This window comes from Chaetodon auriga, chromosome 7 (genome assembly GCF_051107435.1).
Source record: "Chaetodon auriga isolate fChaAug3 chromosome 7, fChaAug3.hap1, whole genome shotgun sequence".
Lineage (NCBI taxonomy): Eukaryota > Metazoa > Chordata > Actinopteri > Chaetodontiformes > Chaetodontidae > Chaetodon > Chaetodon auriga.
The window spans coordinates 17,264,147-17,408,325 of NC_135080.1; the positions used below are offsets into that span (position 1 = coordinate 17,264,147).

Consider the following 144,179-nt stretch of genomic DNA (forward strand, 5'->3'; position numbering starts at 1 on the left):
AGATACCCTCAAAATACTGGATTTTACTGTTGCCTTAAGCCTGCTTTTCGATTTCAGTGAAAGCTAACAGTTTCCAGTGTTTGTGCTACATAACTACATGATAAACATGTCAGCTATATCTGTATTGAACAGGAAGATTAAACTGATCTTGAATAACTTTATTAAACTCAGTTGGAAAAACCGAATTTCTCAAAAGTTGCAGTATCCTTTAAAAGAAAATGTCTAATGTTTGCTGCTAGTCTGTTCCTTCATCGCTCCTATAAACATCTTCAAAGCAAGAATGTGCGTGTATGAATGTGTGTCTGTGTGTGTGTTTGTGTGCGAATGTGTGTATATGTGTGAGAGAGAGAGAGAGAAAGAGAGAGAGAAAGAGAGGTAGGGGGTGGGTTCCTACTATTCTGTTTGTGCTATGCCCAACACTTCGAGCATCTTTGTTTATGGCTCTCCTCTGCTCTTTTCACACAGAATGGATGAGAAAGACACACACATTAAACACATTGCTTTTGGCAGGCACTGGGAGACACACACACGCACACACACACACACACAAGCATATCACACACACACTGTGCTCCAAAACCCACCGCAGTGACCTTTCAGATGCAGCTTCCCTCCACTGCCAAAATGTCAACATCTTCTGCTCTCTCTCTGCTTCCAAGACAAGCCAAGTTGGCAGCAGGTTAGCCCTAATGTCTATGCTCATTGGCTAAACACTCACACGCACACACACACACTCTCTCACACTCACACACACACACACACAATGCCCAGTGTATGGTGCTCTCATTATAAGATTATTTATTTGGTATAAATTGCCACAGACTTAATTCAAAAAGCCTTGCAAATAGACAACTGTGCCACGCTGCACTCTGTCTGCGTCTACGCATTAAACGAGAGCAGCACAGTCTTATCTGCGTGTTTGTCTGTGAGCACACTGTGAAATCTGGGGTTTGCTGGAGTGAAGGAATGAACCATGTGAGCGTTTGTTTTGGGACCGAGCTCTGCCTGGAGGGTCACCATAACTCTGCCAGGGAGAAGCTGAGCCTGTGTCATCACAGTCCGGATAGTTACAAATCTCAAAACCTGGGTCTAGCTGACCTGATAAGTACCTACAGTATGACTCACACACCGATCGTCATCATCAGCTGGGAGGCACATACTGCAAAAGAAAAAAAAAGCAAAAACAAGATACAGGATAGATAAGTTTTTTTCCTCCTTAAATATGAAAACGAATCTAACTGTAGTTTCCTGTGAAGCTTCACTTTCTAGGAATTTTCCAGAAATAGACTTTAATATTATGAAGACTTCCAAAGAAATGTATCTCAACCTTAAAAAGTTATTTTGATGATTATGGATTCATAAATAGGCATAAAAAATGAGCAAATAGCAAGCTTTTGTGTGTGTGTGTGTGTGTGTGTGTGTGTGTGTGTGTGTGTGTGTGTGTGTGTGTACTGGCATGCACACATGTTATTGCCTTAACTCCAACACATTTTCCTACCAATTATGAGGAAAGAGAATGAAGAAAATAGATCAAAGTTTAGGTTTGGTCTCTGGGGTCTCTCTATCTAGCTCCCTCTCTCACATGCGTGCGTGCACACACACACACACACACACACACACACACACACACACACACACACACACACACACGCTGTCATATGCTTGCAAGCAGGTTCACATGCAAGCGCGGAACTCAGAGGGTGAGGAAACTATTTATGGTGAAAGTGGGCACAAAGTGTAAACACATGTCTGGCATCCTTTGAAAAGACAAATATTTCACCCCCTTTCCTCCCTTCATCTCTCTGAGGGATCCCCACCCCTCACTTCCACCCCTCACCTCCTTCTCCACCATATCACATTCTGCTCCATTCCTTTGAGCAGAGGGGGAACATAAATCACGGGACACAAAGGAGATAGGAGTGCAGAAACGCACGCAACCATCTGAGCCAATGTCCGTGAATGGGAGAGACGTGACGGGTGGGGGTGGACGGGCTGGGTGTATTTTGCGTGGGTGGGAGGGCGAACACGAACCTCCTTCCTTAACGAAAGCAGGACACGACAGAAGACGTGTCACCAGACCCTGAAACGGTTGCACGGCGCCTCCAGTGCGATCACACAGGTGCTTCTGTCTGTCTCCCCCCTCCTCCTCTAATCCCTTTTCATTTTACAGCATCCTTCGTCTCCAGTCATCTCTCACCGTGACTCAAGGATATTGTTGTCATGTTCGATATCATCGAATCACAATTTTAGGTGACGGTGAATGAAAAAAAGTCCCCTTACATATTTCCTCCTCCTTGTCTATTTATTCATTCCGTCATTAAGTTGTTAACATGAGATAAAACCATATCACAGCATGCCATCGGCGCCCTCTTGGAACACAACCATTACTTTCGTCATGACTGTATATTGGAAAAAGCAGTTTGGGACAGTGGGTGTCACATGGCCTGCAATTCTGACTGTGGCCACTTTTTAGCAGTGCTGTCATGACCAATTGGCTTGGTCATGACAGCACTGCTAAAAAACTGCAGTCACCCAGTGCCATATAGTTAATTATCAAGGGAGAAAACACATGCAATACCAAAAATCAAAAACACACACACAAAAAAAGATCAGACTGATGTTCATCAACCAAACGTTTGAAACCGCTGAGTCCACTGATCCTGGAGAGCTGCAGCAGTGCATAGAAATGTTTGTTTTGTTTTTTTTTCACTCTTGAGTCTAAAAGGAATAATAATAATTGGAAGCCAAAACTTCCCCTTGTTGTGTAATTTTAACGATCTGTGAGTAAAGAGAAAATAGGAGCTCTCTTCTTTACAGTTTTTCTAGTGAGACCAAACTTAATCTGACTACTTCTTCTTTTCACCATGTGAAAAATGAGATTTTGACCTGTTCAGGGAGGTTTGGATATGACCCAGATGAGCTTATATTAAGCAGTCTGAAACTTTAATGTTACACTGTCTAGCAGAGCAGCCAGTTAAATGATGAATTCCTTATGCCTTAAGTTTGTAAGAACAATTTAAAACTCAGCATTGAGACCCAGTCACACCAGCGGTGAGGAGAATTTGTGGTAGAGGCTTGGTGACAGTGACTACTCGCAGTTGGTGACCTATTGTGGCTGGTGGGCTAACACACAAGCAAGCCAGGAACACTGTGGCCTCCTGGCCTTATTTCCATTCTCCCTGCTCTGTGTTTACTCCTCCTTGCCTCCATTTCATTCAATAAAGAGTCACTGAAGAGGGTGAAAAAGCTCCAAGGTGGTCTACTATTCAAAGTTCACCACTTGAATTTGACGCAAAAGATTCGCCCTTGATTTACTCATCCCCCTGCAGCTAAACGGTGTATAATTTGCTGTTTTGAACACTGAGTGAGCCTTTTCCAATTGACTTTTAACTGTGGATTTCTTGTTTTCGTGACAAGCGCGGTTGTTAGTGTGCATGAAAAGTGCATGGCTTTTTGTTTCCATGTATTTTATGAGTTTATAGCAAACTCTGCAAAACACATTACATCAAATGTGCTGTGTTTGAACTGCTAAGATGTACTGAACTACACATTGATTCAAATATCACATTTCAAGAGACAAACAGCACTTGAAAAAGACACGCAAAGTAAATTAGAATATTCTCACATTTCACTGTCGTCATGAGCTCAACCGTCAGCTCCTTTTCAGCTGTAGTTAGCATTATAAAGCTGTGTTGTGGATCACTCCACTTTCTTTGGAATCAGCTCAGAAAGGAAATGGAGAAACCTTTGAGGAAAAAGGAAAAAAAAATGATATAAACTCCCACTCAGAGCCGTCCAACTTAAGAACACATGCCACATGTCAGTGATAAAAGATTAATAAATGTTGTTCCTCTTTTAACCATCAGAAGCCAGAGGATGTCGTGTGACCACATGGCTGCTCAGTCATACTTTATACCAGTTGTGGATTATTTTTGCAGTGGCAGGGGACTTCCATAGTATCCAACACTGTGGAAAATTACTTAGCTCTGTTACCACTTTTGTTTTAGATACACTTTTAAATCCAATAAGCCTGGACACATTCAAACAAATGTCACACTCGCCTCATGAGATCCTTCTTCATCACCCATGATTTTTGTCTTCCTCTGCTTGTCTTTATGTGACTTTGTGCAACTGCACACAGCTGTGCTTGTATGTTAGCATTTGCAGAAATATAAACACAGATAAATAGTAGCGCTAAGAGATTCATGTTGATCTCACAGCCGTGGAAAGCCAATGAGCCTATGAGCTATGAATAGCACTGTTTTTACACAGTATCATTACCACACACACATGCACACACACACACACACACACACACCATGTTGTGGCATGCAGATGTAAGAGATGTAGAGCTCCTACAGCGTCGCTTTGGGCAAGAGAGAGAAGATAACTCAAAAATAATTTGTCACTGTGAGAGGTGATCTGTCATAAATTCTCCTTAGGGGACGATCATAGTGAGCTAAAACATACCAGCACTGCCAGGCAAACTGCCCCAGAGGAGTCCACTGTGTACCAGTGTGTGTGCGTGTGTGGATCTTTGCCCCTGTGGTTATGTCTGCGGTATCACCAAAGCCAAAGTAATCTGGCACAAACATACGCACTTACACATAACAGAGAGAGATTGCCAACCTTGCCCGGCATTGTGCTGGCAGGCTTTTCGGCATCACCTCCTCCCTCTCCTCCTCTTTGACTCCTTCCTGCACCCCTGAAGTGCACAGTTAATCCCTAAGCTCTATCCCCATTTAAAGACAGGGACATCACGCAAACCTGCCTGTCTGCATTGCATTCTAACACTCACACACAAACCCATGCACTCAGTCACACGCACATGCTGTTTGCTCCTGCAAACACAGAGGAAGACAGAAAACAGCTCAGCAGGAGGGGGGTTAAGCACTGCGGTGGCAGCAGCAGCAGCAGCAGGATGAATATCTGTCTGGTTTTTCCCTGGTCTTAAAATGTCTCCAGTGGCAGGCATGTGACGGACTTGAGATAAGGAAGAGAAGGGACTTTTGCAGATGCTCATGCTCTGCTAATGGGTTATGCATCTGTAGCTGCGTGGCCACACGCTCATGCACGTCGTGGACTGTGGCGTGTTTGTCAGATGAGGATGTGTGTGCGCAGAGGAGGAGTTTTAAATAGGATCTCGGATATGTGTGCGCACTTGAAAAAAGCAGGTGCACTTGAAAGCAGGAGGTCGACAGCAGGCTGAGGTACGGGCCTGTGGGGCAGAGAGCAGTCACATTTACTCACCTGCTTATGAAGGCTGAGATTTCATTTGTTATTGTCCTCTTGAGGGAGATATTGTTCGCTTATCCCTTTAGTCTCCAGAGAGTCTCTCTGGTTTAAACTTTTGCTGCAGGGCTAAAAGCTCATTTTCTCAAGATATAGTTATAAAGTCTCCCCAGTGAATGACATCCAGCCCTCTACGCAATGTAACTGCTCTTTAAAAATCCTAAAACACTAAATTAAGTTCTTTGTCTCTGACTCTATCAAGACTATAAGCACTATGAGGCCATGACCTTACTCTTCTTGATTGTTTGTAATCCTTGTGATTTAAGACCTGTGGATCTGCTGTTGCACACATTAGTAGTCCCTCAGGTAGAGTGCGTCAGCTGAATACCCAAACTGACATGTACAGACATGTAGATGTTGACCTCTAGTGGGCAAAATGTGAACCCTGCACTGAGTTTGAATGCTGCACTCTGCCGCAGGAGCTTCAACCATCACTACAGTAAAACATTTTATGTGGTAATATTTAGTTTTTACAGATGTAGTTCATTAAATTTAAAGTGCTGCACTGATATAAGTATTTATAGTGTTTTCAAGCAGGAAGGTGGAGATGAGAAGTAAAAAGCAGTAAATGAGAAATTGGATTTAAAGAGGAAGGCAGGCAGATTTCTGTACTACCATAAAAAGTATTTATTCGATCAAAGTAATAAAGAGTGGTGTATGGCAGGTTCAGATAAATGTGCTGATGTGGCTGTAATGGGATGGGATGTGGTGTGGCATCGAGCATGATTCATGTAAGAACATTACAGAAAAGAGGAACTGCCCATTTGATGTCTGTCCATCTATAAATGTGTAATTATTCGCAAAAATTCACAGTACAAACGTAAAATGGAAAAAAAAGTTGGGAAGTAGGTGTTTTTTTAACTGACTCAAGTGAAGATGAACGGATTCTTTTACGGTCGCATAACAGACGCGGTGCTGTTGTCTTCCTCTGGGGGCATCAGTGAGCTGACGCGTCGCCTTTAACGATTAAACAAAGAAGAAGAACACCGGAGCATTTCCGGGTTTATGCTGACGCGTCCCTCTTCTCCTCGTACACCGACGTGTCAGTCTTCTCGAGTTTAGAGCTGAGCAGTGGACAGGCTGGTCAATCCACAGACATGGCTCCCAAAGGCAGCAACAAGCAGCAGTCAGAGGAAGACCTTCTCCTCCAGGACTTCAGCAGAAACCTTTCAGCGAAGTCCACCGCTCTCTTTTACGGAAATGCACTCATCGTTTCTGCCATCCCCATCTGTGAGTACCAGAGAGACTGGGGCAGCTAGGTGCTGCTAGCTAGCTAGCTTAAGCTAACACTGAATGAACGGAGGACTAATTTAAGGAAAAAGTGATTGAATGATGAGCCTGTTAGGAGCATCCTGAATCAACTTTAACACCACAGACACTTTTAAAGACAGAGGGGTGTCAAAACACAAAATTATCTATAAGAAAAACTCGATATGCTAAAGTTAAGTTACTGTCGATGCTAATTGATGTAACTAATTTTGGTTAAGTTAACGTTACTGTAGGTTCAACTGCAGGTGAGGAAAGTAGTAATAAACAATAAGGTTAGTTATCTTTGTAACTAACTAACTACCTAAAACACTCACTGAGCTCTAAATCTTTGCTTTACTCTGCAAAGGCTTACTTCGTTAGTGGCGAACAGGTTTACAACATGCATTAACCAACATACTGTATCTTTACTGACTTGATCACTTTGCCAATAGTGACCGATTCTTGTCTTTCCAGGGCTGTTTTGGAGGATTTGGCACATGGACCTTGTCCAGTCTGCAGTTCTGTACGCTGTGATGACTCTGGTCAGCACCTACCTGGTGGCTTTTGCCTACAAGAACGTCAAGTTTGTTCTTAAACACAAGTAAGACATATAAACACACTCCTATGCGTTTGTCCCATGAGAAGGTTTTATATCTGCTCTGCCTTGCACATGTACATTAGTTGGATCAGGGGTGTAAATTGCTGTCACACTCAGATAAAGATATTTTTAAACTTGATTGACACATAACACAGTATTTAGTGCCATATAAACCACATGGTGTGGGTATCTTGTTAGCATAAATAACTGGTTCATCTTTCTTATCAGTGGATTTCTGTTTATCTTCTCTCACTGACTCGCAATGGCTGCGACCTTCCTGTCTTCATCCTCCAGAGTTGCCCAGAAGCGTGAGGATGCTGTTTCCAAGGAGGTAACCAGGAAATTGTCTGAGGCAGACAACCGCAAGATGTCCCGCAAGGAGAAAGACGAGAGGTGAGGCATGCATCGTCTTGTAAAGCCGTACCTCCGTACAGTGTGTTGGATGCTGGATGTTTACACCTTCACAGTCAGCTCTGACAAATGGTCACGTCACAGCCCTGCTTCACTGAGGTCGTACAGCATAACACAGACGCTGTGTGAGTTAGCTGTTAACTCTCACTGCAAAATATGTCCTGTGCCTTCACAGGGATGAGGCAATACACCATCCTCTGCTGTCCTTCTCTTAGCTGGGAAACTGAGGAACATTTTATTAGCATAGAGTTGACATTATACACCACAGTGACCAAGAGTAATCATTTTTTGGGAAAAAGCAACACATTAATGACGTATGGTAGACTTGTCTTCTTTCGTCTTGATTCAGGTTAAGTAAATGGTTCTCTGCCACAAATTCATACCGTACTGTACATGACCGTCCAAGTGACTTGACGTTGTGTTTTTGTTTGTCCAGGATCCTGTGGAAGAAGAACGAGGTCGCCGACTACGAGGCCACCACCTTCTCCATCTTCTACAACAACACCCTCTTCCTGGTCCTCGTCATCGTCGCCTCCTTCTTCTTGCTCAAGAACTTCAACCCCACCGTGTATCCTTTATGTCATGTCATCAGCACACATACTGTACTATCGTTCATCTTTCTGTGGCATCTGTCTTAAGCTGGCATGCGTGCAGTCCAGTTTTACTTCTGACACTGCTCAGCTGATGTCCAGGAAGGCAGATGCTGCACATTTCCACACAGATTCCTTCAGAATCATAGTTTCTGTGGGGGTTGTCATTGAGCCGATGCTTGTTTTTGCCTTAACGCCTTTTTCCAGCAACTACATTCTGTCCATCAGTGCCTCATCAGGACTGATCGCTCTGCTGTCCACCGGCTCCAAGTAAAGGAGGATGAAAGAAAAAAGCTGGAGGGATGATGGGGTGGGATCGGGTAGGAAGTGGGTCAAAGGTGGGTTATTCACTCTGCTGTTTTTCACTTGAGTTAGGAATTGGGTTGAGGAGGGATAAAATATCACATTTCAACTTCATGAAATTCATGATCAAATGTCTGGAGGGTGTTTCTCCAGGTCTGTCTTCTGTTTTTTGTACCAAATAAAGCAAACAAGTACACTTGCTGTCTGTGTTGATCCGGTGTATGTGTGTGTGTGTGTGTGTGTGTGTGTGTGTGTGTGTGTGTGTGTGTGTGTGTGTGTGTGTGTGTGTGTGTGTGTGTGTGTGTGCCAGTGTGTGCCAGTCAGTCTGATTCAGAGCCCTTTAAAGTATGAAACCTGAATCATATCAACACCATCAGGTTTAACTAAACTAGTAGAAAGACTGATGTCACAAGCAAAAGTGAGACACTGATGTTTCTGTTGGCAATGCATTTATTTAGAATCACACATTCATATAGACTATTTACAGAGAAACCGCTGCTCAGGAGAGAAGTAATACACTGATGGTTTGCATGTCATGTGAACAAAAAAAGAGTCTTTTCTGCACATGAACGACGTGAATCTGTAGAAGAGGTCACACTACTTGACATTTTGATCAGAACTGATACACGTTGGCTTCATACCAGAACAGGAAATCTTAGGTTAAAGATTATGTGTCACCTATGAGGACTTTTCATGTTATCTGAACCGTTTAGCCACAGATTAAAATGTGTCTCGCTTGGTTCCACTTTGGCCGTCAGACCTATTTCCCCGGGGTGTGAACTTGAATGCCCACAGTCAGTCTTTTCTCAGGCAACACTGACAGATTTTGGCCAGTTTCCCTGAATTATGATGTCAATGTATGACATCACACAATGTGTCTGTGGTACCCATGAACAGCTGAAAATTGTTTTGTTTTACATCAGTGATTGTGTAGACGGAAGCCAGTTTATGTTGAAAATCAAGCATTTTTCAAGGAGTACATATTCAAATTCAGGCATATTTCTAACCTAGAAGATTCAACAGTTAAAATCAAGCATTTTCTACGCTGCTGTCACGACTGTGATTTAACTGTTGCAGTAAGATTATTTAGTAGAAACAGCCCACATAAAGGCCAAGACAGAACAAAACCATTGCCATTCCATATATTCTAGATTTCCATTTGAGCCCGTTTCCCAAAAGTTACCTCTACACAAACTGTTGTGAGAAGCTTTCTGCTTTGTTTTCAAAGGTTTTTGTCTGAATGAAGTAACAGGTAACACACACTGTAGATCAGACACTCATGATACAAGGATGTGCATATATATTGTTATAGTCTCACTTTGTTTCTAGGACAGCATCCGAACATTTAACAACTGGTGATGAAAGACATCCCTGAATTTTTTCCTGTAGCGGGACGAGTCACAAGTCAAGGCACTCAGTCAGGCGGAGGAGTCTCCACACACACGCACACACAGCGGCAGGCCGCGGTCCAACATGGTCACTGACTCAAACTAAGAAGCAACTTGTTGACTTGCACGCACATGTTGCTACCAAGAGTTACAATAAAAGAAATTTAACTGATTTGAAAAGCAAACTTTGTGTGGAGCAACTATCCACTGACCGTGTAATCACAATTATTTAGGCCATATATTGCCCACATATATGCAAATGGGTGTGAGTAATATGTCTTTTAAGGGTAAACCGCACAAATTTGCTTTACTTCATGTTTTTTTTTGTAGGTAATTGGTGGGTCATTTGCATTACAATTATGCCTAACTGGAGGTCAGGTCACTTCCTCTTCCTCTTCATTATCCAAGGGCAGATTTGATGAAATACACTGGGAGCTGAACAGCTTGTTGATGCTCCATTCCTACATGTGGAACACCACTTTTGGCAAAAGACTACACAGACTGAAAATCTGGAGGGCGTTTTGTGCTACAAGTCAACAAATGTACACTGAAGACAAGACAGTGACTCAAATAAAACCTGGCCAACATCTCTGCTGATCTCTGTGATGGCTTGTTTTCCAGATGATAAAAGAATCAGAACAACAAGGCATGAAGACAACAACCGTGGACTGTGAGAGCTGAGCCACCTGGTCAGAGATAATGATTCAAGGTCAATGCTAAAGACTGAGCACAATCTTATTACTTACCCTTCTTTACATAATGCCATTATTAACGCAGATTTCATCATCTGAAGTCACAATGCAAAAGCAATGAACAAAACCGAGTCTTACTCCCCGTAAAGAGTTCTGTGAAGTGTCATTCAGGAGACAGAAATGAGTCTGGAGGAGGACGGGATGAAGAGTGAAGGATACTGCAGAGGAGCAACAAAATAACTCTATTTACATCTTTATATATTAGTCATACAGTACAGGGAAGTCCTCATATGCAAGAGAGGCTTCTTTGAGGGTTTGCTTATGTTACAAGGTATGCTTTAACATTTTATGTACATGTAACATCCCCATAATTCTCCAAAGAAAATCTCAAAATGTCAAAATAAACTTTAACTATTCTAAAATAAATACTGTAATCTTTGCCACATCGCAAATACCTTGCCTACAGACCTCTTTGTGCCATTGAGACACAATTTCTGCAGTTACTAGGACCATATGACCAGCCAGTCATCCTTTCATTCCACGGATTTATTATATGTATTAAATGCTTAAGTCCTTTCCTGCAAGATCCATCGAGGCAGTCTGCGATGCAGGCTCAGTCCACAGGCAGAGGAGTCAAACGTCTCCGCAATGAATGCAAACTGAGGGAAAAGTAGTCCACTGTTTTTTTGCAAAGCGTTATTTCTTTCTTCTATGATCTTGTGAATCGGAGCTGTGGTTCTTTAAAAACACCACACGGGGGCGACATGCTTCATTCTCTCCCTTCACACAGTCCCAGTCCCACTGACGCCGATGTCCTTCTGCTTCACAGGCGGTCACAGACAGCAGACAAGCTCGCTGCACTTTTGATCAAAACCTCCTTTCTGTTGTTAAATTATGTGCTTCGTAGGACAGAAGAGAGAGGCACACTACAGCAGGGAACACATGCATCTGTTGGTTAATATACTCAGGATTTGCAGCCTGTAATATCTACTGAATATTCTTGTGAACTATAGTAAATACGGGACAGAGTACACTTGGTAGGTAGTTGAAAGTTAATTCAAGCTAACAGGGAACTGGCCTGTTGAGGCCTCATTCATAAAGCTCTTTTTTCAAGAGGTATGAGCAGCTCGGTGTGTCACAGAGACATCTTATCCCACAGAATAAGAGGTGAGAGCACTGAGCTCATGTGGTCATTGCGTTTGCTGGACTGCATAGCAATTTAAAGAAAGCACAAAGACTAACTGACTGGGGATGTTCATGCAAGTCTCTTCATGTCCCCTTTCCTCAAGTATCATTATATTTATAAAGTCTAAGGTCCTTGCATTGATGTATTCAGCTGTGGCACAGTAACGCTCATGAATAAAATATGTGCCCAGTCTGAACTTTGTGCTCAAATTAAATTACTTGTAGGTGGAAGTCTGGACATTAGAGAGGAGGGCTCGAGCGTCGAGGGTCTGAGTCACCGGCTGAGCTGAGATGGAGGATGTGAGCAGGTGAGGTGAATAAGTAACATAACCGTCTCACTCAGCAGCTGCTATCAAGGTGCCCTTGAGCAAGGCACTTTTACTTGAAATACTACCGCAGAGCTGTACTGCTCAAATCCCAACTGTAAAGATCTGAAATTGAGTCAGTGTGTATCACAAACTGTTAGGAGCTGTCTTAGCATAGCTCGCCCTCTAATGGAAGGTGAATTTAGTAGACTGACTGTCTTAATGTGGCCCGTGGATGTAGCTGAACAGGGGACGTAGCTGAACTGAGATGCAGCTGAGCTGAGATGTAGCGCTCTGGATGATGGACGTGAACTGTAACATGAGCAAGATGAAGCTCTGCATAGTTATTATTGAATGGACCGGTGCTGAAAGGGTTAACACCTTAGCTGGGGACATAGACTGTGTAATAAATTGTGGACGAAGCTTTCAGGTCTGAAAAGTGCAGCTGATGCAGTAAAATGCCTTTAACCTGCATTGTTTCTACTGGCCAGCAGGGGGCGACTTCACTGGTTGCAAAAAGAAGCCTTTACACATGTAAGCTTATAAAAAATGACTCTCACTTGATTTATTGCCTAGTTCATGGTTTTAAGTGTTCTTCAATACAGCACGATGTTCATTTTGTAACTTATGGTCCCATTTAGAGTAAAATAGAGGTTAAAGCAGGCTCTGCTTTATGGCATGGATGTGATTGACCTGTTGCTACCATGACATGTCCTCAATCTCTATCAGAGCCAATCAGGGTAGAGGTCTAGCAGTGTGTATCCTCCTTATCTCCACCCTCTCATCCAAATATGGCCACTTCTGGCTGAAAAAAAACCAAGATGGTGACGCTATAATGCCAGACTTGAGGTTTCACGCTATTTCACAAATCAATGGGTGACTTCACGGTGGCTCCGTCCACTGTTTCTTATACAGTCTATGTTTGACGAGCACAAAGTTTTGAGTTACTCAGATGGACTAAGTTGCGTTTGAGGCTGCAAAAAGCTGAGATTGTTAATAAGCGTCTCTTGGCCGAGCTGGACTGGACCTGAGATGAACCTGACAGAGCTGATCTGAGCGGGACATGTCTCAAACAGACGAGGTTACAGTATGCAGAGCTGGGCTTAGGGAGGCTGTCTGCTCCAGGCTGAAGTGGAGCCCGAGGAGAGGACGGTGGGTCCACGGTAGCGGTATGGTTAAGTAGCTAGGAAAGCAGATAGGCTGACCTCTCAGTAGTCCGACCGGCCTGGTCTAAGAGCGGTAGTCCTTCTTACTGTATGGTCTGTTGCCCAGGATGTGGTCGATTTCAGACACCACGTGAGACGTCATCTTAGGAAGGACCTGGACAAAAGACAACGACCGCAACTGAGTGACTGCAGGAGGGAAGTGAGAGATCAGTAAAGAAACCTGAATGCATAAAGAGATTCAGACAGAACTTTTTCATGTAGGAATCGATAAAACTGGAGGCCGGTGGTGGACAGAGCTGTGGAAACTAAAGCGGCGGCGTGTGTGTGTGTGTGTGTGTGTGTGTGTGTGTGTGTGTGTGTGTGTGTGTGTGTGTGTTTCTGCATGTTCCCACCTGTATGGCCCCGAGGTTCTCAGTGAGCTGCTCAGGGTTGGATGTTCCCAGAAGAACTGAGCTCACACCTTCGTTTCTTAGACACCAGGCTGGGGGGGGGGAGAGAGAGAGAGAGAGAGAGAGAGAGAGAGAAAGAGAGAGAGAGAGAGAGAGGTTGATGTTCACACAGCGCCCACTTGATGGCGCACTGCTTCTTATTACTGCACAGACCACAAATAAAACAGGGCTTTTCGTCTTGTCCCCTATTTACTCCTCCTGGATCTAAAGAAGAATTCATCACAAAGTGCTGAAAGATAAATCCAAGGTTTTTGTTTCTTTTCGTGCATTTTCTAGAAATCATAAACCTTCCAGCCATTCTTAAGTACACCACACGTTTTCAAATCTTTGACTGTCTACCTTTGAGGCAGCTCAGGTTCTTTAGCTGCGCCCAATAACGCAGCACAAACACATCTGAAAAGTGTTTGTGTGTCAGTGGGGAGCTGGAGGGGAGAATCAAACAAACAAAAAACCAAAGACAGACATTACGTGAAGGATGATGTGAATTTGGTCACGTCTCGCATTAAAAAGGTTCCTGTCTGACGGCCCCGAGCAGCTGTGCTTTCAAAGCCTCGCTTAAGGTCGCTTTGCTGTCAGAGGGTGCAGGCGGGCGGAGAGTTCTTACCCACAGCCAGCTGAGGCAGAGTGCAGCCCAGCTTCTCCGCGATGTGGTTGAGCTCTTTCAGCTTGGCTTGCTGCTTCCTTCCATCCTCACTCACTATTTTCTCCTTCAACCACTGATACGACTGGTGGGAGAGAGTGAATGAGCGAAGCGAAAGAGAGCGATTAGGCAGATCAAACAGGGGCAGCATGTATGGAAGTATAGGCAAATGACAGATGAGAGAAAAGTCAAGGAGAGTCGAGAGGTTGAGGCTGTAAGTACCGCTGATCTGTGAGCACGTTGCATAATGCTAAATGATCGACTGCACAGAGTTAGATAAGGTGCTACAGACATGACTCCATTTCATCATTTACTTCAGTACAGACAACTTGTATTGATCTGTTTCTGCTGGTTATCATGGACTTGGGATGGATAAAATGACCTTGAAAGATGGGCAGGATTGCTGTTCGAGCCATTTTTCATCCACCACTCACACAACCTGCTTCTCTGGTACAGGAATAGTCAGACATTTTGGGTTTGTTACATAACCTGTAAAACCTGAACTTGTTCTTTTTACACTTCTGTTTTTGGTAGGTGTATTTTTTAACCTCCGGACAGACAGGCTAGATATTTCCCCCTCGTCTCCCGCCTCCAAGAAGGCTTATTTACCAAAAAGTCAAACTATTCCTTTAAGCATTATTGTTTATAGCTCGATAAAGAAGAGATACTTAATACACTTTGTATCTCAACTACAGGCTAAAGTTAGCTGAAGGCCAACATAAAATGGCAAAATATTCAAAACTAAATCATATCAAGTATAATGTGACTAAATGTTGGAAGCATTAGAGACACATGCCTAATGTTGTATTGGACAACTGTCACGGCGTACAATCAAAGCTGAGGAGCGTCCACAGGGACTCTGGCCTGTGTGTTTGTCACACATGAGTTATGTTGGCTAAGAGTCGATATCTACTGGATATTTTCCATCTCATTTCACAGTTCATGCTTTGGCATCTGGCTTGTAGTCGTATCTGCCATCACATCAGACCAGGCTGCGGTTTTAACCTCCGCTGTCCTCCTCAGTCCACTGCAACTCCCGCTGGCCTGCACAGACGACTTGTGTTCAGGTCCAACGTGTTCAGTCTTTGATTGGTCTTCTTGAATCAGTGACGTGCGACACTGACAGTTCACTATTGTGTGTTGCTCTGTGCAGTAAGATGCTTTCCATTAACTCAATGTCTTCTTTCTGGATGGAGAAGAAACCTGCAGTGTTGAAGCTCTGGAAGCACCTAAACTGACATCCTCTTAGATGTATGGCCAAAAGATCTGGGCTCTGATCAGTGACGTGCAGTGAGGTTGGTGACTGGTGAGGCACTGACTCCTCTGGAGTCGGATGTAAAAATATATGAACCCAACATAGAAGCTTATATTTCAATTTTGACCTTAATTGAAACATTTAGTTGTTTTAAAAGCTTTTAATTATGCTTTAATCAATTCCACACTGTTCAACAATACGACAGCAAGAAAAACAAAAGAATATTTAATATAAGGTCAAATTTGATTTTTTTAAATTTTAATGTTTTCTTTTTGGCTGATCTCTCTTTTTTTTTAATCAAAATTGAACACTCACTATCGCCCTCTGCATAGCAGAGCACGCAGTGATGGAGCTCAGCACTGCCACCTCTCAGTGCGGCACGGTACCTCCTGTCTCACCCAGAGCATTTTCACTGCGCATTCATGGCTGATATAAAGAGAGACAGCAATGGGCATGCGCCAACTGCCTGCGTCAGTCAGTGTGTGTGGCACAGCACCGTCAGAAGTGAGGCACAGCTCATCGCTGCCTCACCTCGCCCTTCTCCCACGTATTTGAACAGGAAATGCGTAAATTTAGCGATTTTGACCATAGAAATGTTGAAATCATACAGAAAACAAATTTATAGAACAGTCATGAGCTTAAGTCCGAATTTCCTCCTCTTAATGAATTTATAAACCACAGCAAGGATTCAGGTAGCACTGATTATCCCTGAAGTCTGGGTAAAATCAAAAAGACGGACAAACAGCTACAGCTTCTGCATTTGTTTTTGGCATCAGGTTGTATTTTCTTGAGCGGATAAACCATCACACACAGTCACGGTGAAGATTTCTCGCCTACCTTCATGGAGGCCCTGGAAGATTCAGGAATGCCGTTTTCATATTTTCCAGTGATGATGCCGCACGCCAGCGGTGACCACGTCATCGCCCCAACCCCTGTCACCATGGAGACCCGCGAGAACAGTGCCAGGAGGGTGAAAACGTTTGAGAAGACACACAAAGATGAGCAGCAGAGGATGAAGATTTATCTGTTTGATGACTTCGTTATTTTTACTCATTTATGACAAACTGAGTGCAAGAATGTTCTGACCATCCAATGCTGCTAACTTGAGAGCAGACATCTCATCATCAGATTGACTAATCCGCCACAACATTACTCAACACACACGCACGCACACACACACACACACACACACACACACGCACACACGCACACACAATGAACACTTGCCTATCTTGTGGTAAAGTTCAGGTAGTTGAACTTCTACTTTCTCCCTTTGGAAGAGATGATACTCTGCCTGCTCGCACACTGGAGGGATGAGATTAAACTGTCTCGCCACTGAATACGCCTCCTAGAGATTAAAAACAAAGGAAGACAGAGGAAAGAGGGTGAGAATGAATGGACAGTTGTTATGATGTTGGGTGTTGTTTTCTTCTAGCTGGGAAGAGACGAAAGAGTGGATTAAAGCGTAAAAAGGGTGATGGAGGCGAGAGCAAAGGCTAGGAGCGAAACTCAGGGAAGACACGGGAGAGGGAGGGTGTTCATCAGCATGTGGGAGCGTGGCAAAGATTCAAATTCTGTGCTCACGGTAAATTACTCAATCAATATTCCATATCACAGCTCTCCCAGGCATCATATTCAAATTCCTTGTATACCTTCTTATCTGGATTCCCACGTGAGGAAAACACACACACGCACACACACCTAAACGTGTTAAACATTCCCCGCTCTTCTATCCTGTAGGTCTCCAGCTGCGGAACACATGTCAGGATGAGAGAGCAGTGGGAGGGGGAATCCATTCAGCGTAACGCACTCGACTTACAAATTACAAGTTGCCCTTTTGTGCTGCAACCCATGACATGTGCCTGCAGCCTGTGTGTGTAAACGCCATACTGCTGCCTTGTCACGTACACTGAGAAGCCATGTTTACCCCCCCCCCCCCCTTCATTATTGATGCTATCTAAATGAGGCAGCTTTCATCTGAGCTTGTGTTCTACAAAGATATCTGCTCTCTTTCACCGTGATCACAGAGAGAGAGCATGTCAACACATCGCGCTGTGCTTCAGAGAGAGGAGGGAGGATAAAGACGCCAGAGGAGCGAATAAATGAGTGTTCGGTCCTTGAATGTCACTTCAGGCATGCGTTCATTTCATACTGTAGCTCTCTGCTGTGGCTTCATGCAGCTTGTATATATTCGTGACTATAGCGAGAGTTGAAATGTGAGGTAGACTCTGACAGGAGGAGGAAACAAAGCTGGAAGAAGCCACTGTGCCTCTGTAGGACAGAAACATCCCAGAAACACCTGATTTTCCTCAATCCTTCCCGCAACCCGACGTCCCATTTTCCTCTCATTTCCTCTTCTGTTGCTCCTTCACTACCATGACTATGCCTGAGCTCTGTGTCCTAGATTGTACTAAATAATAAGCTGCTAAAATCGGTCTTCTTCAAACCTGCTTTTCATATTTAGTGCATCTATATCTTGACAGTTTTTTTCGGTGGATCATCGCACAAACAACAGGTTTTGATGTGAGCTGCCAAGAAAAGTCATTGATTGCATTCCTCTCTTCTGACTAGCTGAGGTGATAGCTGCTGTCAATTTAACTTGAAATTAACATCCATTCTGCTCCCTGTGTGTTGTTTAGAGAAAAAAAAGTTTCTTACTTAAAAGTGATGTGATTTAGTGAAAAACTACATTTTCCACTTGGATATTTTAATTCTTCTCTATTCCAGTGATCATCAGTGACGGCTGTCATGAGCATAAACAATGTCTAAACAGGGAAATGACACTAAAAGCTCCTCACTGCTTACCATGATCTCCATGGCCGTCCACCGAGATGTCCCCCAGTACATCGCCATGCCTTGGTTGATCACATAGGTCATGGCCCGAACGATCTCTGTGGAGACACACACACAGGCCCACACCGTACCAGTCAGTCCGATCAACAGTGAACAACGTATTGATTGATTCCGCCCTGCACAATTCGAGTAACCGTTTACCCTGACATGTTCCTCACTGCTTCCCACATTCAGTTCTGTCCTCTGAACAAACACATCTGTGCCCGATGGAGAATCACAGATCAACATTCAGAATTGATTCAACAAAGCGGCCGAGTCCTTAAGGCGTGAGATTCACAACAAAAACCCTGTCGAAAGGCAAAAATATATCTCTGCGTGTCTTTGCGTTTTCTTTCTTTTCCTGGAGCAGCTGTTTCCAGGATTCAGGGGTGTTTAATTCAGAAATTAAAGGCATAATTGACTCTGTAGAGGCGAAGCATTCGATTTAAAGTTTAATAGCCTCAATTAAGGTTTAATGAGTGAGAATGGACATAGGAGAGACTATTATGTGGTCAAAAATTACAATCCTTTGTGCAAGTATCTGAAAACTGTCAAGAGAGAACATCAGTCTTACTCAAGAGATGCTATCATTGTAGAGAAAGTGCCTTTTTGTTTGTTTGTTTGCATTTCTCACACAAAAAATGGGGATAAAGAACATCAGGCACAAGCTTAAAGTGACTTGCCCGGAGGCTGGCGACATATTCTGAATCAACAATAGCCAGGCCTCACGAAAAGACAATGGCAAAGAAAGATGGATGAAACCCAGAAAAAAAAAAAAAAAACCACAAACTGGAAGGAAGAGCGGGCGTCTGTGAAAGGGGTTTGTCGACGCACTCAGGAGCCAGAAACAGCAAGAATACAGGAAAGTTTAAGAAAACTGAAAAGCAGAATCTGAAGTAAACGACAGCCTTGAGACACGCTCCTTGATTTGTGATGCATTAATGAGCTTAAAAAAAACCCCCTCACCTCCTCGAGTCTCTCTTACCTGCTGACGGCTCATCACCCGTCTCTGACAACTCCAGGGACAAACTAACAAGCTCACACACGAAAGCCCCTCTGATCACATTCAAGCTGCTGCATTTTTAATGATGCAATTAGCTCCAACGCTGCCGACTGCGCGAGCCAACGGCACGTCAGGGCCAACAAAAACTCAGATTATGACTGTCATTAAGGTTATTCATCATTGCCCGACGCTCACTCCAATTATACTGCAATCCTTCACTGTGGCAGGACCCTTGTATTTCACTCTGCATCGCCGGTTCTTGGCGAGACAACAGAACACGAGCGATAAGAAGCTCGAAGAACACGCTGGCAGAAAATAAATAAGGCTGGCGGCAGAATTGCAAAGAGGAAGAAGGAGCGGGAAGAGAAGTTAAAGAATGTCTAATCAAGATGAACCTAAAACGACTTGAGAGGGCAGGTTTTCATTTTCCCTTCAATTTGCAAAGCGATAATTAACCACCTGAAACACAGATGTCTTACTAAATACCATCCTGTCAAAGGAAATAACACAGCATCAAGAAAAGTAAACACTTCTTTCCTGTCTCGTCTTACTCCCGCTGTCCTCTCCGTCCCTCTCTGTGCCCTCCTGCCATCCAGCTTGATCTGTCTCCAGCAGCATGTTGTGATGGTGCACGCCGCGCTCACATTTTAAATGCTACTTGCCTCGAATTTCCGGCCAATATAACAAGCGGGAGAAGAAGAGGGAGTGCGAGGCAAGCTCGAGGAAGGAAAGGCAATAAATCCAACAGCTGAAGGAATTGAATAGGAAGTGAACGCTGAGTGCAGATGGCAGGAAAAAGTAAGTTTGCGGATGCAAGAGCGAGAAAAGTGTGAAATCAAAGTCTTATTGTGTGAAATATCATATATCCCACACTGATACACTAACAGAGCTTCCACAATATCACAAGACCTAAAGAAGACTTGGCGATAACCCTTAATGTTGTTTAATGAACTCTACTTTTGCCATATGCGAGCTGTCAAAGCTAAAACTTGAATTATCATAATGACCTTAGTTTATCATTTATGTGCATTATCAGTCCATAATATTAAAGGTCTGAATTATAGATGTGGCCTTTGCATGTGCCTCTTGTTTTGTACTAATGTTTTTATTTAGATGAATTTAGATTATCTATCTACCTTGTTAAGCTTAATTACGTGTATTTCAAACGTGCCACTCAAGGAGAGTGGGAATTCAGAGCAAAGCAGGAGCAAAAAGCAAATAATTAACTAACACGCATGTCCTCATTGATTGGCTGTGAACAATAATTAATAAGGTGGAGAGAGAAAACTCACAGTTAATGGGTTTATCTCTAGAATGCAATAATTTAATTTAATTTATGATGACTGATGAGGAACAAACACACGACTTGTGTGCATGTAAATAAGAAACATCTTGATAATGAAATATATAAGGCTGCCTGCCTCACTTCAGCTACACTGAACAACACACTCCTGCAGTAAAACTAGATTCTAGTTCAACGTAACAAACATCCCATAATAAAAACCGCATCAATCCTGACAGGGATTTTTAAAAAATGCTGTTTCATTGCTGTTTTATTATTGGTGGTACAGCATCTGACCTGTTTATCTGGATGTCAGAGAATTAATGAAATGTGTAGCTCACTTAAGCAGAACAGCCTCCAGACACATCACAACTCGCCGCTCGCTCAAACACTTGATTTAAGACTGTAAACTTCTTCTGCTGCAAAAGCAACAAAGGCAATATCCCCAAACGCAAATCAAAATCAACAACCGACATCCCAAACTGAGACACTTTGACCTCAGGACAAGAGAAGCATAACTCAGAACTCGTTCGGCTCATTACAAAGCTGTTGATTGGCAGACTCACCCTCCATGGGAGTATTGCTGTCAGGGCGGTTGGCAAAAACTACATCAACATACTCCAGCTGCATCCTTTGTAGTGAGCCTTTTAGACCTGACAGACACAGAGAGAGGTGGGGTGAGATGGTGGAGGGTGACTGAATGGACAGAATAAAGAACTGCATAGGGGGTAAGAACATTAATTTCAGGTGTGTAGGTCTAAAAGTGTTGTTCATCTCGTGTGGATGTCAGTGTGTTTGTATGTCTTACCTTCAATAATGTGTTTCCTTGACAGTCCTCTCTCTGTCTCTGCTCTGATGGGACAAACACAAGCCAAAGATAAGCTACACCGAATGAGTGAATAGACAGTGTCCTCATGCCTCGCAGCTCCCGCTCTGTCACGCCATGGAGCTCTCCAGGCTGCAGAGGCAGCTGACCCCCCCAGAAGTTATTGCCCTCTGCTTGTTATCATGTCTTTTTGCCACTCCTCAGAGCGAGTGCCGCGGCATCGAGCACAACGAGCCCGAAGCTTGGTGTGGAGCCCTGTTCACGCACTTTGTACTCTACGCTGTCGTAGCAAAGGAGGTGTTTGAAATCTATCACAAGTTGCAGGATTTTCCACCCTTGAATCAGGCTTTCACTTCCACTTTCTCAAACAAAAACCATGTGTGGAGGTCTGGCTATGTGACACCAGGCTTTCACCATCCGATAGGAAGGCCCTTTCTATGGAATGACCTGAGATCGGGCGAAGTCTCTCATCATGGGATTTTCTAAAGCCTGAAGACAGAAACAAGAGGAGCTGCAGAAGTCTAGTTTTCTCTATTACCACGTGAGCTACAATATGCAGAAAGGCTGTTATGGATTTTTTTTCCCCATTGACGCCTAAAACAAACTGCCAACCACAGCTATAGTTGCAGAAATGTGCATTAAACTGACCTCAATATCATCTGAGCTGTCCAGCACTTTTAAATACTTTCAAATAACTTTTAAATATCAGCCATCTTGAGCTGCAAGGAGGCTAAAAGTCATTTTAAATCACCTCGTGACCCCAGCTGGAGGACTTGACATGAGGGTAAAATGCATATGAAGCTGTTTCATTAAAATGGGTCAGTGTACTTTCAACTGCTCAGCATCATTATGCATCCAAACTGTGGAGGAGAGAGGTGGAGGGCTGAATCTCAACGAACGCTCAGGAACAGAGAGAATAACTTCCTTATCACCAAACCCAGTTGGACAGGCTGAGTCTGTGTGCGTGTGTGTGTGTGTGTGTGTGTGTGTGTGCCGTAAAACTGCCCCCCCTCTCCAGTTGAGGATTGGTTGTTACAGTAGTACAGTAGTCGTGATGTTTGCGCAGGTTGTTACAGAGAAAAATGGCCATCCAAACCGCCCAAAGACTTCAGTGTTGGGAGGCTCAATGACGACCTTTTTTGAAAGAGAACCACAGCGAGTAACTGCTGAATGCAATGAGAGATGAGTACAAAACCATACTTGTGCAATGATTTCTTGGGGATATTCATGACTGATTGACTGATTTGGGAACTAATTTGTCTTTGCAGGTGCTTTGGTTGACATCTTGACGTCTTGATTTGAATGAGACCTTTTAAACAAATAAAGCTTCTCCTTGAAATGACAGTTTAGAGAGTTTCTTACTTACTTTCCTCCCCAGTAGAGTTTAGTTGTAATGACCAAGCTGGATCGCCTGAGGAAGTGCAGAGACAGACACAGAAAGACATCAGACAGATGCAGCAGAGTGAGTGATACATAATGCATATGTGACAAATCAGATCATGAATAAGCTGGACTGGGTGTGTTCCAGTCTGGGTCAGCTGGCGTTGAAGTTTGCAGATGAAGTCATGTAGTGTGTGATATGTAAAGAGTCTCATCTCACGTCCTCAGATCTAGTTTCTGCCAGCTGTCTCAAACATCTTTGACAAATGTGAAATGAAATGGAGGATCTGACCCAAAACTTGGCATATTTTTCCTCCAATTTCTACCTTTTCAATGCAAATTTCACTACATATAAACAGTAAAAGCTGCTGGTTGATGTTTATTTTGGTACAAGAACAACTGGATCATCTACCACCAGAACTCCATTTGTCCCTGACCAGTCACCAGCTGTGCTGCTTAGTGTATTTCCTCAGACGTAAGGTTCGTGCTCCTTCCTGACTGTCAGACTGTAACTGCATAATGATGGAACAAAGTCACAATAGATTAACAGTCAAGTATTGCTACATTAGAGCTTCTTCAAACTGACATATGATAGAGGCGGATGCTACTGTAAGAGAGGCTCCATCAGCTGCTTCCTTTAATGTTACTGAGTTTATCAATAATACAGAAAAACTGAGGTTGTTTAAATAACTCCATAAAGGGAATATCTGAAACTTGAAACTTAATATGCCCGCAGGCAGACTTTCATACAGTAACTATTTCATGCTGCTGTACTGTGATGCAATGTTTGCCTGCGTGTGTGCAGAAATACACAAATTACTGCAAATGAAGAATGTAGTCGGAGCTGAAGAAACAGAAACACGACCCATCTCTTCAACATCACAGCTGTCTCTTACACACACACACTTAAAACACTAACACGTGCATTAGTACACACCAGGGGAAAAACATCTCTCACTCCCATCCTCTTTGTCTTTCTTCTATACCTGCCTCTCTCACACACACACACACACACACACACACACACACTTCTCTTGCTCACACATCATCGTTCTCCATCTTTCTCTCTCACACAATCGTGATGAGGCCATCAGACACATTTACGTCATTTTCCGTCATTTACCTCCAGCATTTCTTCTTGATAATGTTTCCTAGAATGACTTCGGCCCTGGAAGGAAATGGAAATGAGCTGGCGTTATTAGATTGCAGCTTTAATTCATAAACACTCCACCTCCACAATGTCAGCTCTGTAATTCATCGTCAGTGAACTAAACAGCTCGTCGTGCGTTAAAAAGATGGCAAACCTGTTTGTGAACGGGCAGTTAGATTCAAAAAGTCTTAAAAAAGGTGTTATCTTAGGGTGATAGAAGCTGAAGCTGGGCAGAACTTGTTGTTGTTGTTGTTGTTTTTTACTGTATTCTGGCAGATTATGACACAGAGAAAGGAAATCATTCCTTAGCGGTTCTTATTGATTATTTCAGCAGTAGGCAGTTGCACATCCAAAGTCACAGGCTCTGGCTACTTCAAGCAAAGAGCCACAATGACAAGAATTCCACCCTCCAAGTGATTTCTCCCTGCTGCCTCAAGTATAGAGCACATTACATCGTTCTCATTAAAAAAACATCCAAATCAAAAAGCATGTCCACTGTGGAGATGTTTTTTAAGGTCATGAATGATCACAAACTGCATGACACTCCAGACCTGCTGGTTATTTCTCACTTCACTAAAGGAGTGAGACAAACTGGCCTCGGCATGCATGAAACCTCAGTAAGTAAAAACACTTTCTGGAGCCACAGCGGGGGCCAGACGTCTGCATCACACTAAAACCTGAAGAGGCTGTCATGAGCGATCGAGCTGAGAGGTTCGCGTGACACCCACCTGCCGCCTGCGTAGACCTCAGCTGTGTCGAACAGGTTGACTCCACTCTCATAGGCAATAGTCATTAGCTGCTCTGCAATCTGCCAAGACACACATACAAACACACAGACACACACACGGTTTAGGTTTTCACCACTTTGGGGGACATTACATAGACTTACATTCATTTCCTGGAGACTTACCCTAACCATAACCACAGTCATTACATGGCTAACCCTTTTTGTCCCCACAAGCATGGTGGATCCCAACAATGCGAGTAATACATGGGCACGCACGCACGCACAGAAAGATGATACAGGAAAGTCAGTTTGCAGAATTTGTATTCATTTCTGTTTTTATCTCAGCTGAAAATATCTCTGTTTAGGCCAAAGCAAACAGCCATGAAAAAGCTGCAACATTCTGGCATGTCAATATCGTCAGTACAAATATTTACATTTTCCCACAGCTACAGTGTCCAGGATTTAGCAAAACTGCAGCAAAAAAGGTGGTGCAGCCATCAAAGTAATGTTTTCTGGATAAGGAAAAATGAATGTTAACTGAAGGTGTAAATGTATTGTGATCAGAATGTGATCAGATCTGTCTGACCACATCTGGTGGTAGTCTGGTTCACGCTGTGGTGTAGGCCACACAACAACACACAGACAACATGTTTTTAGCCAATATAAAATATAGGCTGCTGTTCAAATTTAGAGGGCAACCACGCAAGAAGCCTGAAACAGACAGACTTCTAATTACTCAGAAGACGTCTATACTATGCCATGAAAGCACCAGAAGATGCGTTATTCAACAAAAACGTATGAAAAATAAAACAAAAAGGGAAGGAAATGAATGATATAGTCCACTGTTATAGTAAGAAATAAGAACAGTGTGTGCTGCACTCATCTGTGCAGCTGATCTGCTGATAACAAGGCGTATAACTCATCTCGTCAGAGTAACCTGCACGACGGTACTGCAACACACTGAGAGGAACTGGCACAATACTTTATTTTATTTTATTTTTTTTTATGAAGAAAGGATTAACTTAATGTTTTACATTTGCTGAATTTACAATAGGGGAAAAATAATTAAGAATCTGTCACAGACAGCGTTTCACAGACTTCAAAGTTTCCTCCAGCTCTGATATTTTAAGGCAGTCTGGGGCTGATTTGCAGCCACCTCACACACACTTTTTGCGCTGGAGGACAGAGCTCCAGTCTCACTGAGGACAACAAGAACGCTGTTCTCTGGATGCCATCCAGATACAGATCCAAGTTTAATACCAGCTGAAGATGTTGTATAACTTTCCAAAACAATATGACATACACCCACTTCTCACTGTGACTGGTCGGCTGTGCAGAGGTCAGCAAGGATCCGGGGTTTAAACGTCTGTCTCCAGCTCCCATTTTTCATCAGTTACACAACTATTTCAGCCCCTTTTCCTGTGAACAACTGAGTGTAACACTACAAATGACTTCCAGGAAAGACTGTCCAAAAATGCGCAACATTATTGACAAAATATATATAACAACATCGTGCCCCCGCCTTCTCTATGATGGCCGGCTTTCCAATGCATCCTTTATTGTGGCCTGTCAGAAAAGCTATAACACTTTGATTTCAGACAGTCAGACAACATGTTATACAAACTAGTTCTGCTAAACAGTACTGCAGAGGGTGAGCCAAGCACAGAGGCTCAACAGCAGTGTCCTATTGCAAAGGCTGTGTTAGATACTGTCTATGCTATAGTGCTGTACTGTATGTCCTGTGAGTATGCTGCAGTGGTGCACCTGCTCATACGGAGCTCCAGTGGTTGTTCTCGAACTCTGTTGATGGGAGTGGGATCACAGCGTCATTATCTGTGGAACATCACCTGACTCCATGATGTACAGTAGTGTCAAGTCATTCCTCTTTAGTTATTAAGTGTTCATGCTTTATATAAGTGTGAGTGTGTGTGTGTGTGTGCATATGTGCAGACATTACTTCATATTTTTGCGGATATGGTGACAATAAATCATCAGACCGAGATCAAATTTCCCCATGGTGAGTTTTATTACGTGGGGACTTTAAGTGAATTTGCCATCATTCCCCTATAGAGTTAAGTGTGTGTGCATGACTTTGTGAATATGTGGGGACAAAAAGTGTGTGTTTGTGCACATGGCGCTCGTGTGTGTGTGTTTACATGTGAGCATGAAAATCTGTTTGTCTGCCTTTGTGCATATGCCCACAAGGGCATGCGCAGTATGTGCAGTGTGTGTGTGTGTGTGTGTGTGTGTGTGTGTTGTTTCAGTGGTGGCAGACAGCGGAGGTGTTGTTTCCAGAAGAATTAGATAATCTCTCCTCTGAGAATCTGTCTGAACCTTCCTCAACCCTCTCTCTGCAACCAGCACAAACTGGGCGCCAGTCCACGCGTGATAATGATACAATAACAATAAACTTTATTTAATTAGTGTGTTTAAGGAAAGACACAATGAAAGCACGACTCTTAAAGGGATACAGCAAGACAAACGAGAATTTGTGCTGAAACAAAGGCAGAGAAAAATGATGCTGTAAAGGAAATAAATGATAATGGAAAGCAAAGGAATAAAAGGATGACAAGTCAATAAGAATGGGCGTTAAAAGAGTCACTGCAGCCAGAGGACTGTTCCCAGGTGGGTTCCAAGCCTATTGTGTACACGGAGCCAAACCTGAACACTATCTTAAAATCAATTTCGATCCTCTCAGGGAGCCAGTGAACCAGGTTTGTACTCAGGTATTGTGATGTCATCTATTGGTGTGGAGGCGTCGATGGTTGGTAAAGTGATTTCAGGCAACCGATCTTTACATTTAGCAGCTAAAGATGGCGCACATCCTGTCTCTTTCCAGTCAGATGGTGATCTTTCCCTCACCTTAACCATGCGGCAGGACAGCCCACCGTGACTGAATGAATGTAACTGATGGTGGAAACGCTGAATTTTATAAAGACATGTGGATCTGTACCCTATAAAATCTGTGCATCCTTTATCACAACAAACAGTACACTGGTCTGTTGCCTGCGAAAGTAAACTAATGATATTTTAATATATTCCGGCTTAGTATAATCAGTACTTTCTGCAGCACATCTCAGAATTCATTCATGTTTAAGAACTGCATAATTATCCGATGCAAATCCACGGCTTTCAGAGAGGGTTGAATGGACAGTGAAAGAGGCCATATTTCAAAATGGCTCATTCGGTCTCTGAGCCCCGGACTGCCATTAAAGCAAACAGAGCAGAATGGAAAGACAGAGTTGGATAATGGAGGTTAAAGAAAGCAGGGGTCAGTTAAGGCGAGAGAGATTTGGAGAAGAGGGACGCCGGGGAAAATGAACAGCATGTTCTTTCTCTAACTGGTCTCTGCTGAGTAGATAGAGGAAACACTCTCTGTCACAACTGTTGGGGGCACTGGAGGGTGATTTTCAATAAAGTGAAGGAAGGGTGGGCTGAGAGAGGTAAGAAATAGATGGAGAACAAACACAAAATTGGATGTGTATGGAGAAAGTGCTGGATGGACGTGTTAAATGAAAGAACAGACACAGCAGGTAATAAGAGTTTTGCAGGTAAGGAGGAGTGAGGTGAGAAGTACGCTGAGGAGAGAAAGAGATGTAGAGGTAGAGGAGTGGATACTCACAGACAGGGAGCTGAGATGAGGGTGATCGAGTCAGTTTTTAAAGGGTGACTGTTTGGCCTCTGATGACTGCTCATTCACAACGAGTCGCATCAGATACTAAAAGGCCACTCACAGTCACAGAGAGCTTACAGTGACATTCACAAGGTCAACACGTTCGTTTTTGATGACGAAACGTCGCCGCTTGCACAGATTTCTGACTATCTCTGACTCCTGGCCGTTTTGGACGAACTGAATGTGACGAATGGCCTCCCATGGAGCGCTGATTGTCGTACAGAGAGCGCAAACTGCAGAAACGATCTGTAACACTCAAACATATATACATGTACTTCTCCGCTCATCTTCAGAAAAACACTGAGTCACTGTAAAGCTGCAGAAATACATGGGTGGCTGCGCTTCAGGCTTCTGACTTTGATTTTTTTGTTGTTTTTTCTGGGGCACAAAGGGTGCAGGAGAATTTGATTTCCATACATAGAACAGACATAAAGAGAAAAAACAGCTTCTCTAACAACCCCAGTATCAAGGTCGTGGTCGCCTCCCACATACTACCCACACAACCTTGAGATGATTTTCTGACTGTGCTGCACCCGCCCATCCACACTCCCTACATCAAAGTTACCATCGACAAGAGACACTTTCTTCAAATTCACTTTATGATTTCTGGGTCCACTTCTGGCCTTTTTGAATGAGTAAGCAATGTTAAGATGCATCCCACCACCACTCTTGTGAGCTGTCTGTCTGGGAATGTGATGCAGCCCAGACAAGACTGCAGTGAAACCAACCTGCAAGCACTTTGATCAGACATACTTTATTAGCGGTTTATAAGCTGTTACTAATGGCTTCATAAAAAGCACAGATTACAAGCATTTAAACCTGCAGACCGGAAAGTTTATTATTAAGATAAGACATCAAGTCTGCTGTTGTACATGTTACAGGAACAGTTCTGCATTGTGCAAAATACATAGAAATAAGCTTTATTCACTTCCTTTCTAAGTGTTAGATGAGTAGATACATACTATGCCACTCTCACTCACTGAAGCGAGAACCTGCAGGTGATTAGCTTATCTTAGCATAAACGCTGCAAGTAGGGGGGAAACAGTTAGCCAGGCTCTGCCGATGGTTGCAACTCCACTGACCAGCATCACTAAGGTTCACTGATTAACACATTGTATGCGGTGTGTTTAATCTGTGCACAATAAGGAATGTAAAAACAAGTTAGTAACTTCCTGGAGTCTCCTCGACGTCAAGGCTCCAAAAAGCCACCACAACCAGCCGCTGATCGCAAGGTTACTGCCTGTAACTACTCAGCATCAAACTTGCCAATTTGACATTTCTGTGTGCAAAATGTGCAATTACTCTATTAATAAGTTGTTTCCTTGAGTCCAGATGCTTTTCAGTGATTTTGTAGAATACCAGTGGTCCAATTTGGACTGTTATTAACAAATCCACTGGTTGCAATTGTGCACTGTTAATATAACATGCCTTATTATTATTATTATACATAAAACACGAGACTTACGTGGTCAGTGTTTGCATGTGCACAACTAAATGTGTATTAGTGCAGCCCTCACACAGACTTTAAGGAGTAACTGTGTTTGTGTGCCAGAGGTGTTGTGCATTTCTTAATGAGGACAGGGACGTTGAACTCTGCAGAGGACATTTAGTAGTCTATTTAGAGTGCTTTTGATTACAATGACATTGAACAGGGGGCAATCAGGACAGCAGAGGACTTTTTAACCCAGCAGCATTGCATTGTGATGGTTTGCCTGTCTACTGAGACCCTCTGTCTGCAGCACTGGCTTCTTTTATTTGGTTATTTACAATGGCAATAATCCCGAGTCGTGTGTCTCCACCGAAAGCTTAAACGTAATCTTCAGTCAACAACGCAATACTTGAAATATATTTGACGTGAGCCAACCACCATGAATCTCAGCTGTTGAAGCCAAAGCCTGGTGGACTGAAGTGTCTGAACGATACCAGTGACATTGAACTGGGCGCATTCAGAATAATGGAGAGAAGCGGGGCGCTAAGCTTTGAGCGTACCATGTGTGTGGATGGCACTAAGCCTTGAGGTAAGAAAAATAATACTGTTACATAAGCTTACTGTCCCTGTGTCCCCTGGGGTGAGCTCTGTTCCCTTCTCCCTAAGTGTCACTCTAAGTGTGTGCATATGTGTGTATCTGTGTGTGTGATGACCGAAGCCGAGACCCCAGCAGCAACATCAGAGCATGTTAGAGTTCAACAACATGAGTGTAAAGGGGATTTAAGTACGCACACGAACACATAATGTGTCCACCCTCGATATGCCCTTTTTCTGTCCTATATAGCATAAAACTTGTCAGTCCAAATAATGTCAATCATCAAACTTCAAGTCACTGTGAAGGTTAAACGAGTCAAAAAATGATTAAAAAAAAAAAAAAAAAGAAAGAAACTCCACCCTCTTTCATTATAACGTGAGGAAGCAATAAAAAGCGAAGCTGTGGTCTAATTGGGCCTCAGAGCTTCAGTCTGATCAAGGTTAACTGTGACAGTACTCAGTTAGAGAGATGTCCCACAGTCACACTGACTGCTGGGGTTCATGTGTCGCTGATCGGGCTGTACAAACTGTAACAGGGATAACTCCCACATGCAGTCTCCCCGTCCTAAACACAAAAAAGCTCTATTTTTAATGACTTTGTTATTCCTCTCCATGTGGCGTTGTTTTGATGCTTTCGAAAAGCCGGCCCATAAGAGGAGGCAGCAGTAACAGAAAATCTTTCATCACTGAAGCCAAAGATAGCGACTGTTCCCCAAGCATGTCATGAGAAGTGTGCTGTATTCTTTCAGATTATCACGATGTCTGAACAGGAGGCGTAGTGTGAGCAGCACGTTAGCGGAGCAGCGGCTTCGCTCCCTGTCTGTGTGTCTACGCAGGATGCGTTCAGGCACAGTAATGAATGTAGGTCATCAAGCACTCAGAACCTGACACATAATCACTGTAGTTACGCACGTAAAAGCAGTTTGTTGTATGTCACCCTGTGTGTTTTACATGTTAGGGATATTATTGTATGTTTAAGGCAGGATGGATAGGTTCAGCACAAGACGCTGAGTCAGCACATGCTTCCATACAACACATTAAAATACAGCACGATGAAACCCATCAATCAGTAAGTACAGGCCATTTAGATCAAATGAAGATTGAGGAAAGTGTTTCATACCTCGTCTGTTATCTGTCCCCCAAAGGTCACCCATGTACCTGGAGGGCAGAGAGAGACATTTCAACATTAGAAAACATTGCAGCACTTTCTGTGTGTGTGTGTGTGTGTGTGTGTGTGTGTGTGTGTGTGTGTGTGTTGTGACATCCTGGAGTAAACACTGCTAATACCCGAGCTGTGAGGAACGCTGTCAAGTTCCCAAGAGAAAACGAGCAGCTCAGCACAGAAGAATCACCTCGTGTGAGAGCTTGTTAGCACTTTCCGTCTTCGCTGGCGCACATTTGGACGACCTTGTGTCCCCTGTCCTTTGGTGATATGTTCTGTGTGTGTGTGTGTAATAAGTGTGCATGTCTGACTGCACGCTCCTGATTGGCCTGCAAACACTGCTGATAAGCCAGACAAAAAGGCTAAGCCTTCCCAACCGGAGGAGACACTACATCCTCGGCGCATCCCCTCACTGAATTATGCATGTAGCTTTGTTGCGGCAGGAAACGCCTCCCATTCAGATTATGTGAAGCTAGTTTTAGCTATCTAAAACTGTCCCGCTCTCCCAGACAGACAGAGAGAGAGAGAGAGAGGGAGAGAGAGAGGGAGGAACACTTTTTTATATCACAAAAATGTCTAGTGCTTATGTGTGTGTGTGTGTTCTGGGAGTTGAAAGAAAATCTGGGCTGCCTGACAAGATATGAGGTAGTCTGTGTTGCTGTGCGTTTAAAATTTGCCAGGGGAGAACATAGCACCGCATTTTTACTGCCAGCTGAGGTAAAGTGATTTTTATGAATTGTTCATGTTATTTATGCGGCGTTCAACTAAACAGCATATGACAGCCTGACAGATAGTGGAATCAAAGGCCGATACCAATATTAAGATTTAAAAGAAAACATGGAATAATAATATATCAGCCGACACGCTGAGCAACTGATACTTCACTTTCGCTCAGTGCTTACACTTGAGATGCTGATTCAATTTCTCTGAATATTCATATTCTGACGGCCACTTCAACCATGACACCAGTGCTTCAGCATTTCAGCTATTTTAGCAACTTCTCAGCAGTGCGCAAAAGTAAAAGGCTTGAGTCATTTTTGCCTTTTGTAGGTCAGCATTATGATTAATTATGTCATCAGGTCAGCTGAACTTGTGTTGTCATCAGTCAAATTGAATCATTCTGAGCGAGCTGTGAATTGCTTTACACATTATGCACTTTCAAAATGGAAGCTGTGACGTCCAAAATGAGAACAGAGATGCAACGTGGTGGTTCAGCAGTCCTGCTGCCCTGATCACGTCACCTTGCGAGTCATCTGGATTACTTCATCTTGTTGCCTGTCCTGAATATACAGCACGAACACGCGTTGTTTTCTCATATCAACTCTGGACAACGTCCACAGAATCAGTTGCGGACATTTACCAGAGTTGTCCTTTCACATCTGTAGCAGATTGTCCACAGGCACGCTGAAGAGGGTATGAAGCAGCTCCATCAACACGTCACCTCACTTGCTGTGCAGCAGTGCAGACAGTGTGAACAAATGTGTAACTATGGTTTGGTGGAAACGGTATCGTCAAACATCCAGCGGTGGACACATCTCTACCGTTGCACAGTATATACCACCATATTACCCAACCCTACTCCACACATTGCAATACCATCAGCTCCTCTGAGGTTTAACTCGCAGATGACAGCCTGAGGAAAAGACGCATAATGATATTAACTTCATAAGAAGCAGTCCTCAACATGCCTCATCAGCAGAATTTGAATTTTGGGGGGGTTGGGTGAAATAATTGTACGGACTGTTGGGAAAAGTTGCTTCTCATCTCTCATCTCCACCTACAGTACAAGTCGCCCCTATTATACAGTACAAACACAACGTTTGTGTGTTATTTCTTATTCACATCTGTATGCAAAAGCATGAGTGTGTATGTATCCGTGTCTGTGTGTGTGTTCAATCAGCGCTTTAAACTGTCTCCAGCGTGGTGGGATTGTAATCACAGCTAACGATGTCCAGTGGCAGCTCTGAGCTGGAGGCTCAGCATGAGACGAACACGCTCTCTAATGTCAAGGCCACTGCTCTTATAGGTTCAAATGAGTTTCCTGTTTGATGGAAATTATGGCCCTGCGAGCCATAAAGTGCTATTTATATTTCTCTTTACTGCCAGCTGCTGCTGGAAAGTGCTGGAAGTGGAGCTTGATGTTGCTATACAACAAGAGGAAATGTGATAAACGTGCAATGCTTTTTCCTAAAGCTGAACAGTGTGTTAGTCAACAAGTAAACGGTGTAACATTTCTATAAATGGTACAAAAATATACAGTTCAACTGACTTCACTGTCCTCAATCTTCTCTTCTAAGCTACGCTCTTTGTCTACTTTCATATTTTCTCATTTATGGTGATATTTCTGCCTTTGAGCGCTTGGATCGAGAGCTCTAAAGAGACGAGACAAAGCTGACATAAGCCCAACTGTGCAAGGCAGCAGAATAGGACAAAAGACATAAAAAAAAAAAGGGAAAGAAAACGAGGAGAAGGAGTGAGAAAAGAATACAAAGAGTCGTAGATTTGGCACGAGGTGTCATTTACTTTTTCCAGCATTGTGCGAGTCCTTTCAACCTGATTCTCCACTCTTGAGTCCAGTCCTGTGCCTGGCAGTGTGATAGATGGCACGCATTGAGATGAAGCATTTCTCTCTGGTGTCTCAGTCTAACTGACCTCCCAACTCTCTTTTTCAGCATTTTTCAGCTTGTCTGCCAACAGACAGAAAGGCTGAGTCATAAATTTTTGTTGCATTAATTTCCAGCTCAGAATAAAAGGGCAGGTACATCTCCAAACTGGTTACGCTTGAGAAGCACAGATTTATCCTGGTGAGACACGCAAGAAGGCAAATGACAGTTTGACGGTAATATATGGAAAACTATCTACACCATCTTCTAACAGACATATTTTTAAAACTATTCAAGGGGCTAAGAAGCAATTATTAATGAATCAGATGTAATAATCAATTAATTATATATAAAAATGTTTGGGTTTGGGAACCAAGAAATGTTTTAGTTATGCAGAAGTGTCACCTGATGGATCAGAACAAACCAGTTTTGACAGCGTTTGAGTTAAAGTTTGAAGATCTTGTGTTGCACCTTATACACACTTCGTGAAGAAATAAAAACTCTTCTTCTCTCTCTCTCTCACACACACACACACACACATCATCATCATCATCATCATCATCATCATCATCCTTTGCACCTATTTTCAGTTGTGTTGCGTGCCCTTGTCTCCTGTTCTGCCTCCTCAAGTCCTATTGATTTTTCTCAATTCTACTTGAATCGCCTTCGTCTGCGCGGTTACATCTATATCTGTTTCTGCCTTGTCTGCTCTTTCAGCTGCTGCATACAGAGGCTGGACAGGACAATATACACGCTTACAATGCAACATGGCACAGAAATAACATGGTTGTTATGTTGTTTTTTTTTCTGCAAGGCTGACAAAATATCTACTGAAAACAGCCTCACAAGTGATCTCAAAGTTCAACTTCCAGAAACTGCATCAACAGAAACTAAAAATAATAAGTTTTAGTTGTTTTTATAAGGCTTTTGCATTTAGTTTACAGTAGATCATGCTGTTGTGGCCCCATGCTGTACAACTCTACTCTAAAATGATCAACCACCACAGCTGCATGACAAATTAAATGCACTTTAACAATTAGCAGAGATTACAGCAACACCAATTAAAAGGGGTTTGCACATGCGAATGCATACAAACACTGTTGGAAACAGTGTGACAGCACGGTGAAGCCACTGCAGACCCCCCTGCAGTCAGTCTATCATCTGTTTTCAGACAGTGAATTATCTGCAGCAGCAGCAGCAGCAGACTGTCTGTGCTGCCTGTGGTGACCTCACTAATCACTTCACTTATCAATTAATCCACCCTCCATGCTCCACTCCTGGGATGCTCAGGTTTTCTATGAATCTATTCAGTTCCGATTAACGGGTGAGAGGTTTTTACTCTGGAGAAAGAGAAGGTTTTTACACAGCGTATGGCATTTTCAGATGCATGGAAATTGAACTGATATTAAATTGTGTTCTGCTGGAAAGTGAAATTAGCTTTTTTTATTGTTACAAATAACCAATGCTGAATAGATTATCAGAGTTTGGCTGCCATGCTAATAAACAGGAGATTGAATTTAAACAAGAATACAGTCAATTTCAGAGTGAACGGACCAGCTACTGCTGGCAGGAAGAAGAGGGCTCAGACTAGAAAAGGTTTAGGTTAAGGTAGGGGTTAGCTGGAGGTAGTAGTGTGATGGCTAAGGCAAGGGCAAGGGGCTAGGGAACACATCAAGACTGTGTGTGTTTGTGTGTGTGTGTGTGTGTGTGTGTGCGCGCGCATGCGTGTGCAAGAAGGGGTGAACAATACCCACAAGGCCAGAGAAAGATTTCTGATTTCTGATTCTGATTTCTGATTTCTGAAAGCCACACAGAACAGTGAGATTATGGGTGAAAGGACGGTATGGAGGTAGGAAATGTCTCCCTGTATTACAGTAAGCAGGAGTTTAGATAAAGACAGAGGGAAGAGAACAACATAGAGAGGAAGAAAGAGTTCATGGAGAGAAAGACAGAAAGAGTGTAGGAGATGGAGACTGGGAGGATAAAGACGGGCAAGAAGTTGGATCTTCCCTCTATATTTCCTGTTCACGTCTCATTAAGCCTCCCTCCGTCCTGCACTCTGTCCCTGGGATCATGACAGCGTACGTGGAATACTAATTCATCTGTCTGTTCACATTCTCCACATTAGCATACAGCAAATGAACCCAACAGAAAGTCAGCATTGGTAAGAAAATGTTCCCCAGAAACTTGAATTAATACTGCCATTAATCACACATGTTTAATGGGTGTGTATAAGAGTTGTAAATATGTGAGTTAAAAATAGTGAAAAGGTGAAGAACGAATTAAGCGAAATGATCCAGCATGCTGAACATTACAGCAGACTGAAAAGACACAAAGATCTTGCACCCGAACTCAATTTAAATTTGAAATGAACAGTAAAAACGTAATAGCAGGAGAAAGCAATGATTCTGCGGAGAAAATGTCTTCAAATCAAGCCTCATAAATGGTATGTCAGCTGATGACTGACTTATACCGCCGTTAAATAGCAATGTGCGGCAAAGTAATATTTCTTCCCATTGTGCAGCCCATTAAATGCATTCAAATGGTAATGATTCACTTCTGAACTTTACAGCACTGTAACTCTTCGAAAAATAACTGGAAACTGGTCAAAGAAATAGTAATAGAAATCAGAAATGAACAGTGTTTAGCCCAGAATACTGGATGTGGCGTGCATACGCAGATATAACTAAATGTCACTTTCACCATCGCTGCCTTGCTCTTGTTCACTGCAGCCACATTGGTCTGCATTCTGAATACTGGAGCCATCGTTAATCACTGTGCTCGTAGCGCTCAGCGGGTGTTAGCCAGCCCCTCCATGTTAAGGTCAATCTGCTCTTTATTGTTACAAAACCTTCATATATTTCATTTAAAACTCATCCTGGTTTCCAGCCAAGTTGGCCAGTTTAAACTGTTCAAAGCAGCCTTGGGGCTCCAGTGCACCTGTAAGTCAGAAAGGAAAGATGATACCACTCAGTCTGACTATTTCTGTTTTTCACAACTGCTTCAACAACTGCTCAAACTACAGCATCAGTGTGAATCTGATGTTTTGATGTAAAAATCAAACTGCAGCTTTAAACAGCATCTCAAGTGCAGAGCCAGGCTGTGAGAACGCTGAACAGCCAAAAATGTTGAATCTCTGTGAAAAAGAGGTCTTCGACCGATTAAACCATCATGTAAATGAAGCTGGCAGTAGTGAGGCGGCGTTTCTCTCGGGGCATCAGCGCGCGCTTGCAGATTGGCTCTTTAAAAAGTGAGACTCCTGCGACGTCCTCTCCTGGCTGTGGTTCACACAAACAGCCACAAATGGAGACAAATGACTGAATCACGATTTAACATGATTGAATGTGTGTTTTATTAATTTTTCTGTCGACTACGCTGTCAGTCAGATATATGAGTGTGCAGATATTAGCAGGACGAACACACACAACCACAACGTCCTCATCTCTCTTGGCACTGTCCCTTCAAGTTAAACAGTGAAACACCATTTAGCATCCTGCTTTTCTCCCTCTCTCTCTCTCTTCCTCTTCTCCCCTGCCAGCATCAAGTCCGCCCTGGGCACAGCATGTGGCAGGCAGCTGGCATTATGCTGACCTTTTCTGCACCATGCAGCTCAGCCAGTTTGAGTCAGACCTCTCAGTCTACCATGAACCACCTGGGGCAGCAGCGCTCAAAGCCCAGCCTGAGAGCCAGACATTACACCCTGAAAAACCAAAGTTCTACATGGCACCAAAATGCCTCTTTGGGGCTAATCTACCAATAACAATAGGGAACATCCTCCTGGTTCAGCTGTGTGGTGCTGCACAAATGTATTTAGCCAGCTTAGGTTTTTGGCACAGAGGATCATCAGCTGAACTCATATAAAGCGCATGATAAAGCAATGTGAAGCTAAAACGCAATTAAAACAATAAAAAGGGGGAAAGAACAATTTTGCGCTCACTGCTGCTGTGCATCATGAAGCGGTGCATGAATGAAAGTGAGGATGTTAAATGCAAGATTGTCTAATGTTAAATGTAGTTTGAAGCAAATCATCTGATTTGACCTTTGCAGCCACTTTAAACTCTCAACAACAGCAGACTATAGAAGTTTTTTAAATCAGCACATTTTATCATTAAAGATGCCTTCAGGGCAGAAAAAACTCTGCTTTGAATACCTTCTACCTTCCACCTCATTGAAAAACACATAATCTATGAATACACACATATTTTTTTGCTTTTCAAAAAGTCTCTCGCCCCCCTTCAGCAAGTGAAAGTGAAAAGAAAAAAACTCACATAACTCACATAAATCATTCCGCACAGTGAAGGTCAGACAACCAACTGAAGCAGGGATAAACAAAACACATGTTTGAGTGGAGGGGGAGTTTAAAATGCCAATTGGGTCAGGTCTGTCTCCTGCCGAGCTATTCAGTGATCTTAATGGCCAACACAAATGATGCATGTACCACAAAGCTATAAAACAGCAGGTGTCTCGTGCCAAGAGTGGTGATTGAGCAGGAGCTGCCGAAAGCTACAACTGAGACGACTAAATTAGGCTCGGCCAAGTCAAAATCAGCAAGAGCTCCTCCGTAAACATAAGCAGGAGTTTTGGCTTGGACATTTGTAACAGTTATGTGGAGATGCAGAGGAGGCTGCTTAAAACAGGTTGAAGCCAAAACTAAAACCCACCGTCTCTTCTCCCGCTGCGGACCCTGTGCATAAATCTGTGACTGAAGCAGCGCCTATTCGTGGACACTGTACAAAACGTCCTGTTTGAAGTCAGCCTCTCTGAGCTGCCTACAGCTCATGTTGCATGAGGACCTGAAATTTGCATCTGATTTACAGGAAGGTGGCTGATCTGAGCCCTCGAGGGCCTCCTCTGAGCAGGGCGAGGGTGGTGTTCTAATCTAATCCGGGGGATCCTGCAGGTCTGGTACTGAAGTATTACTAAAGCCTCCTTCACATGGGACAAAAAGCCCACCAACACCCACGAACATCTGACTTTTCTCTTCAGAAAGGGCACAAACGGCATTCATTCTTAGGCCAAACGGCTGCAGTCGTCAAGGGTATTTATCGGCTTCAGCGCTGGACACACGACACCTGGATGGACATGCTAATTTTTGTGCAATGATGACGCCTGTTGAGATTGGATGTTCACTCATGAACTATGCCTGATGTCAGACAGAATTGTCAACTTGTTATGCTCCATTCACATCTCATAAAAAAAAACCCACTAAAAAAGTCAAGAGAAAATAACAGAAAGGCGAACTCATCTGCTGGCAATGGGAATGAGTCCATCGCCTGTTTTTAGCAGGTTTACCCGTGTTTAAAAAACAGTTCCTCTTGACACGTTGTTCTTTTGTTGATTTTGAAGATTTTTGTTGAACTCGAGATTATGCAAAGTGAAAACATTTCTGTGGAAATGTGTGTTAAAGTGTTAACTTAGAAATCTGTTTTGCTTTTAAGTTCCCTTGTCTGAGCCAAACACAGAATCTCTTCAACATTTATCGGATGACTCAAGTTTTTGTGCCTTGATTCTGATGATGTTGGGGATTGTTTTGTTCTTGAACAAATTCTAGTTTCCTTCTCCAACAACTAAGCAGGATTCTCGAGATGTGGACCGAACTCTTGAGGAGACATATGACTTATTTATAAATGACATTTCAGCGCAGCTACTACAACTGTGCAGTTCCAGTGGGTTTTCCACAAGAAATTGGATCAGAAAAACTAATAAATATTTCAGTTTCCTCGAAACGGAGTTGGTGATGATTTATATTTTCTCTAAAACTTCAAAAACTGGACTCTGATACCATGTATAAATTAACACATATCCCATATCGTGTTGAAGTATTTTGGTCGACAGTCAAGCTGGAAACTAAAATCCTGGCACTTCTGCACAACTAGGACTAAAGCCAGAGCCTCAAATATATTACAATTTAAAACTAATATTTACTACTACGACTACTACTATATAATATAATATGCTTTACTATAGTACTATACTAGTTTCAGTATTGCTTATGTTTCCTATACAACGGTGAAACTTGGCCTGTAGAATCTAGCAAACTCAGACACAGTGTATCTACACGGGTATGGGACAGGTGTCACTGTAATGTCTGTCTGCAGGACACGTGTACGTCCCCCCGTCCCGCTCTGTTTCTGTGTCCCGCCCTGGACTTCTCCTTGTGATGGAGAATGGGAACATTGAGTTAATATTTTCTGTGGACAAGAACAAGAGAGCAGGAAAAAGTGAACAGACACACACACACACACACACACACACACACACACACACACACACACACTCCTCTGTTGTTGTTTGAGAGCTCTCCATGGTGACAGAAATAGGTATGCTCTGTGCGTGTGTGCTGTCTTCTTCCCACTCCCATGCTCTAAATACTGAAGCTGAGTTTGGGTGGCTTTGACTCTTTTGTGAAAAGTGAATTTTTAGCAGCAGCCCACACTGACTTAACCTAACGCTGCCTAACGCTGACCTTTACCTGGTGAATCTGCTTCATAATCTTTGTTGTTATTTCCAAATGTCGTTGCTGCAACAACCAACACAAAAGTCCACGCCTCCTCCGTCCATCTGAGGACGTTAAGACCCAGCAGATTAACTGTACTTTTGATGGAAATATCCCCAGACACACATGCACACACTGTGCTATACTGTAAACACCTCTGCTGAATGAACACCGCTTGATTAGACTACAGTGACTCGTTTACAACTATTTCATTTTAAGCTGGTGTTTCTTAACTGTGCGTGTGTGCGTGTGTGTATGTGTGTGTAACCATCTGAAGCAGGATGTAGGGGAATAATATAAGCACAGAAGATTTGTTGTTTTAATAAGAAAATTCCCAGCCCAGTTCTTCCCAGTTCTGGATTTAATGTGGTTTGGTTTACGTGTGCTCAGTCTTACCAAGTGACTTCACTAAATGTCAGAATGATTTAATGCAAAGCTTGTCCATCAATGCACATACTCTACAGAGAACAGTAGAAAAAACATCTTTAGATTAGATTTAGTTTGTTCAGTCCATCTGGTCTGTGTTGCAGTTTCCTAAGCAAGGCCTGGTGGAGAAATGCATTATGGGCAGTGAAGTACAGTCTACTCACCCAGTCCTAAGCAAGATACTCTGAGTCCTGACTTTCCAAGGTTCCTGCAAAAAAGAGACAGAGGACTCAGGTTTCTTGTACATGTACACACAGTAATTACACACGTCTTCATGCAAATAAATCAGATCAGTATTGAAGACTCTATTATAAAAAGGATTTTGTTGGACATTTCAATCTGAGGTAGATGAAAAACTGTGTGTGCGACATGATGTCAAGGAGACTGACAGTGAAGTGAATAACAAGCCTTTCATTTTCACAAGAGGCTGGACGCGCCCCTGCGTCAGATAATCACATGACAGCTTGACAGTGCTTCAGATTTCTCCACGACAGGAAATTGAGTTTCACTCTCCCGGACCTGCAGGCACATGCTCTGACACTGTCAGCCTCCCACCATGTGTGTGTGTGTGTGCGTGTGTGTGCGCACGTGGAGGGAAGCATCAGAGCGGGATGAAATGCTTATCTGCCCTTTTTAATGTCCAACGTCCATGTCAGCAGGGAGGACAACAACCACCCGAGAACAGAGTGACGGAGCGAGAAAGAGGGCGAGAGGAAGAGACGCTAAAGGAAAAGCGTCAACACACTGAACGGACAGACTGGAAAACGCTGATGGAAACAGCGCATGCAGCAGTGAAAAATGTTAATGAGGAAGAAAATGACTGCTTCTATACTGCAGGATGGAGATGAAGTGTGTTTGTGAGTGTGTGTGTGTGTGTGTGTGCGCTTGTGTGTACAATAGATATTGAAAGTATCTCATTAGCTTGCTAATGGACTCGTTACCTGTTCCATTAACATCACACTCTCTGCTAAAAATGACTTTTAAAGATTTTTATTGTACATATACATGCATCACTTGATAGATGCGGTAATTAGTCTGTTCTTCTATAAACCTACAACTGCCTTCACAACCTCACTGACAGATAAAATCGAACACACACACACACATTTTGACTAAACTGTAGATACCGGACAGGTATCGTACCACAGAGGTGAAAAACAGCTACACCTCAAAACGATGCTGAAGACGACTGTGACAGTGATCCCTAACAGGAAAGTTTCTGGACGCAAAGCCACGACAATGAGCTGAAGGTTGTCTTTCTCGATGATGGGGAAGGCATGCTTTCCCTCTCAAATTACAGTTACACAGTACAGTTTGTCCTTCCCATCTACTGCAGTGCTGTGCGTAGATTGACAGATCCTTGCCATGTCCGATCAAGCCTGAGGAACAGTTCCTGTCCTGTCATGTTAGCTTCCTGTGACAGCGTGAATGGACTGATGACAAAACTGATGGCGCAGGACACACACACACACACACACGCACACACTTCAAACTGACTCAGTTTTGAGCAGGTGCAAAGCTAAAGTGGCCCCTTTTTCCTGCGGAGTTTAGAATATGTCAAGTCAGCACTTTTCGACTTGTTCAGGAAGCTTATTTACAGAGGATACCTGAGAATTGATCTCAAATTAAAATCCAAGTCATCAGTTTTATTTTGGAGCTTGCTATTTTTATTGTACTTTAAGAAGTGGAGAGCACAAGAAGGAAAAATCTGCGCTTCACATTGTGCACAGCTTGAATAAAAGCCGGTGATTATAGATCACAATGTGAGTAATGACATCTTTATCAGGACATTTAAAATGCAGAAAACTAAAGGTCACATTTGTGTCTCCGGTACATGTTGCCCTGTCACCAAAAATCTCCTGATTCCACAGGTCACTCACTGCAGACACAGTTCAGCACTCAACACAAAACAATGAAAATGCACAGATTGATTCAGCCTTAAAGCCTTTGCCAATTTGATTTTAAAGAAAAAAAAAAAAAAAGCTTGTTTAAACACACGCACGGCCTCATTAGAAGCATCAGATGTACAGTCTCGGCTCTGTGCACTGATTGAAGAGAACATTATTCACAGCTGTCAGTCATCTTTCATTTTTGCCCACCTGTCAAAAGCACTTCAGCTGTTCATTGCAGACCTGTCACTTCTGTATCCCTCAATATCGGAATAGTTAATTGGGCATAAAAAAACAAGCCACCCTCAGAAAATCGATTTGAGATGATGCATTAAATCCTCTGTAACCTATAAAATACCCACAAAGGACACTGAACATTTTGGACAAGGTGCTTTTGAACAGCAAGCGACAGGAGTTACTTTTGCTCGGCAGAGATGCACGACTAATGTCTACATATTATTCAGCATACATGCTTTATTCCACGGATTTCAACAGTAACAGTTTATGACTGATACTCTGTGTCTTTCACCAAATATTTCCAGGGCCAAACTCGGCCCTCCAGGTGACCCTGAACAGCAATGATCAGGTTAAAAAAGCATGAATGAAAAGTTACGTAAGGCTGCTTTTCCTGCCCAGAAAAGATGACGACAGATGAAAAAGTTTGGATTAAAGGCCTTCCTCCAGTCAGGGCAATCCTTTGAATCTAGCTCATGGAGACTGGGGTGCTGAGTCAGGCAACGGATGCCCTGCCAGCAGTTAATGATGATGTCGCTGTTCCTCCAGCAACGACCATGAATGATGACGATCTAGGTGACCTCTAATTCAGGTCTGAAAAGAAAGTCTTGGCTGGAGCCAGAGCAGAGCGCAGACAGATCACCCAACAAAGCAAAAAGCTGCATGCCAACCACCAATCCATTCAGACAGAGTATTACAGCGTGCTGCAAAGGGACTGAAGGGGCAGTTTTCACCGCCTTAGAACTACAGCGCATGTCCTCGACATTCGTGGGCCAAACAATCACAGGTTCCTTCTAAGAAAGCAAACTTAAAAGAGCAGATTCACGTAATAAATTCAACGTGAATTCACTGCTTATTGCGCACTGACAGAGAGTAATGGAAACAAGCTGCTGGGCAATTATAGCTGGATATACCTCCTTTGCTCTCCGCTTGACTTTTTTCTCCCATGTTGACTGAAGTAATAAAGGAACAAATAAGTTTCCTCCGATCAGCCTGGTTGGCCCTGACGCTGCTGAGCCTACACAACACATGCCCCCATTCAGCTTTCTCAGGGATAGACTGCGAGGTGGATGAAAGGACGGCCGCGAAGAGGATAATGGATGAGATGGAGAGAATGATGCAAAGAAAATAAGATTTCCCCACTTGGGAGGTGGAGTGAGAAAGTGATCTTCTCCCTCATTTAAAACCCCTTTCTAATGGCTCTCCATAGATATGCAAACGCTTATAGCCACACATATGAATAACCAAACCCCCAGTACTAAACACACACACACACACACACACACACACACGCGCTAATGCAGCTGTCCTCGCCCATCAAATATTTATTGAAATATGAACCCCCCGCAGCGGCTTTTCCAAACAGATCTGCCATAACAAGCCTTCCCCTCAATGAGGCTATTCATCTCCACTTAAACATGTCTTCATTTGCCCGATGATGGACAGTAATGACTTTCTCTAATACCCCCGGTACTGTGGCAATATTATCCTCTCTCTTCATCTGCCCAAACACCGTCTCTCTCCCTCTCTTCCTCTCTCCTGCACGTCAACAGTCATCACTACAGATCTGTCACTGATTGGCCCATTACCTCCTCCACTACAGTAGCGAGGGAGCTGCTCAGCATTCAGGAAGACAAAAAAAAATAAAATAAAATAAAGTGTCATGCTTGGAGTGTGCATTTTAAACAGCATTAGCTTTCACGACACGGTTAGGTGTGATTGGCCAACAAGTCGCAAAAGGCCAAATTATTTTCTCATCTACTGACGAGCCTGTTGATCGACTGAGGCACTTTATAAGACTGTGACTGGTTGATTTATATTTATTGCTGGCAACAAACTTATTCAGTTTAATATTCTGTACATATTTCATAAGTGAGACAGTTGGATGAGAGAGTTGCGGCACATACGCAGATGAAAAAAACACAACGAGAGTGTGAATGCCACATCTAGACAATCTTTAAAAATTCAATCGTTATCAAATCTCCAGAGATTTTTTCAGAACGGCATTTTATTCATGCGTACGTGATCCTTTCAGCAGATTGGTTTTTACAGTGTTGCATAATGTTTTCTTTATTCGTTTTGTTTGATATGTTCTTACATGTCTTTATCTGTAACTGAAGCGCTTTGTCAGGGTTTGAAAAAAGCTATTTAATTCAGATTTTTGACTTAAGCTTACATTAATGGCTAATCTCTAAAGATTAAGACGTTTTATTTGATGAAAGGTAACATAGTAAAAGACTAAATTACGACTTGGCCGCCCTTGTAAGTGCGGTCAATGCTGGTCGGAGTTTGATTTCTGGGTTTACTTTTCGTCTAATGATTTTGTGGCCTTACAAAGGCATCGCTTTCACTTTCGTGCCCAATTTGAAAATGAACACTGAATTGCTGTTTACGATACGGGAAAACAGTTATGAGCCGCAGGAGACCATCTGACACACTTCTCCACCGAGTGTAAAACAACCTCTGTGTGTGTGTGTGTGTGTGTGTGTGTGTGTGTCAGAGAGGGTAAATGACACAGGGAGGAGGCAGACGAGGAGCAGGCAGGGGTGCATGCCTGAGGCCACCTGAGCTCCACATAAAGTAGGTTATAATGTTACAGTAATCACCCAAATTCTGGCAGCACACAGCGCTTGTCTACGGTGACACTTCACACCCGATGGAGACCACGGCAGTGCGCCTCACGTTTCCCTCACCGCTGTCAAACTCTCGCTCTCCATCGCTGTCTTTCTATCTGCGTTCAGTGTTCCTCTGTCCTCATGTCCTCCCTCCGCTCTCTCCTCATTGGCTTAGTTTCTATTGTTTTCTCTCCTACTCGCTGTCCATCATCTTCCAGTTATAAAAGTCTCCTAACCAAACTGCGTACTGCACTGCTCAAATCCAGCTCTGTCATACGTGTAATTCCCCCTGCGCTTCATAACAATCAGCCCTGTGACTCAGCGAGATCTCATGATGTAAATTAATCTGCCTTTGCTTCGTCTTCATATCTCATATCTGTAATTCTGGACATAGTGGGCAAGACGAGGCGATTTTAAAGTCAATATGCTTTATATTCAAGTGAAATGCACTTGGGCTCAGTTTAATTCAATGTCATGATCAAACATGCATTGTTGTTTATGGAAAACTTAATCAATGCAGAAACCTGAATGAATTTTGAATCAATTTTGAGAATCATTCAAAACTACATACTGACAGTGCAGCACGTGTGCATCCCTCTCCTGCTCTCACACACAGCAACAATCTTCCAATCTCCACTATCTTTTTACCTCCCACTTGCATGCAATCATCTTTTAAACATGAAAACTCAATGCAACTATTCCACTGCGCACATCCGTCACACATTCAGCTCTGAAGGTCTGTCAAGGTGCTTGATCGATGCAGCAGTTCGACAAAACAAAAAAAACTCTCGTCTCAAAGCTGATGCTGACTAAACATATTCATTCTCAGATTCCTTCGACTCCTCGACACATCTCCGCAGCGTTTATATCACCAGAGGGAATAAATGGGTCAAGTCCTGTTTGAGGTCTGCACATGTGACAGGGATGTAGAGAATAACAGCAGAAAGTCAGTCCATTCTGCAGACTTACGATTGGACAGCCGTAATTTAGGGAGAGAGAATCTGACACACGCATTCATAATTAGTCGTATCAAGTTGTAACAACATATTTGCATAAAATCTATTGGTAAGAAGGCTGCATTGTTAATGATTTCCCTTTAGAGGAAAAGACAGCCATCTGCAGATAATTATCATGTTGTGTGGACTAATTATCTCTCCATATTTAATTGACTGAGTGATTAAGAGAGGGAGACGGTCGCGATGATTGATTTTAAAAAAACGACAAAAAACAGCCAAAACAGACCTGCTGAGATATCAGCTATGACTCTTTATTCATCCATATCACTAAAACTCAGATGTGGAAATTGAAAACTGAAATGTTACAACTGTGAAAGCTTTAATGCAAATACGTTGAACTGATGGAAAATTAGAGAAATAAATAAATAAAAAGAAGGAAAAAGAACCAAAGGGTGAAAAAAGACACTGATAGACTCCAACAGGGAGCCAAAGATCAGAAAGAGCTCTCCCTCCAGAGGGAACCGGCGAGTCTGCGTGTGGTGATTAATGATGGAACAATTAAAATAAAGATTTAATTGCAATTAGGGGTGAAAAAATGAGAGTGATGAAATTGTCTTCAGGCCACCAAATGAGAGAGAACATTAATTAATCACTCCAACTCATAAGCATAAATATTATTAGATACAGTATAGCACCTACTGTACAAGATCTAACACTTGAACAGGGAAGACAGATGATCCATAGCAATGGATCGTGGTTGATGGTGATCGACGATGATGAGCAGACGCTCTTCCTCTCTCTCACGCTGCCTCTCGAATGGTCTTTTAACTGATATCCTCAGATTGTGCCTGTAAATCAGTGCTGATAATGTTTTCATTGTAACATGGCGTCCTTAGAATGGACACTCTAGAGTCAGCTTAAGACCAATCGGCTCCTTCCTCCCTCTCCAGGTCTAATGTACCTGTCGTTACCCATGGCAACAGTGAGAGAGATTGAACAGCAGCGACATCAGGTCAGTCCAACATGAGGAAAATATCTCAGAGTTCCTTCTGTCAAAAAAAAAAAAACATAAAGCGATGTATGCATTTTTCTTACTGTCAACAAATCCCATGAAAAACAACAAAACCGACCACGAGCTGAGCCGACTAACAGCACAGACCCCGAAAAATCCAGTTAACTTCTGTCTGAGAAACGCTCTCTATAAAGACTACAGAGCACAGCTGTTTGAGAGAACTACTCAGCCTTTAGAAAAAGTTCTTCTGAGTAGCATCTCGGCAATGTTACAACAAACCAACACCACACACACACACACACACACAGCCATCATGTTATCTCATGAGCTGTAATGTCCCCCAGACCACAGTCATACATGCATTCACCTTCTGTCCACTGCCTACAGAAGCTCAGGAAAGCAAATGAATACTCAATTCACAAGCATCGTTCTTGAAAAGCCTCTTTTGAAAAGAAAGCAATCTGTATGTGCGTGTGGTTGCGTGAATGCGCCGATGCAGTCATGCATACATAAACACATGAAACATTTGTGTATATGGTGGGTGCACATTCTCAGCTGGACTTATGCTGGCACCTGCTTGCATGTTGTGCCTGCACGTGTCTGTACCTGTATGTCCGTATGAGCTTAACTGTGACTATGAACTAAGGAGCAATCTCAACAGTGGGACCATTTCATGCCTATCAAAGCCTGAGCACTGAGTGGGTGGGGTGCAGGGGGGTGAAGAAGGGAGGGGGGCAGCCCTCAAAGCCTACGTACGGGCCGAGCAATGCAGCAGCCAGTGTATGGGAGTAATATAAAAGCTGTCACCCAGCAAGTCAGGCAAGATAACGCTGGCAATGGGACCAGTAGGAAGCACACCGATCAGTCTTCTGACACCTTCCCAGTCGCAGCTGCAAAATCTACTGTGACGAGAGCAGTAATTGTTAGTATGGAGAGATTTGTGGCGGTGCCTGAGTGCACATGTGTGCTTCTGCGTTTTGATTCAGCCCTGGATCATGCCGATGTGCACTGCCGTATGGTATTTGTACCCTCCATGTGTGCAGCCAGTGAATGGTTGAATGGAGAATGTAAAAATGAAATATATTAACACACAATTTGAGACATTTATGTCTCTTTCAGTCTCTTGTTTCTGAAGAATAAGAGATTGCTCAACACCTCCTGCTGTCACCATGAAACAATCAACCTCCTGACAGAAATAGAAACATACAGAGAATATGACGCTCGTGTTCAAACCCCTTCATGCTACTCTTGGCTCAACGCTTCAACAGCCCACACATGTACAGCATATTTTCATCTAAATACATAGTACCGTGTAAATAGATACATATTACTGTACCTATGTTTATGTCAATGTGTGGCCTTCTGGTGTCACTTCTCACTCTCAGAATCTGAGTACTTACTATGCTCATTCAATGCCTCTCTACATATAGGCGGCTGCACGTCACATTTGCTGTAGTTGGTGAGTATTTGCTACTTCTTTTTTGACACAAATTCAATTAAAACAGTACACAGACATGTGGGAAAGCTGTGGAATGCTCCAAAAACACCTGTTTGGATCATTCCACAGGTGAACAGGTTCATTGGTAACAGGTGAGAGTATCATGATTTGGTATGAAAGGAGCATCCTGAAAAGGCTCAGTCGTTCACAAGCAAGGACGGAGCGAGGTTCACCACTTTGTGAACACATGATTGTGTGAAGGATATTACTACATGGGCTCAGGAACACTTGATGAACGTTTGGAAATGATTGCATTCTGGGTATTTTTTTTACATTTCCCACAGCATCCCAACTTTTTGGGAATCAGGGTACCAGAATCATCGTTCCTTTCTCCGACAACCTGCCTAAATTTTACTGTCTGCTGCAGAAGTAGACAATCATTTATCTTCAACGAGCACATTATGCCGCAGCTTTTTAGAAAGACCAATGAGACAAATAAACAGACGCTAACCAGGAAATGAATGGAACACAATAAAGAACCTACAGTGTGCAGTAATTCAACTCCCACAGTAAAACATATACCACCGGGAGCCGTAATGGATCATAATGTAGCTACTTCCATCCTTTCAGCTCTGTTAGAGCAGCATTGCTGTCCTGGTGGTCCTCTTGTTATGTAGAATATACACATACCTCTTTGCTTTCCTCCGGAGGGAAATTTGCATTAACTTAGGTAATCAAAATGCAAATTACCCACAATTAGCTGCACGCTCGCGAAGACGAGCTAGGCTATCTCTACATATGTGACGGTGTTCTTGCTGTGCATTTGATCATGAAGGGAAAGGCGCTGATGAGTGGACGTTTAAACACGTTTAACACATAATCATGTACAGTCTGTGGACGCAACGGACTGGGTAAGCAGCAGTTACAGGAGGACACAGCCAAGCACAACCCCATATGTGCCTGCAGTGACTCAGAGTGGCTGCGTGGGCAAAAGATCCTCACATTTCAGGCCTGAATCATTCTGCCAAAGTCGCTGATCTATTTGTTGTCAAGTGGCCTCGCTGTTCAGCAACAGAGACTGCCTCGTTTCCAAAGCTATGTAAAGCCAGTACATTCGAGAAAGGACAAGCAATTTCCACAAACCAAGATCCATAGCACGACAGCATCTTTATCGGCAGACAGTCAGGTAATTCAGTCTTTTTTTGGGGGGGGCCTATTATTTTTGCTTTCGCTCTTTGTTGCAGTGACAGAACAAGCTGATATCCATCGTCCAAAAACAGTGCCCCACCCGCCTCTCACATAAATCAATTTTACTTCAATTTTCAGAGGTGCTGATGGGAATCCAAGGCATTTCAAACAGTTTTCAAGCAGAAGATTATAATGTCGCTGTGGGGACCTGAAGCAACTTCAAGTGCAAACTGAGGACAGACTGTGGAGGAGATGCTGAAAAACGAGAACCTGCCTCCCAGTATTTTTAAAAGATTTTTGACTTTTGAACGGATTTTGAACTTCTCTTTGTTGTTTTTGTTTCTGGCAACGCATTTCTGCTGAGATCAAACATATGGAAGTTATAGGACACTCAGTGCAGACTTATGACAGCACACATGCCTATAAGGAGGTTAAGATGCATGGATTTCCTATGAACTTTTATTGCATTTATAACATTTATATTGCAAAACACCAGCAGCAAGTGGATCAATGTAGACAGGCTCACGTATGCTCAAAAAAAAAAAACACCGCTTCAGAACATTACAACAGCGTTTCGAGTTCTTTATTTGAGAAAATCAATGCATCGTGTGTAAGAACGGCTCGCGTCGGTTTAATTTCCCCAAACCTGCACTGTGGACCTCGATGACTCAGAGCCTGGAGGCAAAACAAAACAAATATCAAATGAGATTCATAGAGGATCCCAGATTCGCCCAGACTGTAACCCTACACACACACACACACACACACACACGCACACACAAAGCTTACAGGCCATACAGTTGAATGCAATCCTGTATTAAGTGTTATGACATTCTGCGACAAATCATAATCAATCAATTAAAAATGTCCCATTGGCTTCGCTGCTGTTGATGGATGGACACACAACCGACCGACTGACCGTGTCCTATTTGGCATGTAGTGAAATGAACACATATAAATGATTGATTAAAGAAATGGTGCTAGAGGCATGATTTATAAACAGGGACTATAACACCACCCCAGCATATATGCATCTGAATAAAGTAATCTATCATATTTGGCCTGTATATATGAGTCTCTGACCAAACAATATGTCTGCAACATGCCGCCCTGATAAGGAAAAAGTAAAAAGAGTACCCACCGAGAAAGACGAAAATAAATTTACAGAGTTGACGTGAAGTTCAATGCCTGCATGGGAATACGAGCCCTCGAGGAATTTTATTTATGTTATCAGCTTGCTTCATGGCGGTGCACATTTATCTGTTCTCACAGATCACGGATAGGGAAGGCATTTAAAGACGCATATAAGGCGTGAATATAAAAGAATCTACAACCTGTTTATGGATATTGAATACGCAGATATATGTGGGCACAAACACACACACGCAAGGTTGAAGATGAGTTTCGCTTCAGGTGTCAGGTAAGAAAAAGTGCTCATTTGTCTATTTGATTTGATACATGACTCTGTGTGTCTGTGTGTGTGCATGTGTGTGTGTGTGTGTGTGTGTGTGTGTAATTGAGTGATGCCCTATAAAATGTGCCTATAAAATGTATTACAAATGGATGTGTTGTGCATCACCACGTTGCATATTTCTGAGTACACCTGTGTTATTGAATACACGGCCTTGCATTTTGTTGTGAGGATTTATATCACTTATTCAGTGTGGATTCATTTTGCTGGGGGAAGGTCCGGGAAGGTAATTTCCTCATGTTATGTGAGTAACTCGGTAGAATCTGTTATACAGGATAAAGCTCTCAGCCTGGACGCAAGACACACCGATCTGTACTTCTACTTAGATGAGCAGCTGCTCACACAATCTGCTGGATGACAAAAACATAATGTGGTATTACTTTACATGTCAGGCCAAATTAGTCTGTGTTCAACTGGTACTTGTTGGCTGAACACATGTAGGTTTGTCTCGTTTTAAAATTCAGGATGCCACTTGCAACATCCACCATTACCAGACTCAGAAAAAACACTAATCCAGTTTTAATGGGGATTAATGTGTCTTTCTGCCTGCACTTCCCTGCAACCAAATGAGGAGTTAACAAGCAGCTGAAAAATAATTACTTTGATAAAAAATATTATCTAAAACAGGACACAGAGTACTCAGGCCCGATGAAATCCCTTTCAATGTTTTCCAGATTCCGTTTTATCTTTGCCAAATTCGCTGTTTTCTGCTTTAATGTCTCTGAATTGCGCGGATTATGATTGATGCACATTCTGTCATTAGAAAGAGCGTCAGCAGAAGACACACATTTGGATGAGCTTGCCTGAATTTTTTAAAGACTCTGAGCAAGTAAAGCCATCACTTTAATACAGACTGAAGCTTCAGCCACTCACAGGCATGACTTTGCATTGTGTGTGATTCAAATTTACAACTTAGGAGGGGAGACAGGGGCGTATGCCAGTGGCAAGTGAAATAAAACTCAGCAGAATGTGCTGTCTGCCTCCTGTTGCCAACTGAGCAGCGTCTCTGTTGTTGTAAAGGGGAACACAAGGTTGATTTGCTTCCCCGTGCTGGGACTCACCGCTCCACTGCAGACAAGCGGCCTGAGACTGAGGGAGGTGGACAAACAGAAACCGCAGCCAACTCAGACACATTGCATCTAACTGGTCTTGACGCTGGAAGGTCATGAGGTTCAACTCCATGAAGCAGGTGGGAAAATGCACGTGAGGAACTAAAATGATCATCTCGCTTCCCTCAACAGCCGCTGATGAGCAACAGCCAGGGAGAGAGTTGTGATGCTGTGCATGTTTCTGTCCATCTGCAGCATGTTCAGCTAATCCTGACGGGTCACTGAACACACTAATTAAGACTTCAGTCAATAAAGGAGATTAATGTGTGAGGGATGTTCACACACAAACAGGCACACGGAGAGGAGTGCGCACACACATGTTCATACACACACTTGTTTTTGCACTCCAATATATCTTCTGTTATCACGTGTCATGGTCTCAAGACATCACACAGAGCTTAAATCACGAAGTAATTACCGTATGTTTGAGAAACATGAGACAAGAGTTCTGCATGTGGCGTCTTTGACCTGAGAGGCATCTTTCACCGTTTAGTTTTGCAACTTGAAAACTAGGTAAAAACATTACAGTTAAAACAAATGATGTGGTTCAGCATATGTATATTAACACTTAAATCCTTACTGGGTTATCTTTGATTTCCTGTTTGTATGGTTAGTTAGTGTAATCTGATAGATATGATCATTTCAAGTACCTTACAAAGTATTTTTCATTAGCACGGGAGCCTCAATGGAAATGCAAAGCCTAACCTTTAGAGTTTCTTTCCATTAAGCCAAATATATCCACAATCGGTAATTGATCGAGAGCTGCAGTGACATTTTAATGCACGCTATACGTGGACAGAACACAATATCACATGTCTATTAGGCATTGTTTGAAGCAGCTATCAGGCCTTTTCATGAGGACTAGTTTGCATAGTGAGAATGAGAATAATGGTGAGAGATACAATCAAACTGCCTGACATTACCTCCCATTCATTGATGCAGCCTATAGCAGGGAAACAATGACTACCTGACAATGAGACCGGACTTGTTATTAATTATTTAGACAGATAAGCAATTCTTTCATCTGCTGGGTCATGGCTGTTGCATTAGAGAAGCTGGGTTTCCAACTAGCATGTCACTACATGAATGGATGAGAGATTGTCTTAATGCAGCACCGAGTCATTAACATGCAACAAATGAGGAGATGGAGCGAGTGAAAGGGAAACATTTAAAAAAGTCTGGAAGAATTTGTAAACATTTTGTACTTTTTTACAGTTTTGTGATTAGTTTGCTCGGATTTATACTTCCCAAAGCTATTCGACCATCTGACAAGAACTTCTGATGCAGTTTTCACTATGACGCAGTTTTGTTGAAATGTTCCTCTGTTTGTACTACTACAGGCTGCAAATGCATTAATGTGTTCCAATCTTTTCTGCCCAATCAAGCGTTTTGTCCTTGAAGGAGCTGAGTCAGCTGTACGCTGCTGGAAGACACACAGAGGACCACTTTTCACCCAAACATCTGAGCTTCAGCCGTTCACTCTGCAGGTTTGAGAGCAGCACGCTCAGCCCATCTCATGATGTGCTGCTGGCTATAAATGTCAACATCCATCTCCTTGCTGTGCAAACAGATGGCAGTGAATAACATGCTCAAAAAAAAAACAAACAAAAAAAACATATGTTTTACTGCATGGGTGTTTCCTCCTGTTGGCATAATCACATTCCCGCTCGCTCAATAAACCAAAGGACAGCTGGTTGCGTGGAAGAGGACTGAGGCTCACACTTCGAAGCAGGTGTAGTTTATCATGCGAGTTTGTTATTACTCTCACCTGCAAAACCAAAGTGAGTAAAGAGATTCCAGAATTAAGCTAAACTGAGAGTGCGCTTAAAGTACAGCTGTTCATTTACACACCTGAAGCAGGGCATAAATAACAAATTACTGTGGGGAAAGAAACATAGTTTGAGTAAATGATCGTACATAATTAGATCTACATCTCCCTCAATACTTTGCCAGGAAAAATAATCTAATGTTTTCCATTTTAAATAAATAATAACCTCATTTAAGACCTCCTTTTACCCAAAGACACACTGACTCTGCTGCCGCTGAGGCTAAAGCACAAGCAGTTTACTTCAAGTTAAGACAGGTAGACTGTGTAAAGCTGTAACTAAACTTTAAAAACTTTGGCACACACTGACACGCATCCAAACACACACACACACACACACACACACACACACACAAGCAAACCCTAGTGCAAACACACACATTTGCAGATGCATGCACATTGGCAGACAGAATTTAGAGAGACAAACACGCTCACATCCAACGTAGTACAGACACACACGCACATTCACACTCTAACGTGCAGAGACTGAATTAAAATTGCATGGGAGGTGGACAAACATCGGAGCCAGCAGATTCTGCGGCCATCAGAGTGTCGGCTGGGGAGCTGGAGTGTGTGGGACACGATCAATAAACCCCACAGAACAGCAGATCAGAAATTCTTCAATGGATTTTCAATAAGTTACTGCTTTATGGAATTAACTGCAAATGTGCGCGCATGCACACACACACACCAACCATAAACATGGATACAGGTACAGACATGCAGTACAGTAGGTAAAGATGCACACAGAAGCGCACCTGTAGAAACATCCACACATGCTGTGCCTTGCAATACACACACAGCTAAAATGAATGCTTTCATAAGTGTAATAAAACTGCTGTGGACCTTAAAAAGAATAATATGCAAGCACAGGCTCCCCCAGAGGAAACACCAGCCCTGCTGAGTCTCCAACTTATTATTATTACTTACTGCCGCTTTATGGTTGTTATTACTGTGTGTTTTTATAGTGCTGATAAATGACACAAATAAAAGGACCTGCCTTTCTGATTTAGGATAGTTTTTCAATAATCATATCAAATTAATTGTTAGAAATGTCCTGTCAGGGGCAAATTAAGGCTCTATAAATCAGTGTTGTTTACTGAGAGACGGAGAGAGAAAAGTGAGAGTTTGTTTTTCATGAAGGGAAAAGCAGCTGCAGCCTTTCAAAGAGCAGAGGGTGGCAGAATGGCAGAGTTCAGACCCTTCCAGTCTTTTCACACATAAAAAGACAAGGTCTCTTTTCTCTACGCCAAGATCCTGATATTATTTTTTCTGAAAACCTCTACGCTGAACCCACAGTGTGTTCATCGAACGAAAGCCTTCAAAGAACTTAAGCTCAAAGAACAGTCCCGGGCACGATTTTCCATGTTTTCCATGTTTTATGCATGTAGGCATGTTCTATTATTAATTCATATTGTATGTTACAAGGTTTGACATTTAGACCGCACCACCAATCAAAGCAGTTAAATCCAGCTCTGCTGCGTGACAACTGAGTCCCCTCAGGGATCAACACATGTCTTCAGCTCTTTGATTCGATCGTGAGATAAGTAAAGGTTAATGAAACAGAGCACATCTTAAATGAATTGAAACATGATGACCTTTGCTGAGCTACCATGGGGTTTAGAATACATTTGTAGGTTTAGCAATCCAAACAGATCGCTTTCGAGTACATCTGGGGGGGCCACCACCCCTACACTGATAGGAAAACCCAATGCAACCAGTACTTACATATGGTGAGCCATAATAAATTCAGGGAGCTAATAGTTGCAGGAAAACTCCTGCCTTTCTGGACAATTATGGAAAAATTCTCCTTTATCTGCACTCTGAGCGGCACTTTGAGATTCTTCATGCATTGTTCTGTCCGTCCGGCATGTGAGCTGTGAAGTAGCTCGTGCAGACAAACCACAGTGAAGTCTGCTCCATCCTGTATTCATCCTGTATTGTTCACAATGCAGCATCAGTGCTCGCTGGGCCGTGCACCACGCTGCAGCAGCCCTGGCTCTCTGTCCACCTATACAGCATGCTTCAGCTTAAAAGACGCTCTCCTCCCTCGGTTTCACTTTCTCTCTTCACTTTAACAGGTGTGGTAGAGGGTGACAGGAGGACAGAGTTCGGCTTCATCATCATCACCACAGAACCTGATCTGAGAGGCTGGCTCAGGTTTCATTATCACAGCAAGTCACAATCCCTGGGTAATCAGCAAACATCAACCACAGTGATTCATTAATAACCCACACACCTTACCGAAGTGCACTGACTTTATCAAGCAGTTTGTTATATTTATACTCTTTTTAGAGACCACTTCGATGAAACGGGTGACAGTTCTTCATGTGTGGTGTTAAAAGAGCAAAAAATCTTTGAACAACACAAGAAATAATGCTTTCACCCTGCTCACACATGCGCTGACCTTGTTAAATGGGATTGTCCTAGATTATTTTCTATAATAGGCTGCTGTCATCAATTTAACTGTCTCCAAAATGGAGTAATATTCTAATTATGTTGCACATTATTATCAAGCGAGGGGTATCAAAATACATCAGCTTTGTGTTTTTGACAAGATTGACGCAGCAGATCTAATTTTTCATTGCTCTGTGCAGCACAAACATCCACCATCTCAGGGCTCAAGTTCATTATTTCAACTTTTCCCACTGCACTGGACTTCCCCTGCGTCCAGTGGAAGGGTGAACACCAGGCAGGTGGTGAACATGCTTTGCTCAGTGATATGATATGTACTCAGTGTGAGGTTTATGTGGACATAAGTCTCAAGGTGTGTTTCTGTTGGCCAGGTGTTTATATAATGTGTTTATTAGATTCTCAAGGACTGAGTGTGATAGATGAGGCTTTGGTTCAAAACTGCTTGCTAAGTGATATAAACTAATTAACAGTGTGCTGGCTGGCTGAGCACTAATGAACCTAAAATCTTTTTTTTCACAAGCAATATTACATCATTAAAAATTTAATCTCTATTGGGTCTCTCTTGACCTCTTTGCTTTTTTACTTGCTCTTTCTCTTTCTCTTATCCAAAAGAGTGTTAGCAATTCCTGTATTATACTCTGGCTCTAACAGCAGAACTGCCATGGTGCATTGGGCTCATATACACAGGAACACACAATACAGCACACACTCACACATCAATCTGTGCTGATAGCAATGGAAAACTGGAAAAAAAAAAAAAGGGAATGGAAATGAGGAAATGGGGATAATTACAGCGGAACAGCAGGAGGAAAGGGGTCATTCACGAAAGCCACAATTAGCAGCATATGAGTGTGCTGCCACACTCCTACCCAGCTGGGACAGTAAAGATCTTGTCTATTCTATTCGAAATGTACAGATTACAGTGTGGCAAAATAAAAATATTTAAAGTTAGGCTCTGTAATGGATTTTAGAGGCTTTTTTTGTTTGGTTATATTTGTTGAAATTCTCTTGACATCCTGACAGCGATCATTAAATCAACTGCTCTGACCAGAAAAAAAAGTATCTTTGGCTCAAACCTATTTCATCAGGCTTTGATTGGATGGCCTACCTGCCTGTTATCTCATTCAGCAGCTAAGCCAGCAGCACAAAGCACACACAGACACACACCCGTGAGCAGCAGCTGGCAGGCCCGGTAGCCGATTGAGAGTGAAAGACTGAAAAGATCGATTGCGATGGCAACTTTGCTTTTGTTTTTATGACTGTGCCATTAAAAACAGTTGTTTATTTATATATGTATTTATGTATTTATGTCAGGCAGTGCATGTTAATGTGTTGTGGGGCATGAAGGGAGGGGGATGGGATTTGTTGGTTGTATACTTTTAAAATCTAGCTTACTCTTGCTGGCTTCTCCAACGTTACCAACTCCAGCATCCAGCGTTTAATCAAGCAAATATACCTCATCTCATGTGTCATGTTAAATTTGAGTATTTATCTTCATGAGTGCATAAAACACTTTTATATTGCGCTGTATTGCATTGTGAGAGTGGATTAAAACACATTGCTGGTGAACATTTACCAAATAAGTTCAGTCTCGACATTTTATGACTTGGCAAATATGTTCATTAACAATGTTCCCTCGACACAATATGTTATTAGTGAATGTAAACCCGGCGTCATTACATTCCTCTCGCAAGGTTTCCTGTTACAGAGTAGTCACATATAAAGGAGACAGGAGACAGCGTTGGCCAATTTTGAGCAAGTGATAGCTAATAAAGGCTTCTAGTGTGGGGTTAAGAGTTTGCAAATGTAAGGTGAATCCAGCAGAACCCACAAGCAGCCACTTAAGGGAAGCCAAGAAAGGTGAAACATGAGCCGTATGCTTCTCACTTACGGTAATGAGTGTATGGAGTTATTACATCAACCTTGCCAGTGCGCTTATCAGTCTGTCTTTTCATGATTATATATCTTGTTAAGATTCAGTTTCCACATTAACATGGTTCAGTTTTATTCACTAACGACAGATCCTCGGCCGGAGAATCAATGAGAAGAAGATCCCCGCCTTCCTTAGATTAGGGTTTATTTTGTATTTCACTTACTGCCACTGATGCTGGATGTGTTACTGCAGGCTTACAGTTACCACTGCATCCTCAGCACTGCATGACGAGGACTACAGTGAACATCAGGGGTCAAAGCTTGCGTCTGGAAGATTTTATTGTGTCAGCTTTGATGTTGACACAGATTAAAAAACAGATGGGAGCAGAAGAAGACGAGCAAATCAATCTTAGCTGTTTTAAGAATTCGCAGAGGGAGTTCCTGAGTGTGTGACTGAATATCCATCTACTGTATGTACTGCACCTCTCTCCTTTCTTCCCTCACCTCATATCATGCTGTTTCACTCATCACAACCCGTCGTTGTTCACTCACTGTCTTTAACAACCCACACACACACACACACACACACACACACACACACACACACACATTCCTTTCAATCTTCCTTTAATTCATCTGCTCTCTCCTCTAGACTCACTCTTATCGATCTGTATGTTCACTGTGAAAGAGTGTGTTGACAGGCTGTGTGTGCGAACATGTTGTGTGTGTCTGCAAAGGCATGATTTTCAGATGTGTGTGTGTGCTTATGTCAGAGTGTGTGTTCGAGAGAGAAAGAGAGAGAACAGAGAGACAGATCCAGTGAGAAAATGATTGCAAAAACATGACAGATCAAAGAGTAAACTATCCACACACTGCCTTATTTTAATTCCGTGCTGTGGAGCCACAAAACAAAACCAAAATACACTTTTAAATGGAGCCACCAAGCAAACCTGAGGAACATTAGACAAACCCACATGACAGAGCCTCACACAGCTTTAGCTGTCAATTATATGTCCTTCATGTGGACAGAAGAAAAGTTTTGCCTTCCACGACAAAGTCCACAACATGTTGTGTGTCACTGACCAGTGGGAGCACCGAGCACTCTTCCATGTAAATCTGTTAACTAACTTTTTCCTGGAAGTCGGCTCCGAGTGCCTCCTTCCTGATAACATCACGCACGCCATGAAATTTAGCAAGCTGTGATTGGTCGGGGACCAATGTGTACATTTATTTATTTTGGGGGGCCTTTTTCCTTTAGTTTGACAGTATGTTCGAACAGAAATAGGAAATAGGGCAAAAAAAGAGAGGGGATGACATGCAGCAACGGGACCTGGACTGGAGTTGAACCTGGGCCACTGTGGTAAAGGCTCATTCATAATCCCTCTATGCACAACCTACAGGCTGAACTACAAGAGTGCCCTGGAAAAAAAACTATTTTATGATTACTCAATTACCAAAATGGTTGCAGAATCATTAGTCAATTGACTAATCAATGAATTTATGAATTGATTCAGCTCTTGGTGAAACCTTCTACGGCAATCTGTGCTAGTGTGTTTACACCCGGTGTGCTTGAGTGAAAAGAACACGAAAGCCTTAACAGCTCACTCAATTCATCATCTGAATGGGAAAAATGTAAATAACATGTAGGTTGTTAACGTGTCTGAAATTTTTTTTTTGTGTGTGTGTGTGTGTGTGTGTGTGTGTGTGTGTGTGTGTGAGATATGGGTATGTGAAAGTCAGCCCACCATGACATCAGCCTCAGGGAACAGTTAGGTGATTTTGATTACAACATAGATCAAAGGCACTGAGCTCAGCAGACACAGCGCAGTAACATCTATTCCTCACAGTACGTTTGCCACTGCTGTTTGTGGAGGGAGGAAAGGGGGAGAGCAAGTGAGAGAAAGAGCAAAAGGAAGGAAACGGGAGAGAAATACAACTCTGACTCCTGTACATACAGTATGCACAAACTCATTCAGTACATAGAGCTACACAGTCTATGGGCTGACACAAATGTTTGTTCAGGGCCAGTAAAAATGAATAAAACTAATTAATAATACTTTTGAAAACTTCACTCCTCTCTAAATCCCTTTCTACACAACACTCTGACAGTAAGTCCATGTAATTCCACCATCATCTAATCATGAGGAGAGGGGGAGAAGACAAACAGATCAGCGGGTGGCAGAAACATTGTTTTCATCAAGCTGGATGCTAATAATTAGGCTGCAATATGCCAGAGATCAAAGCAGTCATGTCGCGTTAAATTACATCTGAAAGTCGTTACGAGCTGTGATCTCTGGCAGTCCACACCTGCAGGATTTCAACAGGGCGATCAGAGCAACTTTAGATCAGTAATGTTTCCCAGGATTTGCGAATTTGCAAAAGACACAGAAAGAGAGGAGGTTTTGAGGAGAGGGTCAACTATGAATACAAGAGCCCACCAAAAACGCCTTCTGACTATTGATTAAAATGAGAAATGAAGGTGCAACAGTCGTCCATCAACTCACATACAAAAGATCACAACAAGAGAAAAGTGATTTACGAGCAGCTTCTGTACAAACGTCTTCTGCGTATCAGCTGCAGAGAAATTCACACCTAATGTTCCTACTGTTAAGTAGAAAGTGGCTTCCTGGTAATAAAAGAGATAGATGTGGTCTTTAGAGTCAGCACTGTCTCATCTTCATAAACCCGCTCAAAGCACATTTACACTTCACAGGTGATCCAGAATATTAACCACTCAGTTGGTGCTGCAGTAGAAGCCTTATTCAACGCTCTATCATGAACTTTAGGCCTTCTATTCAAAAGGACTGTATTCTTTTTATTAAATAATGTAGCCTTAGAAAGTGAGGCCAAGGGGTCCACACCAAGCATCCGTATGTGACGAGCTGGGAGTGAGAATGGGTTGAATCATACACTTAGAGACTGAATATCATGAGTCATATTTTCAAAAACAATGCACATGGGGAGTCGTTGTTGCTATACTGTGTATTAATGTGGTAAATAAAACACTTTTTAAACTAACTGCTACATTACGAGGTGCTACATTTAGCTGTTCCTTGCACTCATCAAGCCAGCGCTATGAGATATATAGTCTTCGTTTGGTGGTCAGCTCAGCTGTTGTAGTTGAACTGCGGTGAAAAGACGCGCCTCACTCGACCAAGCAGATGGCTGGCACAGCCTAGCCAGCCATTCAAACCTGCTTGCGAAGCAAGGTTTAAAGTGTGTGTAAAACACTTTGTCAGTCACCACTACATCCATATTTTGTGCTCTGTCTATAACGACGGCAGTACTGTGACAATTGTTATTATCCTGCTTGTCGATTCCACAACAGCAGATATCAAAACCTCAGCCATGATGAGTCCAGTGTGCGACTGGAAAAGAGGCCGCGTCTGTCGGACAATACTTTTCATTTCCCATTCGCTGCTCATCACATGAGCTGTGACGGTAATATAGCTCTGAGTAGATCATCAAGTCCACCCATCTCTGGTTATTGGATGCACTCTGCTTCTGTGAGGCTCTGTGTCACTTAAGCTTTTGTCTCTTAGTACAGAGCTGCTATCAGTGTGTGACTAAAGTCTGGCCTTGATGGAATTGTATACTTTGGCTCCAGCGTGTTTACTAACCTCCTAAATTCACTGTTGTTGACCACAGAAAACGGCCGTAAGTCTTTGACTATATATTCACTGATGCATAGTGTTATTTCTTCAGCTCTGGGACTGTTATGGGGAAGCAGGGCTCCTTTGGCCTTTTCCGGGTGGCGATGTGCCAAAGGGCTTCTCGTGTTCAGTGTTTGACAACGACATCAAGGGCATCAAGCCACATTTCTATTGCGATATCCTGAGATTCGATATATCCCCACCCAGTAGTGGTAGTAATAGTATTGTGGATGTGATGCTAAGTAGTGCATTAATGGTAATAGCCATTATGTGTTAGCACTGAGCTAACAGAGTGTGAGTTATATATATAATGAATTCAGGAATCAGGAAAAAAAGCACCACAAAAGAGAATCAATTTTTTCATCCACCCCAATTTAACACGAGGGTGTTGTCCAACATCTAATAACTGTAATAATCATTAATTAAGCTACATTAACATGCAGGTTAATGCGCTCCAAACAGGAAACTGTTACACCACCTGCTCCAAACAGGAAATAAGCAAGGAATAAGTTGCCAGGAGTTGCAGGGTACCTCTAATGTAGAACCTCCTGCCTTCAGGCCAGCAGGAAGATTCAGTGTGGATCCTTGTAAATCCGGTAAAGAGCTGTCAGGAGACTTTGTGTGGAAGAGACAGAAGCTCTGAGGATTTCCGTAGTTATGCAGACAGCAGCAGTCTGTCTGATGGGCCTGTAGTTTCAACACTGGCATGGCTGTTACGAAGAGGAGATTTTTAGCGAGGAGCAGGGAAGGCGTTGAGCTGCTTGTTCAGTGGTTGCTCTGCTTTTTGGTCACAGTCTTCAACTTTTAAAGTTTTCAACAATGGCAGAGGGAGCAAAGTTTACTTTTTGCTGTAGGTGGCATTGCAGGCATGGAAATAATGACACAGGCGATGGCACTGCAGCTCAGTTTGCGTAAAAATAACTGCTCTGAGCATCCTGAAATTATCTGCTTCGTTGGCACCTATCCCGGTGTGCCGCAGTTCCATCATCTTCAACTGGCACCCAGTCAAGAGCAAGACAGATGCAGCATGCAGATCATGACACATCAGCGGCCCTTCGACGACCCATACTTGCTAATTAAGAGGGACACATATTTCATATATTAAACTTCATCTTGATAGCTGCACTGAGCTCATATTCAGAATTCAAATCCTCATCCTAAATCCTAGTTAGTCAGGCTAGTCACAGCTGCTCCATCCTGCTGCTGTTGGGCTGGTAGCAAGCGACAGAACCACTTGCAAAATGCTGTGTTGTACTTTAAAAGAACAGCAGACACCCAAAATAGATTCTTTTAACAATGAGCTTGTTTGTGCTAATTGCTAGGAAGCCTGTATGTTTACAGTGACACTGTTCCTGGGATGACGGATTAATTACCAACTTAAGAAGGCTTTTGGGAGGAACTAATGTTCCTTGGGAGGACAGATGTTTTTTGATTTTTTTTTTTTGAAGAGAAAAGTCTGCACTTTCAAAGGTTCAATGTGGTGGTTAAGCACTGAATAACGCAGTTTGTGAAAAAGTAAAATCACTGATTAACTTCACATGATCAATGTCTCTCTCTCTCTCCTACTCAGTTGGGCAGCTGAAGAAAAGGTTTCTTGCTCTCAGACCCATTTAAATCATCCTCCTGCCACACTATGGAACAAACCTGACAAGCCACCCTGGCACTTGTTTAATTAAAAAGCAAGAGTGAGCCGAGTGAAGACAGCACTAGAAGCATTCGCACTGGGATGACCTTATTATCTTTAACTCTAACATCAGTGCTATTGAGATCAAATCAGAGGGGCAGTAAGAACGAGGGCAAAATGACAGACAGTGATATTACTGTGACTTTACCCTGCGCTCGCAGCCAACGAACAAGCAGACTGTAACTTCAGAGTCAGACAGAGTGAAATACTTCACTCAGCTATGCCCAGAGAGGTATTTGTCTTATCAATTGCTGCCACAGACCAGATAAAAGGTTTGAACTCCGAGCTGGTTTCAGCTACAGACCTGTCACTAGAATTAATAATACTATCAGTGTCTTTCAGGACACCCGGAGGCATGGCAGCAGTTCACGGACAAACTGACAAACAGCCAGTCACAACCGCTGTTTGTTATTCTGCCCACAACTCAATATAATAAGCCCCTGTAGGGATTTACCAGTGTAATCATTCATACATTTGACACTCTCTCTTTGCTCTCTCTCCCGCTCTTCCTCTTGTCCCTTTTATCAATCGTGCATCACTGTGACTGAGCTAAATACCAGCCTGTTTCTGTAACAGCACTGAACAGAGTTTAAACCCAAGTCAAACCTCTCAAAGACACGGCAGTGCTTGAATTTTATTACAGTACTTAAAAAGTTTTTTTTGAGAATGTGTTGCATAGCTCAAGAGATCAGTGTGTTTACATTTCTATATCCTTATTTCCACTGAAAGTAGCATCAATTTGCATGAAATCTTGACAATCGAACTAAACTGAAAAGAGTCTCTGTCGGTCAGTCTGTCCTTTGATTCTCTTGACAAATGTTCATCTGACCGACTTCACCCATGGCAGGTGTATTGCTGAGTGTGAGCTCTTGATATCTGTGACACATATTTATTAGTAGTGTGTTACTACCGCCTGAAGTGCACACTGTGCAATATATTGACAAGGGACCCCTTTAAACTGTTATACCACCGATCAGCACGCTGGGCTCACAGTCATGGATGTATTAAGGAGAAAAGGATACAGTGTTAGAGGCAGTGCTCCGTTCATTCCTGTGAAAGTTGCTCAGTGGCACATGAAGCCAAAAAAGTCACGTCCCGCTGTAAAGAATTTACCTGCATGACCGCATACTGCACATGCTGTATTATCATGGCAGGTGTATTTCTCAGGACCCAAGGAGGTGCAGTGTCAGGTGTGAAAACAATGGAAATCACTACTAAAAATCCGTAAATGTATGTCCGGTTCATACATTGATGACACAGAGAGCACACGGTTCAGATCAGTCTGTTTTCTCCCCCTAATCCCATTATACCAGTCGCTCTTTAGTTCAGGTGCCTTTCAGTTTACCCCCAATGGCTTAAAGCCTTTCTTAAAAATGTTTGTTTTGTGTGTGTGTGTGTGTGTGTGTGTGTGTGTCTTTTAAAGTGTTCCAAATTGAATTATGGCACTACAGAGCCAAGGACATGATTACCATAGCAACAAGCAGAGATAATGCGTTGGTTAGGGCCGTTGAGTATTCGTTGTGTGGTGGTTTGGAGCTCGACCAGCAGGCACAAAGCATTCCTTCCTTTATTTGTTATCATCTGTCTCATTTGATCCCTTTTCCCTGGCACATTATTCGTAGTCTTATGTAGAAATGAACAGCTGCCATCTTTCTATAACACAAACACAAATGCACACAGGAGGACTTATGGTGTCAGTGTTTTCACATATTACTGCAAAATACATGATAGTAAGTCTTTATAACTAAAACATTTAGTCTCACACGCAGAGCACCTTGACACCTCCTCCGTAGAATCGCACCGCACACACACACTTTTACAGTAGCCGCTAATCTGGCCTTTCACACCACTGTGCTGTGCAAGCTCTCAGCAGGCTATGAACAGTAGCTGAGCTGACACCAAGCCTCCTCTGCCAAATTAACAGTTCATGAGCTGGCTCATGCAAAAGCTTGCCCACTACTCACAAATCCTTCATGTCTTTTTTATTGCAACACATGTTAAAATGTCATCAGGAATGAGCTTTTTTTTCTTGCCTGATCTTTCTTTTACTTCCACATACGGGCGCATCAGAGTGGCTAAACAGTGACTTTTTAAAAAGTGTAAAAGTGCAAAATACCAAATTTAAATCACTTTTTAACATAGGTAGAGTTTGTTTTATAAGGGGAAATAAGCAGCTCTTTGAGTGTGTGTCAGTGTGTCTGCATTTGGCTTTGCTGTCCTTTCACTGGGTTGTACGTTGCAGAGTCACTAGTCAGAAGTAAGCCTGCTTTGGATTCATGGGGACCCTCTGGTGTTTACATGTGTGTGTTGTCACATGCATGTGTGTAGTCACATACATTTGTCAGAGCATGTTCTGGCATCACGGGTTCAGCCTGAGATGAGCCCGTGGTTGTACTGAGTATATTCCAGTTCTATTCTGACATGTTTTGCCACTCGTTAACCCCTTCTTCAAGGCTCCATCTGGACACCCTGAGACACCCTCACCGCCCAATCAGGTGGTAGTGTGCCGTGTAAAACACTACAGAGTGCCATCTTGTTCCCTGAGTACTCAGTAATCTGAGAACAAGCTGCCAGCTGGTGTTAAAGGGCTAAGCACACACGCGCAAAATTGAAAGCCACTTCAGGTAAATACTATTACTGTTTTGTACAGTGTTTCTAAAAGGTTTGGCGAATAGCAAAAACAGGAAGTAAAGGCTAGGCAGAAATTCTGTGTGTTTATGAGAAAACTCCACAGGTCAGCTAAATTTCAACTCATGAGTGCTGCAGTGGATTCCAAACTGTCTTTGAATGTGGATAGAAAACTAAAGAAACAAGCTTCATTTTTCAGAAAGACGCAAGTAATGATGACATCCGTCTCAGCCAGACTGTAGTTACAGATCTGAAAGTCCCATGTCCTTATGAAATTTGTGCACAAAGACCACACCGCAAATGAGGAAACATGACGTCTTTTATTCAGCATGCTACCTGATGTCTCTCAGAGCAAGAAGTCAGAGCCTCAGGAAGGTTAACTGATAGTGAAGCCTGTTAGAGACCGCGGCACGTACACAACTAGATACAGAATTTTAATGCTTCATACATTTCGGTGGGGTGGTTGTACTGACACACATACACTACTGATTTATTAATAGGTTTGATATTAAGTCAAGCACTCTTTTCCTAATGCTTCCCTCTATCAGTTACATCTACCTCCTGCCCTTTTTCCATCTGTACTCCTCTCTCACACATGCTCTTTACATTCCTCTCTAACTCTCGCTCTCTGCCTGTAAACATGTATAGAAGTATGTACCAATCCTACAGGGGGACCACACAAACACCACTGCTGCTCTTACTCATCTCAAATGCTGCCAAGCAAGGAACTCTGGCTGATTCAGAGCTTGTTAATCCAACACACAGTGATGCAGGGAAGGGGACACGGGGAGCAAGTTGCACCCTGGTGGCTCAATATATACAAGTGCATACTGCACACAATAATCAGACCACTGCATGGGATTCGAATCCTTTCATGAGGGCCATCTAAATCGACTGCCTCTCCCTGGTGTGTGTCTCCTCTAACCTGTCTGATGCAGATCTTGTTTGGTGAGACTAAAAAGTAAAGGAAATCATTATCAATCACATGAGCTCCCACCACCAGCACACCAGAGCTACAGGGGGAGACTTGATGCATTTTTGTAACAGGCTCAAAAAATAGCCCGTCGAACCTTTTGTTCCTGCTCTACTGTCAGAATGAAATACAAAGTGTGGGCACGTAAATCCACCATAATCCAGCATCTTATCACTGTATTCAGATGTACAGCGATGCATCCACCACCCCCACCCCTCCACATGCATGCACAAACCAAGCTGCTCCCACTTGACTGCTCTGCTGCGGTCGCAACTTATTAAAATTTAAACGATTTCTTCTCGGTCAAGCTCGCATAGGACACTGGAACAACCTATTACAGCGGTAAATAAGAAAAGTATTCTGTTGACGCAGTTAAAAACAGAACAGGACATGAGAGGTGAAGTTGAAAGTACCTAAAGGATTATTAACAGAGACTCTCTGCCTGACGGTTGCTCCTGTCAAGGCAGACAAAATACATGCTGCATGGTGCTGTTACTGAAGAGTTTGATATCTGTATTTCTTTCATTTACACAGCTATAAGCAGCAATCTTTATTATGGGTGTCAATCAGGTGACAGTTTGACACATCAGCTTTCTAACATATGAAACACCAGACCCCTCATGTGACCCATCTGTGTGTGTTTGTGTGTGTGCTTTAAGAAGCACATGAAATGAAACGGGCACACACAGCTGCACACTGAGAAGCAAACACATCCACACTTGTCATGCTTTCACCTAAACTGCAGTGCCAGAGCAGATGGTTTGCGCAACCCCGGGTTCACTTCCTGAAACAAAGAGAGCGAGAGAGAGAGAGAGAAAGAGAGAGAGAGAGAGAGACAGAGAGAGAGAGAGAGAGATGGAGGAGAGGGTAGGGACTGTCTATCTCATCCCATACTGTCCTTCCCAAAGCATTACTGTCAGCAGAAGACAATGCAGCACTGAATGATTAGCACGCACGTACACACGCACACAGGTATCATCTCTCATCATCTCTCCCTCCGTCTCTTTTCGTTTCCATCCTCCTCTTCTACTCTGTCCATATTTTCTCCCATTGTTCCTATAGAGCCCATCCTCTACATGAACTTTTAATGGCAAACTGACAGGAAGACTGCACTGGCATATGGTTTGGCATCCTGAATAGGGATGCTCTGTATAGGGGAGTGTGCGTGTGTGTGTGTGTGTGTGTGTGTGCGCGCTGCATTTTCCGGGACGGGGATTCAATCAATCATTTAAATTAATTTCCAGAGTCTACAGAACGAGAAGATGGAGAATAAAGACAATTACAACAACTTATCACTACTGTAATCTAGTGTGTGTGTGTGTGTGTGTGTGTGTGTGTGTGTTTGTGTGTGTGTGCAGCTTGTGGAAGGATGGACTCATGCATTAGTTCATCCTGTACTGTACTGAATACATAGTGTAAATACTCCTTATCGCTGCCTGGCGAGGGTACGTTTGTGCTGACAAACGTATGACTAACACTACAAATTCCTGGCACACAGTAACACCTTAGTAGCATCATTGTAAGTGACTGTCTCTGCATACTGCCCTGTTTATAGCTGTTTGGGTATAGCTGGGGAGTCTTTAGCTCATCGCAGTGAATATTTATGCTGGCCAACATTTCCAAACGTGTTGTACATTTCAACATCATTCGACTCAGCTGTGATATGACAAAAGGCAAATCTTTCTCAGGCTTCTGGCATGTTAGTTCTCAGCCCAAGAGTTTCTCCAGGTGCAAACACAATGTGTTGGCATCCAGATCAGAGGAAACCTTAGTGGCAAAATACTCACAATCTTAGTCTTCATCACTTGTATTTAGCTTGCTTTTCCAGGATTTTCTTCCTCTCCCTAGCTATTACATACACTAACTTTCACACAACAGTCTGTAAATGAGTTGAAAGTGGCTGCAGTCACTGTCATCATAGCGTCAGAACCGCTGCCATCATGGCTGTTTTCAAGGCAGACCAGTCAATACACCTAACAATCAAACCCCACCAGACTACCTTAAGTTGCCCACAGCTCTACAGAACTGAATCCATTTGTTGCCAGCAGGACAATTTGCTTTCAGCTCAATGTCACCTGCCAGGTGCAGCTCTGTAAATGCACTTTTAGTCCAGTCATGTTTATTCAATGCCCCCACCATTCTCGGTTGTTGTGTTGAACGCAGAGTGACGTGGCACTGAGCCACGGCCTGCGCACTGCTCACCTGTCTGCCAGCTCTCATTACTGCTCAAACCGCATCACAGTGCACTTATATTACATACTGTCTAGACGACATCATAGTCTGGACAACACGTAATGTAATGGTTTCAAAACTCCGTCCAGAACAGTTTTCTGTTAGCCTTGAACAGTGTTACAATAATGAAATCTGGCAGTTTTCACTGCAGATGAAGAATGTATTTCCCTGCATGTCTTGCAGAGCTATTATGCATCATTAGCCTATTGTGTCATATGCACAGCGTGACAAGCACCCTCATTTTATCAGAGTGGTCTGCAGAACTTTAATTTGTTCAGTTACTACATATGCAAATCCTTAAATGACCCTAAATTTTACCTATAACATCATGACTATTGTCAGGTTTGAGGTCTGATGTGTCTAATTTACCTGACAGACCCTGAAGAGTTCTATCAAGTGACTTTATTCAGTGGAATATCAAGACTATCAAACATAAAAGAGCTGAATTGTTAGCTCAACCTTCAGCCTGCAATCTGTCACTATCCCCTCCCTATGTACACACAAAACATGTCTTCAAACACACACGCACACGCACGTGCACACACGCACACACCAGTCTGGTTCCACAGTGATCTACAGAGCTTGGAAAGAAAGTAATGGCACCATATTTTACGTAAGATTCACAGCCTGAGGCTAACGAGAGTCAAACACACAAGTCAGCTGAGCAGCACCACTGCTGAGGTCAAATCCGACTCAGACACTCTGCCCACACTGCAGAGCTGTCTCACCAAACCACAGAGAGAGAGAGGCAGAGAGAGTTTGAAAAAAGTGTGAAGGTGTGTGGGAGAGAAGCAGAAGCAGGAGTCCTCTTCCATTCATGGCATTTGAAAGCATTAGGATTTGAGCATTTGAGTATTTCTGAGCAGAGACGAAAATGAGGGAGAGAAGTTCGAGATTTGCCTGAGACAGTTTATGTGTGAAACTGGCAAAGTGTAAATGAAGTGTGGAGAGAAAGACGGAGACAGAACAGACAAAAGAACCTGTAGAAACTGTCAGTAAACTCTCACCAGGTAGCAGACAGCTAACCACACGCCATTTATTCATAAATGCTGACAGGTTTGCTCGTGACATTCAGTGTGAATGAGCCGCTTCTGTATGACTTACTGTTAGCTGTGGAGACTGAGGATCAGATCTGAAATGTGTAGCGCAAGCTCACTGAAAACATACTGCAGGCTTGGCAGAAGGTGCTTCAGATGGTGCTGGCAAGAATGGCTTTATGAAATGCCACAATATGAAGGCAACAAAAGGCGCATGCGAGGGGATTTTGAGGCTTTCAGTGAGGCAGCAGGTGATCAACAAGATTTACAGCTGTTTACCTATTTACATAAAAAAAAATCCTACATGAGCACAGCTGCACAATATGGTTAAAATTAGTGTGAAGATGTTAATGTTAATATCTATCTGATAACAATATGTATCAATGTATGGAAAATGTGTTCAAAATCACATATAAACTAAGCAATAATAGATGTTTAATGAACTTATATTACACAAAACTCTTCACGTATAAAACAAACATTTAACATTCTTTTCATATTATCACGATACAGTCCCACTAAAAGTCGATTAACAGTAACAAATTACTGCCAAGCCATCAACATTTGGTCTTTCTAGGTAGTGTGTCCTTGCTTCAATGACTTTGTGTACCATCTGTTCTTACTGTCTTTTCAACTTTTAACCCAGCCAGGTGCTAAAGTATGCACTATGCACAAAAAAGACATTAAGCTGCATTTAAAACACAAATATGTGGACAAACTCAGCCTAATAAAAGAACGATGAGGCAGCTGAGATGGAGCGGATGAGAAAAAAAACTAGACAGAAACACGAGTGGAAAGCACAACTAACTAACTAACAGCAGCTTTTTTTCCAAGAAAGCTACCGTACAGTCATCAAACCCTGCACGTCACACACTCCGACACACACACCTGTACTTCATGCCAGTGTGCTTCCCTGTTGACTCCTTGAGTGAAATGTGGCGTGGAGTGAAGGAGCCGAAGCTGCGAGCGATGATGGCCACGGTGCGGAACTTGGCCCTGGCTTGGTTGACCACGTTGGGGCTGGTGGCGCTCTGCTTGCTGTGGTCCCCATTGCCCCTCTTCAGGTTGTGGTCCGTGCAGGCGATGGACACCTGCATGGCTGAGCTTCAGTGGAGGGAGCAGAGCCCGAGACGAAGAGGGAGAAGTGCGGATGGGACAGAGCGAGCGGAAACAGAGACCGGCAGAGGAAGCCTGAAGTCTCAAAGAGAGCGTTTCGTTTTGAATCTCTTGATTCAGCGTCTCGTCCTCTTGTCTTCAAAGTCTGTCTTCAGGTTCTCTTACTTTCTTGTGCAGTTCTTTCTTCCTTTCCTTGAAAATGGATTAAGTCGTCAGCCGCTCACTTCCAAACGCAGTGTCTCCATTTGCATCACTTTGTTCTGTGAAGCAAAATAAAGCTGCAAAAGCTTTTCCTCTGTTTTTTTTGTGTTACTCTCACATCAAGTCTTCCATTTGAAGTCTTTCCTTGTAGAAGAGAGGCAGCGGAACGGGTCAATCATCAAAAAGCATGAAAAGAACACACTCCTCAGTTCTTTGAGGGATCCCCAATTTATCCCCCGACCGGTCTTCCCTTCTCCTGTGTCCCGCCTCTGACACCGAGCTCAGGGAATTGTCTAACAGGGCTTCAGCTGCAGAATGACAAACAGAGGAGCTGGGGAGGGTGCAGAAACAGAGAGACGGAGATGCGACCCGGGCGCTCTGCTCTCCCTGGTCTGACTGTGGGAAGAGAGATAGCGAGAGAGAGAGAGAGAGAGAGAGAGAGAGAGAGAGAGAGAGAGGGAGAGAGAGAGAGAGAGAGAGAGCGCAAGAGAGAGCGAGAGCATGAGAGGGGAGGGGGGGTGAAGGAGGAGGGGGCAGGGTCAGAGGAGGGATAAGGAGACAGGGGCAGAGAGGAAGGGGGAGTCACTCTCAGGTCCTGGCAGGGTGCACAGTCACACTTCTGCCATCAGCACTTTTGCCCGTCTTGTCACTTCTTCTTCTCCTCTCCTCGCTCCTCTTCTCCTCCCTCTTCCTCAGCACTCCCTTGCTCCTGCCTGCCGATGTTAATGCGTGTCACTAATGTGCTTGTGCCCCAGTTTCCCCCTCTTTCTCTCCTCTCCCCTCTTCTCCCCTTGCTCGCTGATATTTGTTTTCCATCCGATATTTGGATGCTCCACTGTTTTTGCCTTCTTCCTGTTATTCTTCTGTCTCTCTGCAGGGCAGCTACTTTGCTGTCAGCGCACCTTCAGGGAACTGAGAGGCATGTGGTGCAACATAGCTTTTTCTCTCTCTCTCTCTCTCTCTCTCTCTGTAGCTTTCAACCCACCTATCTCACTCACCCTCTCACTCTCATTTTCTCACCTGTCACCCATCTTTGAAGGGTCTTTGCTCTCTTCTTCCTCAAGGTCTTCCATGAAGCAAAGCTGTAGCCCTTTATTCCCTCTAAAGGCGACACACTGTTCTCTCTGTGGTATCTTTTCTTGTCTTTTTATCTCTATTTTCTGGACCAGTTGATGCTCTACACAAGAAACAAATACCCGTTGGCTCTGTGTCCTTCAGCTGTTGTAGCAGAATAAATCCTGCCACTATAATGGATTCAGCTCTTTCAAATATTCAGTATACGCTGAAGGATTACATATGCTGTAATTGGTCAACTAAATTTATCTTGTGCAGGTTTATTCATCATACTTTCACACATAGATATAAATATCGTGCAAAAGCTACAGTATGTGCAAGTCAGAAACATATTTGCTGACAGAAAGCAATCATTTTTTTTTCCCAAATCTCCTCACACACTTAACATACAACCCCCATAGGCAGCTACAAATCAAAGCGAAACGAGAGGAGGGTGGATGGAGGGGATGGGGGGAGGTGTGCAGAGATTGGAAGCAGGAGAAAGAAAACTAAAAACAGCAGGCTGGAGCATAACAAGAGGAGAGAAGGAATTAATGTAGTTGTGTTTGATTAAAGCACAAGTGTGTGATTGCATTTGAATGACTGTGTATTTGTGTGTGTGTATGCGTGTGTGTGTTTACAGAGAGAGGTGATAATGTTGTGTGCTTTCCAGTAATTCTATAAGGGGTGTCAAGCGGAGGTAAACGGAGCCTTTTGCTGCAGGGTCTCTCGACAGTTTCTCTTTTTCTGTGTGTGTGTGTGTGTGTTTGTGTTGGCAGTGGATGAGCTCATGTGGTGTAAATGTCAGCACCGCACTGATTATACTGTTTATGCAAGTGGAAAAGATGGACAATAATCTGGACTCAACAAAAATGCATAAAAAATGTGAATGTGGACGTATTTTGGTTTGGTTTCTCCTCTGCATCACACAACCAGCTGAATGTGAGCCACATATACTGTTGGGTTAGTTTCCTGGACAGCTGTCACGTAACGGCAGGTCTGGGTATTGTTTGAAAGTGCTGATACAACAACTGCAGTCCGTTAACAATACTTTTTATGACACCTTTCTTTGAGGACTATAAACATGAAATACTGCACTGATACAGACACCAAGGATGAACTCTAATGACTTTGTTGACCCCTTGAATGTTCCCCGAGCATTGCCATCTCTCTCTCTCTGAGGTGAACATTTGTTGTTTGGAATGAAATGTCTCATCAGCTACTGGACAGACTGCCATGAAACACACCTTCATGCCCGCTTAAAAATGAGTAGTAATAACTTTGATGATCCTTTAGGTTTTCATCTACCGCCAGGTCAAAGTTCAGGTCTATGTCACAACACCTGCAAAACTAATGACATTCCCATAAGCCTCACCTGTACTCGTTTGGTCTGATGTCTGAAATTAGTACAGTTTGACCAGGTAACGTTAGACCATTGCAACACTGTCGCCTCACAGCTACAAGGTCCCGGGTTCGATTCCCATTTGGGGTGCTGTGGGCGCTGACGGCGTGTCCTCCACCATGCCTTCGGTGCCTGCTGCCCCTTATCTCAAGGAAAGGGGCCTTTCTGTGTGGAGTTTGCATGTTCTCCCCGTGTTCACCTGGGGATCCTCCATAAAATGAACCCCCCCTTTAAAAACATGCATGAAGATCACCACCTGACCAATGGTCCCCGGGCGCCGGTCGGATGGCAGCCCCCTGCTCCTGGTCTGCCACAGAGGAAGGACTACCAGGATGGGTGAAAAGCAGAGGAAAAATTTCACCAATGCATGGCGTGTGTAGCATGTTCTATGTAGTGTGTGACAAATAAAGGAGATTTTCCCTCTGATTTAAAACTCAGTGCTACTACAGACATGCTGACATTCAGTATCAAAAAAGTATTGAGGTTCGATACCCAGCTAATCCAAGCTGTCTCAAATGTATTTGGAGTAGCAAAAGGCTTTAGATTGAAAATTAGTGAGCTTGATCCACCGAGACAAGACTATAGTCTACACTGGGGCTCCTCCTGCTAAGCTGACCTTGACCGAATAGGGCTTTGGAATCGCTCAATAAGAGCCTTTTGAGATAAAGTAGCTTATGGAAACCGGGGCCAAAGCTGCCTCTTGAGGAAATTGGTTACACGTGGCTGTGAGAGATTTGGGTCTCGTCCACTGTTCTAAACTGCTGTATTTCACTGATTTGAGTTCAACAGCACAGCAGTCCATTGTGTGATCGTGTAATCAGTCTTTTAATCAGCTCATCTGCACCCCCCCACCCCCCACCCCAATCTTAAACCACTCCATCTTTTTACAGAATAACTTTGTGAACACTGAAATTAAACTTGTCTCTGAATAACAAAAAGGTTTATTTGATTATACAATCAGATCAAACCTCCTGTGCTGTGTGATAGATACTGAGTCTGAATATTTGAAACCATTTCAATACTCAGGACTGATCTAAAAAGAAAGAAAGAAATGTTTCTAAAGTATTTGTAAATGTATTTCTCATATAGTTCCAAAGAAAAGTGAGGAGAATTTAACTTTTCATAAAAATCCCAAAATTCATGCCTTCAATGTTCCATCAATTTTTCCTTGAGTTATTTAAAATATTATTGGCAATCACTATTTTTCAAGATATTGCATCAAAATTAGAAGTTCCAGTATCGTGTCAACACTAGTATGTAGTGAAATGTGTACTGTTTGTGCGTGTAGTGTGTCTCAGTATCAGTACAGTGTTTGTGCAGAGGGGAGCAGACAGCATGTTTTTTATCCAATTTCAGTCCTTTAGAAATGAACTCCTCATATTAGCTCTAGCCTCCCTGTTCCGTCCTTCCCACCTTACTGAGAGGACGTACAGAGCCTCAGTTCAATCTCACACCTAATGGAAAAGCCGCTATACAGCAGCTCATTCCAGATCGATCCTGTGCTATTCCACAGGGGAACAGCAGATTCCCAACCAATTCCACACAGGGAGTTGGAGCTTAAATCCTCTTTCCTCTAATGAGGAGGGGAAAATGCTGAGTGAAAAAAGACTGTGGTTGCAAAGTGTGTTACTCTCGTGGAGTGTGCGCAACACACCAGTCCATCCATCACTGTCAACACGCCAAAGCTGCTGGATTAAATCTGTGTTACTTTGATCACAAAAAACTGTCTCATTTCTGTGTTTTTTCATCTACAGTATATGTGATCAGCCATTTGAATTAAAGGTCATCAAACATTCGGCATTTAAACTGTGAATCACACCGGTGACCTAAAAAGATCAAATCAACCCAAGTCTTGTATGTGAAGGCTGCGCACGTCTGCAACCCTCTAGTAACTGAAGCGAAGTGAGAGTCACTGAGCTGAGGGAGAAAAACACGACAAAACAAACAAATGCTGCCAATTTTCTGCAGCTACACAGCTACAGCACATCGGGCCAGTAGGTGGCGATAAATTCTACATCAACATTACATCAAATACTAGAGTAGAACACTCTGAGCATGCATCGTCAGCTTATTTTCTACTGATGGTAGCAACTTAAAGACACAAACAATAGTTTTTTTATTTATTTGTAGTTATTTAACACCTTTCTCACAGGCTATCACTACTCAAAAGTAAACTAGCCAGTAGTCCACTGGTTAGTATTTGCTTCCCTGTTGTCCAGTCTGTAGTCCAATCTGCTGTTTCAGATCATGAATTGAGCTGATATCATCATTTCCCAAATGCTCCGTTTTACACGTACAGACAGATTCACAGAAACTGGAGTTTAAAAAAAAAACCTACACTTGAGTAAATCTGTTTTAGTGGCCTATAACAGACCCAAACATGGAGGAAAATGTAAGTTATGTAGAATATCTGTATACACATGAACAAGGCCTTAATTAAGGTGAAAAAAAAAATCCAAGAAGTATCTACAATTAAATAAATAACCTTTACAACCTCTTTGTTTAGTCAGTGGTGTGGCTCTAAGGAATGGCAGGCAGTCAGTCAGTCAGTCCACCACTTGGGTCCAGAGTGAAATATAGTGATTGGATGGTAATTCCCATGATGACTTTTCCCATAGTGCCACCATGAAGGTGAAATTTGTGGTTTTAAGTGAAAAGTCTCAACTGTTGGATGGATTACTGTGAAATCTAGTTCAGGATGAACTGTAATCACCTTGGTGATCCTTTAACCTTTCATGGAGTGCCATCATCAGGCCAAAATTTCTGTTTTTCCAGTACTTTGGTTTATGACCATATGCTTGCCAAACAGCCTCAGCTATAGTTTGTTTGGTACCTAACAACAAATTTAAGCATGCTAACACACTGAACTGATCTTGAACATTGTAAACACAATAAACAGAACCATGTCAGGGTTAGCATGTTTGAGTCAATATATTTGCTCAGCTCTCTGGCAACATTTGAGAGCTTTTCACCTGCATTTCATTACTTGAGTTCTCCTGTTTCTTTTACCTTTTGTGCGTGTTTTGTTTGAACCATATGAACGCAATCAATTACGACTGCAACACATTGTGACAGATGCATTGTGTAAGAGGCTGAAATCAATATTCTTCATATAACACAGGAAAAATGCTCTCACAAGTGTGAACGCATACACTGCACATGGTCATATACCATGGCAGGTTTTATTCAATTATCTGAAACGCCACACATTTATTGCTCTGTTGCTTGGTAAAGGAGGCCACAATTCAGCTGCAATCAATACAAGCATTCATGTTTTATTAGAAGTTTTACTGCTACTGTGCAGCTCTGAGAAGAGAAGCAAAGGCGAGCTCGGAGAGCTACTGATAAACTGTATTTGTTGAGAGGAATCTTAATGACTGTGACAGTGGTATTATGAGTATTGTGCTCTTCCAGCTGGCTTGTATTCTGCAGCAGCTACTGCTACACTTCTCCAATGTTGAGGTGTTACTCAATATGTACAGTATGTGCTGTTTCCTTAGGCTCTACTGCATCTAACAAAACATTTCTGACTGCAGTATTCTTACCTTAACTGAAGTCCATCAATTTATTATTTTATCCCAAACACATGGTGTTTTTTGTTTAATTTCTTGCTAAATGAGTTCTGAAACTGACATAGTTCCCTTGATTGTGCCTATGTGACCATTCAATTCTGGCTACTGCTGTGCCGTTGGTGATTTCAAGCCCTATTTCTGAAGTTACAACTAAGCTGCAGTTTAGTGTTCATAATTCTTAATTACACATACAAAGAGATTATATTCTTTGAGTCCGATATACCAGTTAGGTTTAGTGTCCAACACAGATCGTCTACATGTGCATAAAACATGTTAAACAGGTGGAAATGAGGTCTACACTCCTAATAATATAGAAGAGGTTAAGAAGTTAAAGTACATCATCAGTCAGCCTTTAAAGGTCAGGTACAGCTGTTCTGTTTTCTGAAATCTCCACCACGATGCCATGGGTCTGAATTAAAGATTAATGATACAGGCCTCTGTGCGTGTGTGTGTGTGCGCACTTCAGAGGTTGAGAGACAACCCATAATTCACGATTGACCACAACTCTATACCAACTAAACTGACTCATTAGCATTAGAGCCTGGGATCTCTGCTCTTCCAGCCGAGTTAAACTCAAAGTGATGTAGCAGTCAGCCTCTTGGAGTCTTTGCAGCTGTGGCCCGTAACGCCGCGTGCAGCAGTAATTGTGTGTGAAATTTTTAGAACCGACCAACTGACCAACCATCACAGTGACATACACTAGCTGCTGGTTGCGTCTAAAAATAAAATCTTGTGGGTTGATCTGTTCGTCAGGTTGCACATATTTTAAGCATTTTACACAATTTTTCTGATTATCGTCTATGTTTTGTTTTTTGTTTTCCCAGCAGCTGCCCCGCGAGCAGCAAGTGATGACACACTCATAACTCTGAGCGCAAGGCAGTGCTGTGTCCTACTTTTGCACCTGTGTGTGTGTGTGTGTGTGCGTGCGTGTGTGTGCGTGTTCTACTTCATGCTGGATCATGAGCTTTGTCAGCAAAAGCCCACACACTACATATTGAAATCCCCATGAGATGGCACTGTGTGTGAGTGCATACAGTATGTGTGTAAGTATGTGTGTGTGTGGGTGTCTTAAAAATTTTGCAGTGATGCATTGTGCATCACCACCCAACTGTCTAGCCTTCCTCAGGTCAGCGCTCCCTGACCTAAAACTGATGTGAACATCATATCTATGATACAAGGGGCAAAAAGCCACGGCTCTTCTTGCTGAACAAGGGATAAAGAGTGTACAAAAAACACACACACACACAACCACATGTGCATAGATGTATAACAGTAGTCATCCAAACATGCTCACGAAAGCGCGCGCACACACACACACACACACACACACACACACACACGCTGACAAATGGAAGATCAAGCAAATGCAAAAACTACATTTAAAATTCACTGTACACTGCTGAGTCACTGTTTGAAACACTCGCACTAACGTTCCTGAAGAGAGCAGCGTACGAGAACAACAGCACAGTCTGTTACACAGCTCAACATACAGTACGTGGTCAGTTTTTAACAGTCTACAGACTACATGGTGTGTAGATTGATTCACGTAATGCAGAACCGAAGTCCACACGCACGAGTTCTGCCTGGAAAGCTTTAGCTGTAAGCCGTTAGCGATATGTGCCGACATCAGCAGCAGTTAGTTTACAGCCCCTTGTGACCTGTTGCCCCTTGGGAAGGTGTTTGTCTTGTGTTTGCGCAGTGCAATACAGAAATGTTTGCAATTAAAGTGAAAATAGTATATCAAAGTTGTCAGTGGGCAAAATGCTACTTCAGTCCCCAGCAAATGGATTTTTCTGTCTTTGTCACTTACAAAATAAATGAAAAGAAATGTATCCTCTTTTTTTTTTTTTGCCCTGCTGTACAAAACCCATTTAACTGTCTGTTACCAAACCAGTGTTCACTGAGTACTGGGAGTCACAACATCCACACACTTAGTGTAGTACATACTGGACACTTGTGCCCTTGTCTGTGGCTCTGCCCGAAGTGCCATGACGTAACTTGACAGGGCAGCATCAGTGATGTCAGGCCTCCTTATGACTGTAACCTCCTCCTCCTCCTGCCCATAGGACTGAGCTGTCCCCTCTGCCATGGACCAAACCATTTGTGGCAGCTGCAGGGAGGTTGTTAAAAGTGAGATTTGATGGTGCTGTGGAGCAAATTTGACTTGTTTGTGTCCTCACGTGCCAATCAAAACTCCATGGTGAGGGTTAGAGCTTGTTTTTTAAACAGTTCAAGAAGTTATTTTAATCTTCAAACTTTCAGAGTGCCACCCCTTAGAGAGTCCAGGTGTTAGAACTAGGTTGGAAGCACTGGTTTTTTTTTTCATAACATTTGCAAAAAATAAGTTGAAGCGAAAGCCCAGAGTGAGGAGGTAAGGTGACTTACAGACAATTGAGGGGGACAGTTCAGTGATTTAGCAATCCTGTAAAGATACATATAAGCTTAAAGGCAGGTGCGGGTACAGGTGGTTTGAAAACAAAGCCCACAGACAAGATACATAAATAGATAAATACGACAGGGTTGATGAGGGAATGTAGGGCCCTATGATTTCCCTATCGTGCAGAAAACATATGCATGAATTGGCACCATGAATCGCAGAATTAATAATAATGGAATCTGTTAAAACATAATGTTGAATGACATCACACTCAATGATGTTCATTCAACTTTGAATATTTATTATTGAATCGTTGAAGTTTTTTTCATGTATGCATGATTAGACAGTCTTTCTGATGACAAAATGTGCTTAAATCGCAAAACAAAATTCAGGAAAATGAAAACGGAAAGACAGAATTTGGGAAAAATGAACACAGATTTCACAAAGCTTTAGCAATGTGAAAAAGTCTGAGGGCATGTGCTGTACAGGTATGACACAAAATGGGTTTGGAGAGGTGTGAATGTGGCTGGAGGGTCAAAGAGAGGAGCAGAATGTGACAGATCAGGCTACAAGTCCTCCAAATTAAACTGCAAATCAAAGTGCTTGTCCATGCCCTCTCCATCAACACACAAGCGTTGTCCGATCAGATGACCCGATCGGCAGCCTCTCTGCATCACTAAATCACTAAATATAAGAGCTGTGTTTAAAGGAATTACATAACATTATACAGAGTCCTCACACAGTGTGTGATTTATCAGCATCATCAGAGAAAACACTAATATAAAGGTTTTGTGCTAAGCAAAAGAATAATTCTGTCATTTCAAAGTCACAGCTCTGTGAAATTACACTAAATCACTAAATCTTTCCCACTTCCTCGAGCCATGACTGAGGTCACGGGTCAAAGGACAGAATGGTGAAGAAGGAGGGAGAGCACGAATGCTTCATTAGTCAATCATATCCATTAGAATCCATAACAGCAGCGTTCCAGCTTCACCCCTGGCACTGCAGTGACCTTGCTCTCCATACATGGTGACACCATGGAAGCTGTCACACCCTGTACATGTCCTCATATATTGTGCAGATATTGTGTATAAATTATTCTGCAGAGTTTTCACAATGCCGGTATGATAATTATGTTAAAATGTGAATATGGAAAACTTATACGCCAAGCATCAGCATATTGGTAATTTACAGTTATTGAGACATCTTGGTGACAGCTCACATGTGTCATTGGGACAGAGCCTGATTTTATTTCCTGTGCAATTATTTAATATTAGCAGGGCATCCTGGGTAATAAGCCTGAAAATGCATGATACCAACTGAATGTCATGTATTACTGCTGGAGATTTATTGTTGTATCAAATTTTCCATCATTGAAGAGGTTGTATCATTGAAGTGGGTACGTCATCGGTCAAGGATACTACAGCCGTAAGCGTATTACAGTGATGAGTCTTGGTCCTGAGCTCCCCCTCATGTCAGTCATGGACCATACCATGAAGACATGTATGTGCTGGGGCTCAAATCAGAATCACTCATCCCCTCCTCCATCTCCGCACAGAGGCAGCTGTGAGCGTGTCTGCAGAGGAAGCACAAGTGAGCAAACGATGGACTGTAATGTGATTTTAACGACCAATCACTGAGCGTCATAATTGAGTTTTATTCGCCTTAATTGTTTTGTTGTTTTTGTTCATAAATATTTAATCTTGGCAAAATTCTCATTTTATGGGCCACAGCATGGCAGTTACAATACCTCCTTGTGAAACTGAGACTATCCTGGGAATGGAAGGGCACTATCTGGGTAATCCTGGTAACTTCCCTTTGCACGGCCCCATGGCTTCCCAGGCTGTCCACTTTAGTGAATTATTTGGTGGTATTACTTATTATTAAGTCAAAAGACTGCCATGTATGTAAATCAACATTAGAATGAGCATAATATAAATTTTTCATGAAGCTTTTCTATAGCTGCAAGGAATTTGCAATGCCCAGTCATCTGTCTGATGAGAGCAGCCTCACATCTATTCTGTATATTCATTAAAACGAGTCATTTGGTGTTTTCAAAGTCATTCTATTAAGCTGAGATGGATAACATATTCTGTTAGCTTTCAGAGGATGCTGCTGCAGGCCAAGCAAGGTTAGATGTAGTAATAAAGTCAAAGATCACTCATAGTTAAAAGGCAAAGCTCTCAAAAAGCTCTCACTCACTTGGTGTGAGATGGATTCAGATGGATTCTGAGATAGGGCCCCATTCTGCTGAATGTGTTTATTAATTACAGTAAGCTTTCAGTGTATTCCACTGACACACGCTCATAGCTGTTGCATGTTTTAAGAAAGTAAACTGTAGGTTTACATATAGTCCAAATATATCCCAATCTGCATCATAAAAACTTTAACAAATATGACGGTGAGCAAACTGGGCTGATGAACTCTTCCACAGTGGTAAAAGAACAGGACATTCTCCACAAAACACCCTCACTCGGCTCCTCATAAAAGCCAGAGCTTCAATTATCCAGTGGCTGAGCACTGAGGTGTGTGACAGTGAGAAGATGCCAGACGCTTTACAGCTGCCACCTCCACTCATAGTATCAACAAAATTACCCCTGAAAATGAGACCACATCTCCTCCAGACAGAGAGCTTACGTAACAGAGCGCTGATTAATTACTACAGTGCATGACTCTGTCACAATTAAGAGCACTGCTTAAAATTCAGATTTTTTTTTTTTTTTGTAGTTCTCTGGTAAAAATCAGGTTTCACACTGTGCCAAATGCATAATCATGCCTAAACAACAGACAAATTCAAATTATTTGTTGACATATTCAGCACTCAGAAACACACAGATACATCACTATACTCCCTCTCTTATTGTGTTTTGGAGATCCAGGGCACCCCACTCCTTTACAGTGGTGCACTTTCCATCCTCCCTAAAAGTCACTCTCTGAGTGAATTCTGAATTTTTGCCATATTGAGTATATGTGGTTCAATCAGGAGTATTACACTTTGACAAATGCCAAAAATACATGTGAGCATACATAAGTGTCTCCCTATACTCTCTGTGTCACCCACTCACTTACACCCAAACACACACAAACAGGTCACCACTGGGTCATAATCCTGAGTGTATCCATTTAGTGGCCGTCATTGTTCTCAGAGGAGCATTAGATTACAGCTTGTCACGCAGACTTAAGACAGCTGATGAAGACAAGACGGGTCAAAGTGTCATGACCTTGTATCTATTACTACCAGTCACCTTCACTCCCTGGACTGAGATCAGTCTTACAGTAGATTTGTAGCAAAAAGACAACATACCAAATTTCAATACAGGTCAGATATGGTTAATACAGCACTTGTAATTTGGATGGCTTGATGTCCTTAGGTTGTGTGCCTTTAAACATCATCACTCCTCACTCTATAATTATCAAAATTCATCTTAATTAAACACTTCAGCAGGCCCAGTGTGAGATAAAATTAATTAGTGGGGCTGCGCTCGTAGTGGTTACAGTGCAGACTGTAATTCTCTGCCATGCAACCCCATGGCCATGCAAAGGAAACTCAACTCCACAGTATGCTACTAAATGACAACCAATGTCATGAAACTACAGGCACCACTGCAGCACTCATGACAAAATTGTCTCACAATCAGGCTAAATTCGGGTAGTCTGAACCAGGCATTATAGAAACAGTAACAATCAGTAGAAGCTGCAGACATGTACGTTACTGTTCAAAGTTTGAAACTGCCTGCTACAAAAGCTCGATTCAGTCCAGTCAGATGGCTGAGAGGACTACTTTGTATTTTTGAATGGTTTTTCATGCTTTCAGGTTACAGAAAGTCATCTTTTCAAATAGATGTCACTTCGTATAAAGGGTTTAATGAAGTAACGCCCTCTACATGGAAGACAAGACACTGTTCAATGGTTCAACCAGACTGATAACTGAAACAGCAGAAAGAGACAAAGACACCTCTGAGCAACAGTTTAATATGAATATAACAAATCTAACCTGACACGCCAGATGGTCTGTTACACAGGACCATCTGGGAAGTCATCCACTGAAACTGTTTGGAAAAGGGCAGCTGCTTTCAAAAGATACAGATGAACCACCTGTCTATCACCGTCTATCATGAGCCAACTTCAACCAATCAGATCAACGAACCATATGACGTCGTAGGAGAGTGACACTCTTGCCAAAGCCAGTCAGGATAAGAGTGAAAACATCTTTTCCATGGAGAAAAGCCTGCAGTGCTGTTCTCTGCTCTTCTTTATTTATATTTATGCCTGATACTGCAGCAGCATCAACATTAACCTCTTTAGTAGGGCTTGGAATTTCAATCAGCTGAACTGAACGTGCTGCACACATTTTACCAGGTGCAGGTGAAAACAAGGGAAAATGTATTTATGCCATGCCTACTCTTCGGGAGCTGCCATTGTTGATTTTGAACAAACAGTCGTGCTGTTGTCACACCTAAGCAAGGCCAGGCCATAGATGCAGTAGTTCCTGACTGGGCTTCGACCACAAGCACATAGCTATATAATATAATATATTGAGCGTCTGAATTATACTGCTATACACTGTTAGACCATTATTGAAGTAATGAAGAAAAAAGCATCATATAACTTCGGTGATTCCAAACTTTTCAAAGGTGGTGTGTATGTACGGCAACCTGTGGCAAGCTTTCAGTCTCACTCTTACATATCATTACTTAGCTTTTCAACCCCCAGGCTTGTCACCATGGTAATATCTGTGCATAGAGCCATAGGAGCTGTTAGCGCCATATGTCTGGACTGAAATGTCTTGCATGCACAAATAACAAAGGATCTCATTATAGAGTGCCTGCGAGCAAGGCACTGTGCTCTCACACTTCTCCCACAGAGCTTGAGCGGCGCTGCGTTCGTACTGAGAGTTGAATCTCTCCGCCTGTGTTTGTCTGTGACGAGGTTAACACTTCCTCCCACTGCAGCTCAGGTCACTGCTGTGTCCATCCAGGGCCGCTGCTACAAATATGCATGTGTCCAAGTGTCCAAAGAGGAAATAAAATCTTTTTTTTTTCTGTCCATCTCTCTTTGCTCTATGCTGCTTATACTGTAGATGAGAGAAAAGCTAACACTCCTAGTTCTGTGATACATGAATGTCCCTGAACTCTACACAGTGCATTTACAGAAGAACTTCTGAGAGCAAAATTGTAAGGCAAAACTTTAATGTAAACTTTCATCCATTGTACCTAAATGCATGACATAATAAGGTCATTCTTAAACTTGCACCATGCAATAAGCACATACTCCTACACTACCTGCACCACAATTAGCTATTTGTTGCAGAGAGCAGCGTTCCTGGCTGCTAGAGAGTCTCCAGATATGGACACTTGATAGTGAAGAGTGGTAACAACAAGAGAAAAACCGTCATCGCAGTAATAGCATTGCTATGGAAACAGTATGGAGGCGTTATGTGTGTGGGAAAAAGGCAGCAATAAAATAACACCAGGCAAGAATAAAGATGCCAGATGGCAACTAGGCAGCATCTGGAGGAACAACGGATACATGTATACTGGTAACCTTGGAGAATTAAGTGTATGCAAGAAGCAGTGTAATGAAACATATCAAGGGCACGGTGATCTGCCATAGCAAGACTACATCGTGTCTCCAAAGGGGGTGTTGTATATGAGACGTACATATGCTGCTTAAGTGTTTGTCGAAAACCAGTCATTTAGTCTTACATCCAGCCTTAAAAACAGCAAGTGAATGCTTCGTGGAAACACATAGAAGAGAAAAGGAAGGTAACTGCAACAGGAAATGAGGCTTGATCTATTAAATAATTTTTTCCTATTAAGCATATTTAACAGTAGGTGCAACAAGTTTGTCAACACCCAGAGAAGCAAGTCAAACTCTGACAAAATACAGCAGCAGAAGAGAGCAGCACTCGTGCAGAGCCGAAGTGGAGAAGGCCAAAACACAATATTTTAAATTGTGTTTATGACCTTCATGCCACTTCTCTAACAGAACACATTTCTTTCGGTCACACACTCTCTCTCACACGCACACACACACACACACACACACACACACACATTTCTGCTGCAGTTCTGCCGCAGTTTTGTTTGTGTTGCAGGGGACAAAAGAGCTTATGTGAATGCACTGTGCTGAATGTGTGTGTATTTGTGTGTGTGCATATTTTAGAAAATTTTAATGGTCTGCCTCTGAAGAATGAGAGGGGGTGTGGTCATTGTAAAATGATTACATATCGCTCAGTCATGTTTTAAAATAAAATCGGTGCTTGGAGGGGTCATAGTACATAAACATGGAAGAGGACTCGTCCTGGTTGGCTGAGCGGGTGCATGTACAGTATATTGCCGTGCAGAGCTTCACAGAAAGGAGCACTCAAATCCATGGAGCCTGCTAAAGGGCAACGCTTGTGTGAAAAAGAAAAGGGTAACTTCATTTGGATGAACATGATTCCTTATGCAACTTACTCACCCCTCAGTATTCCTGTGAGTTCTGGATACAAACTTTCTGACAGAGTTAAACGTATGGTGTCTGTGTGTGTGTTTGTGCGTGCATTCATTCAAGACGTACATGCGCTCTTACATCTGCATTTTATGGTCTGTGAGAGCGAGAGAGAGACAAAGAGCTGAAGAGACAAACAGTGAGACATAGATTGCATGTGTTTCATGTACCAGCTCTGGTGAGTTCATCACTTTGCTAATTGGATTATATCAAACACCTGTGTCGAGTCTAATGTGCATCTCCCTCTGCTTCAATTTCATGCTCTAATTACATGATAATTACTGGTTGAGTTGGTGAAAATTTACTTTGTTTCATAGTTTTACTGTGCATTTACATCACTTTCTCCCAACGCACTTGAACACATCTCACTTTACAGGAGAGTCTTGAGCTCAGATGTGGGCGGTCTTGGCTTTTCTTTATTTATGAATTTATTCTATTCATCTCGAAAAGGAATTTGATTGTAGTAATTTATGGAAAACTAAAACATAGTACGTAAAACAAGAGCTCATAATCAAGGACTTTAAAGCCTCTGTGGCAGGGTGGGGAAATAAGCACCGGCCACTGGGCAGCAGTGGATCTCAGACACAAAATAATGATTTACATTGAATGGCTGCTGAATTTGAACATTTATCTGTTAGTGGCTGGTAGATGTTCAAAGAGTTAATTTCCCACCATGCTCAACAGTGGTTTGAGATATTTTATCTTTGATATCTGATATTAGACTGAGCTTGATTGACACCTCCCTTACTCTGTGGTTAGATTTCTTAGTGTTGGAGAAATTAGGTATATTAGTACCAAGCTATCCAGTGCACTGTATTTATCTACCACCATGTTATTTGAGCTTCAGGTTTACATTGTGACATTTATCTCCTATAGATACTGGAAGCACAACTTTATTTTAAATGATAACCCTCATACAGAAATTCATCTCTTTTCCCACTTTGCAGAAAATGATCATTAGTGAAATTACTTAAACCATAAAAGTGTTGAAATGAAACCACTTGAAGATAATGGGGAGGTGAAGCGGTCGTATGAAGGAGCGCTCTTACATCCTGCCAAAGCAATTGGCTCTTCTGATAAGTGCGTCAGCGAGGCTGTGCTAAGCATCAGGGTGAGCCAGTGTTACAGCCAAAAACAAGGACTGGGCCGTCACACTACGACTGAAACAAAGGCAAAACCTGGAGAGGAAGACCGAAGCATTCTGCTGTTCAACCATGAAGTAACATGAAAACCAGGACATTGGAGGATTCCTCTCTGTCTTTTAATGTCCATTGTATTATTCCAAGAATTCTAAAACTTTGCAAAATCTTTTTTTTTTTTAATATAAAAAGGTTGATTGTGCAAGCAATGGGAAGAAAAAAAAATGTAAATGTGTATGTACACATTGGGTATGTGTGAGTGTTCATTGATTTATGTGTGCATGGGTGAGCACTACACTCTCTATACTCTCGGGACTCCCCATCACTCGTGTGTGCTAACAGGGAATTTCTGCACCACATCTCATGCCATTTACCATCTGTGCAACACACAACTCATCAAGCAAGATTTATTGACTGTCTGTGTGAAGCAGGTGAGATCGTTTCCATCAGTATCTGATCCTGCAGCAGAGATTAAACCATGTTAATATATAATATTACTGCACTGTACGGTTATATTTAGACATTGCTAGGAATATGTAGCATGTTTTATACACAGGAGATGTGCTTCACATCAGAATTAAGAAAGAAAGAAAGACAGAAAGAGCCACTCATAACTGTTCTGTCACAACAAGCATAGAGGAAAGTGCAAATACAAACTATTCAATGACTAAATCACAATACTCGTCACTGAAAGGCAACATAAAAAGAAATGTTTTGATGCTGCTTTTAAAAGAAGTGAGAGGAGTGTGAACACATCTCAAGTGCTCAGCAAGGCTATTCCAGCAGCCAGAAGCATTACAACTGACAGCAGCTTTACCAGATCCTGAACTGCCCGACAGAACAGCAAAAACACCACTGATACAAAGCCCAAGAGGTCTTACAACTTCCAACACTGCCTGGATGTGTAAATACTCGACACACTGAAATGGGAGACTGCAGTCAGTGGTCACAGATCGCTGCATCTTTGCTGCATTGCTGCACAGAAGCCAGTAAAACACATAACTGCTCATAGATAGATTTGGACTTATGCAACTACTTGTCCAGTAGTTGCACACAATGCTTTACAAGTACTGCTGTGCTATACTTTATTGGTGCAGCGTTTCCCTACACTTATTGCAGTGTTTGAACAGTGCAGTAAAGTCTACAAGGTGTGTGTGTGTGTGTGTGTGTGTGTGTGTGTGTGTGTTGGGTCTGCACTGCGCTTTAGTTGTTATTATGATGGCAATCTCTCATATCCCACCCTTTGTCCTGTTTTTTCACCTTTCCTCTCTAAATAGGCCTTAAGGGATACTACAGAGTATTACATTCTCTTACAAGAGATAGCACTGCACCCGAGAACACACATCCACAGTGTCTCTGTCTCTGTCTGTCTCTCTCTCTCTCTCTCTCTCTCTCTCTCTCTCTCTCTCTCTCTCTCTCTCACACTCACACACACACACACACACACACACACACACAAACACACACAAACTGGCAAAGACTCAAGCTCCACTCTTGTATATTACAATCTGTGAAGACACACACACACACACACACACACACACACACACACACAGAAAAGACAGGAAAAGTGCTGATCTGAGGAAGCAGAAACTTTGCCTGCGTCACTGTATCAGCTTAGTGCTGTGAAGTGGAGCTGTATGGTGGCACTAAAACTGACCATAGACGGAGGTATAAAACTAATGAGAGGACCAAGTGAGTGTCGAAGAAACAAAGACACAGGAAATGACAGAAAGGAGCGGAGAAAGAAAGAAAATGAAAGAAACATAAAGAGGCAAGTGGAAAATGGAAGTAAAATAGCAAAGGAGCTCAGGGAGAAGTGGCTTAGTGGTAGATAAGGAAAATGAGAGAGATGGGAAGGAAAAAGAGGGCTAATTGTTCCTCTGTTGAAGGAGCTGGGTTGGATATTACATTGCCCCCTGATGAGTAGTGGTTTCAAAGGTCTCTCTGCAATCCACAATAGGTGACACACTGCTGCCGACACCACCACTGCATGAGCACTGCAGCACCTCTTAAAGCAACACAGTATTTCACTTCGGTCAAACGTTTCCCCCTCTCTTGGCAAACACACAGTATCTCTGGGAACTCACGAGCAACTGAGTTTTAGGTGCTCTGATTCACTGCCATCAGCAGTGCACAGGCTGTTGTTTTTGAGCTGTAATCAATAAAAGCAATGAGGCAATACTGCCTCGACAAACATGAAACAGTGCATAGATTAGGAGAGTATCCAGCTGTATGTCACTACAGTTTGTATTGTTTCTGGAAGTGCAACTCCAGGAAGCAGAAGTGACTGCAGGCACTGCTGTTCAATCCTCTTTTGTGTTATTTCTTTCACACACACAGAAACACACCAATACCCCCATGTTTTTCTGTCCATTGCCAAAGACACAGCAGGTCCACGGCTCCCCCTAGTGGTAACAGCACCAACCAACACTATAAAACAAATGAGAGGACACTTCTTGGCTCTCTTTTGATCTCTCCCTGCATCTCCCAAGACTCTCATTTCTGTATGTATCTCCTCTCTGTAGCTAACCCACTGCACCTAACTCACCCACTCACATGTGCCACATAACTGTTAAACATTCACGGTGTCTCCATTTCCCCCCTTGACATTCTTCACACCCCCATGTATTTACCCCTCATGTTCATCATTCATCATACAAACTAGGTACTGAACTCCCGCCCTTATCTTGAAAGACCCAGAGTGCAGAAAATGGTTCAGTCTCACATCGCGTCCTTGTTACAAACACACAGTCTAACCTAATAGTGAGTCCTTATGGGGACTTCTAATCGAGTTACATGGCTGTGTGCTCAGACCTCATCCACCATCACCATCATTACAAGTAATGGTATTTTTTTTTGGCTGTGGTCTGATTTGCCAAAGGCTACAGAGTCACCTTGAACATCAGCTAATAGATTTAAAGTAAAAGCATGAGTGTGCGTTTGTGTGTGTGCCACAAAGTTAAAAGTTGGCACGGCTCCTTTTATTTTAACGTGAATCTGTGTGGGAGAGTAAGATGAAGCTCCGCTGGGGCGCTATCCTCAAGTGACCTCATTGAGACCCAAGGAGAGCGCTGCCTCTTAAATAACCGCTTATCAGCCCTCATCAATAATGGACAAATACCAAGAGAGGGGATGAGCAAGGCAGCGAAACTTAAAGACCAGAACGCAGAGAGAGAGAGAGAGAGAGATATGGAGAAACAAAGACAGAGTAGGATCGGCTTATTGGAAGATGTTTTGTCCTTATTTTCACAGGAAGCGTCATGTTGAAGCAATTTAAAAAGCAAACAAAGACAGAAGCAAAGAGGGAAAATATGATCAACAGGCTAAAGCACATACTTCACCACCTTCTGATGATAAAGAGATTTTATCTTTACTATCTTTACCAACGCTCAAAACTCTGTCTTTCTCAGATCCGATAAAGCAGAAAGCCGTGAGAGTTTTAGAAACCGGCCAGCACATTACAGTGACTGTTGAGTCTGTCCCAACTGGTCAACAACTGGCACTCTCCTAAATGAGCATGCCAATAGGACAAGCTGATGTCCTATTGATTCACACAGTCAGCAAGTGCTGACACAAGTGAAGCACCAGAGGCCTGTGTGTGTGTGTGTGTGTGTGTATGCAGAGACTCTGAGAGTTATAGCGCTATATGTGAGAGTCTGGTTGATTTACCAAGCTATAGAGTTGATTTATTTATGGGAGCCATGACAGGAACGTGAATTAGCTCACTCAATAGCCAAATAATGAACTGGGCGTGTATGTATGTGTGCGTGTGTGAGTGCTGGGACAGCCTTATATGTCACATCTAGGAACCAGTTTCAGACTCGCTAAGACCAGTATGCACACAGCATTGACTAATGCTTTCACCACAAATACATACAGCATGTACAATGAAAGTGCTTCTGTCTGCTGGGTTCACGTTAATGTTGAGGGTTAAATATACTGTATGTCCTATGGGGTGAGAATACGGTAACCCTCTAGGGAATTAATAAGTCCATGAAAAGTGGCATTAAAACAAATGTGTAAGTGTGTGTAAGTGAGAGCAAGCAGTGCACAAAATGATCAACCAGTGAGACTGATAAGACACTAATTAAGCAAAGCGTTTCTATCTGAGCCTTCCAGCTGTCCATTCATCTCCTCCTGCTCTCAAATGATCACACATATCTCAAATACTACTGTAATTGGTACAATTTCAGGAATTTACAGTCAACTAAATTACACTTCAGTCTTAGAACTTCAGACTATTATCCGCCTATTATTTACCTTAAGCTTTTAAAAACAATGTTGCCACATATGTAAAGGTTATTATATTCAACATCATCAGTCATGTGAGTATTAGATTCATCATACTCAGGTGCAGTCAGGTACACTTAGCTAAAATTAACGCAGTCTAATGCAACAGTTCAGTAATAACCCCTCACTTCATGAAGGTTATAATGTTCAGTTTGTTGAAACTGTTGCAGAGATGTTGATTCAGCTGTGTGGTCATTGAGGCAGCTGCAGCACGTGGTGCTGTTGATTGCAGCACTCATAACATTCAACTAGTAAACTGCAATATGACATTAAAGGCACAGGTTTACATAAAGAAAAAAAATTGCAATATATACAGCATTGCAAAGCTTACACACCGACACTAAGTTCAGGTTGGTGATTGAATTAAACATTAAATGTGCAATATTCATTCACAGATTTACACGTTTTCATGTCACATTAGTGCATGTATCAAACACATGACTTACACACTTATATAGAAAGGTCACTGCTCATTATACAGCACAGCTTAAACTCAAAAGATGAATGAAGTGGCGCTGCTAAGAAGGCTACCAGGCCTTCAGCACAGGCGACAAACACACACCAGCTAACTTCACACAGTCAGTAAATGACCTGACGCAGACTAGCATGCAGACAGTCTACATTTAACCAAAGCTAACTAACACAGCAACAATCACAGGACAGTGTACTCTACTCACCCTGTTGTAAGAGGCCAGTGTCCTCGTCATAGTGGGGCCAAAGTGGTCCCTCTTATCTTCTCCCTCCGTATTTGACACTGGGATGATAAAATGCGGTTTTCTGTCTCTGGACATGTCTCTCTATCCTTCAGCACTGCAGGCTAGCAAGGCTTTCAAAACTAGCTAAAGTAACGTCCTTAACCTTATAGCAGCAGTACTGAAAACTAGCTTTCTGCCGGTTATTAAATTTGAATAACGTCTTAAACTTTCAATAATTTGAGCCTTGTCCGTTCACAGTCTTGGCAGTTGAATAACAGTGATGGTAATGCTTCATATTTTTAAAAGCTAACCAAAGGATGTGAAGTTCACCTAGCCTCAGCAGGGCTTGACCTCTCTGTCCTATCAGGCTGCAATATCATTTTTCACCACACAGACTGACTGACATGTATCGGCCGCTACAATCCAGAGGGGCGCTGTTTCACCAGTTTGAAGTCACTACAGGACTGACCGACGATGGCTTGTATAGTAAAGAAAACTACACTGTTATTATTGTTTTTGTTTTTTTTTAAGTCCCGACATCTCACTCTGCCCGCTGTTATTGGCTGGGGGCTACACATCCGCTGCCCAATGGTTGCAGCCAAGAAAAACACAGCAAAATAAGTAGAAAATAAGAAAACACAGGTAGATACTCTGTAGACAAACACAGATAAATAAATGTACCATCACACACACTGAGAGGGATTATTTTTGTATGAGTCCACACATTGTTTTTTAGGAAAACCCTGCACAGTTTCCCTTTTAATTGAACACACTGTACCATAAAATGGGCTTTTCCCATCATTTAATTACAAAAAGAGGTGCTCTCTTTCTCTCTGCCCAAAGCAATTTATCACATGACTGATTCTAAGCCAAATGTGTCACAGGATCTTGGTCTAATACCTTGTGTGTAAAGCCCATCACAGTTTAATGCACCCTTACAGGGCTTTTACTGTAATAGCTTTAAAGCATTCATAATAAAAAAAAGGATCTAAACCAGATACTCTGCCTGCTATATTTAAATGCAAGTGTAAATTAGCCAAAAAAAAGGTATCTATATATAAATAGTCATATGATATTACCTTAAAAAATAAAATTGTTTTAGATATTTGTACTGTAATTTAGTCATGGTGATGCAAGTAGAAGCTAATGGTTATGCAATGAAACAAGCCAACACACACACTTGATTTGCCAATTGAAGCGTCAGTGTAATGAAATCCCTGTAAAACAGATGTCATGAAAAAAATGGCTGGTTTGTAATGCTATGTATAGAATTGGACACACGCCTCCACACACACTAACACTGCACGGACACTTTTCTGTGACTGCCTGAACAATTAAGTATTTAGTGAGGATACCAGCTCCCAATGTTAAATATTCACTTGTTTTCCAAGATGAATAAAGGATGAGCAATTGACGCATTTATCTGCATGCGTATCTGCGTGTCTCTGTCTGATTGCATGTGTGCGTGTTTGTGTTTGTGTGTGCGTTTGCTTGTGTGTGTGTTCTATGAATCACTGGTTGAGTGCACAATTTCACTCACTGCTTCTCAGGTGTCGATCGGTTACAAAGTACAGCTTCATTAGGCTCTGATTAACAATAAAGACACACACACACACACTCACACAGCACAAAGACACAATCACAAACTATTGCAAACCCACAAACAACTGAGACAATCAGGCCCCGTCTTACTTGAGCATAAACAGCATTTGCTTCCTTTAGGTAGCGGTAAAATATAGTATTATCTAAAATCATCGTTTCATTTTAAAATAGTCCTCTTTTATTTATATTTTAGCTTTATTCTTCTCTCTTCATCCCCTCCATTTCCACTCTGTTAGACAATATAATAAGTAAGGTTGTGTGCCTGGACAGCTTCTCCTTACATAGGCAGATGCCAGAGTCTAAACACTTTCAGTGAACACAAGGCTCCAGTCCAGAGAGGACGGGCTTGTAACTGGCTGCAGTCAATAAACATTCACTGTTGCTCTCTGTTGTTTGGCATTCAAATGAACCCTCACGGCTCAGCCAAAATAAGTCACAAAATCAGAAGTTGAGCTTAAACAAACAGCTGCACATTTTAGGTGGTAACTCCTGGATAATGTGATGAAGTATCTTTTCATCTATTTCACATAAAGTGCTCATTTAAATTACAGTTTAAATGCAAGACTGCCTGATTATATTCTAAAAGTAGATCGGTTTAAACAGATTTTCACATTTTTCATCATCATCATCTAAGAAATGTGTTCTGCTGTAAAGGCACATTTTTCACTGCAGTTTATGATAAATATCACCATCAAGAACAGCTCAGAGTATGTATCTGGCAATAAAATGATAACTAGAAAGAGAAAAATAAGAGGAGAGTAAAAAAACAAATGCAGGAAGACAAGAAGTGAGTGACAGAGGAGCAGAGAAGCAACTGTGGGGACACTGTAACTCTGTCACCTTCACACCACGGTCCATCAGCAGACAGAGCTCATTTAATCAGATGGACTGACAAACATCCAGATTGCCTGCACAAACACACACACACACACACACACACACACACACACACACACACACACAAACACACACACTGCTACACTCGTGTACATGGCATATGCTTCATAATGTGACCCTCTGCCCCCTGGAGGTCTAAATGCCCCCTAACTGTCACTCCTTCATCCAGCATTCCCTCTTCTGTATCCAATAATATCAGGGGCTTTTGATTAATCTATTTCCCCACTAGTCTGATTAAAATTGAGGTCCGCTTTAATTCAGCATCTGTGATCAAAAATCAGCAGAGTGCATTTGCCCTGTAACTACGTTGGCATCTAGGTTAAAAGGGGGATGTGCTGGATTCATGCTTTCTACAGGAATGGTCGATTAAACCCAGCAGTTATTTTCGAGCTTGATATCAATTTAGTTACCCAAATGAAAACATGTCCTGAAGCAGCTCAATCGAACAACACCAAAAAGCATCATTATTTCACCATTGCCTGTTTTGAGTGCTATAATATCACAAAAAGTACAGACACTGTGAGCCAGAAAGTATTGCTGCCCCGCAGTGGCACGATGCAGCATTTTCCAAATTTATTAAAGAAATAAAAACTCAATAATAAAAAAACACTGTGGCCATTGCATGAAAACTATGCAGCTTATTCTATGTCATTTCCTCCAAACTGTGCAGAGTTGATTTCTTGTGCAAATAGTGTTTCAACCAAAGCAGGAAGACGACTTCCTCACATTGAAGTGATTCATAAATGGCAGATGGTGGAGGCGTTGAAAAACAACAAACTGTAACAGCTGTACCCTCTTTAATACAATAGAAGAAGACTAGACTGAGAAAGCAAAGAAGGAGAACGACAGAGGCGAGGGAAATACCACAGTGAACCTGTGTGCTGGATGTTCATTCAGTGGTGAGGCGTTCAGCACCGACTGGCTGCCTGTCAAAGGCTCTTTCTAAAGCTTTTTTTTAATCAAGTCTTTCTGAAACAAAGAGGCTGATCTCCGCTTTTCTAACACAGTTCATTATCATTGTCACATAGCGACAGTTTCTGGCCCTGACTAGATAATTAACATTCGCTCAGAGGAAACTGAATGCATATGTTCTGAAATTAACACAGTATGGTCTGCGTGGTCAAGAAGCACATTGCTGGTACAATGAACATACGCTCATAAGATGCAACATTTGCTGTCTCACTAACACACACACACAGATGTTCCTTCACAGCTGAAAACATGCACTCACATCCCAAACACAGACTGATAAACTGTTTGTCTCTTCTTCCTCTTCCCATCTGTGCTCTTTGTAGAATTTTGCATCAATCAAATGTCAAAAAAATAGAAAGTGTGAGTGTTGCATGTGCTGCTGCACGTCTGCCTTTGCAATGGAATGAACTTCATCATAACAGTAAAGAAAAGACAGAACAATGCGTTCGTCTTCACGTATCGAAGAAAACTGTCTGTCTGTCTGTCTGTCTCAAAAACAGTTTTACCTAAAAAGCATTCAAAAGTAAAAAAGAAAATCGCTCTTTGCTGTAGTTGTCATGGCAATCGAGGGCGGGACATAAGCAGACATTTCTTTGTTTTAAGCCAAATAGGTTGAGTTAGGAAATGCTTGCACAGACTTCATCATGTCTCCACTCACCTCTCTGTGCAGAGCCAGAGGGGCTTTAAAGGAATGCTCATTGGAAGGGCACTGAGGGCACTTCACTGATTTGCATCTCTTCCTCTGGGGTGTTCATATGTTAATAAAAGCACATCATACGATTTATTTTGTAGTTGACTCCTGAGAAATCATTTGCCCCTGGACTAATGTGAATTTTCTTTCCTGTTTGTGAGAGTGTGAGCGCCCAACAGAGGTCTTGACCACTGATACACACTGACCTGGAAAAGGAAGTGGGCAGCCAGCTGTTTTATTAAGTTACCATGGCAATGAACATACACACACATACACACAGGCCCATGTACACACACGTATGCCAAGGTCCCAAGGCGAAATGGTAACAGCACATGGCCATATGAGCTCCCATAGCCAGGTTGACCCAACAGGGATACAGACTGCCATCACACTCCCCTCCCCCCGTGCTCTCCCCCTTTCCTCTCTCTGCATTGGTGGAGTGACGGAAAAGTCCTGCTCTACTCTTCTTCCTTTGTACCAACACAACAACAGAACAAGCTTAGGTCATGTTGTTATTACACTGCCTCCAATATAATCAAATATGCTTGCAGGATACAGCCGGTCAGTGAGGAGAGAGCCTGGGGAATGAACGAGCAGTTCAAATGACCATTGCAGTTCATGGAAACATTAAGCCAGCAGCCTCTCCAAATATAAAACCCACATGGACACCTCAGTTCTAAATAACACTGAGGAGCAAAATTTGGGTATTGTATGATTTCCATTACGTGTGGTAGAATGAAGTTTATTTCCCTCATTTTATCAATCTGTAGTTTGGATTTATGCTTTTTCCCTTCATGTAATGTTGTTGCTGTGGTGCTGATAAGTGTCAGTGCAGCAGTGAATGTGTGAATGTGAAGCAGGGATGTCTGTGAAAGAGCATTCATGTTCAGGCAACTTGATAAATAAAGCTTAAAGATTATTAACAAGCTACAACCAACAACAGAATTAAATGTTTTATTCGAGATCATCCTTCCTCTCCACTGTAAACAACAACGAAGTGAAGGCAAAGCAGCCACATGCTGCTCTGTAGCTTGAGGGCTGAGCAGCGATCCACAGAGTCCCAATCACACTCACTCTGAAAGCATTCACCAACATGATGCTTTGGCACACATGACAAACTAGAGGAAAAACAGCAAACACATGACGGCAACGGGTCTCCAACATGGCCTGAAGAACTCATAATCTTCAAAATAAAAACCATTTGTGATGTAACATGAGCCATTCAGAGTTTGATTTAATGCCAGTTTTATAAACAGTGCAGATAATGTATGGCCCTGCTGCGTTACCTGCTGTTACTGACATATATTACTCATTTTGAAACACATGGTCGGTTCAAAATGCTTTAGTTGTGCGGCTTTAAAAGAAATGTGAAGCAAACACGAACACAGGCATAAGAAACAGCAAACATTATAGCATGCTGTGAGCATCAGTGTATGTACCACAAAACAGCACAGTGAGCAAATATCAAAGGAAACACAAAGATAATGCAGACAGGCCAAGAACATTAAAGGCAGGCTATGTTACTTTTCACTTTAAAAACTATAACTCAAGTTGAGCTTGTTAAGAAAATGTGTGTGTAAAGAAACATAGAGTAATGGATCAGATCACTGGTACCGTATTAGCACTCACACAGCACGCTGACATAAACATGTGCCTTTAGTTGAAAGCTTCAAACATGACATCATTCAAACAAACAGTGGCCAAATGACTACAAGCCTCGCATCCAGCCTACAGTCCAGCTAGCCAGCGAGACAAATCCCCCATCCACAACATATAGTCCCCCTCAGCAGTAACGCTGTGGGGGTTGCCATGGCAACAAATCAGCCTGCAGATGTGAGCCTTGGAGTACGAAGAAGTACTGCTATAAAAGTCTTCAGGCGAGTCCGATCAGCATTCAAACACACACACACACACACACACACACACACACACACACACACGTGAGGTTACCTGTAGACCATGCCTGTCTGGTTCTTGACTGTGTCATCCAGCGACAACGTGTGGAAGTTGAGGAACTCCTCCAGCTGTTTGAGCTCCAGCAGACTGTTGCTTTTGTTGGGCGTCCACAGCATCAGAGGAGCGTAGGTTCGCGGCCCTGTCCCCACGGACGCCTGCCTGCCGAGCCTCCCCTGGCCCGGGCCTTGGGCCTGTCCCCCGCCTTGACCTCCTCCCTGACCTCTGGGGCCCTTCTGCTTCGGGTTGGGGATGTCCGGGCATGGTGCCTTGTACAGGTACATCTTTGTCCTTCTTCACTTTATCCTCTCTTTCAGTCTCTCCCGTCTTCTGTGAGTCTGTCCCACAAACATGTACGCTCAGAGTAATCCAGGTAGGCCCCCTCGCCCACGCAGCGCTACATGGATCAGAGGACTCTGTGTTTGAGTGTGTGATTAAAGCTCAGAGGAAAGTGGAGTATTAATCTCGATAAAGCTACACATGAAGTGTACTCCTCTTATTTCTAAGAAAGAAGTGCAGGAAAATCCAGAAAAACGGCATTTGAAAAGACAAAAACAGAATTCAGGAGTCCAGTCTGTACGTCCACGCAGGAAAAACAGGCTTTCTCCTTAAATATTCTCCTCCATTTGGGCTGTGCCACATATGTTCTCTGTACACACTGTATACACATGCAAACAGAAGGAGAGAGGAAGATCCACACAGATATTTCACTCCCTCTCCTCTGCTCTCTCTCTCACACAACACACACACTCATGCTGTCACTTTGCCCCCTGCTCAGCCAGTCTACATTATAAGCTCAGTTTGGTTTTGCTCCCAATTAAATGGCATGGGAATCTGGGACATTTTTCCCTCCCTCCCTCCCTCCCTCTCTCTCTCTCTCTCTCTCTCTCTCTCTCTCTCTCTCTCTCTCTCTCTCTCTCCTTTTACCCCTTTTTCTCTCCAGCTCACTCTTATCCTTTCTCCCGCTCTCACTTTCCCCATCATCCCTCCTTTGTCTCTCAGTATTCCCTCACAAGCCCTTTCACTTATTCCTGATTTCTTCTCTCATCTCTCTTCCAGCATGTATGTCTCCCACTATTTAGCCTTCTTTATTCACACATTACACTGTGTTTTATGCTACTTTACTCACTTTTCCATGCCCAGCCCCCCTTGTTTTGTCCTTTTAATCTATTTCACCTCTTTTGCCTTTCATTTCCTCACTGCCCTCTCTATTCTCCTACGTCTCTCTCTAAACAAGGTGCACTCTGGAGTTTTGCCCGTAATAAACACCTACAGTAAAGTTAACACGCGCACACTCTCTCACACACATATGCACACAGCCAGCAGCATGTTATGCACAATTGCACACAGTCTGAGGGCAGTGTTTTCATAATGAAGTGAACCACAAAATAAAAAAGGGAAGCCTCTTTTTCTGGTTTCTTTCCTCTCTCAACATGCACACACACACACACACACACACACGCAAACATACGCAGCTTATAATCTCTCACCTCTGGCCTCCTCTTGAGAGTTTTCAATGACATCACGTCTGGTCCTCCAGTGGATTGTGGGAATCATGAGGAATGCCATTCTACCATATCAGGAAATTTCAGTTTGGACACACTGTCACTTTTTCTACAAACACATACCCACCCACACACACACGCACACACACATAGATGTTGAACTTGGAGCTCTATTCTACCAATCATTCTTGGTATTCAACAAAGTATTTTGGCAGTTGCTACTTGGCCAAAATACCTAAATGTAGATGGGTTCAACTAACACATGCACACTCAAACAAAGCCCAAATGAACTATGAAACAACCCACAATGTCTGCCCATTGCAGTTACAGCATTACTTCATCTCATTATGTCTGTAACCAGTTGTGAATGCGCTGTTGATGCTCTTTATCTCAATATAAATCCATCTTCTAGATTTAACTTCAGCTCTGAGTTAAACTTTCGTTTGTCAGGTTCAGGTTTCAGGTATCGACCGTTTGGCCGTTCTTTACTTTTTAAACTACTTTTTAAACTCACACAAGGTTGACCATATTCCTGCACCTGTGGCAGAAACTGATGATGTTGATGCAAAAGCATCCATCTACATGCACACGCACCAAAACACAATAGATGAGAGGGGTGGAGGGGTGCGTTTGGCAGTGGGGCAGCTGTGTCCAGCAGGATGGGTGGAAAAACTGATCCTGCCCGGCAGCAGGAATGTCAGCTGAGCTTATGCAATGCCAGTGTGCTTTTACGGTGTATTTATAGACACTAGAAGCATACACATCCATACACATGGAGCCTATTGATTTTTTTTGGTCTGTGTGTTATTCTTTCTCTTTTATTTTGGCCACCGCTGCTGAGAGCAGTCACATTCTCCTTTGAGCCGCCCAGCATGCGGGCAGGTGAGTCACTGACAAGAATACCAAAAAAAAAAGAGGGAGAGGACAGAGGGAGGAGGAGAGAGCAGGCAGAGGATGCTTTGGGGGGGTCCATTTGGGGGTTATGGCAGTGAGTAATGGAAATCCTGCCATATGAGGCTTTTGTTTTTATGTTTGTCTCACTTCCTCTTAGCTGTTATTTCACCTATTTTTCATTCTCAAGCTTCATCTTCCCTGAGACTAATTAGCCATCTTTTTCTGTCTTTCATTCTACCCCTACCACCCCCACGTGCACTCCTTCCAGTGAGTGAATCCCTATATAATGATTGCATATGTCTGATAATTATCCAGTGAGAACAGCATGATGGAAACAGAACACGCGTGTACCTTTTTTGTGGATGACCTAAAAAAAATAAACTAAGAAATTAGATGACTGATGATGCTTTTGTCTGTTGTGTATTATGCATAAAGAGATATTTACGTGTGGATTGCTTGAATGAGGAAGCTCTTTCTGTGCCATCTGACTCTATGGCACTAATAATTATGCCAGTGATCAGTCTCCTGCCCTCAGGGACTGTCCTGCTCCTATTTAACACCAGTGTGTTGGCCTACATTCTCCACCAAATCCCATTGTTTTTATCACTAAAAACCTACACCAGCTTAAAGCTGAAGGGTGCGAGTAAAAAGAGCATGATAGCATTATATTACACTGACTGTACAAAAGGTATATGGACTTTTCAGCTCTCCTAAGCTCTCCTCATATTGTTATTTAAATAGCCTAAAAGGTTTTCAAAGAAGAGCCAAGAAGAGAAAACACTATTCAGCTATAATTTGTGGACTTGGCTACATCTATTAGTGCCAAAACTTAGCGTAATATTGCAATAATCTATTACTTTTAACATGGAGTGTGAATCAAACCTCTAATCTTGGCAGCATCCCCATGCCTCGTCCATCAAGCCCTGCTGGAACATGTGTTTTTGTTCTCCACGTAAAAGTGTCATGTTGCCACACCTTTGTCTCTGGTGTGGAAATCTAAAACCAATACCTGGCTAGAGTGGGGCGCTGACACTGCCGGCTGTCATTGTTTCAACCAATCAGGTTTCCTTACTTGCGTACTTGTTGTAGGGAATAAAATGTTTTGAATATTGTGATAATGAAAGTGCTGATTTTTCAACAGCTGTGCGCACCACATCTTCCTGTATCTCAACAGAATAACAGATTAGATTCGTCTGTGAAAACACGACCACAAATACGAGCAAGAGGATCCCAGGACAGCACAGAAACAGCAGCCTCCGTGCGCACATGACAGCACAGTAAACAATAACAAATACCATCAAAGGAAGATGTGCGAGGTGATTTGTATTATTATATGTCAGCGACAGAAAACCCAACTGATCTCCTGAGGCAGAATACATGAATTAGATTTTCAATACTTACAAGATGACAATTAAGAGAAGGAATAATTCAAATACTCTATGTCTCTATCGTAAACACAGAAGAACATATATATTTTAGGGGCAGAGAGGGATATTTTTAGCTCAGTTACAGAAGCCTGGGGTTTCTGTGGTTATATTCTGCCCCAGTTTTTATGCAGAATCACTGGAGAGCTAAAAATCGTAGCAATTGTTCTGATTCAAATGAGGGACGGAGATATCCAGCCATCGCATGCTGTTTGGCATCCATGTCAAAGGCTCAGAGAGAAAAGCTGGCAGACAGCGTGTGTGTGTGTATGTGCGTGTGTGTGTGTGTGTGTGTGTGTGTGTGTGTGTGTGTGTGTGTGTGTGAAGCGCGAGTTGGCTGATTGACGAGAAAGAGACTTTTGGAGGGATTCATCTCATGCTCACGTCTTTTCTAGGTCAGACTCAATCGGAGTCATTCTTTCAAGTGGACGGCTGAGTCCCCATTATAACAATGGTGTCCCAGTGATCAGACACTAATGATCAGTATTGATTCTCCACAGGGAATGAATCACAACACGTGCTTTTCTGTCTGTGTGTGAGTATACAGTGCATGTGTAAGTGTGCCTGTGTGAAGGTCGTGCTAATCTTACAGTGATTCACACACTGTAGTCCTTTTTTTATTAGTGGTCCATTGAGCTCATCACTTCGGAAACATACCTATTAAACGCTCTCACACACTCCTCACACTCCACATGCACCTGTCAATCTTTCAGTCAAGCCATGAGAGGCTCTCATCATATCTGTATGGGCCTGTAAATAAAGAGCATGTGAAGTGTGCAGCCACCAACATGTCACCAAGCCAACTCTGAGATAACATTAGAAGCCACGTCTGAAGTAACACCCTGACACAGTATTTGACACGTTTTGATTTGGCACGGGGGACTGCTTCATAAGTCACATTTTCCCTAAATTTTCAGATGACATGAAACTCGTCTATTTGCAGATTATCTGTCTGATGTGTTCATGCGAAAGCTTTGTGCCACTTTTTCACCCATGAAACGTACCTGATAATGACAGCTCGTAGATGCATTATGATGAGAGGAGATGAGCAGGATACAAAGGGAGGACGAGGGTTAAAGAAGGATTTTTTAGCATGAGCACACTGGCTGTGTAAAAGGTCGACTACAGTCCAACAGGCTAACTGATGCTGTGACGTGATCTACAAAACACAGTGCCATATTTTGACTTACGCATTATCTGGGTTACTCTATGGTTAAGGAAAATTCTGACTGACCCTGAGCAATGCTAACCTTAGACACTCTGCGCCTGCAAATTTGAAAAATGCAATGCCAGCAAAACAGCATGCATCAGGTCAAGCTTCCTAAAACTTTCCAAATCAACGTACACTTTTACGTACTGCAAACCGTCTTCGAGTCCAAACCAAAGTAAGGACAGAAACTAAAGTTGTTGCCCCCTGGATTAGCTGGAGTGCCCAAAGGCATGGAGATTTACTGTCAGGGCAACCAACCAGCTAAACAAACCAGCTGATGAATTGGCCCAGCTGATTGGTCGGCAAGAAAGGCTAAGGTGTGCCACTGCAAGAGGAAGAAGAGGCTGCAATCATGGTTGAATATTTTAAACTTCAACACTGAGAGCATGCATATTATAAGCACTGAATAATGACACTGTACAGTACACATAAGTCATAATTTGCTTGTTGCAGACATGGCAACACAAGAGTTAGTATTATTAAAACAAATATTTAAGACTGAAGGTCAGCAGCCAGTTACTTTTGAAGATAACCTTAGATGTCCAAGATGACATGATCTTATCTTAGCCTTCTGTTACTTCTCATATAAACAGACACCTTACATGAAACATGGGACAGATTGTAGTTTCTGGCAAAAATATCTTGCTTCCTCTGTCAACTCTGCGCTGTACATCCAGTGTGATTGTGAAACCTTCTGCCAATTCATTTTCTCTGAATAGTGAACAAGCAAAATTGGATTCTTGAAACCCTTTTGAATTATGAAATCTTCTGCTCTGTTGCTCTACGAAATAAATGGATCCATAAACATTGAGTAGACCTTAACATTTCGTCACCACACTGCGCCCTTGGTTCTCAATCATCCTTGTCTCTGCTCTGCTTTGTTTTTGTAAATTAGGGAGTGAATAGAGCCAAAACTAGCAGGGAGGCTGGAGAATAAAGACAGAGGGAGGAAGCGAGGAGTGGAGATAAGAGGGAAGGAGAATGGCTGGACTACAGAGAAATGAATGTGGTGCTTTTGGCTTGAATGATTGGAATGGGACACAGACGGATTAGGAATTTAAAGAGTACAGCGACGAGAGAAGACATGGGGGGGGGGGGGGTAACCCAATACTGAAAATATCCATGTGTGAGAAAAAGGAGAGGCCACAGAGAACGGGAAAACAAGATCACCACCACTCGCTGCACTGTTATTCCAACGTCCAAAAGTGGAAATTGTCACGCACGTCACAGCCTGGAATCCAACGCCAGTGGTGCTTTCTGTCAGTCAGTCACACAGACAAGAGCCAAAACCCTCCCTCCAGCCTCCATATGTTATGTCACCATGGTGTTAGAAGATGTCAACACAGTCTAATGCAGCAAGACAGATGCTGGCTGTTAGCATTACGGCCAGATCAGGTGACACAACTCTAAGCCGGGGGTCATTATGAGCAGCGTGACTCCTGTGACATCCAATGCTCACAAATGAAATGAGAGGACAGGAGGGGAACCACTTGTTGTCAGTCGGCCCTGATGGTCCAGCCCAAAAATACTTGAAAAATCTATCAGCGTACATGCACCATGTGTACTCACGGTATTACTGATCGCAGTGTTAATGATGTGCAGAGAAGCAAAAAGCCCTTAATACTTCTGGGTGTGTGTGAGTGTGTGTGTGTATGTGTCTGTGTGTGTGTGTGTGTGTGCGTGTGTGTCTAGAGTGAGCACTTCTGAGATGAATTCGCTCATGGAGCCAAATGATTTTGTGCATCAACAAGCAGTTCTGCACAGTTCATCACAGGCCTCCAATCTGTTTGCACTGTGTCAAGAGTTGCTGCATGGCTGCTATTTAAGCTGCCTCTAACACATACAGATTCACACACTCACGGGGCTTAACTGACCTGTAGGGCATGCCAGTCTTATATGCGACTGTGTCCTCTTTGCCCAGTCCAAACATTTTCAGGTACCAGCTGGTCTCCATCTCTCTCATCAGCGCCGCCTTGTGTCTGTGCTGCGCCCCCTGCTTCCCGGATGAGGAGCTTCGCTTGGCATCCTGGGAGTTGCTGCGGTGGGCTCTCGTTCCGCTGAGAGAGGCCACCGACTGTTTGCGGTGCACGTGGGGTGGCTGGTGTCCACCGCCGGGCCCCCCGACGCCCCCTCCGCTGCTCCGGGCGGCTAGCATGGCCCCAGAGGGTGCCCCCTCCCCTCAAGGGCAGAGTTCAGAGAGCAAGGTGAAGAGGAGGAACTTCGGGTTTTCAAGAGTTTCCCTTTTCTCCTTATTTGACTGATCACTCCAGCTTCAGAGATGGATGAATGTCTCAGGAGGACTTGTCTCTCTACTTTTTGGCCATTCTCGGCAGCTGTCAAAACTCTCTACATTTGCTTCCTGAATTTTGTTTCCTCTCAGTTTATTCTGTGTTCTTTCTGTCTCTTTCTGTCTCTCTCTGTCTCTCTGTCTGTCTGTCTCTCTCTCTCTCTGTCTCTCTGTCTGTCTGTCTGTCTGTCTGTCTGTCTGTGCAGCTTGCTCTCTGGTCTCTTATAGCCTCATCCAGCCTGAAACAGGATCCTGGTTTCCTTGTCTCGTCACAGCCTGCCCTGGCCTAAAAGGAGGGAGCCAAACATGCCAGGGTGTCGACAATGCGTACACACTCACGCACAGTCGCACACACACACACACACACACAGTAACACACACACACACAGATCCTGCATGCATTATTTGTGCATACAGATAAGTGGTAAAACAACATTAAAGAAATTGTATTGTATCATACTAGACACACAAACCACACATATATGAGCACAGACAATACAAACATAAAATGTACGCTGACAACCAGAAGTAAAGGGTAGGTGGTCACTTGAGAATTAAACAGTTACTCTGCATTTGACTGTGGATGTAAGCAACAAAGACACTGGGAATTGTTTAAAGTAGAGCGATTAACAATTACTAACACACACCACCACATGCACGCTGGCACACACAGATTGTTTTTTTTATCGTCAGGGCTGGTACTAGTGACAACTCTATATTTACACTCCTCCTGGACCATTTCAGAGTCTTGGAGCATTAACACCATTCCTTGTGTCATAAGACTCCAGTCTGCTGCGGCAAAAACACAGATTTACACCTTTTCCAGCCATGAAGAAGCAAATTTGGCTGAACGCACATCAAAATATGTGAGCACAGATGTTAAATATCTGTAGTATTCCAGACTTCCACGTTTGCAAATAAACCAAAATTGTTATCTCACCATAAGATTTTGATTTTGTAAGGTAAAGCAGCACTGCAGCCTCTGGGTTCACATGTAGGGGCTTTTGTGTGAGGTTTTGTGTTTTTTTATGTTTCCATTTGTGTGTGTTTGTTCTGCTGTAAGTTCAAAGTTCACTGGGGAGCTTTTATGGATTCCCTCTTGACGACTTTAAAGCAGACTTTTCTGGGAACTTTTTCTGACCACGGAAGTGTATAACGAGGTATAAACTTTATTTTTTGCCTGAATGCACCAGAGAGAGGGACACAAAAAAGCAAAGCAGCCCTGTGCAGAGAGGGGGAAAGTACATTAACGGGGGGGGGTTCATTCAATCATCGTTGTGTGTGGCGGAGAGGGAGTGCATGCTGATGAGATGCTAATTCATGTCAGGTACTGCAGGGGAGCAAGAAGCTGATGTGGCTCTTTACCACCTGACTCAACGCAGGTTTAGTTGAAGTTCAAAGTCCGTCTGTTTAAGGAAAAGGAGAGGGTGGGTGAAGAAGGAGGGAGAGAGCCACGGAGAGAATTTGGGCCATGTGGAGTTCATTTATTATGAAAGATGGCTAAGTAAAGTGCTGGCTCACTTTCCAAACCAAAGGATGATGGTGAGCTGTCCTGGAGGTGAAACAGGGAGCACTATGTTTACATTTAGGCCTTTGTTAAAATGTTTGAACAATCGTTTGAATTTAATGTGAGCTGATTAAATAAAGTAAATCAAATTATAAAGGTTGGATTACACATCTGTAATATTTAACTGTAAAGATGACTGAAACATCAGAGGTAGAAACTGTGGAAGCTCACCATCAGGCTCTCTGGTTTTCAACTAATGCAGTCTGCAGTGATGAAACCGGCGGCTTTACCTACCTGAAATGATAAATGCATTATTTCAGAAAGTTAAAGGACCATAGATCCTTCCTTTCAGCCAGAGGACGATTTTGAAATGACAACTGTCACTGGCAGGTTTAATCAGCTGCTTGCTATAGTTGGCTAATTAAGATAACATTAGTTCAATGATTGATAGAAAAAGCTGTCATCTGCTAAATCTTTATATTTCCAAGTACGCACTAAATGGTCACATACATGATTCTAAAAGACTCGGACTAACGCGTGTCCCAAGCAAAACATGAGCACCATCATCTGCAGATAAACTAAGAAGACGGAAATAAAGAAAGATCGTTCTCGTACTGTGGTGCTGAGCTATAGTCAGTCAGTATTTTAAGTGTGATCAGGACAAATGTGTCATTCACTCAAACATAACCCTGTTACAGCTTACACATCTTACTTTTTTGCCATGTATTTAACATTTAACATGGCTTTTAAGAGGACTGATCAATGGATTTGGCTAACATAACTCTATCTAAGGGGGTCAACTGAGGTTCCTGGAGTGTATGCTTCCCCAAATACAATAAAGTACAGCACAGAGCTTTTTTATGCAGCGTGTTTGAGCTAGATGTGTTAGACATGTGTACTCGTCCATTAAATGGAATACAGTCAAGCTGTGTGGTCTGAGGAGCCTCCTGATATCTTAGCAGATCCTCAGAGTCTGATGTCCTCAGAGGTCAAGTGAATAGATCAGCGATGGAGTGTCAGTCCTGAATTATTCAGCCCGGTAATGAGACCCTGATAGGTCACTGGACCTGTCTGAGGGGCCTGGGGGGAAAGGTTGGGGTCAGTGCTGAGTGTACAGGCTGAGGGGACTGAGGACAACCCTCTGTTTGTGGTCAGCAGCTAATTTGGACTGGAAAATTGCTGGAGTTTTGCAGTTTGCTGCAGTGTCTTTTAAGGATTAGTTAGCTGCAACTTGGGGAAAATTATAATCAATACCCTGAAATATTAGAACTACATCATCTGACAAAGATTTTGCCAACCATTTATACCAAGGTAGGTGTCCCTTCAATATTTCTGGATCTGTCAGACATGTTGCACATCAGTTTTAGCATAAAGCAGGACTGCTTTGAAATATACAGTCTTTAATTCACTGGATTCATTATCGTATACATAATTAAAGTTTTCTCAATTAAGTTTCCAGAAAATGTTGAATAAAAAAAATTGAAATATACCAATATCATGAAATTAAAACACACATGGCATTATAGAAACCACTTTTTATCCTTATTCCCCATCCTTACACAGACTATTACATTTTTGTCAAATGAGAACTTTGAATTTAGTAGTAATATTAATTAAATAATTAGCAGCAGTAGAAGTAGTTTGGCGGGGTCTTACATGCCTCAGAGTGTGAACATTTTTCCATTGTTAGGGATTAATTTCTCCCAGGATTATAGCCTCTTTAGGTAAAACAGCATATGGCATATTTGACATGGCACACACAGGCCTGCACACACCACACACAGGCCTGCACACAGCACCTCAACTGGGTGACGTGTTGTCCCTCTAGGTCAGGTGAGTGGGGAGAGCCACACAAAGTGAATCCAATCTGACTTCTCTGTAATGTTGTTGTCTCTAAGAGAGAAATTCTAGCATGGACAAAATCAGTCATTCAAGTCCTTTATCCTGAACCCCTGGGAGGCAAACTGATAGTGTACACTGCAAACACACACCCCACGGGCGCACGGGCGCACGCACACACACACACACACACACACACACACACACACACACACACACACAGGTAGGCAGGGTTCACCCAACTCTCTCTCTTAATATGTCAGATACAGTTCGATTAGTCTAATTATCACTGGCAGATTTCCTGGTGCGGTAACAGCCTTTGTCTTTATCGGTGATGCAGATATTTAGTCACAGGTCACAGGCGACCAGTCACTGGTGGATTGAATCATGCATCTTTTTTACAACCAGCTTTAAAGTTTACTGCAACCATTTAGTTAATTAGTGGATGGACAGAGAAGAGGGATGCTAATGGGTGCTAATGAGCTTTGTAGTCTGCATGTCGAAGTGTTCTTGGGTGAGATACTGAAACCCAAATTGTTGATGCTAATGAGTAGGTGACACCTTGCACGGTAGCCTCTGCCACCAGTGAAAGGAATGGGTGAATGCTGGCTTGTGTTGGAAAGCATTTTCAGTGGCCAGTAAGACTAGAAAAGTGCTATATAAATGCATTAAATTTACCAATACAGACACAAACACACGTAATCAAATATACCATCACACAGTAAAATGGCAAACACATATGAATCCCTGTCTGCAGGACTGCATGAGTAAAGCATGATAAATCCCTCCACAGCCACTGTTCTTATTACAAACCCTAAATATTTATAAATTGGATGTAAAGTGAGAGTATTTTATAACTTCTAGCAGCTTAGTAACATTATTTCAATGTTCAATCTTCCATTTTTCATTTTGCATGAAATATTTTTTCTCATATTCTTATATTTGGGTAATCTAGAGATGATGGTTAATCCTTCATGAGCTCTGTTTACTTACCTTTGAAGAGCTCACATGTGGAGTATTATTATGCAAATGTTATATTTTCAAACCATGGACTAAAAATGTTTCCTGTTCATTTGCATGTTTTTGTCTTGACCTAAAAACAGTGGCTGGAAATAAAAGGTAACAAAAGGTAGAGATAGAAATGGTTACAGATACTACGTGGGTTTAAAGTTAGTCCAGATGTCTGAGAGGCAGTGAAGGAATGGTGACAGGGTGACGAAGGATAGAGGTGAGAGTAGCATCAGAGAGGTAAAACAGAGACATCCACACACACACATACACACACAACAACAAAGGTGCTAAACTATCTGGGACCAAAAGAAACAGCTGCTCTCCACTATTAGATTAGGAGAGAACTTGGGGCTCTGCACCTCTCTTTAGCCTTCATTTTGATCCACAATCTACTCACTTATTAGACGGACTCGTTCATTTAAAGAGTAGCAGCCATGTACTAATCCTTTCAAGAGAAATTAGCAGAAGAAATTTATTGATCATTCATTTAATGTCTAATGGAGACATGAAGCAGATGGAAACAGGGCCAGTCGACCGGATCTCCAGTCAGCCTGCATGGTCCCGAGAGATTGACACTGTGGCACAGAGAAAGCCACTTTTATAGAGAACCAATCAAAATGTTGATGGTGTCATTATTCTATAGCCATTACTCTGTACAAACAACATCTACATCTTAATGATCCACTAAAGCAAAACAAGTTTTCACCCTAAAATGTAATTGTATACATTATGGGGACTTGCATTTTTTCTGCATAAGGAAGGCGAGTCCCCAGAATGTGACCGTATGAGTAGATTTATGTCCCCACAACACGATTAAAACACACACACACACACACACACACACACAAACCTACCTTATCAGGAGTTCAAAGCAGCCTTTACACTTTTCAGATGCTTACAGGGAAGTGCTTATTTGCTGGACTTACATGCCAAGGCACATGAAACTCTTCTGCAGGCTTGTGGCTGCCAAACACCTCAAAGACACCATGTTAATTTTCCTTTCAATTTGATTTAAATGCTTATCAACGGTAAACATGTCCAGAACTTACTACTTAATGCAAAAGCATCAAGCCCCTCTGCTGGTTTATACTGCACTTACTGATTTTGTTTCAGACTGGAAATGAAGCTTTAACAAGCTTTGGCCAACACATACACATGCACATAAACAAAAAACACCAAACAGGGACACCTCAAAGGAGTGTCACCTTCTCTATAAATCATTTTGAGTGATTACCTGTCACCCACCACAATGAATAATCAGAGATTAAAAGTTGATCAATTTCTCTTCCTCCATTCAATAGCAGACCGTCAACAGCCTTCAGTAAACACAGTTCACTTGAGGGATGTTGGCTGGCCAGTCATTTGGAAAAGAAACAAATGACGGCTGCTCGGCGGCTCATTTGGATTGTGTCGCTCTCACTTAGCTCTTTATCAATCACATGGAGGCTGAGGATGACAAATGAAAGACGTAAAGTCCTTCAGGCATACAATGCAGAGAAGAACTCAAATTGAATGACAAAAGTGGTCTAGAAGCAGCAAAGGTAAGGTTCCATTTTCTTATATGAAGCAGACACATATTTCACTATTTTGCACATGGACCTGCAAAACATGAAAAGGAAAAAACAAAAATATCGAAACTTCATTATACTGAAATTAAATGGAATTTACAAAGTAAACTGCAACAGAGTCTGTTGACTTTACAAAGTGCTGAAATAAAGTGTTAATTGAAGATAACTCCACTCAGACACAGGCGAAATAAAGTGAACACACACACACACACACAGTGATGCACGTGCACACATTTTGTCTTGATTTAGCACTAATGTTCCGTGCACTCTTGTCAGCTGACAATAAATTATAAACACATTCCTTCACCGCTCTGTCACCGGCAGAATTTATTACCGTCCGCAGTGACAGCTTTGGGTGGACACAGCTCACAGCTTCACAGCTCCTGGAAAGCCACGTGCTCCTGAGCGAGAGCACACACACTGCAACGTATGCACAATGCACAGACTACCAGACGGAGTCATAAACTATAGATACAAGGAAAGACCAAGATAGTTATTATAGCTGGAAAATTAGTCTGCAAGGAGAACCAAGACACTCCGGCAAACAGGTAGTGAACAGCGGGGGGTATAAGTACTGAGAAGACTGATGGGATAATAGAGAACAGGTGACAAGTTAAAGTGGTCAGAAATTGAACAATGGCAGGAAGAAAACAAACTGGAATGCAAGAAGGTAAGTAACTACAAAATAAAACAGGAAATGATGTCAAGTTCATGCGACTTGTCAGAGTGAGAAGAATCCTTACATTAGAAGACCCCCTCATGTAAAATGTTGATTGTGAATATATATTGTGAATGTAACGTACACCTAGGCCTGTTTCCTCCTCTTGAATCAAGATGCCTCTGTCTATAAACTCACTTTCATGTGCGTATGAGGGTCAGCATTGTGGTGGCAACAGAGTCAGCATAGCAACCAAGATGTTTACTCCCACAGTATCCTCCTCCAGCTCCCTCTGCTGGATCTCCTTACAGATGCGTCTTTACCCTGTCCCTCCTTTAAACACCAGGGAAGTCCTCTTCAGCCAAAAGAAAACTCTATGTAGAGGAGCAGCAGCTGACTCTGGTCCTCCTGCGTTTCTGACTTTCAGATGTCCTGGAGCAGAACAAGCTGATCAACATCCGACAAACCATCAGCTCATGAAGTTATTATGGCGAATGTACAGTTGCCTATTTACACATGCAGATGATGCAACTGGCAACATCATAATTCATTAGGAGCTGTGTTTCTGTCCACCTGATGCATCTCAGCCTAATATTCCATATCAGTTCAGTTTGGTCTTCATCAACTCCTGAGAGAAATATTAATCCCTTTAGCTGCTAAAGCTAGTTGCTGTCTGTTGTTTATTGCTGGACAGGAAGCTGATTTGTTGTTTATCTTTTTGTTGATAACATCTTACTGCTGTGGCTGGAGGCAGCACTGATGACACCACCCAAAAACAGTGACGTTGTGGGCAATAAAACCATAACAAGGAGCTCAAAGATGCTAAAAGGCCAAGGGGACTGAATAGAGAAGTAACAGTGTAGCTCTCTGTGGGTTTATGAGCAACCTCTTTCACACAACAGTCATTTGATCAATTTAAAAAAAAAACCAAAACATTATTAGTGCAGCTTTGAAGTCCACGTTTGTGTGCCACAAATGTCAAACGCTCTGTTAATTAGATCAGCACATGGTAGTTTTCAGTGGACATGAGGACTCACAACAACTCTTTACACGTTTATTATTCATTCATTTATTCTCATTTTTCTGGAGTCCCCCTAGTGGCCGTAAGGATACATGACAAGGTGGAGAGACAGCAACATGAAATGAGACCATTCTCTGCACTCCTGCTCCACTATGAGAAGACAGTTCATAAATTTCACAGTTTATGCAGAACAGCGCAATATATTGACTGGATTTTTACCAATTTTGACTGTCAGCAAAAGTACAAAATGAGCTCAAAGCGAGTGTATTGCTTTTACAAGAAATACGCGTATTTTAGTGAAGGAAAATCCTATTTATTATATTGTCTGGAAATGCTAACAGAGTACCACAAATATTTGTTACATTGACACATTTCATACAAATATTTGCACCAATATATACCAATAATTTGATTTGCTATTTCATTTGCAGCTGAAAGTACAGCAGTATAACATCTGAGGTAAACCTTGCCTTAATTTTAATTCCACTACCACAACTGAAACAACAGCAGCTTTGACAGTATGAGTCTTAAGTTGTTTTAGCAGAAAATGCATTTTTGAGATGTTCAGTAATTCCTGAGGTAGGAGTTTTCTTTCCTCGTGGATGTTGTTTATTGAAATAAACCCTATCTAACACACGTGAGGGTCCGCTTGACTTAAGCATGACACCATCAGTGTAAATATGAATATTTTGTAAATATATTTTGTTTATTAATTATAGACCAAACATGATGATTGTAAATATGTGAATTAGAAGACAAGGAACCCTAATCAGCTGAACCAGTTGCCCAGTGAAGCAGTGGCACATCTGCCATCTACATTATTTTATGATTTCAGCTCAGCTTAGTCAAGTTCTTAGTGCTGCTCCACTAATCATCAATAGCGGTGGATGCAGTTGTAGCAGTGACCTCAGTGGCTGCTGTATTGAGTGAAGCTGAGGTCCCAGTGGAGGTCCCGTCGCGTGGTTTGGCACGAGGCCTCATCGCCTCCTCCGTGTTGCGTTCAGGTTTGACCAGGAGAATGTAACATTTAGGCAAGAAAATGCAGGTCAGCAGGCCGAAGCTGGAGGCCAGGATGGCAAATATCTGGACAGCAACCATGAACTTGCCACGTGTGCTGAGGTAAGCCGGGACGAAGGAGATCCACACGATGAAGAAGACCAGCATGCCGAAGGTCATACACTTGGCCTCACTGGGAGACAGTAAGAAGCATGTATTAGGCCTCTGAAGCGGTGCTCTACACCTATCAACACCTCACAGATTAACATCAATGTTTTTGCATGTGTGTGCCGCTGTGTCCATTTAGTGGGTGCTAAGAGAATGAACTGTTCTGCTAAATGTTCCTGGTTTCCCCCAAATCCTGTGTGTTTCCCACCTGAAGTGGTCCTCGAGCTTGCGGGCGATGAAGGCGAAGATGAAGGCCATCAGAGCCAGCAGGATGTCATAGGCGAAGATGCAGCAGATGAAGACCACAGAGCCTTCATCACACTCGAGGATGATCTTTATATTCTGGGCTGAGGTGTTCTTGATGGAGTGAGGAGGGAGGATGATGAGCCACACTGTGCACGCTATGGCCTGTGTGGAAGAACGGAAATGTCAGTGATCTTACAGATGTTACAAAGATTCAGAGGTCAGAGAAGTTTCCTTTTCTTCCTCCAGTGTATTTACCTGTATTAATGTTGCCACAGCAGCTATTGCCCTCTGGTGGGCGCAGGTGAGAGCGTCAACTTCAGGGTTCGGGCCGACACCGGCATCGATGTTGTTATTTGTGTTGGTTACTATGACGTCAGGACTGCCACTGTTGGCTGCTGCTTCTGCTGCAGCCTTTGCAGCTTTGGCAGCGGCTTTGCTTTTGGCGCGCGCCGCTTTCAGAGCCTGAGCTCGCAGCATCAACACTGCTGCCTTACCTGAAGTAAAGGCACATCAGAATGCAGCAACATTGCATGATTTTGATAACGCTGTCGAAAAGGGTGAAATAAGTTTTAGAGAAAGTGCATGCAAGATGCAAAGTGCATCCCAGAGATAGTACAGTAACAGACTTACTGAACACTACAGAGGACTGTACGAGGTGTACAGTGTATACACACACATAGACACAACAGTACAAGATAAGCATGCCCACCCATAATAGAGGAAAGGCAGAGAGCAAAGCCCAGAGCCAGGGCGACTTGGCTGGTCATGCAGCTCCAGTTCTGAGGCTCTCCGAGGAAGATGATGGAGCAGAGGAAGGTCACCACCAGTGAGAAGAGCAGCGAGAAACTCAGCAGAGCATCATTGGCTTTCACCAGAGGGGTGCCAAGGTTTACAATAAAGACCACCTAGGGGAGAAAAAAGTACAGTGAAACACAGAAGTTTTTAGCTCCTTACCCTCCACCAGGAGGTATGTGTTCCCTGTGTGAGTCTCACCCCGACAGCGATGGTGACTAGACCTCCAAAGGCCGAGATGACAATGAGGGTGATGCCCAGCGGCTCTCCAAAGGCCAGGAACTCGATGATTTTTGGTACACAGGCGTCATGAGCATCATTGGACCAGTCGTCCTCACTGCACAGGATACATTCACGAGCATCTGTCAGAGAGGCAGTGAGGGGGCGATGAGAGGGCTGCAGGGTCGTGTTTGTCTGGAGCTGTTTAGACTGATGTTGGGTGTCCCTTGAAACAGTCTCTGCTGTTTTGTTGGCACTAAACAGCAACAGCAAACATTATGTACAGTATTATTTAGCCCATGGCACATCAGTCTGACATCTGCAGGAGTAGGGAGCACGGTAATGTTAGCAGTTGTCTAAGGATGTGATTTTAAAACAAAACAGCTGACTTCAAAAATGACCTCAAAACGGAGCGAAGAGGATATCGACTGTAATTTGGAGAAAAAATGCAAACATACAAAAAACAGAAGAAAATCTGAAACGAGCAGTGGTTCTTAAGAAGACAGCACAAGGGAGGTTTTCATCTTCATGTGAGCTGGAAAATGAAGACAGCTCTGGTTTTGTAATCTTCTCTCAAGCTGCACCAGTGCTGTGTTACAGGCTGTTGGACGTCAAAATACTAATTACAGGGACTCCTGGGGAGCGACTGATGATCACTTTGGAATGTAGGCAATATGAATAAACATAACTCTTGATTAATCTTCATATAAAATTCCAGGGGAGACCTTCCAGAGCCTGTCCTTTCAACTTTGGATGGGTGTTAGAAACACTGCTGCAGAAATGAACTAACATCTACAAAGTGTTGTTTTAAAAGGCTCAGTCACAGCTGGGCACTGCACTTTTTAGCTAAAGTTAGCCAAACAGCTGTACAGGAAGCATACTGTGGGGTAACTGTCCATCTGAAAGCACTGACCAAACATCTTCAAACAATTCCAAACACGCACAGACAACCATGGCACACCGAGGAAACAGCTGTGTTTGGAGGAGAACGTTTGATTGGTGTGCTGTGGACTTTTGCTTAATCAGACTTAAAACTGTCCAAGCATCAAGAGGAAGAGGCTCAGAAGATGCAGTTGTCCTCTGAAACTTGTCAGGCTGTATCAGTCCAAAGAAGACATGATGTGTTAAGTAATGAAATAAATCAGCAGCATTAACTTCTGAGAGATTCAGTCAGATATGACTGTACACATGTCTTGAGTGTCTTTTCGTTGTTTATTTAATTAGAGTAAGATTTAATGCATTCAATTGAAAAAGGTACAGTTCGAAAGCTGTGTACTGACTGGTTGTGTTGCTGATCTCTCCGTCAGCACACGGGATGCAGTCGAAGCAGCAGACGGGCTCTCCCTGCCGGATTCCCTTCCTGGTGCCTGGCCGGCAGTTTTCACTGCATACTGACCGAGGAGGCTGCAACACACAAACACAGATACACCGATTTATGGAGACATATATGCATGTGCCGCGTACACAAGCACAGATGGTCTAGAGAAAATGAACTTAATAAATATAGATTAGGATGAAACATAGCCTAGAAGAGTGTGTGGTCAGTGGTTGTCTAAATCAACATGCTGCTGACCTCCAACATGTCATTGTTCCACACTATGGAGTCATTCATTATGGTCATTCTGTCTTCTGGGGCTGCAGAACCATTGTAGCGTCCCACGGTGTTGTAGGATATCTCCCCGTTACTGTTGAACTGCCAGTTAATGATGTCATAGAAGCCTTCGATGTCCCCATCATCAAAGTAGATCTCTTCGCCCGTGTGCGGCACTGTGAAACGCACATTCTTCATGTAGTACATCAGCTAAGGATGAGAGACACATGTGAGCCATGCATATAACACATGCATATTAAAAATAGTTGTACACACACACATACACACACACACATGTGGCTTACCTGCCATGGCTCAAAGTTGGTGATGTCAGCACAGTCTTTCCCGTTGAACGGCCCCTTTCCCTCTTCACAGTGCTCCAGGTTGTGCAGAGCGTGGGCCACAGCGTATACGGCTTTGTACACACTGTGGGGAGACAGCGTCATATTTATCATTATTGATCACACCATCATCCAGATCATGAAAGGGTTAGTTCACCCAAATCACACAGTGCAGCGTGTCCTTTTCAAAAATAATGTCTTCATTAGTCTGGAACTACTTTCTATAAAAGAAATAGTCCCTATGCTAGCTCACAGTGCATTGCGTGTTCTGCACATCACACAGTGTCTCTGGAGGGATGCTCTGTCTTTTAAATGTATTTTTTCACAGCTCGGCACATAAAACCAAGCTATCTTCATGGTCAGACACTACTTAGTGGTGGAGGTGCTGTGGAGGCAGCTCCAGCAGCACAAAGATAAAGTGACTTTACTAGAATCAGTAATACTTGTAGCAGCAAGACAAACAGCAAGAACTGACCTGTAAGTGATCCGTAACTGGGAAACATCAGTGTAGGTGTTATTGAGCTGTGCCAGAGACTCGCTCCCCGTACACAACCCATCAGGGACCCCCCTCGCTGCTCTGGATAGTGTGCCGTTAACCTCCTTGGACCTCTGTTTGGTCTGCCTCAGAGCTTTACTGTAGCTCAATGTGCAGTTAAATAACTATGAGACAAAAAGAACACAAACTTCTTTAGATTTGTGCGTCATCTGGATGACTTTAAAGTTGCCACAGAATGATCACCATCTTAGATTGTCAGTTGATTGTCACAGCAAATGTCAGTCTGAACCAAGACGTGTTATAACTAGCTGCATTTAGTCAAAATTAGATTTTGCATGTGGCTGATAGATGTGTGCAGATGGATCACTCTTCACCCCAATTAGTCAATCATCTTAATGAACACACCGTCTCCCAGAATTCCTCAGTGAGATCGTCAGCATAGGGGTCCAGATCCAGTAGATGGTGTTGAAGACCGGGGATGGCAGCTCTTTTTACACCAAAGCCCAGGGTACCACCAAGCAGTGAGCTCACCTGGATAGAAATGCTCAGGTTGGTTAGGGCCTATGGAACATCTGGAACTGTAATTTCAGTCAGTCGATCAATGAGCTCTCACTCCTTGATCATCGCTCCGCTGAGCACTCACCCTGGGCTGTGTGATGAGAGCGGAGGTGACCCAGGCCTCGGTGGCAATCCAGGTGCGGTTGGTCACATTGTGCTGGAGCAGCTCTGTGATAAGAGGACTGAGGTCCACGTCTGATGAGAAGACCACAATGATCTTGGCCGTGGACTCAATGACAGTTTGAACAATACGCTGGATGTCCTCTGGAGAACTCACCTGAAGATTAAAAAAAGAAGAAATCAATAGTAATATATGTCTAGAAAAAAACATGGCGTCATGTGAAAGATCAGCTGTTTACCTTGGGCAGGGTCTCAGAGAAGGAGATGCAGACACCAGCTTCCTCCACCTGCTCCTTGAAGTCTTTGATGCCGTACTTGCCGTAATCATCATCAGCAGCTATGGTGCCCACCCAAGTCCACCCGAAGTGCAGCACCAGCTGGGCAATAGCTGTAGACTGGTGCTTGTCATTGGGAATGGTCCTCAGGAAGGTGGGGAACTGGAACTTACTTTCCAAGGCAGAGCAGGTTGAAGAATAGCTGACCTAAAGATGGCAGAGGAGAGGAGACACACAAGGGTTTCTGTAACGAACAACAGTTTTACAAAGTGTTCCTGAGCTCATGTAGTAACATCCTTTATACAATCATGCGTTCACAAAGTGGTGAACCTCGCTCCATCCTTGCTTGTGAACAACTGAGCCTTTCGAGGATGCTCCTTTCATACCCAATCAAGCGTCCAAACTCACCACCGGCCTACCTGTGGGAAGTGATAGAGTCCAAGAATCCTCGCGGTGGCGATGGACAGATCGGAGCCCCCTGCGCCCACTAGAGCAGCCAAAGGCGGCCCAGTCCCGCAGCGGTAGTTGGGCACAGCCTCATCTTGGCCCGTGAGATAGGTGAGGGTGCCCTCCACGGCCTTGGAGATGGTGAAGCAGGAGTCATAGATGACATAGCCCAGGTCTGTGTCGGGCAGCAGGTCTTTCCTCTTGTTAATTTCATTAATGGCAAACAGCATGGTCTGCGTCCAGCGGAAGGTACGGAAGTTAAACCTGGAGGATGATGAGAGAGTAATGACATAGTGGCAGCATGTTTTATTCAGACTGTTATAAACAAACGTCTTTTGTCTTTTATAACCTCAACACTCAGTTTATCCGTTGTAGATATTATCTGTGACTTTCAGATTCGAAAGAATGAAACAAAAACACATTCAGAGTATGTGCAAAATTCAAATACTCGATGACAGGAAGATACACACAGACCACTTGCGTCTTCTGATGTTATTACCTAAATTAGCCACTAGAGGAGAGTTCACAGACTTGCTGATTACTGTTGAATTCTACCCTGTAAAGACCTTTCTCCATAATATGTGAGACTGTTGCTAATTGGCCCCGGAGGCCCTGCCCTGCTCTGCTGTTTTCTGTCGTAAAACTTCAAGGTTAAGAGATCACGGCAGTACACTGTGTGGTTGATACATACAATTATGTAAATCATGAAGAATATTCCTCATTTAAGGGCAAAAATATTAAATAATGTAACTTTGGTCGGCCTGTGAGATTAGCTATGATCTGTGTGTAAGATTGGGGCTGGGGGAGGGGGACTGAGTAAACAGGGCCCTCATGTGAGGAAGACCCACAAAGTCCCATAGAGATCGCCTGTCCAGGATCCAGAATTTTGTGCTACATCCCTGTCTATGATTTGTTTAATACTTTCTAGCAGCTTTAGCTAAAACAAACTAAGCCAACAGTCACAATGATGAGAAGAGACATGCGAGGAGGTCGACTCACCCTTCACACCCCGAGGAGACAGGCAACCGAGAAGTGTTGCCGTCAGTGGAAGCAATACGCATGTGAACAGGAAACATCCCCCCAATAACAACCTTCTTCTTCTCTACGTCCTTGTAGCCGCTCAGGTTGAACTTGGCCTTCAGCTTGCATGTGGACTTTGCTGAAACAGATCCATAAAAGTAGGAAAAGATGCATAATCCAAGCAAAAAGTAGCTGATCTCCATGCTACGTAGACGCAGAAGGCAGTTGGGAGAGCTCTCACTGTGGCAGACAGCAGAGTGTGACAGGTGTCTTATCTGCTCTCTAGGGAGATGTGCTGCTCGAGGTAACCTGAGAACTGATTCAGTGAAGAAGAGTGAAGAAGTGAAGAGCAGGACACTACATTACAGTGACTGACAGAGGGCATATTAATCTTTATTCTATGTGAAACATAGACAGGAAGCACTTTGTTAAGTCGAGCAAATATCAACGTGTTAGGATCTCACTATTGTTGTGCAAAATTAAGTGGGGTTCAAATGGAGTTTAACTGACTTCTTGAACAGCACAAACTGGACCCCCGACCACCAAACATGCAAACATGCAGTTCAATACACTCAAAGATCATCATCACTTCGTTTCTCTGTGTCTCTCCTGTTGTAAATATGAGTCAGTTCATTCGTCTGCACGCGGGTCACCTGCGCAGGAGAAACCGCCACAGGCCAGGAGTTAATTGGCGGCTGCATGTGGTAACTTGTACAGTCTTTATGCAACATTACGGTGCAGCAACTGTTCCAAAACCGTGCCGTGTCCCCTGAGTGTGGATCTGTGGTGTGTTGATGGGTGACTGAACTTGTCTGCTCTTGTCTCTCAGTCAGCAGGGACAAACACACACCTGAACCCCCCGGCACACAGAGGGACTTCTGCTGGGTAACGCGGGCCCACTGCACACCAATAGACTTTTCAGAAAACCCAATTAGAGTCAACAATATGGCTGTTTACAGTCGTATGTCACTATTATTATTATGTGAAATGATACTGTGGCACAGAAAGCAGAAATCTAAAACAGGAAGATATTTAGATGTAGTTTGTGTACAGTCGCTGATCATAAATGATTATTTTCAGAGTGCATGTGTGAGTATGTGACTGAGGCCTTGTGATCCATCTCAGGCACATGAGAGACGACTGGCTGATACTGATGAGTCCTGCGAGAAATCAATTATGTCCAGTAATTGACAGAAACGCTGCTCCGTGCAGACATTTCTGAAGAGGAACGGTTAAATGGACAAAGGGCCATCTCACACACTCATCACAGCAAGACAACCTCGAAACTAATAAAGCTGTTACTGGAAGATGGAAGCAAAAAATTCACAAAAAACAGATTAATTCCAATTTGTTTTGTTTTTTTTGTTTATATAATGGGATTTTTGTGTGTGTGTGTGTGTGTGTGTGTGTGTGTGTGTGTGTGTGTGTTACCTCGTAGTACTCACAGTGAAATTTGTGTAGTCCTTGTAGTCGTTTAAGTTTGGTGAGGTTAACATTAATCTGGTGTTAAACATGACTAGCAAGATACCTGAACACCTTACCTGCAGTGTAAGATCTGTGTAGCTGTGTGTTTTAGCCAAAAGGTGCTCAAATATGGATTCTTCATAAACTACTATTATTACACACGAGGGGATTCTGAAAGGTAAGATGATAAGTAACTCATCATAGAAGTGAGAAGTTTCAACATGGATATCTTTATTAAAGCTCAGTTTTCCATTGTACAAATGTCTTCATAGTTGAAACTGCATGCAGTGGCTTGGTTTGAGGCACATTACTAAGGAGAATGAGCATTGTTGAACAAAAATAAAATAAAACCCCATTAGACATTAAATTGCATAACTTAATCTTATCGATATTGCAATTAAATCCAACTACAAAATTATATGTCCATTACTATGAAGCTGTTGTTTTCTATGGAGACATATGTAACAGAAAATACCCACATAAAGTATAAAAGGCAGAACTGAGGGAGACACACAGAGCAGTTAAGACAAGTTAGGAAAACCTTTCGTTTTGCATTAGGAGTATTTGCCACTAAAGTTTAAGGATTTAACAGAGGATGAGACACCAAGACATATCCTGGAGGCGTGAGAACCACCGCGTCCGGGAGATCCGTCTCTATCGGGGAACAACACACTTTTTAAAACTCAGTTGAACCTGAGCGCTGTATTTACTGAGGTCTAAATGACGAGAACGAATGAAGAACGGAGATTATTATGCTGAATGTTTTGAGCGAACAGATAAATGAAGGGTTAATGCCTTTCAGAGACACAGTGAACTTGCGTTAGAGATGGCACCAGACAGCGCTTACCCTGCCTTTTTAACACTAGAGTGACACATAGCATGGTGACGTTCCCACCGGATGTCTGATTGGGTTATGCTGATAAAGCACCAAGGCTTTACGGGTGAAAACGAGACAAAATGTGCAAAAAACGTGCCCCTGCACAACATAAGAGCAGCCAAATAATGATGAAATGTTAACAGCAATTTACACACTGTGGTTATAAACTCTACTGTACTTATAATTTTGTTATTAGTTAGTCCTCTTGCCATGTTTATTCTTCATAAAAAGCATACATATTGCAGCATGAGGAGAAACAGTGTTATATCCTCCTTTCTGGAAACATCAGAGTCCAGGTTGGCTCACACCAAAGAAATAAACAAAAACAATAGAACAGGCACATACAAAGTTACCCATCGTGTTGGCCTCCTGCACAGCTGCACGCTGAGTCTTGGGTTGACTGCTGTCCACGGCGGGAACAGCAACAAGTCAAGAGCTCTCGTCAACAAACGGAACTCGGAGGAGACCGTCAGAGGAGCCCACAATGTTATATATCACCACAGCATATTCTACTTTTGGCAAAACAAAAAGCTTAAAAAGTATTGATTGGTCACATAGGTCGTCCGTTCGGTTTTACTTTAAACAGACGACCGTCTTCATAGCACAGTATACAGGCAGAAAGTGAAAATGAACAAATAAGAGAGGATAGTCTTAGGTTGAGAACATTCTGACCTACAACAGTAAGACAAAAACATCTGTCAAAAAAAGGCAGAAAACGATTGCTGAAGATTTTCAAACTCTCCCTCTGCTTTTCTTTCTTTTCATCACACTACTGTTTGCTTGTTTTCGTGTTTGGCTCGTCCCATAACGCAACCCGAGGCGCACCGTCAAAGTCCACTCTCTGGTCTTTCACAGCTTCTTCGCCTTTAATGGTTGACCTCACGCAAAAAGGAAGCAGCAATGTACCTTTTCATCATAGAGAGGAAATACACTGTTGTACATGGATCAAAAAAAAAAACAAACAAAAAAAAACAACAATATATTATCAATAACCAACATTAATCATTTCCCTATCGCCAAAAATATTAAGACCAGGGAGGAGTGGTGGGGGAGAGCAGAGGAGCAGCGCCTTTGCATGTGCGCCCGTCACAGTACGGTCTGCCTCCATGGGAATGTTAAAGAGAGGGTTGGAGGGACGGGAAGGAAGGAGGGAGGGAGGGAGGGAGGGAGAAAGGGAGGGGGAGGTGAGGAGAGGAAGGAGGGAGGACAGAAAAGGGGAAGAGTTCACCAGCCCTCTCTGATATCTGTTGATCGTGTTTGTGCATTGTGTGTGAGTACGTGTCCTATCGGTATGACGCCACGCCGGGTTTTATTCCCACTCTGTGGTGCCGGGCGGTTTGGAGGTCAGATCATACATGACTCTGGAGATGCCTGGGATCTTCTTGATCTCATTCACCATCTTCAGCACCACCTGGAGAGACAGAGGAGACAAAAAACCGTTAAAACAGAGACAAACAGAGACCTTCCTGAACCTCGTTAATGTCTACGATGATAACGCGAGACAGATATTAAGACGAGAGGCGGGATCACGACGTGCCTCCTCTGGGATGTGGTTGCCCGGCATGGCGGGGATGCCGGTCATGAAATCGCTGGTGATGAAGGTGCGGACCACCACAGAGCGCCGGCAGGACGGCTGCTTTTGCAGTGGATCACGGTCAAAGTGCAGGGGGGTCAGGATGACTGGCATCTGGCTGATCTTACCGGAATAGCCTGAAAGAAGAGCACAGCCAGAGAGAAAGACAAAAAAATTATGAAAACGAGCTTCACTGTCCAAAGCTGAATCTAGAAATCTATTTCTAGTCATTGTGTGTATCAGTTTGGTGGATTGTGGCGATCGTTGATGAAGTTGGAAAAGTTGTCTCCTCTTTGTGTTTTGAGATATTTATTTCAATGTGTGTCTCATAGAATCTCTCCTTATGACAATGTCAATACCTCAAGTCTAATTTCTCTTGGTCGTGAGGAAACTTATTTTGCTCCTCTTCTCTTACGCCTGGATTGATTAATTAATGTGTGTCACATGGCTCCGACACCTTTGACTTGTGTTAATGAAGCAAAAGGCTTATGTTATATTACATGGATAATTTATATCCGAGGTGGGGAACATTTCAATATTTATAAAGATCCTTCGAGGGCCATACTAAACTTCCAGTTGCACTTCCCACAGCTTTAATTTCACTTCAAATGATTTCCCATTCAAAAGCAGAGAGCTGAGGAGCTGACTGGAGCTTGAGGTTCAGCTCTAAGAGGCACTTGATAACGTCCACCATGAAGGCCAAATCACACACTTGCTATCACTGAGTTTCCACGTCATGTTTTCTCTTCATCTCAATGAATTTTTCCAGACAAACTGACTCTTTGGAACAGTTTTACTTTGTCTGGTGTGAACAGCTCCACAGCAGCACCAAGGCTCTCCTTTACAAGTTGTCTGTCTAAAAGAGCTTTCAGCTTCTCAGCTATCAGCTTGCTCACCACAAAACTTGTTTTCATAACACCATCTCTGTCAGAATGTGGTCTTGTGAAAGCTGCTGGTTTGGCATCCAAACTCCACCTAAAAACATTAACTTTGTTCAAGTGCATTTTGTCATGTTCTCGAGGTGTAACGAGGCTCAAGATTGGCCTTTTCCATCACTGTGAGCATGTTTCCACAAACTAATTTAGGCACTTTAAGCTGGCCTTTTACTTTGACAAAAAGAAATTGTCCGTTTTTTTGTTCACTCAGCATCTACTTTTGTTTCCTTGACAGTCAGCAAAATGCACTAGCATGACATCATGATGTGTTTGTGTTGTGTTCAGGGACCACTGGGAAGGACATGCTAGTCTATGATCTCATGTTATTTTGTTTTATTGCAGAAAAAGTAACGACTGTGCTTTTTTTGCGGTTGTTCTGAGTTGCTTTAATGTATTTCTGAATTGCCTCGTGGGTCAGATGCGGCCTGGAGGCTGCATGTCCCCCACCCCTGACTTTTTTGATATTGGATGTGGACAAAATGATCAAATTCACCTCTTTAATCACATCTTAAAAAGTGAAACCATAGCCACACTCAGGAAAGTACGGCCAATTTACCAAAGAAGATTCAACTCACTGGAGAAGACAAATGTGTGGTTTGCCTTTGGGGAAATGTGAAATTCACCATATGGGTGCAAGTATGCAGACAAGTACACTATTCTGTTTACGTGTGAGGGCATACTGACAATCAGCTTTGGAAAAGGGCTGAATTACTCCACAGAAACTGTCCTGTGAGATAGTCCTGTGGTTGCATCCTTTCTACATTCACACAAGTTGCTCACAAATATGAACCAAACACAAATCCTCCCCCCTAATCTGTAATGCTTCAATATATATGTAATCAAACTTACCAGACTCTCTAAGGATAGAGTGAGCTACAAAGTCAGCCTGTCTGAGCGTGCTCAGAACGCCTGTGGTCAGGAAGGTCGGGGTAATGTCTGTTGGCGGCTCTTTCACATGGGACCCAAACACATACACAACTCTGGAAAAAGGAGACATGAATGCAGGACTGAGTGAGTTCCTGCTGACCACTGACAGCGCTGAGAGCCTAACATGGCAGATAAAGAGTAAAGCTGTGAGCAGTAAAGATTTCTACGTTACCTATTGATGCTATGGCACATGCGAGGGATGAGTCTGGCCAGGAACATGAGAGATTCCCAGTGTGGAGATTCTTTACTTGTGACACCGCACACGTAACTGTAGGACCGGCAGTCACCCTGAGACAGACAGAAAATACATCCTGAAGTAAAGCTGTTAAAACAGGCTTATTAGAAAGTCTTTTTTGTGTTAAATAGAGTATAGAGGCTGCATAATCTGTCTGTTTTCACCTCCAACAAATTCCCCTTGCAATAAAAGCTGGCTGTGTTTATCTACCGTCTCCTGTCTGCCCCGCAATTTGAGGTTTAGGGTAAATTTAAAACTCTGGCTCAAACAGGAAGTGACAGGACACACCTACACACCGTCTCTGGCTCGCTGCAGTGTTTTGGTGAGGAAAGCAGACTCTCCGTCACCCTCTCCAGGCAACATAATAAACTACTGGAAAGTGATGGGTTTTTTTTTTGTTTTGTTTTGTTTTTTTTTTAAACCATGTTGAACTATTTCTACAGAACTAACATTGGAGAAGTTGAACAAGAAAAAAAAAAAGAAATGTGCCTCAGTAGTTACAACAGATTCCTCCCTTGGCTAGACAGGGACTGTGTGGGTGGGCGTGCCTCGTGGTTAACCACTAAATTATAGTGGCAACACAGCGAGACAAACAGCAAGAGTGAGACACCGTTTCAAGCTTCCCCTGCTTCTGGATATCCATCAGCAGTCCCAAACACATGGAACCATCCACATACGTGTAGATCAGGACAAACAAACAGAGAAATGACAGAGTGACTGACTGGATCTGATCAATTGATTGACTGACTGGATTACCTGGACGCCCACAGTTTTGATGGGCAGCAGGAAGGCATTGAGTGAATGAAGGCTGGTGATCTGCATGAGCTTCTCTTCCTCCTCGTCTGATATGCAAGACTTGACTCTCTGCAGCAAGGCGTGGGGCTGGAGAGCAGGGAGATAGACTTTTAAAGCAACCCGTGAAAGGGCAGAAACTTCAGTGTTCAGGGCTGTAAAGAAGTCATCTTTTGGTGCGATGTGGTGAACCAGTCAGCAGATGTTGCACACTATTAACTCCATAATTAACCAGGCAGGACAAATGTTTTCTCATTTGGTGTACAGGCTGAGCTATTACTATACTGCCAACAGCCAGTGCTGATAATTTAGCATCTTTATAGATTTAAGTGACTTTTCTTGAGTTTACTTACCAAAAGCTACAAGGAAAACGCTGATGGGTCGATTCACAGTAATAAATGAGGCCACACGCACCATTTATGCTCCTCCAGCATTTTAATGACCACATATTTCACAAATATTTTGAGATGCCTTCAGCTGGTGTACTTTTTTGGGACACAGAAGCTGAACACGTCACACACTAACAGTTAGTTGTTTGGTTCACTGAAAATACTGGAAGTGCCAATTCCCTCAGTCCTGCATCTGCCTTTGATTGGTCCGAATCTCAGAGGAGTGTTTTCAGCAAGCAGTGATTACATTACTATTCAAACATGTGCAATTCACTGAAAACACTTACAAACTGGTCCATCGGTTTAAACTGATCAAAGTCTGTTTGTTCTGACCTTTTTGACGCTTGCAGAGAAGTCTGTGATGATTTTGAGGATGTTGTTTGTTTCAGCAAAGTCCTTACAGATGTAGGGCTCCTCTGCACAAATCACTCTGATGGACAAACCCGGGCCTAAAGGCAAAGAAGACGAAGGCTGTTTTTAGCAAATATGGGAGTGACACGAGGACAGCTTTGAGTGTGTGTGAGTAAAGTAAATGGGCACAATGAGGAAAGAGATACCAAGAAAAGAGATAATGGCAGAAAAAAAAACAACATCACAGAAATACGTGAACACAAATCTCTTCTGTCAGTGCAGTCGCATCACAGACATGTGTGTGTACTTACCAGGGAAAGGGTGTCGGGAGACAATCTCCTCTGGCAGGCCCAGCTCCCTCCCCAGCGCTCTGACTTCATCTTTATGGAAATCTTTCAGTGGTTCGATTACTTTTCCCTGGAGGATCACAAAGGAGTGGGATCAGCATTGCAACAGTGAGGGAGAGAGGGAGTGTGCTAAGGTGTTGCATGGCTGTGCATTTATAATAAAAAGGGGCCGAGCAGAACAACAGACACGGCAAATAATATATGAGCACTGAACAGCTAATAAGGAGGCAAATGAATGTTTGAGCGCTCCTCCGAGTGGTTGTAACACAGCAGAACCTCTTTGAGGGATGAAGGATGGTGCAGACATACACTTCCAATAAAAGTAAATGATGTTTTAGGTGTTTGCTGTCTTCAGTGTTTAAGAAACAGGAGATCATCAGCAGACGTTTTCAGTGCGTCAGGAGTGCTGCATGATAGCTCTGCTTTTGTGACAGTCATCATCACGGCTCTAAACTGCAGCTGCAGCAGATGCTCTTTTTACACCGATTTGTGGTTTTCACCAGAAGTTAACGCTTCCCTCACATCACGCAGTCCTTTAAAGCATTATGAGATGCATGACAGCACAGTTTGATCACATCTGTACCGCTGCATTATCAAAACGCTTGTCTGCTGCTACAATGACTATCTGGATCAAAGGCAACAAAAATTTCAGCTCGTAGTGCTTCAGCATCCGAAAAACGATGAAGCTTTCTTCAAATGCATAGTATGGTTTTGAAAGCTAACAGGTGGAGTTTTGTTGGCCACAGGTGCTCTGCAATGTTTCCACTGCCAGGCGGCAATGTGATGTGTGACCGCCACAGGAACGATGGAGCATATTGCGCTGTACAATTTAAATGACATCAGTCGTGGTGATTAGTGATGCCATTCAGCAGAACTTTTGTGTAGCACCATGTAGTATGTGTCAAGGACATGACTGCAGTTAGTATTTACCTCATCTCGGAGTTTGCGGATGAGCTCAGTGTCGTTGTGGTGTGTTTTGATGACCTCTGCCTTGCCGCTGGCAAGATGGGAGGCACTCTCGATGAGATCGGGCCGCAAGGTGCCCTGGGCCAGGAAAACCTCTTCTGGCTTCAGATTCATCTCGCCAATCACTTCATTTGCCACCTGTGAAGCAGCACAACTCACAAAGTCAGATGCTACAGAGAAGTAAATCAAAGACAAGCAATAAAGCGAATGAGTGATAAAGAATTCAGCTGAACTGAGGATGTGATAAAAGACGATGTATTGCAGGGTAACAAGGCTGAAGGGCAGACAAGCTGGCAGCCTCATAAAAATGTGACAACAACCAAAACTTTATTACAGAGCGCTTTCATAAAAATAATCTATTAAAGCCAAGTGCTCACTTTGACAAACGTATCTCCGATAATTTTCCTTTTCTCCTCTGGGTTGGTCGTCATATTCAAAGTCTTGCTGATGCGTTTTCGTGGCGTCCTGTCCTCCTCAGAGATGGGGAGGGTTGTTGTTCCGTTGTAGAAGGTGTGGGCTGCGTTTACCACTAGATGGAGCAACATTTTAGAGCAGGAGAAGAGAGAGGCAGAGGACAGTTGGGTTCAGAGAAACACAAAAATACTCTTCTCCAAGATCACATCAGAGATACCTGAATGTCTTGTTACATCCACACTTCAACAGTTAGCTTCATAACGAATAAAAAGTCATGAAACTTACTGACCACATAGCTGCATAAAGAGCAATAACAAGCCTCTCTTATTGTCTTATTGTACCACCCCTTCTTCCTTTAGACCACCAGGAGTTTGGCCTTACCTTTGAGTTTGATGCCCAGCTTGGTGAGGGCCTCCTCCACACTCTGACTCTCCCTCTTCCTCATGAAGCCGTTGTCGATGTGAACTGCTATCACCTGGTCCTGGTTAAGAGCTTTGTTGAGGAGAGCTGTGCAAACGGTGGAGTCCACCCCGCCACTCAGCAGCACCTGAACAAGTCATCAGAAAACAGTCAGAACTGTGCAGCAGGATAGTTGTGACATCTCCTACTCGGTCTTGCTCTAATCGACTATATGTCTGATTTCCTTTCATGTTAGCCTCCCTTTATATTCATCATGCTGTGTTTGACGTATCTGGTGTTTTGTGTGCTGGCAGGATGTAAAATATTAGACACTGACTCAATTAAAAATTGACTACAGCCTTGACACTTCTTTACTTATGACTGGCTGACTGCCAACTCTTGGGACTCACACACACAAAATGTCACGGAGGAACGACAGAGTACAGTAACAAACAGAGAAGGATGGATCGTCAGACTGCAGTTCAGGAACAAGAACCAGAGTCTGCATGTACTTATTTAAATATAAATCCTGAGCTTTGAGCCTCTTTCTTACACTCATTTATTGCCTTCACACTCCCCAGAGATGAAGCCCAGTTTGAAGCCGCTCAGGGAGTTGACTAGCTCTTTTCAGATAAAACAGGGTTTAATTTGAGAGTTTAATTGGTTCTACTTAACTTCCCACCACTGCTGCTGCTGCTGCTGCTGCTGTCACCACCTCCTGAGCAGCTACCACACTTCACAGTCAGCACCCAAGCTTTAGACTTGGTCAAATGGTGCTGAGATGATTGTGCTTTTATTTTACTGTTTTCTTCCTTTTCTTAAAAGTCACATCTGGTCTCAAAACGGCTTGGAGACCGACGCACACACTCATGAAACTCACCAGCACTTTAGACTTGTCTACTTTTTCTCTGATCTCATTGATGCAGGACTGCTGGCGGTTCTGTACAGTGAAGTTGCTCGTGCATCCCGCAATCTCGAACAGGAAGGTACGCAGCATCTCCATGCCTCTCTCCGTCAAGTCGACTTCAGGGTGAAACTGCGTCCCATACAGCTTCTTCTGTTCATTAGCAATCCCTGGTGGAGAAAACAGACGTGACAGAGCTGGCATTGTCACTTGTCCTCTCTGAGTGCCTCTTTAAAAACTGCATTCAAAACGAAACCAGTACAACAAAAGCCAAAAACAGGGTTTTCCTGACAATCAAAATACAGTTGAAACATTCTGTTCAGAGGCTCCAGTAGATGTAAATACTTAAAACATACATTCTGAGGTTTTCTTACACAAACAAAAACTTCAAAATCCAGCTGTTTTTAGGACTTGCATGCACATCTTTGACCACAATCTAATTTAAGATGGGGCCATAGCCTTTCCCATGTGCCACTCACCAGCAATGATGTTCCCGGATTGGGCCACCACTTTAAAGCCATCAGCCACTTTATCCACACTATCTCCATGGGTCAGCAGGACCAGTTCCTCCTTTTGAAGGCCTCTGATAAAATAAATACACACACAGACGTCAGAGGACAATAACATTGCATATGATAGTTACCATAGGGCCTGTGTGCATGTGAGTTAAGTCTGAGAGGCAAACAGTCACAAAACACTGCAGCCATCTATTTTAGACTCTGCAGTATTTGTGTAACAACCTGGGGAACTATGTGACAGCTGGAATGCTCCAGCAGTTTATGCAGTAAATATGGCACTGGGACAAACCGGTTGAGCAGCAGTTGTAACAGAATTGAGATGACAGAAAAAAGGCATCTCAATGTCTTACAAAGTGTAAATGAGCTCAGCTCTACACTCTTTCACTGTGGAGGTGCTGGATGTGGAATTTAAAGGCTTTGTATTCCAGCAGCTAACTGCGTCATACGATAAGGCTGCAAGAACCCCGTCGCCCTCTCCTGTAGCTGCATGCACTGGCAAACACCGGCTGAACAGTACTTTACTGGACAGTGGAAAAAGAAAAACCCTGCTCCATTGCCCACTCCAGCTCATCTCTTGAGTGTGCTCATTTTCTCTCTAGACTGTATCAGGCCATGTTGTTCTTGCACCAAATACATTTGAATGTTCTGTCCTCATTCACAAACTCTCAGTATGTTTTTCCTCGTTCTGTCGTCTTTTCTTGCCAAATTTTTCTGAATGTGGTGTTCAAAACGCAAGGACGTGTAAGAACGTGCAGCTCCAAGAAGCCCATTTGAATGACTGCTCATACTGAGACACATTTCTAATGGAACAACGCAAAAGAATATGACAAAGAAAAGATTTTCCTCTGATCCACTTGAGCAGCCATATTACCTGAAGAGAGAACAAGTGTTGTCCAGTCCAATACTGAAAACTCCATCCTCCCTCACACTCTTTTTGTGTACTGTGCCACCAAAAACTTTATTCATCATCTGTAACACAAACAAACACCAGAGTTAACACTTGGACGCAAAGATTGGATTTTAAAGATTTTAATGTGATGCCAAAGATGCTACAGCCTCCTGCTATTTGGTAGAAATGTGGTGGAGAATGGATGGCTGCGGGAAAAGTGAGGGAGTAATGCTCTCATCTCCCTCAGCTATTATCAAAGTGCCCTTGAAGAAGGTGGTGAAGGCCAAGCTGACCCAGGACAACCTAACAGCAGCCTGGAGTCGAGGGATAGTAACATGCAGCTACTCAACGTTTCCTTGAACATGGCCTTGTGGAGGAGGAGGAATGGTCTACCTAATCCCTATAAAAGCCTCCAATCCCAGAAATTGCCTGTGTGTATACATGCAAGTGCATAGATACCTGCATTCCATAGCAAATCCCAAGGACAGGCTTTCCTATAGTGAATATGGCAGGGTCAAACCAGGGGGCATCTTCTGCATACACAGAGGCCGGGCCTCCTGAAATGATGATTGCCCTAAAAAAGGGAAAGAGACAGACAGCAAATCAAGCCAAGACGCCTTATACAACACTTTCATATAGACAGAATAATATAATTACAATGCTACAAGGCAAAAAAAAAAGCAATCTGTGGATCAAATGCTCACCTGTAGCCTTGTTCTCTGATAGCAAAGGCTGGGGTTTCTAATGGGAGGATCTCAGAGCGTACGCACAGCTCTCGCACCCGTCTGTCAATCACCTTGCCATACTGGGCCCCAGCATCCAGGATTGCCACCGCCCCCTCGCATGACCCATTCTGCTCTGTGCTGCTGATCTCCAGCTGTGGACACACACATTCAGGAAAAATACACAACGACTTGTTTAAAGCGCTTGCAGAGTTTGTGTCGAGCTGAGGGGATGGAAAAGTATACATCCACGGTCGCTTTGCACACTACTGTTTACTTAGAGACAGGACTTTGACTAACACACATTAGATATACTCTTAATGCTATCTAGTGGTGGTTTGGCCGAGAGGCGGTGTATGGCAACCCACTGGTCCTTGATTTAACTGTGGCTCCACCTCTGACCTCCCTGTGGATAATGTGACTCAATAAGGGCTAACATAATTAGGGACATGTGAGCTCCAATACAGACAGTCACTCTTGTAAAACGTGCTGCAACCATTCAGCTCATCAGGAGAATCACATGAATCCCACCACTTGGTCAAAGGTTATTCGTGAGGACCCTCATATCATTTTTCAAGGTTGCTCAAACTCGAGCAGGGATACGGTTTCTCTCTAAAGCTTTGAGACGTGTCTATATGCTTGGATCTTATTTTTATAAACAAGCACACATCAAAGTTTGGGACACAAAGTTCAGTACAAGAACAAGAGAGAAATCAGATCACTGACAGTTATCTCAATAAACAACAAAATTGGAAAGATGAGAACCATGATCCCACGTGGTTAGTAGAAACACTTCCGCTGTAGATGTTACTAAAAACAACTTGCATTGAGCAGGCTACCCATCATCTCTGATTCGCTATCTACAAGTATCCTGGAGAATTATGATTAAAACAGTCATAGCAGCTCTAGCAGTACAATCACAAGAAATAAACTGAGCAGCTTTACGGTAAACTTTGGAAAATCAGATGTCAATGGAGCAGTAGTGGCTCCAGTTGTCAGACCGGTAACCGCAAGTTGGCCATACTAGCTTAGTGACGACGTTAGCAAACCTGTCAGTTAACGTTACGTTAGCTTAAAGTGTGTGACAGCAGGGGTATGAAATAAATTAGTTTACCAAAAGCTCAATGTCACTTTCCAAAATGAACGCCAAAGCAAGCACAATACAATACTTTCAATACTAACATTACAAATTCTGGCTGCCCGGCTAAAGCTAGCTAACATTTACCCATGTAGCATGCTAGCTTACGGACACTATAAACAGTAGCTAGTCATCTCCATTAGCATGTTAGCATCGCGTCCTGTGAGCGGCTGGCTAAGTTAGCGGAGCTATGCTAAAACCCACGCGGTGCCTGGAGGCAAAGGATCTTGGGGGTGATCCCTCTCAAGAAGGGAACGTTTATTGGCGAAATACGAGAAAGATTGTATTTATGCCCTCAATACCACTGAGATATCCTGTCCGGCTAGTTAGCAGCTATGAGCAACATGTTAATGTAATACTGCAACAGGCATACAACAGCGTACTCATTGCTCCTCAGCGGAACTGGTGGTAACGTTACATGCTCTCTAACTTTCCCCCCCGAGGTACACACAGGCCGTAATTAAACGGGGGGACTACATCGGCAACCAGGGTCCTAATCTAAAGTCGACCGGGCTGCCCAGTGCCGGAGGAGCGCGTAGTCCCCGCTCCACTGACCTTGCTGTCTCCGTTGCACAGAGCCATGGAGGACTGCCGTGTTGTGGAATGAGCTCTCCCCTTCGCCTCGGTGTCCCAGGTCTCTCAGAGAGGGAGCTACTGGTTAGCTCCTGCCTCAGCACGCCGACTACTGTTTCAAAAGCGGATTGGGCTGTTGGTCTGAAGATGAGCTGTCACGGTCTCTCCTCCTCCGACTGGGGGATAACTTTCACAGTGGGCACAGACTAAATAAATGTGTCTGTGTTGAATGGGTGGAGCGCAAAGTTAAATCCAAAAAAAATGAGAGTGGAGGAAGAGTGGCCCCACGGGGGCCGGGCTTAGACAGCATGATAAAATACATGTAGTTACTGGGTGCTTAATTTTAGATCCATATAAAAAATATATTGAAGTTTGAAAGTAAGGTGTGTCAGTGATCTCGAATGGTTAGAGGTGTCCAAAGCGAACTGAGAATTAGAGACTTTAGATGCTTTGAAAACATAAGACTTTGTCCTGAGGACTGTGGGTCAGTACAGGCACACAGAGTGATATGGATAAGCATTACACTGTAGTTCATTTTATATTGTAGTATCAGTATAGTAGTAGGATTAATAGTAGTAGCAGTATCACAATATACAACATTATATTCAATTCGATATACAGAATTGAAAAAAATGCCTGTAAATTAAAAACCCAGAAGACAATGTCGGTTTTTGTCTTATCCAGTGATTAACATATCAGACAAATGAATCAGCACTTCATCCATTCACTTCAATGTCCAGCTCATTTATCTGCAACATTGCCAACAGTGCTGGTGCTCTCTCTTACAGTCTCACAGTATATGTTGTGAAATCAACCAAGAAGAAAGCCCTGTTGATATACAGTCTGCAAACACAATGGATCAGAGCTTCGTACCTCAGACTCTGTCAGGCAGATGCAGCATGTGTGTGAGAGGAAGCCCCTGTACTTTAACACATCTGCTCTACTGTATGTTCCAGGTGTGGGTTACTGTACATTGAGGACTCCATGTGTATTTCAGACAACATAAATACATTATATATATTTCTTTTGCAGTTTCTTTATTTGCCTTATAATAATGTACTTGCGGTATCCATATTTTCTCTACATAAAGGTTATCACATGCTCTCTAAACCCCTCAGCCTGAATGTTAAAGAGGAATGTCACAGCAAAGACACGTTAGTCAAACAGACGGATGTCAAATTCCACTTTGTGCTGAGCATGTTTGTAGTTCTCAGTTATCTTTAAAGCAGTAAAAAAAAAAAATTCCAAGTATAAAAAGTAACTTTAAAAAAGAGAGGTTGAATTAATTACATTACAGTTGCTTCATAGCATTGTAATAATTTGCTGGAACAGAGCCATCATTAATGTCATTTGTTCCACCTGTGCATTCCCTGTCACGATGAGTCAAATGTCTGCTGTGAATAAGGCCTGTGATTCTCATTCATTTGGGAACAAAAACGAAACAAGACGGCTCTGATGCTCTAGTAAGTCTATCAAGACCTGATAAATCTTTTCCAGCACATTACTGAGGTTGCCTGAGCAGATCCACTGTAGCGCCATCCTGTGGATACTGGACACTTTACAACATAGTTATTCCCATGGTCATGGGTATTTTCCATTTTGGATAAGCTGGAAGGAGACTGTTAAATATCATCCACAAAACACATTGATGCAACAATAGCAACAATCCTTCTTCAGTTAACTCTCACTGATGAGGCAGACTTAAAGATGGGAGCAGCTGGATTAACCCACCAGGACTGATCTGTGGGCCCCTGTTGACCCTCCGTTTTTGGTAATTAATTTAATGAATATGCGCCATGTATATTTTTACAGAGGAACTCTACAAGACACATAGTCAAGGCTAATGATAATGCAGGACCTTATAATAACATTCAATGTTATGCTTTTATTGGTGCACAATCATAAACAAATTAACAATTAAGCAGATTACCACAAACTAACTGATACATAATAAATATAGGGCTGCTAGTGGCCACAGGTAGATATCCAGTTTGCCCAGTTGGTAATTCAGCATTGAAAATAAGTCAGATAAAGTGACAAAGTATAAACATGGATGGTTGCTGTAATGATCGGAGCATAGAGTTTCTTTTTGCCAGTGGTGAGTGACCATGGTTTAAGGACAATAATATACTCTCTCCTGAGAAAGAGTGAAAATAAGGTGCATTATTTTACTATCCCAGGACAGTTTGTCATTGACTGGCACTTACATAGTCTGTCTAACATGGTGACAACTGCAGCTTCACAGTGCTCCTGTCATCACATGCTTGTCCACTCAAATATGCTTGTGTGTTGTCACATGCCGTCTGCGTGGATAAACGGCTTCACATGCACTCAGAGCAACCACAAGGCAGAGCATGCCGTTATTCATTACCTTGAAATAAAATGTGTAATGCGTGCGTCATGACCCTTTCCTGAAGATCTTTTGGAGGACAGATTTCTATTCAAAAGTCGTGAGATGACCTAAAAGACTTTAGATCCAGTGTTCCCTTAATTGTGATTTTACTGGATTTTTATTGTTAATTTGGATATTCAGAGTGACATACTAGCACCTGAAAGTCACAAGTCACCCTTCAGTGTCTCACTGCTCTGAATCAAGATTTAACTGTGAATGATGTCCCAGACAATAATAACATGTAAGGATTATTTTGGATGTCTTTATAGAATAGTCAGTTATCACCATGGCTCCACATTTACATATCATTACAAGACAATACTGAGAGATGAAAAGGCATACTCCAAACAACGTCTTGGTTATAAATAAATAAATAAATACATTCTTTAATGAAAGAAGGTCTTTTCCCAGGATTGATACATATCATTTCTGTATTAAGTATCCTCAGTTACATGACATTTGTCATGTCCATCACGTTTGACAGGGAAGTCAAACTGATACTATTGTCTTCAGTTTACAATCTCAGATATCTGCTATCACTCTGGGAGAAATGTGAGTTCTTTGTGTTAGTTTGGAGAACAAAATTGTGTAAAACTCTTTATGATTAAAAAAACAAGGCATGATTAAAGTCATATAGACTTTAAATAAGAATAAAGAATTAATAGATGAATATTTAATTATATTACACTTAATTCTAATATATTTCAGCCAATACTAACAGTTCAAATTGCCATTTGCCTGCCTGATTGTCTACCTGTCTGTCTCTTGTATCTAGTGACAATGAAACTTGATCACTGCATTGCTTATTGTTTTAAATGCTCTGTCTCAGTTTTGATTGTCATGTGAATGTAGCACAACATGGCAATGAAAGGATGCAGTGTACCTCAGTGTCAGTGTCAATAGCCTCAATTGTTGTGAGGACATGTGAGTTGTAAGGACATTCTTGTCCAGTCTTGAAAGTGATTTCAAGCTCGAATTTCATAGTTTGGTCTTGAAAGTGCACTTGGTTGAATTTACCTTTTCGCAGTATTCAATTGTTACTCCAATAGCAGTTTGTAGTTTTTATTTTTATTTTTGTAAAGTGTCCTTGTAACATTCATTACATGATTATTTTAGTTTTGTTCCCTGTGTGACACACTGTGTATTTGCATCGAAGCGGAACTCCATTCCGTCGTTTTTTGACACGTCAGCTGTCGGTGCCGGACACAATTAGACGTTGCACACGCCGCACTTCCTGGTTCTGCTGTGTTGATGTTCACCGATGTAATCTCTTTTAAGTCAAACGGTATTCCTTTTTTTTTAATGTTTCATTCCTTTAGTAAGATGGCACCAATTTTCCATTGAATGGTTGTAGAATGAAATCGATTTCCCGCTGATTGGCTCTGTATTTCAGCCGTTTGTGATCATTTTGTTTGATTTGGCATGCTGTCATCAGCAGGTATGCATGAATTCATCTACTGCTTCTGTGATTTCACTTTTCGTTTTCACCTCATGCATGTCCTTTGTATGTCTTTATATTTATCCTCATTAATCTGCTGGAAAAAACATTGTTTGTGATCGTTTTGTATGTTGTCCTTTATTTGTCGTCTAACGCAACAGCTGGTCATTTAAAAGGTGACAGCCGCTAACTTGAGACACTCTCTGATTTATCTGCTCCATAATTAGCCTTAATTACGTACTGACGGTGACTCATGTGCTGCGGGCCAAGCAGTGAGTGTGGACACATTGCATTAGTTTGTGACTTCTTCCACACAGTGGACAGTACGATTGTCTCATTCCCTGTGACCAATAAAGCTCTATAATATATCCATACACTTCATCTTAAATTGACATAATCCTCGACTTTTTTTTTTTTTTTTTTTTCTTTGTGGTCCCCTCACCTTTCACCGCAATAATGACTGATGGTGACAATGTTTTATTTCTTTCCAAAGTCAAATGTCTGCCTGTATGTGCTGTTTTCCTCCTGCCGTGCAGTGTGTGCACAGTCTGCACTGTACATAGTGAAGGAAAATTTCCAAAAGACAAACAGCTACCTCAACGTTCCAGATGATTGCAGACATTCACAGTAGCTTCAAGACCTGTCAGTTTAGCTGTTACAGTCCTTCTTGCTCATATTTTTCTGCAGATCTGCTGAGGGCACAGCAGCTTTGATGCCCACTGCTCCAACATGGAGCACTCAGATTTGATCACACACAAGAACGGGCGGCAGAGGAAGCTGGCGGGTGCCCACCTCTCACCTGACAACGTGAGGGACATGGACAGGGGAGAGACGAGCTCCTCTGAACCAGAAATGGAAGATGAAGCAGAAAGTCTGGTCAGAGGGTCGGACTCTGAGGACAGGAGGCACAGGGCTCGGCCTGGGATCCGTGGCGAGTTGGGGAACGTGCTGCTTCTTCTGTTCCTCTACGTGCTGCAGGGGATTCCTCTGGGACTGGCTGGTAGCATCCCTCTGATCTTACAGAGTCAGGGCGTCAACTACAAAGACCAAGCCTTCTTCAGCTTTGTCTTCTGGCCTTTCAGTCTCAAGCTTCTCTGGGCCCCACTGGTGGATGCTCTATACTTCAGCAGGTTTGGTAGAAGGTAAGAAGCACGTGTATGCTGTTGATGTTGATGGTTTCACCTGTGTGGATTATTTCTTGCTGCCCTGTGTGTCTTTAACTTCTTCGCCACCCCACCCTCCCACCTGATTCTGCAGAAAGTCATGGCTGGTGCCGACACAGTACCTGCTGGGCCTCTTCATGCTCTACCTTTCGCAGACGGTCAACTCACTGCTGCAGAGTGAGGGAGGACCCAAAGTTTTAACACTCACTGCAGTCTTCTTCATGCTTGCCTTCCTGGCAGCCACGCAGGTAGGCAATCATAAAAATACGCAGGAAGACAAATACATTCAAGTGGATAGTTTCTCTCCCGTTCTTCAATGCTTGTACCTTCTCTGCCTCTCAGGACATTGCTGTGGATGGCTGGGCCCTGACCATGTTATCCAGAGAAAATGTGGGCTATGCTTCGACATGCAACTCTGTGGGCCAGACGGCTGGTTACTTCCTGGGGAATGTGCTCTTCCTGGCTCTGGAGTCTGCAGACTTCTGCAACAAATACCTCAGAATAGAGCCCAAGGACACAGGCATCGTCACCTTGTCAGGTATTACCAACCCCCAACCTAATGAATGAACAAGACAGCCTTCCAAAGTGCGTTTTCTAATGCTTCCTGTTCTTCCGCTGCAGACTTCTTGTTCTTTTGGGGAATGGTGTTCCTGGTTTCCACGACATTGGTGGCCATCATAAAAAGGGAAAACGAGCATGGCAAAGGAAAGAGGAAAGTCCGTGAGGAGACACAGGGTGTCATGGACACTTACAAGCTGCTGTTCTCCATCATTAAGATGCCCACAGTCTTCACCTTTTGTGTCCTGCTTCTCACTGCTAAGGTATTCGACCGTTAATGTTTGGTTTACCACTGAAATATAACCTTGAAAGTCTTATTTAATTAATATTGACTGTGAATTGAAGAGCTCTGTGTGTGTTTCAGATTGGCTTCTCTGCAGCGGATGCGGTGACAGGTCTGAAGCTGGTGGAGGCAGGAGTTCCTAAGGAGCAGCTGGCATTGCTGGCAGTGCCCATGGTGCCTCTGCAGATCCTGCTGCCTCTGATCATCAGCAAATACACAGCAGGGGCCAGACCACTGGACGTCTTCTACAAGGCTTTCCCTTTCAGGTTGTAACACACACACAGGCACACACAGAGGCACACAAACCTATGCACACACACTCAATAAACTAAATGCTAACAGTTGTCCTGTGGTGGCAGGTTGCTCATAGGACTGGAGTACGCTCTGCTGGTGTGGTGGACCCCCAGTGTAAAACACGAAGGAGGCTTCCCTGTTTACTACTACACCATCGTGCTGCTTAGCTACGCAGTGCATCAGGTTTGGTATTTCTATTGCTCTCTTTAATCTTGGGTTTCTCCTCTTTTCCTGCTCCTAGCCCAGTCGTTATCATAGTTTTTGCTAGTGACAAGGTCTCAGCAACACACAGTGAGGATGTGTGGGATGTTAATGTAAACCAGGTGAAATCAGTTAAAATTATTAGGATTGAGCATAATTTGTAATTCTTTAGTCAGGCTAGCAGCATGGCCCGAGGGATGGTAATGTCAGGTGTATGATCAAAAACCAAAACTAAGGAAATTCCCATCAGCCTCCACTGTACTTTGTGTTTAGTGCTAATTAGCAAATGCTAAACTAAGTTGGTGAACATGGTATAAACATTATACCTGCTTAACATCAGCATGTAAGTGTTGTCTTTGTGAGCATATTAGCATGCTGATATCTGCATTTAGCTCAAAGCACGGCCTCACAAAAATGAAAATGATCTGTCAACAGGGATGTTCATAGATTAGTGAGTTGTTGAGAAATGTATGTTTTACCGGCCCATAAAGGCCAACAAGTGCGAACGCGACTGGTTTTTTTCCTGATGACCTTGTGTCATTTCCTGTCTCTGCCTCCAGATGTCACTGTGCAACAGAATAAAATCTAAAATGTCAGGGAAATATTTACCTTATTTATTTATTTATCAGGGAGCTTTTGTTTTCATCCCTGTTAATTTATCTTTCAATAGGATATGAAAGCCATTTTGTTCTTGTTTTAGGAATAACTGGTTAAGTACGTTCTTTTTCAGGACGTTGGATTTTTGTCATCAGGTCATAACGATCACAACATCAATAATTAATGAGAACAGAACGACGCCTATAAATGTCACAGTATGTCTGAGAATCGCTCACCTTGAGCAAATGTTCCCCACGTTGCTTTTCCAGGTGGCGTTGTACAGCATGTACGTGGCCTGCATGGCCTTCCATGCCAAAGTGAGCGACCCCCTGATCGGCGGGACCTACATGACCCTGCTGAACACGGTCACAAACCTCGGTGGAAACTGGCCCTCCACTGTGGCTCTGTGGATGGTGGACCCACTGACCTCGAAGGAGTGCCAGGGAGCCGTCGGGCAGAGCTGTGGCTCTCCAGAGGAGGCAGGGGTGAGTAACCAGTGAGGGGAAATATGCATGTAACTGCCTCAACTTGATGAACGGCACTTTGTGAAATAGTCAACAGAATTTCATCTCAAGGATTCGCGGACATGGACGTGAATTTTTCATGACCCTCAGCATGACTTTCAAACTGATGTGGTTCAGTTGGAGGTGTCTTTCGTGGCTGCAATATTCAGGGTTCAGGGTTAGCAATAATTAATATGCAATGTCCGGTTAGACTTTCAATATAAAGCTCGCCGAGAAACATTTCAGGTGACAGTCGCACTTTTGTGAAGTTTAGGCACCAAATCTGCTTGGTTAGGTTTAGGAGCAGATCATGGTTTGGGTTAAAATAATTGCTTCCTTGAAACAAACAAAGA

The 144,179-nt window shown here is 42.9% G+C and overlaps 5 protein-coding genes across 8 annotated transcripts in view; 2 read left to right on the forward strand and 3 right to left on the reverse strand.

Moving 5' to 3' along the window:
* Positions 1 to 6,298: 6,298 nt before the first annotated feature.
* ssr3 (signal sequence receptor, gamma) lies at positions 6,299 to 8,643 on the forward strand. Its single transcript, XM_076735212.1, has 5 exons — positions 6,299 to 6,522; positions 7,015 to 7,141; positions 7,433 to 7,531; positions 7,986 to 8,117; positions 8,347 to 8,643. The coding sequence occupies exons 1-5, from the start codon at positions 6,390 to 6,392 to the stop codon at positions 8,411 to 8,413; spliced, it is 558 nt and encodes a 185-aa protein (XP_076591327.1). The 5' UTR covers positions 6,299 to 6,389; the 3' UTR covers positions 8,414 to 8,643.
* Positions 8,644 to 8,880: 237 nt separating this feature from the next.
* kcnab1a (potassium voltage-gated channel subfamily A regulatory beta subunit 1a) lies at positions 8,881 to 100,519 on the reverse strand. Of its 3 annotated transcripts, XM_076734970.1 has the most exons (15): positions 99,789 to 100,519; positions 41,270 to 41,313; positions 31,539 to 31,576; positions 24,724 to 24,803; positions 23,969 to 24,013; positions 22,832 to 22,876; positions 21,448 to 21,491; positions 21,206 to 21,292; positions 18,328 to 18,413; positions 16,750 to 16,870; positions 16,360 to 16,454; positions 14,232 to 14,352; positions 13,571 to 13,659; positions 13,218 to 13,332; positions 8,881 to 11,448 (listed from the first exon to the last, which is right to left on the reverse strand). In XM_076734970.1, exons 1-14 carry the CDS (start codon positions 100,073 to 100,075, stop codon positions 13,243 to 13,245), a joined length of 1,272 nt encoding a protein of 423 aa, XP_076591085.1. In that variant the 5' UTR covers positions 100,076 to 100,519; the 3' UTR covers positions 8,881 to 11,448; positions 13,218 to 13,242. The 3 variants fall into 3 exon arrangements, with proteins under 3 accessions (XP_076591085.1, XP_076591084.1, XP_076591086.1); XM_076734969.1 differs by having other exon boundaries at positions 8,881 to 13,332; positions 99,789 to 100,518; XM_076734971.1 differs by lacking the exon at positions 99,789 to 100,519 and adding an exon at positions 72,225 to 73,023 and having other exon boundaries at positions 8,881 to 13,332.
* Positions 100,520 to 115,582: 15,063 nt separating this feature from the next.
* Positions 115,583 to 122,187, reverse strand: vmn2r1 (vomeronasal 2, receptor 1). Its single transcript, XM_076735268.1, has 15 exons — positions 121,964 to 122,187; positions 120,937 to 121,228; positions 120,482 to 120,724; positions 120,208 to 120,399; positions 119,970 to 120,095; positions 119,691 to 119,728; positions 119,544 to 119,636; positions 119,033 to 119,153; positions 118,710 to 118,937; positions 118,417 to 118,540; positions 117,119 to 117,279; positions 116,835 to 117,030; positions 116,381 to 116,619; positions 116,088 to 116,287; positions 115,583 to 115,904 (listed from the first exon to the last, which is right to left on the reverse strand). The coding sequence occupies exons 1-15, from the start codon at positions 122,185 to 122,187 to the stop codon at positions 115,583 to 115,585; spliced, it is 2,799 nt and encodes a 932-aa protein (XP_076591383.1).
* Positions 122,188 to 123,662: 1,475 nt separating this feature from the next.
* Positions 123,663 to 136,582, reverse strand: gmps (guanine monophosphate synthase). Its single transcript, XM_076735707.1, has 16 exons — positions 136,380 to 136,582; positions 134,669 to 134,841; positions 134,424 to 134,538; positions 133,947 to 134,044; positions 133,037 to 133,140; positions 132,534 to 132,727; positions 131,636 to 131,801; positions 131,218 to 131,369; positions 130,805 to 130,978; positions 129,839 to 129,944; positions 129,510 to 129,625; positions 128,752 to 128,877; positions 127,933 to 128,048; positions 127,683 to 127,813; positions 125,863 to 126,035; positions 123,663 to 125,736 (listed from the first exon to the last, which is right to left on the reverse strand). Exons 1-16 carry the CDS (start codon positions 136,404 to 136,406, stop codon positions 125,635 to 125,637), a joined length of 2,073 nt encoding a protein of 690 aa, XP_076591822.1. The 5' UTR covers positions 136,407 to 136,582; the 3' UTR covers positions 123,663 to 125,634.
* Positions 136,583 to 140,000: 3,418 nt separating this feature from the next.
* slc33a1 (solute carrier family 33 member 1) overlaps positions 140,001 to 144,179 on the forward strand; it is a 6,648-nt gene continuing 2,469 nt past the window's right edge. The window contains exons 1-8 of one of the 2 annotated variants that reach the window (XM_076734928.1): positions 140,001 to 140,074; positions 140,915 to 141,369; positions 141,485 to 141,638; positions 141,733 to 141,928; positions 142,012 to 142,211; positions 142,313 to 142,497; positions 142,591 to 142,708; positions 143,593 to 143,808. In XM_076734928.1, coding sequence (XP_076591043.1) covers positions 140,957 to 141,369; positions 141,485 to 141,638; positions 141,733 to 141,928; positions 142,012 to 142,211; positions 142,313 to 142,497; positions 142,591 to 142,708; positions 143,593 to 143,808 — 1,482 coding nt within the window. In that variant the 5' untranslated portion in view covers positions 140,001 to 140,074; positions 140,915 to 140,956. Of the gene's footprint in view, positions 140,075 to 140,111; positions 140,228 to 140,914; positions 141,370 to 141,484; positions 141,639 to 141,732; positions 141,929 to 142,011; positions 142,212 to 142,312; positions 142,498 to 142,590; positions 142,709 to 143,592; positions 143,809 to 144,179 lie in introns of those variants that run through there. The other variant, XM_076734929.1, reaches the window with a different exon arrangement.

What these genes read in the sequence shown, in the direction of transcription:
- ssr3 (XM_076735212.1), top strand. Translation starts at nt 6,390, where the DNA reads ATGGCTCCCAAAGGCAGCAACAAGCAGCAGTCAGAGGAAGACCTTCTC. An exon ending in CGCAAGGAGAAAGACGAGAG is followed by an intron (nt 7,532 to 7,985) that starts GTGAGGCATGCA and finishes TTGTTTGTCCAG; the next exon opens with GATCCTGTGGAAGAAGAACG. An exon ending in AAGAACTTCAACCCCACCGT is followed by an intron (nt 8,118 to 8,346) that starts GTATCCTTTATG and finishes GCCTTTTTCCAG; the next exon opens with CAACTACATTCTGTCCATCA.
- kcnab1a (XM_076734970.1), bottom strand. Translation starts at nt 100,075, where the DNA reads ATGTACCTGTACAAGGCACCATGCCCGGACATCCCCAACCCGAAGCAG. An exon ending in AGTATCTTGCTTAGGACTGG is followed by an intron (nt 31,577 to 41,269) that starts GTGAGTAGACTG and finishes TCTGCCCTCCAG; the next exon opens with GTACATGGGTGACCTTTGGG. An exon ending in TCTGCCTCAGCTGGCTGTGG is followed by an intron (nt 13,660 to 14,231) that starts GTAAGAACTCTC and finishes CCCCCCCCCCAG; the next exon opens with CCTGGTGTCTAAGAAACGAA.
- vmn2r1 (XM_076735268.1), bottom strand. Translation starts at nt 122,187, where the DNA reads ATGGAGATCAGCTACTTTTTGCTTGGATTATGCATCTTTTCCTACTTT. An exon ending in GTCTCCTCGGGGTGTGAAGG is followed by an intron (nt 121,229 to 121,963) that starts GTGAGTCGACCT and finishes ATCATCCTCCAG; the next exon opens with GTTTAACTTCCGTACCTTCC. An exon ending in TAGTCACCATCGCTGTCGGG is followed by an intron (nt 117,031 to 117,118) that starts GTGAGACTCACA and finishes TTTCTCCCCTAG; the next exon opens with GTGGTCTTTATTGTAAACCT.
- gmps (XM_076735707.1), bottom strand. Translation starts at nt 136,406, where the DNA reads ATGGCTCTGTGCAACGGAGACAGCAAG. An exon ending in TAGACAAGTCTAAAGTGCTG is followed by an intron (nt 131,802 to 132,533) that starts GTGAGTTTCATG and finishes TGACTTGTTCAG; the next exon opens with GTGCTGCTGAGTGGCGGGGT. An exon ending in TCTCTGCAAGCGTCAAAAAG is followed by an intron (nt 128,878 to 129,509) that starts GTCAGAACAAAC and finishes CCTGCTCTCCAG; the next exon opens with CCCCACGCCTTGCTGCAGAG.